Source organism: Carassius auratus, chromosome 9 (assembly GCF_003368295.1).
Source record: "Carassius auratus strain Wakin chromosome 9, ASM336829v1, whole genome shotgun sequence".
Taxonomy (NCBI): Eukaryota; Metazoa; Chordata; class Actinopteri; order Cypriniformes; family Cyprinidae; genus Carassius; species Carassius auratus.
Genome location: NC_039251.1, coordinates 30,785,975 through 30,916,289, shown reverse-complemented (window position 1 = coordinate 30,916,289; position 130,315 = coordinate 30,785,975). Strand labels below are relative to the sequence as shown.

Genomic DNA, 130,315 nt, shown 5'->3' with positions numbered 1-130,315 from the left:
TCAGGCCACTCTGTCGTAAGATGGTGTAGCACTGACCCCCTTGTGACTGCAGCTATTTTCGGCCTCTGCTTACTGTGAAACCAGCATGGAGTTCCTGTGCAAGCCTGTTCTCCGCAGGTTTCTCTCTGTCAGGGTGGATTTCCATTAAAAAGTGTAAAAATTTTAAAAACGCCCAAGTAGGGCCTCATCACAGCTGTGTGTAATGCACTGTCCAGAGGAGCCAATGATGTAAGTGAAAACAAAATCCCTAATAAAAAGTCATATTAACAGCTTGTACATTTCAAATATGTGAAGGCCTATAGTCTACATACTGTATGCCAACTTTCACACTCATTATTTAAAAAAATTCTTCGTAGTATTATGATGAAGGGTTATATAATGTCAAAAGTGTTATTTCCTGGCATTATCAGTCTGCTTGAAAGAGACTTCATGTGATGTTTTATATAAATTTTATGACAGCTAACCAGTTGCCAGGCACATTCTTTAAAGGCTCTTTGATGCTTCAGTTCTGTTCCTGTTATTTGAACTTTTTTTATTCATCTGCAGAAAATGATGTAATTTCAGCTGCATTATTTTTCCAGTTACTGGTACTTGATTCAAGGAAATCATTGAAGTTAAATCATTTGGAAATATATATATTTTTCTCATACATACACTATAACTTGCCCAGGATTGATGTATACAATAAAACAATTAAAGCCAGTTTTAAGCATAATGTGACTTTATTATGTTGGCTCGTATTTGAGTGTGTTATCATGCTACTGAGACACAAACTTTTTTAATAGTTTGAGTTCTGCAGTGATGACTTTTTTCAGTCCAACTATGTTTACCTCAGCAAAACCCAATAGGACTTTTTTCATTGACTTACGGATTATTTGAAAAAGTAAATAAAATCACCGGAAGTAAAAAAAAAAAGCTTAATGTAGACTATACATTAACTAAACTATGGCTGCATGACGACTTTTGCGCTGCACTCGAAAAGTTCCAGATGCATCCTCTTTCATTTTATTTTATGTTTGAGCCTATGCTCTTTGCAAATTAATTATGTTGTGGATCGTGTGTAAGCTAATTTTATTGTCGCACTTGAAAAGTTTCAGATTGATCCTCGTTTTTATTTATTTCATATATTTCGGAGCTTATTATCTTTAATGATGTGGATCGTTTGTAACTTCATTGCAATTTAATTCAATGTACTGTCGTTCTAATTTCCTTAACCGTTATGTTAAAGTGGTTCTCAACCTTTTTTTCCACTGGGCCGCAAGTATGGTCCAAGTGCAAGCGGATTGCACAGGTTCGAGAAGCAATGGGCTTCTTCACACATGTGCAATTGTGCTTTTGAAGCCTAATGACCATGCGCACCTGTCCGCGCGGTCATAAAAAAGGGATGTACGCGTTCGTCCCGTCAGAGCCTCCGCACACACTCTTCCATGACGATGATATTTCTTAAGTAAATGTTTAAATTAATGTAAAAATAATAATAATTGTAAAACTGAAAAAAATAAAATAATTGTGTTCAGCATGGTGGGCCGCATTTGAATTGGTGACGGGCCGCGGGTTGAGATGATGCTGCTGCTAGCTCCATGGTCATTTAATAGGCCTAGCATATTGTTTATTTTACGCGGCTGAAAATAACCGTGCTTTCTGTTACTTAGCCTGTGTCTGTCACTCGTCCTCTTAAAAGTGGAAGCTTGTGCGTAGCTTTGTTGCATCATACAGTATTGAAACTTTGTTGATGTTCTTTTATGGCGATAAAAGACAGCTTTGTTGCGTTTTTTTATTTTAAAGTGGGGATTGGGGGTGCGCCAACCCGATTGGGACATATAAGGGGGTGCGCAGGAAAAAAAGTTTGGGAATCGCTGCCCTACAGTTACCCATGTAAAACTTAGTTAAAGCTTAAAACAATAATCAGCAGCTATGCTAGTACCATATACCTAGCCCCCAATATTAAATCTGATACAATAACCAGCGGTTATGACCAGTACTATGACTAGCCCCCCATAGTTAATGCAACTGTGTACAACTTAACTGAAGTTAAGTGGTTAGTCAGAAATATAAAGCCTCACCTGATGTGCCCCATGCTCCATCTAACCTGAGATTTAGTATGCACTTAACCCTGGATACAGATTAGCAGAAACATACGCTTTCACATAATCTACTTAGGAAAATAATTTCAGAGTAAGAGAGAATAGAATCAAATGTAACAATTTATTAACAATCAGGTAAATATGAATTATGCCAATTACATAGCCAATTTTCAAGACATCAAATTCTCAAAAGCTCAACGCAATGCTCAACCAAAAGGCGGCTGCCTTTTGTCACCAGGGAGACAGAAGGTGGCCCAACAACCTGGCATGACTGCCAACCAGAGCTTTAGAGAGTGGAGGCCAAACTCTCAAATAAAATAGCAATTCAGACACTCAGTTTGGGAGCGGCATGTGGTGAGGAGAGCCCTGCTAACCTCAACCAACAAAGAGAGCAACCTAACAGGGAGGCAGAGAGAGGCCTAACAACCAAGAGGTGGCTGCTCAGTGTAGCTCCAGGGAGTGGAGGACCCAATAAGAATGGACCTTAGACGGGAGCCCAATCGGGAGCGGCATGCTAAAAGGTAATCCTCTAAGGTGAGGGGAGCACTGCTAGTCTTGACCATATAAGGGGAAACTCATCAGGGAGGCAGCAAGCACCCAAACTACCTGATGTCACTGCCACAATGCTCAACAAGTGAAGGTCTTAACCTTCACTTGTTGAGGAACAAAAAGCAACCTGGCATGACTGCCAACCAGAGCTTTAGAGAGTGGAGGCCAAACTCTCAAATAAAATAGGAATTCAGACACCCAGTTTGGGAGCGCCGTGCTCACAAGTGACCCTCTGTGGTGAGGGGAGCCCTGCTAACCTCAACCAACAAAGAGAGCAACCTAACAGGGAGGCAGAGAGAGGCCTAACAACCTGAGGTTGCTGCTCAGTGTAGCTCCAGGGAGTGGAGGACCCAATAAGAATAGACCTCAGACAGGAGCCCAGTCGTGAGCGGCATGCTCAAAGGTAATCCTCTAAGGTGAGGGGAGCACTGCTAGTCTTGACCATATAGGGGGAAACTCATCAGGGAGGCAGCAAGTGCCCAAACTACCTGATGTCACTGCCACAGCGCTCAACGAGTGAAGGGCTTAACCTTTAACAAGGAGAGAAGATCCCAGATCTACCAAAGCGAGCGGTCAATGATCCAGGGCCCAAGTTCCTCGCTCTCAAGAAAAGAGGAGGACTAAAATGATCTGCCCAGGAGCGGCAAGCTCATAAAAGACCCTCCCACAGTGAGGGGAGCACTGCCATGTGAAGCAAATTCCAAAAGGGATCAACAGTGTCCCACCATTTAGGCAACTGGCCAAGGAGGGGACAGGAATGGGGCTAACATCTCAGTTTGTTTACAAATGGTGTTCTCTGAAGCAGCACTCTCAGACCTCAGGCTGTGTACTCAAGACCACTCCACAGGGAGGCCATTGACTGGTTCGACCATAAGGGCAGTGTGATAGGAAGGACCAAGTGGGAGTGCAGTGTAATGATGCATCTGATAAGGACATGATAAAATCATCTGTCTAACAATGCAGACAGGTATCCAACATTATACAATTCCTTACATAAACAGCAGGAAATTACTGAAAGGAAACGATTTCCCTTCAGGTCCTTCAAATTCTGTCTATCAAACTGTGAATCGCAGGCAAAAGGCTAATAATTCTCAACAGAACCGCAATGCACAAAATGAATTCAGCTCCTGCGGGAGTCAAATAAACTTTGATCACGTGCTAGATTACCTCGGAATTCTGCTGCAAATGCATCACTGTTCACTTCATGCTTTTCTCTTACAAGAAATAAGCAATGAATGAAACAAGCACATTTAACTATCTCTCGAGAGCTGAACTTTACTCTTTACCACTCACAAAACACATGAGCCATGTGAGACTGCGGGTATCAGAGCAAAGCCTCTGGCGAGAGAACATGCACTCCCAGTCATCCTTAGCACTGCTAACATAAACAAACAGTCAGTGAAGACGAAGAAGAGGATGACATATTCTCCCGGCGCCCTTTTAAACTGTGGTCGCATTGGTATTGACTTCATACTATGTCTCTGGACAATGTTATTGTCATGTTTAGATGTATGCTTCAGACACCGATCACGCTGAATAGCGACCACTAGACGACACAGTTCGAAATTCCCTAAAAGGAGGGAACCCACTAAATCCGCGTTTCCACCGCTGGAACTTTACCCAGGAACTAGGGGCTTTGGGCTGGTACTTAGTTTGTTTCCATTGGAGGAATCAGGATCTAAATAAAGTTCTGGGTAAAAAAAAAGCCCCTCAGAAAGTCCCTGCTCTCAAGGTAGTACTTTTTCAAAGGTCTGGATCTTTCGGGGGTGGGGGCGGGTGCTAAACATGCTGATTTAAACCACCAATTTTTCGGATATTTCTAAAAATATTACTGTTATTGTGTTTTATTATTACTGTAAATTTAGTTTTAAATGTATTTCAGGTGAGAATGTAGTTGTATAAAACTCAAATCTGCAGTTTATTTATAAGACAGTGCCTATTTAAAAATGTTTTTTTTTTTTTTCTGATTTCGGAGATGATCAGCTCCACGTGATTAGTGGGAGCTCAGTGCTCATGTTTACTGACAAGCGCAGTCTCGACTTGACTAGCCCTTCTGACATTCTGATGTCTCTTTAGTGGTTAAACATAAAATGTAATTACTTTTGGTTAAATATGACAGGTAATCTTTGGTCTTTATTCAAATAATATATCAATATGTTCAAATAAAAATCATTTCACTGTAATGTAGGCTATAGCCTATAACATTATACATTTCCCTGAACTACATTTCTGCAGCTATTAATATGCTTTAAATGACAACGAAAGGAGGCAGTGGTGTTTGATATCATATTTCATCTTGTTGTAAATATACAGTGAAGAAAATTGTAGTAGCCAAGGCGAGCTGACTGATATTATTAAGTACGCACTTGTCTGAAGAATTACCAGACTTCCGTCGTCCCGTCCGCGGAGACTTGCAAAGTCTGAACTACTGAGTATGCAAGTCTGAAATCTGCGTACTTTGTATTGAGAAAAGACCTACATCACCAGACTATTTGCCTAATCTTCAACGTAATTTAGACCACAGTGGAAATGCAGAAAGCAACATGTCTGGGGGAAAAAAGTTCCTGGTACAATTGTTCCGGGTAATTTTGGTGGAAACGCGGCTTGAGTTTAGGACGATGGAACCAGAAGTAAATACGAACTCTTTTCTGGGTTTTGGCCTAAAAGGCATAATCCCTGTAACACTCTAGACAGTCATTTAAAAAGTAATTGTGATTGGGAATTTAGTTTGAGGATGAAAGATTTTGTAACAGATTTCGCAATGGGTTAAATTTTTTACATGATGTTGATCAACATAAAACTACTTGGTTTGAAAATAATTTTTGAGCAAGCAAAGCTTCATAAACCAACACTGTTAACAATAGACAATGAACTTTTTTGATTGGGTACACTCATAAGGTACAAGGTACTCATAATAGTTTTCTATAAAAAGTGTTTTAATTATATAAGGTAGAGGTCACCCCTCAATGTATTTCTCCCATAAACTGTGAAAAATAAAAGACGGATGACATGTCTCCGCTTCCTTCCACCATGGAAAAGTAAAGCCAAAACATCTCAGTATGGCCACTGTGAAAATCATCTTGCGAAAATGATGTCATTTGGAGCCAGAGTCTGCACAGTAGCAACCGTAAGGTGGAACCATATAAGTCCTGCCCAGATTCCTGCAGACCCAATTTCAAGCTCAAAATCAAGACCCCATTTTTGTAGCATCATACAGTATTGTTCAAAATAATAGCAGTACAATGTGACTAACCAGAATAATCAAGGTTTTTAGTATATTTTTTATTGCTACGTGGCAAACAAGTTACCAGTAGGTTCAGTAGATTGTCAGAAAACAAACAAGACCCAGCATTCATGATATGCACGCTCTTAAGGCTGTGCAATTGGGCAATTAGTTGAAAGGGGTGTGTTCAAAAAAATAGCAGTGTCTACCTTTGACTGTACAAACTCAAAACTATTTTGTACAAACATTTTTTTTTTCTGGGATTTAGCAATCCTGTGAATCACTAAACTAATATTTAGTTGTATGACCACAGTTTTTTAAAACTGCTTGACATCTGTGTGGCATGGAGTCAACCAACTTGTGGCACCTCTCAGCTGTTATTCCACTCCATGATTCTTTAACAACATTCCACAATTCATTCACATTTCTTGGTTTTGCTTCAGAAACAGCATTTTTGATATCACCCCACAAGTTCTCAATTGGATTAAGGTCTGGAGATTGGGCTGGCCACTCCATAACATTAATTTTGTTGGTTTGGAACCAAGACTTTGCCCGTTTACTAGTGTGTTTTGGGTCATTGTCTTGTTGAAACAACCATTTCAAGGGCATGTCCTCTTCAGCATAGGGCAACATGACCTCTTCAAGTATTTTAACATATGCAAACTGATCCATGATCCCTGGTATGCGATAAATAGGCCCAACACCATAGTAGGAGAAACATGCCCATATCATGATGCTTGCACCTCCATGCTTCACTGTCTTCACTGTGTACTGTGGCTTGAATTCAGAGTTTGGGGGTCGTCTCACAAACTGCCTGTGGCCCTTGGACCCAAAAAGAACAATTTTACTCTCATCAGTCCACAAAATGTTCCTCCATTTCTCTTTAGGCCAGTTGATGTGTTCTTTGGCAAATTGTAACCTCTTCTGCACATGCCTTTTTTTTAACAGAGGGACTTTGCGGGGGATTCTTGAAAATAGATTAGCTTCACACAGACGTCTTCTAACTGTCACAGTACTTACAGGTAACTCCAGACTGTCTTTGATCATCCTGGAGGTGATCATTGGCTGAGCCTTTGCCATTCTGGTTATTCTTCTATCCATTTTGATGGTTGTCTTCCGTTTTCTTCCACATCTCTCTGGTTTTGCTCTCCATTTTAAGGCATTGGAGATCATTTTAGCTGAACAGCCTATCATTTTTTGCACCTCTTTATAGAGGGTTTTCCCCTCTCTAATCAACTTTTTAATCAAAGTACGCTGTTCTTCTGAACAATGTCTTGAACGACCCATTTTCCTCAGCTTTCAAATGCATCTTCAACAAGTGTTGGCTTCATCCTTAAATAGGGGCCACCTGATTCACACCGGTTTCTTCACAAAATTGATGACCTCAGTGATTGAATGCCACACTGCTATTTTTTTGAACACACCCCTTTCAACTAATTCAACTAGTTGCCCAATTGCACAGCCTTAAGAGCGTGCATATCATGAATGCTGGGTCTCATTTGTTTTCTGAGAATCTACTGAACCTACTGGTAACTTGTTTGCCACGTAGCAATAAAAAAATATACGAAAAACCTTGATTATTCTGGTTAGTCACATTGTACTGCTATTATTTTGAACAATACTGTATAACTAAAGACTCTAAAATCAAACAAATTGAAGAACAAATTAAGCGTGACAAGAGCTAACTAAAATGATGGAAACCATCTTCGGGGGTAATTTATTTGAAGTGTTTTTTGTTCATTTAGTTTTGCTCCAATTCGTTTACATTTTGAGGGCGGGGTTTATAAGCTATCCATTTGATTCTTCCTTTAAAAATGGGCGCGGCCATTTTTTTTATTATATGGGTCTAGCTTCCGGTCTCATTTGCTCCCAGCTATTTTTAGCTGTACAAAACCACTCATTCATGATATTGCAAATTGGTCTGTTTTACCCTATTATTTTAATGTATTATCTTCATTTTGAAAACACTAATTGGTAATTGAAGAATAGTAATGCTGACACTAGCTAAAGAAATACTGAATGCATTTTTTAAGCTGTAAACCTTATTATCTGCATAACAACACCCATGAAACCACCCATAACATCCTAATAACTGGCTGGCAAACACTCAAATCCCTTTGGAAACTGCTTAGAAGCACAATAGCAGCCATCCAGAATAGTCTATATTATGCTTAGCAATAATCTGTCTCTCTGTTCAGTATTCACCAGATCCATATAACCATCAAACTTCAAAACTTTCAGGCAATGTTAATTTTATTGACACACTTCCTTTGCGAGTTTTTATTGTACACCTGTAAGGTTTAGCATGGCATGTTCCATCACAATGTGGAAGATGAGAGATAAGATGTGCCAAACAGACATGCATTTCTAGGTTTATTCGGTGGGACACTTTGCACAGATTGTTTGAATTTTAGCAAAGAAGTGATATAGATGTGATTGACATCTGGAGGAAAGATCTGTGGAGAACTAGAGTGGAGTGGGAACAGCTGTCTGCTTCTCTACCTGACTGTAATGTACTGTTATATACAGTAGTAAATAGCAGTAGAGTATATGGAGTGCAATGCTCTCAGCTGTAGACAAGCCTCATTAGCATCATGCAGGGAAGCTGCAATCTTCTCCAGTGAGAGCTTTAATAAAATCACCTTCACAATGATGATGGATGCCATATACCACCACCAACACAAATGTTTTCATTTGATTGTTTTAGAGCATGAAAATGATTTTCATAGCCAACGTAATGTCACAGGCCATCAAATTATATTCATACCGCTGCCGATGCGGTGAAATGCATGACATTTGGAGAGATGTAAATGACTGAAATGTTGAATTTCTAATCGTTATAAACAAAGCACATAAAGGCTGACACTAATTAGAGCTGTCGAGCAGCTTCATTAGCAGAAATCCACACATCTAATGTTGCCGTATTCCCCCTCCTACTAGGTTTATTTATAGAAGACGTCAATAAACCTCATTTACAAACCCAGCTTTGTCTCCCAGGCTCCCTTGGAGAGTCCCAGTGCTTCATTTGCTCAGGCTAAAAACATTTCCCTGCTAAATCGCTCATCTTAATGCAAAAATATGCAGCTCATTGGTGATGAGAACACGTTTCGTTTTTGTGAAACGAGGAAAACTCTTTCGAGAAAATGACAAGCTGTGCAGGCCATTTACTCTGTTTTGGGGCTCCTGCAATGCAGTGCAATATCTCTGTGCCTCAGGCTTGACCAATCAGAGTGAAGAGCTGTCTGTGTCACATCACCTGGTATTCATTAATACGAAGACAATAGACATGCTGATGGCACCCATAGGACAAATACGACATCTTCGTGTATTCAGCAGTGATGTGAGTAGCAGACAGATGGGAACAATACAACAAGCTCTGGCTAACGGTTTGGGGAGGGATCCAAAATAGGAGGGAAAACAAGCGTTCAATCTGAGTGTAAGCAGGCCACCGTGTGTTGGTGCTTCGCTGGTCATCCATCACATAAAGGATGCTCATCACAGTTCAGACATCATGGATGAGCAACAAAATGGCCCTGGAAGGAGAGTGGGAAAAATATGCATGCGCTTAATGTGGCTGCCTTGTGAAACCACAACTAGAGGGTCTCGTTCATTTTCATTAGCTGGCGGAGCAGTGAAAACAAAGCAGTTTGTCAGATAGGGAACTGTGGCTGTAATGTGTGCTGTTTGGCAGGCCTCATTTCATTGGCCAGCATTCCTGCAGTAGCACTATTTTTGCGCGTTGCCTCAGTCAATAAAAATAGCTTGGCCAGACAATAAATGTCTGTCCAGTGGAGCTGTCGACATCAACAACAATTCCTTTTATTATTTTTGTGCAAGCACAAAATATATAATCCCAGGAGAATGAGTTTTGTAAGCAATCCACTGGTCTTGCTTGACTATTCTGAATGTGAAAATGTTTACACATTCACTTTTGGGCTCTAATAAAGCCATCAGTGTTTGGTTATGTTTTGATGACTATAGAGACTGATAGTATTATCAAGTTCAGTGAAGATTATAATAAGGATTTATTTTCACACATTTCTTTAATTAGTTCAGTCTAAATTAGCCACTGTATGACCATAGTGACCACTGTAATTGTACTGGAATAAATGCATGTTTCTGAAATTGTCCAAAGTTATATTTTTAGAAGATGCATCTGTACTCAGATACATTCAAATAAATTAAATGTAATAAAACTAGGAATTTAAAAATTCACATATAAAAGCATTTTAATGTACTGTGTCCTGATACATAGACAGTTGAAGATAGACGAATAGATAATTAATGATTGGATTATAGATGGTAGATACTGTAGACTGATGAATGGATGGACAGACAGGCAAATGGATGGATGGATGGATGGATGGATGGATGAGATGGATGAGATGGACGTATGGATGGATGGACGGACGTATGGATGGAACATGTTTAGAGAGTTGGACAGACTGAGACAGGTGGAGAGGAAAATATAGACAGATGGGTAGATGGACAGATAAAGGATAAATGGCCGGACAGACAGATGAGTGGATCTTAGATAGATGGAAATAAAATGTACCTTCAGTATAAAATGGTGGACCAGTTATTGAAAACTAGGAGAGACTTAAGATCAATTCTTTACAGCTGGGCACCTTTGTTTTCTCATTCATTTCCAGACAGATGTGAAATAAAGGGAAATCACATGGACCGAGGGCTCTGCAGTGCAGTATTTTCTCCCTTCTCGAACAGTCGATACTATCAGTGACATACTGCTTGATAATAAGAGGTTTAGATTCAGAGGAGCAACTTTGAAAACCACTCGAGAGCTCAGCTGCGCCTACAGTAATTCATTTTCCAAGGAGATGTCAGTTTGATCTGATACAGGAAGTCTAAATATACTCCAGGAGGTATTACTCTCTTCTTGTTTATTTGCTGTCTGTATGGTTCCGATTTCACTTCCATCCACTTGGTGTGCACTTGGAAATAACTCTTCTGAATATCGAGCCGTCATCACAGAGAGTGGGATTAAAAGGCCTGCTTTTAGAAATTGAAAATTGACCTCTTTAACTCTGAGCGTATTACCATTTCATTACAGTTAATCTGTTTCATTCTCTATACTGAGAAAGTTTCAGGAATGCAAATGTTCTGCTCACTGAGCTCCTATTATTACGTTCAGAACAGCAATAGTAAGTCATGACTGGTTGAGGGCTTTTTTTAAATTATATTGCTACTTTTTTGACGTTGAACATTTTTAATTGCATTTTAAAAACACTGGTCAATTGATTTTCATAATCCATCTGACAACTGCTTTGTTTTTGCCAAAGCTTTTCTTTAACATTTTGTCAGTCATGCTAAAAATGCCATTGCAATGTTTACACATGGGTGCAGCCCAGAATTTCTGACAGAATATTAAGACATTTGGAGTATGACGGCTGCCAGCAAAGGCACACATTGGAGATTCTAGCTCTGGTAGAGGGGTTCCAGTTCTTTTTTATTTAATAAAGTCATAATTGATTTTTTTCACTCTTTAACATTGCATTTGCAGCAAAATGGGGCCTTTAAAAGTGCAGCTGCCCTATGAGTCTTAAAGGGAACCATGATCATTAATCCTTCCTGTAACACTCTCAAATAATGGCAGTGATGGTACAAGCAACAATGCAAATGGCTCAGGCGGTCTCAAATGCACTACTATGTTGCTAACAGCATCTCAGTGGCTGATGTAAATAGCAAATAGATCACATTAAACACACACAGAGCAGCATTCTCCTCCCCTCTCATTCATTATTAACAGCTTGTTATATTCTGGGTGATTAAGGAAGTTCTGCTCCACATTCAGTTGTTTATCCCAGACATGAATCAAAAAAACATGACAGAAACAACACTACGAGGCAGCTTTGACAGATCTAGAGACACAGACGGGAACGGGGTTGGGCAAAATCCAGAATTTACAAACTGGTTGCCTTTCAATTCACAAGGGTGAATTTGAATCAAATTGGGCACTCCCATAGGTTGTTGAACTGGAATGACATTTATGGAATTTTGGTAGTCCAAAACTACAACAAAATTCTTCCAAAACAACAACAAAATGTTTTGTTTTCAATTTCGCTATTAACACTTAAAAATAAAGGTTCTTTATTGGCATCTTTGTTCCAATAAAGAAGCTTTACCATCCCATTCCACAAAAGGTAATTTATGATGGAAAATGTTTTTTTTTAAGATATTTAAAATAAGTTCTTATAAGAATTGTTTACTGAAATGTTCTCTGGTCAACCCAAAACCTCCTTTTGGAACCTTTATTTTTAATATTGTAGTAAATTTAGCACCGACTAACTACATCCGATTTTGGATAAAAAGTTTTTAATTGATTTTTTTAAAAATCATAATTTATATAAGCAGAACTTTAACAACAGTGCATCAAGACACAAAGAGCATGTTACATAGTTACATACATCATCTACACAACAAGCAAGGCCTGAAACACAGCAAACTGTCCAAAGAGCTTCAGCTGTGCATCTGTTGTCTATCAGCTCCAGCACTTTGGCCTTGAATTAAATCATTTTTCAGAGCAGAAATCGTCTTCACACACAGTCTGGCTTTGATGGGCGCAGAGGGCCGCTATCACACATCTGTGTCCCATATTCAGTATTCCGTATTTTTAACCGAGAGGCGCGATATTCCTGGATATCTCCCAGCCTTCAGGGACGACGCCACTGACAGATAAGTTACGCAATCGGTACAGAAGTCTGGAAAGAGCTTTTCCAAGTAAATACATCAGATGTGGCGCCGCACGTAGAGTCTCACTTCCTCTGGAGAGCGGCAGCCATCGGATCTGAGGCGGTATGGGGTGTAGAGCCTGTTGTTTGTGTCTGTGAGGCTCTGGCTCTTGTCGCTGACTCTGGATCAGTCCTCCAGAGGTCCAGAAGCCTCAGTGTATGTGCATGGTGCTCTGCAAGTCACACCGTTTTAAGAGCCTCAAATCCGCAGAACTTCCAGCGTTTCTCCAGTGTCGCTCCAACGCCACTGAACTCCTGCTTGAACATGTTGGGCAACCGGACCATTAGTCTTTCAAGTTCACTGGCCGAGATCTGAAAAATGAGACATGAGCAAAGCAAAGCGTCACTTAGATTGTTAATGTTGCTCCATGATGAATATTTTGTGCATGAACAGAAACAAAATTGCCCATTGCGTCGTCGGTTAGAAATTTATTAAAGGCACTAATTTGTTTGTTAGTATGTTTGTCATTTTCTTCCGGCAAACAGTTGCTGTAGTATAAACAGAGTATATAAACATGTTTTTTTTTCAGTTTATAATTCTTCTTGTTTTCCCTACTATTAGTTGAAGATACAAGATAAACTTGTGGAATTTCTTGAAAATACATTTCAAGTTAGCTGATCTGATTGATTGAATGATTTTGTAATCAGAGGCAGCTGGTATTTATAATTTAGGGGGATGGACATTATTATTCTAGAGAAACTTCCATTAGGAAAAAAGTTGTACATGCCATGGAAGATAAGTCATCAATACTTTTGGTCTGTTTTTATAGGATTTTTCCTTTTCCTCAATTTTAAATGTGTTTATCTGCTAAGTATTTGAAAGATGGCAGATGCCGTTTGAACCCAAATGTAAAAATAAATAAAAACTACTGCTTTTTGTCTAGTAGCATATTTTAATAAATTAGTATATGCTACTAAATATACACTAGAATTATATACTAATTTCAAAAGATTTCTTGCAAAAAATATATATATATTTTCTTTTATTTTACCAACTCCATTGCACTCATGATGTCAAAATGAATTAAAATTTCATTTATTTTCTGATGCACAAGAACCAATGAGGTTTGTGCTAATGAGCTTTTGTTTACCATATGCAAAGTGCTGTATCCATGTGTTTATATGTAAATAAAAGCCTATGAATTCTGTTCATCGTATAAAGTCTCTTCACAAGACTCGGATTAAATTGCCCAATTTACATATATGGATTAGTTTTATGATGCCTCTATGATCTTTTTGGATCTTCAAAGGCTTGGTTTTAAATGACTTTCAATGTAGAGACAAATCTCTCAGGCTTAATGCACACATGTTATTTTGTCATTGAGGTTTAACCAAAGTCTTGTAATGTGGGTAAGCAAATGATGATAGAATGTTCATTTTTGGGTGAACTATCCACTGAATTAAAACAAATAATCACCTTTGTATCAAGTCTCTGGATGTAAGACCACAGATATTCAATGTTGGCTCCAAATGGGTGGACGTGGAGGAAGGTTGATATGATTCCTGTGTGGAGAGACAGACAGCAGAGCAGGCTTGTGAATGTACATATGTTGCAAGACAAGACGAGAGATGCAGTGGCAGAGTCATAAATATGCCGCCTGGAGCAGAAGCACCATCCCTCCCCCACTTAAGCTGATTACTTTAGAGAGGTCCTGCAAAGGTAAAGCACTGATGCAGAGGCACAGGATATAGTGCCTTGCCTGAGGGGCCCGAGCCAATATTTATTTCCTTGATTTATATGCCGTAACGCCACCAATTATCAAGGAACCTCATTCAATTCCCTCCGCAAGACCTAATTTCCAAGAGCCGCACTTGGGGAGGGAAGGGGAGTCTCGAGATGTCCGCTCTGATCTTAAAATTCAATGCAGAACAGCCGAGCCAACTCCATATGTCTGCGCCAGGCTTACCGAGAGAAACATATCTGTTTTGCATACCCGTACGAGAAATCTAACCAAACAAACTCATTTGAATGGCCTAACCGAGGGAGCTTATACAAAATGATGTTTGCACAGCAAGCTAATCCAATAACTGCATTAGACGTCCCTTTCAGAGCTAGAACGGGATCGCCTGGAGACTTAAACAATTTGTGTTCTTCAGTCCGTCCCTTCACTTTGTTCTGCTCGAATGAGTTTCGCTTTTCTGGCTGAGGGCCTTACTCCATCAGTGCAGTATATGTGTCCTCTTTGCGAGCAGCGGTGTTGTGCAGCCATTGGATAGAGCGAAGGATATGTGGTCTTCTCTGGGCCAATGATGCGCCTTGCAAAAAGAAGAACAGCTCCCCTGAGCTCCTCCTGAGGATCATCATCTAAAAACATGACAGAAAGGCCAAGGTGCTGGGAGCTGTCCTAGTCATTGTTATCACAGTGCTTCAAATACTGGCTGGACAGCACTGCGTTCAACTGCTTGGCTGCTCGTGCACCTGCTTGCTCCTGTGCTTTTAAGCTAGGACTCAATCCTCCAAGCCCATCTGGTATTCAAGCCCCTCGGCACATGGCTCAAGATGTTTTATAGATCAAAACGGCATGAAGCGGAGTTGGAATAATTACCGAGCAAGAGAGCCTCTTTCTCTGATCTCAAAGGACCCCAAATGACCGCGTCGTTATTCTTCTCTCGATGGTGGTAGAGTGCCGCAGTGCCATTGACTCCCTGTACACATGCATACAAAGGAAAAATACACATCAGGATGCAGAGGAACTTTCACAAAGCAGATAAGAGAGAGATGGGATCATGCAAACTGTTGAGTTGGTGGGGCATGCCTGCTAATCTTTACTGAGGATGCACCGCATTCTGCTGCGTTCAGAGAAATCTTTGCTTATTGACATTCAAGAGGCTCGTCTTCCAAGATGCTGCTCAAGATGCCAGACCATAAGTTACATAGAGGTTAAATCAAACATCCTTGCGCTGTGCATTTTTAGAAACCTTCAGCGAAAAAGAAAATCTAAATGGAGGCAGCAGTCCTCGTGTGTCTTTAGCCATATATTAAAAATTCAGTTACTCTTGAAAGAAAACTTTTGCAAAACTTTTACATCATGCCCTTTCAGAACGAAGGGACATATGCCCCCGCTGATTTTTGAGCTAAGTGGATTTTGAATGTGGTTTCCAAAAAAACGGAAAAAGCTTTTTTCCATACAGGTGGAATCAGTTAAAAATTTGACTAAATACATATTTTTTAGTCCTCTAAAATCACTCTAGGTAATCTGTCTCAAGTGAAGAATGTTTCTTTAAAGGACTAGAAAACAATCTCCTATTCGCTGTCAAATGCATAGAGATAAAGATGCTGTTTTCGCTTTATGTCTAGTGCTTATGTTTTAATTTTTTTTTCTGTAAGCTACAGAATATGTGGAGAACTAAATCAATGCAGGACTTACAGTACTTATAATATTCTAGAATAGCAATTTATAATCACAATTTATAAATATATAATTGGATGTAAAGAAACTGCAGTGAATATTATAGTCAAAGCTTAAGTCTGTTCAAGCATTAAAAATAAATGTTAATTGAAATAAAATAAAAATATATACAAAAACTTTTATTTTTGTTAGTTGTCCAGACAACAGTTCTTAAAAATAATAATAATAATAATATTTTTTTTTTTACTACAACTCCAAAATGAATGTGAAAATGGTACTGTAAATTTAAAAATAGAAACTGATTCAGAATATTAATAAAACTTAATACCTCAATGACACTAAAATAACACTGAAACTAAAATCTGTGTACATTACTGTCTGCCTCAGTAGATTGTACAGCACTTTAACATGAGGTCAGACAGTTATTAAAAAATGTGTTTATCATGTGCAAATCTTTTAAGTGTTTATAGTGTTATCAGTAGCAGAGAGTTTATTTATTTTATAGGTTTACAGATTTAAAAGAGAAATATTTAATGGAGTTAAATCAATGAAGTGAAATTAAATTACTGACTCTCTGCAGCACTCTTAAGTTTGGGAGTCTTTATTTTATGCAGAAAAAGCAGAGGGAGCCCATATTCTCACAGAGCATACAGATCAGTAGTCTAAAATTAACTTCTGCCAGAGAGCTCATGGTGTGAAGAGAAATGAAGAGATGATGCAATGTTAGCGGTTCACATGCCTCTTTTGATGTGTGCTGGTAGTGCAGACTTATCTCACTGGTGAATGTCAGTGACATGATGGACGCTGGGCGTTATGCAGAATCAGTCTGACTTACCTTTTCATGGCCTTCAGAGTTGTGGTTTGACAAGTCTACTGATTCCATGGCATTCAACAGCTGTCAAGAAAAAAAAACAGAAATACTCACTTCCAGACCCAATCGTATTTTGCAGTACAGCTGTGAAGGAGCTTCGCAGACAGTGTAACCTCTGGGAAACCTCGGTCTGGCCTTGAGTGGGCCAAGTTTACACTACATTTTTAATGGATGCTTGTGTGAAAAGGGTTAATGAAACACATTTGTGATTCCATACATTATGGCCAGGGTGTCTGTAGAAGGTCAAAGCAGTATGAAAAATTGAAGCACACCACATCTGGCTCTAAAAATACTGGTGCAAGTGGGTTTGTGTAGGAGCACAATACAGTATGGGCTCCACAGGACCTCCACGACTATTGATGTTCCTGTTATCTCAGTCAAATAACATTCATGCAAACCAACGTCTGCTGTTAGGAAATTGGGGTAAACAAGGCTGGTCATTATTTCCTGTGTCTGTACTGGCACAAATGATAAGGTGTCATGTTGTGCTGCTCTGCAACAGAGAGAACAGATCATCTGTCTTCAGTGACAACAACTCTATAGATCTTAATCAAGGCGGACACCACTTTGAATTTGACATGGATAAAGAAGCTGTAAGTGACAGACAGTCTATTCAATAGATACGAATGCGTTTTTTAAGGTCAAAGGTCACAACTTACTTTCACAACTTGTTTGTGGAAATTACTTTTCAGTTGCTTTCTTTCAAAAACGAATGAAGCGCCCACAGAGGCAGAATGTTAATGCACCCCTTTTGAAAAATTACTCTTTTGCATACTTCGTAAAAGAAGACTTATAATGGAAATAATATAGAAATGAAAAGTGTGAAATTAATGTAATGTTTTCTTATACTTAATTGCATGTTAATTGCAAATATATATATATATATATATATATATATATATATATATATATATATATATATATATATATATATATATATATATATATATGTATATATGTAAGTAGTAGTATAAATGTATAGTAAATTTGTAGATTCACACAACTTATCTCCTTTGGCTTTTGGTTGAATATGCTTGTGTGTCATCTTCGCTTGTTTCCGCGATGGTCATTGCCATGATTGTGCACATACTGTACATATGGGGCGGAGATATTAAAATAGGGGCATGGTCCTGTTGGGGAATGGGCCTTTGTTTTGGTGCTTTCAAATATTAACATCTACAGGCAAAATTTGATAAGTACACCTTTAAGTATACTTTAAAAAATTTCACATCAGTAAATGTCAAATTTATTTGAACATATCTGAATTTGTATTTATTTATTTTTTTTTACTTTTTTTATGAATTTTAAATCATTTAATTGTCTTTTGTTGTCAAAGTACACTTATTTAGATGTTTTTAACTAACATAATACAGCACATGATTATATTATTTTTGTTATACAATACTTTACTTATAGTTAATATATTTTAAACATACTAAATTGCAACTTCATTACACATATGTAATTATAAACATTTAAATAAATGACATGCAAGTTTCAATAGAAATAACATTAAAGCATGTTTTGGCTTAAATTCAATTGCACTTAAGTTCATTCTTTTAAAATATATTATTTCTGTAATAACTACTGTTTTAAAAAGCATGTGTATACTTCTTTTTCACAAGAGAACTGACTTTTGTGTCTGTTTGAATCCTTTTTGGAGGCCACTGTACATGTTTTCAGTACATATAGTCTCGTATATATTTTTTTCATATTTTGGGCGTATGTTACTGCGTATTGTCTAGTGTAGAAACGAACAACCTGGCTCTCCAGTGTAGCCTTGTTCCCCTTCTGCAGCCACAACAAAGCACATTCATCTTGAGACCAAAAACTGTCTTGGTCCTTTTGTGTGTGTTGCTGTTTATGTGCCTCTGTTTTCAGGTGTGTGTGTGTGTGTGTGTGCACCCTGTGCTCCTGCTGCCATGTTGAGTTGTGTTTCTCTCTGCATGCACAGGGGGAGTGAGGACAGTAAGTGACCCCGGGCTGCAGAGCTTCCCGCTGTCACACATGAGGAGGCAGACACTGCCAAAATGCAGCATATCTGAAGCGAACAGTGCTCTTAATGGCTTACATAAGGCTTTGTGTCCATCTACACAGTAACTCCCTACCAGTGCTGGGAAGTAACTAAAGGCTACTTTTTCCAGCGAGCAGAGACACAATTATGTATTGCATGTGAAGTTTTACAGTCGAGTGAACTGATCAAACAAGCGCGTCTGAAATGTTCACTACTTCTCTCAAATGAAGCATTGGGAAATCCGAACAAGTGAATTGATTCATTCTGATGGATAATGTAAAACAGTGGAGGCCAAACTTTTTACTACGAAAGACCAAAACAGAATCAAGAGCCGTGGGCCAAAAGTAAGTGTTGCGTTATATTATAGTTAAATGAATCACTTATAGTCTTTATATTTTGATGCAAAAAAGGGAAAAATATAGAGAAGGTTAAAACGTAATGATAAACTGAAATAAAGACATTCTTCAATGACATGTTTTTCACCCAATTTGCCCACTTTTGTGATATATAACAGACATGACAGTTTCATGTCTTCTTTTTTGTAGAGCTATACTAAATTTTATTATAATTCACTCTAAAAATGCTTTTCCTGCTGTTCATTTTAAACTGATACATATAAGATTAATTAGTCCCAGGGCCAACATTTAGTTAAAGTTTAGTTGGAAGAAGAAAAAAAAACTTCTAAGTCAATGCAGTTTGTTGGTAAAGCCCAGTTGTATTAGTTAGTTTGATAAGTTTTCATAACTCAAAAGACTGATGCCTACTGCTGCATACTTTTTTTTATGTTTTGCTGAAATATTTGTCTTTAGAGTGTATTTGTTACTATAATAAAAAAAGCTATAATTTTTAGTTAAATGCTGTTTTTTTATCACTACAATTTCTGATCAGTTATGTAAATCATAGGTTGTTTTTTCTTCTAATTTTATTGTAAAAAAATATAATAATAATAATAATAATAATAACAATAAACAATAAATTCTTGTTCCCCTAATTGGAATCCTCATTGCTTTTTACCATATAACTGCGCTGATTGCAAAATAATAGTCCTGCAAAATATTAAGCTTGTAGTTTATCTAAAAGGGTAAAATAGCAGCTTCAAAGTAGCTCTCCCAACACTGCTCCTCATAACCATTGTTTTTGCCCTCAAATAAAACTATAATGCATATGGAAATGCAGATTATTTGGCAATCTGGCCATGAAGTCTGTCCCACCTTTTCCCTGAGGCTGAGGACCTCTCCCTCTAGGTAGTGCTGCTCATCTCTGGCCTGCTCCAGCTCCAGCTCCTTCCCTTTCAGCTCTTCCTGGAGCCGAAGCAGTTGCTGTGGAGACAAACAGCATCGTGAGCAACAGAGAGCAGATGGCTGGAGCGATGAGCAGCGCGTGGGGCCGTGTGGTGCCCTCATAAACAAACACCACACAAACATCACTGCACTGCAAATGACAAAGATCACAAAGAGGAGGTGGGGTGAGTCAGACTCGTATGTCCGTTCAAAAGTTCATGTGGTTATAGCTTTTTATAGCATTTATTGAAATGAAAAGGATAAGAATGGAATTTTAAAAGTAAAGTTGTTACCCCTAAACCATGCTCACAGAAATCAATAACAACATCTATTCTTGCACTTTTCACGATTCAATCTTTTCCATATTCAGCAAATACAATCTTGTTCTCCATTTAGCTTGTTCGATGTTCTGCTTCACTTAAAAATACAGGTAACACTTCTATATAGGGACCATTTTTTATAGTTGCTTATTAGCATGAAGTTTATTAACATAGAAGCTGTTTATTAGTACGTATAAAGCACATATTCTGCATGACCATATTCTAGATCCCTAGTCCTAAACTTAGCAACTACCTTACTAAATATTATTAATAAGCATTAATAGCTTTATTAATAAGTATCAAATTAGGAGTTTATTGAGGCAGAAGTCATAGTTAAAGGTTTGTTAATAGTAAGGATCTTAAAATAAAGTGTGACTAAAATACTAAACTCTTCAAACATTCCAGGTTGATAAGATTATAAGTCAAAGTTAAAAAACTCTAATATTGTGAAATATAATTACAAATTTCAAGCACCGTAGTTTATTCCTGTGATGCAAAGCTGAAATTCTTGCATAATTTCTTCAGTTTTCAGTGTCAGGTGATCCTTTAGAAATCTCTCTAATATGCTGGTTTGGTTCTCAAGAAACATTTATTATTATTATTATCAATGTTGAAAATGTTACATTTTAAATAGTTTTTAAGTAATGACAGTCCACTGCACTCTATATAGACCTGAACATCATCTCTCTCTTTCCACAAAAAGGATGCTCATTTCTTACATTAGTATTGATCTTGTACATAAAAGCCTTCAAAGCAACTGTAGAAATGTAAAATGAAAGAGAGAGAGAGAGAGAGAGAGAGAGAGAGAGAGAGAGATCTCACCGGAGCCGGTGCTAATGGCTGCACTATGACAGTCTGCGTCATGAAGAATTAATGGAGAACATAATTAATGGAGGTGTGAGTGTTTGTGCTGCAGATGGAGCGCTGACGTGAGAGCATACTGAACACTTACACACTGATCTTTTCGTATGTTTAAATGTGTCAGGAGAAGACACTAGGAGGCTCTTTAATCTCAGCCATCCCTTAAATATGAATAATGCAATGGTGTGATTTTTCTCCAATGTCGACTGAGATTGAGTTAACTGTGTGCGATAAACAAGGGACAAACATGTCCCACAGCTTCACTTGGAATAAAAAATACAATTAAATAAAAAACAGTATGAAGGAAAGGTTTTGATCTAATTGGTCATTTGATTAGTCATGAGTCCGCCTCAAATACTGGACAATAATATCAAACATGCTTCATGTTGTAGTACAGACAGCTGTGTCAGCAGGAAGTTAACACCCACCTGCTGAGAGAGTGCATTACCATTCAAAGTCGTATTTATTTATTTTTTAAATAATTTAACACTTTTATTCAGCAAGTATTCATTGTTTTCAGCACTGATCTCTATAAATGTATCTTGAGCAGCAAGTCAACATATTAGAATGATTTCTGGAGTAATGATGCTGAAAATTCAGCTTTGCATTTTTGCATTGTGTTTTTTTACAATGTAATATTATTCCACAATACTAGAGCTTTTACTGTATTTTTGATCAAATAAATGAAGCCGTAGAAAGCGTAAATAGTTGAAAGGGTGAGTAAATGCTCAAATTAATTTAGTGTGTGTGTGCAAGATTAATGTTAAGTGGGAGATTTAGTAATGTTAAATGTTTTACCATGCTATTTAGAAAAAGTTTCTGCTTCTTAGCGGGTTACCATCATAGTTACAAGTGGAGCATGAGTTTAGTTTAAAAACAGTTGTTATATCCCATATTATCTTAATCATTCAGCATTTGCTATACTAGGCAATGCATCGTGTTACTACTTAGCAAGTTAGCATTTATTGAATTAGTTTACAATAACAAGAAGGTTCAAGATGAGATAACAAGATAATCTTATAGTAAAATTATAGCTGATAGCTTACTGTATTTAAAAATTATAAGCAATTCAAATTTTAAATACTAAAATATTTTTTTTCATTTTTGCCAACTTTTTCAGGTTTATGATGTACAGCAAATATAAGCAGCTTGTCTCTTAAATACAACTGTCTTATTGCTAAGCTCTTTTTAATTTTATGTTTTAAAGGGGCCATCTCAGATGCCTGTCTGTGTGACGAGACACAGACCAAAGCCTTTCCATGATTGTTGATTCACACTAGAGACATTTCATTAAGACCCTAAAAAATCATAGCCTGATGTCAGACTTCGTACTTCCGCTCAATTTCAGTTCACTTCTGTACTCCGTCTGAGACAGCAAACCATCTCCCAGATTTACAACTAGTTAATGCTGAATGGTGTTCCCTAATCTAAGGTGTTACTTCTGTTGCAAAACCAGCTTGAGGCTGAACACTCAGATGTGTGTATTACCTGCTGCATGTTCTGCATGGTCTGCTGCAGGAAGTGCAGCTGTTGTTCCTGCGTGTGATCCTCCTCGGTTCGGTACATCTTGCCCTGCTCCTTCTTCAGCAGCTCCACCTCGTTCCTGTAAGCATCCAGCTGCCAGCGCAGACTGTCGTTTTCCTCCCGCAGAGCACACGTCTGCGCAGACAGCACTGCTCTCAGACAAGAAGGAAGAGAAAGAGACAGGAAGTTAGCTTGGATGAAGGTCTTTATCTCATCTGTTGCATAGATAAGATGAATTCACACTTTTGTGCCTGAATGAGTTATAGTTAACTGTCCTAGCTTAAACTTGTTGACTAGTTCAACCACCTTAAGTAGTTCTCACTGACCTTTGTTTCTTCTAGTAGGGTGCAACATATGATCTATCGTGTGATCTAATATGCATCATATAAGACAAGTTCTCACATCAATCCGTCTGGTTGGATCAGCATATACGAGGAAGGCTTTAGAGCAATCATTATGATTGAGAGCCGAAATCGATGGTGAAGTTTGCATAACAACTTGGTCACTGTGCTGTGTCAACAGTTAGATATTCTCAACCATTAGATATTCCTACCTGCCACTGAAAATACTACTTTTATTGAGCCAGAGCTTGTGTGCTGTGACAGGTCATGAAATATCGCTGAGCTCAGAATCCCCTGACACTTCCTGCCGCTGTTCTCTGCTGAAGCAATATCATTCATAATCAGATTTGCTGTGGGATACATGCAGACGGGAGAGTGTAATCATTCACGTTGATATCTCAGCACAAATGCTGTTGTACTCAAGGTTATCTGAAGGATGTGATCGCTCTGTTTGAATAAAGCTAATAAAAAAAACAAGTGGTCACGGAGGAGCTGATTTGATTGCGACTAACAGAGGATTGTGTTTCACATTAAACCAAGTTGATTTATTTTGCATTAAATTAAGAATCGATTGGGAATTATTTTTAACAAGACACTAAACAGTCACTATCTGAAAATGAACATGACACTTTATGAAGATTCCATTCATTAGTTAATCCATTAAGTATTATGAACTGACGGTGAATGATTATTTATAGTGTTTATGAATATTTTATACAATATAATGTCCCTGTTATGTCCTGCAGGACCAGAGCTGTGCTCAGACTTCACTTACGTCTTACATCCACTGATCTTGTAAATGTGTTTCAATGCTTTGCAGATAAAAACTGCATTGGTTTGTGATGTTTAACTGGCAGAAACAGATGATGTATTATTGAAGTTATGTGAAATTGTGATACCGTAGCTTTGAAAGCATCAGGAAGAATGATGTAAAAATTATAAACAAGTCAGTTTTGCAGCATATGCCATGTTTTTCCAGCATTGTGTTTCTTTATGGCTGTAATTTTCCTGCTATTGTTGCAAATTAAATAAATAATATGGTAGAGGGCTGGTGGGAAAAACACTGATTTGTCTTTTTCACAAATTCTTATTTATTTATGAATTATTATTCATTTATACACTACTGTTCAAAAAAATTGTGATATCAGTAAGATTTTTTTTTTAATATATGATTATTTCTATTCAGAAAAGACACATTAAATTGATGAAATGATAGTATAGAAATGTATGGTGACTGATAAAATCAGCATGTTAGAGTGATTTCTGTAAAAAAGAAGTAAACAGATTTGCTTCAGGTGAATAAATTATAAAATAATATTGATGATATATTCAGTCAAAACATTTATTTTAAATTCACAATTTCACACTGTTACTGTATTTTACTGTACTGTTTAGATTAAATAAATGCAGCCTAGATAAGCACAATAGTTTTTTTTCAAAAACATTTTTAAAAAAAAAAATTCCTTAACCAAATATTTTCTATGCATGTATTTATTTATTTATTTATTTATTTTTTTTTATCTTTTTTTTTTGGTCAGTAGAAAGAAAAGAAATATTTATTGTTGAACCCTAAAATTAATCACAATTATATAGACATTGCAAAAAGGTTTGAACATTTCATGTTCCTCTTAATTAACAATGACTTTTACTGAAGAATGTTTGTTTTAAATGCACTGTACAGTCCTAACCGGTGTTTATGAACTAGATGTTAGGCCATCAAATCTAGGGCTGTTTTTAGCCACAGTCAGTCCCTGCCTCTGGTATCCCAATGAATCATGATAATGATAATCAGTGGCTGATCAGGCCTACCCGTGTCCTCCATTCTCATCTTTTTGCAGGGGTTTTCTTCCAGGTCTTCATCTGACATCTCCATTTCCTCTTCTCTTCGTATTCCCATGATCTCTTCACTGTGAGCATTTCTCAGCTCCTAATGGAGCACCACACAGAAATCAAACACACACACACACACACACACACACACACAAACACACGTCTCATTACTGGCTTCTGTCCGAGACCTTCAATGATTAAAGATTACATTTTGCACACATTAACATTCCCTCTGCTCTGAGTAGTTTTACAAGGACACACTTCTATACTTCCATTTGCTGTGTAAATGTGGCAGTAACATATACGACAATCACACATATCAATGAAATGTTTTCTTTCAGCAGGTCTACTTTAATAATAATCTAATTTAATGTGGAAACTTTTGACAGGATGAAAAACAGGCAATGATTTGGCAAGCACAGGCCCTGGTGATTGATTTCTTAACTTAAAAATACAACCCAGAGGCTCTGCCGTGCAATAGTGAAAGTTCATTTGTCTAGGTCTGAAAATGGAGCGTAACAATCACATTACACAAACTTCCAAGCCCACTGATCCTCTGATAGCCATTATAGGGATCAGCACAAAGGACGTTTAATGCCACCACTGTGAAATCTTGCAGATCTGACTCTATAAAGGGAGCGCATTTGAGCTTTGCTTTATCTGTGATTGAATACATTTAACTCTAGTACTGTGTTGCGTGATCTTTCATCTGTTTCTTGAAAGCTGTAGTATCAGAGGAATACAGGTTGAGTTCTGGGTTGTTTCTAATATTATATTTCTCTTTAATTCTCACAATTTTGTTTTACAGGGTTCCCGCACCTTCTGACCAACGAATATCCGTTACTTTTCCAGTGGTGTTTCCAAGCATTCTGGAAAAACCAGTAAGGTTTTTATAACACTTCTTATAAAGACTGCATTGACTTGGAGCCATTTCTAGCCAAAAGAATAAGGGATATTGAGACAAGTTGTCCATAATTATATTTTAAGTCAGAATTTGTAATTTTCCAAACTAAAATCCCAATATCATACTTTCTGAATGTTGAGTAAACAATTAAATATCTTTCTATGTTTTGTCACGTTACATATGTCATGGACTCATAATTGTTTTTCTGTTTAAATATGCTTTTAAATATTATTTAATGGTAATTTCCCACTGTGACAGCAGAAATTTCTTTAAGAAAAGTAAGAAATAACAACAATAAAATCAACTTTTCACAGGGGTGGCATCTTGACTGGCTTTCACTTCTCACAGCACCAGAGACTCTTCCACAATGCTGATGTCTTACCTCTTGGCGACTGTGAACTGAAATGGAATCCTTTCATAGACTTGACTTAAAGCAATTAATCAATACAGTCAGTGTATTTCTAAGACTAGGTTTTGGGCCTCACATCACTGCTCATGATATACAGTCGTGGAAAAAGTCAGATGGCTGGAGGAGAGACTGCAGCTGGAGTCTATCACCAGCGAGGGATTTTTATATTTCAGGTTCACTGAGTATTCTATTTGCGCTAACATCCGGTGACATTCCATATTATGAATATGGAAACTCCATATTCCAGAGAATTCAGGGATTTCTAATACAGGCACATTATGAGTTAACACGCACCTCACTTTTCCTTCCCCATAGAGACCTAATTCAAATTGGATGAGTTATTAACAATTAATTCAGGCTAATCACTGATGAGCATCATTATAATCCTGCCAGTATCTGTTGCCATGGCAGCAATGGAGGTTATTTCTAGGTGGCAATTTCAAAGAGAGCTCTGCCACACGAAAGAGCAGAGGCTAGAAAAACGGGATGCTTTTTGCTCTGTGAGGGGCCCACAAGTCTGTACAATGAAAAGCCACAAGATACACTGCCATATAAAGAGTTGCTGTGTCAGTGTACCATGTACAGCAGGGGTCTCAAACTACATTACCTGGGGGGCACTTGCAAGCTGGTGTTCTGCTTCAGAGAACCAACGTTTTTACATCCACAGATTTGAAATATGTATATTATATATAGTAAATTTCAATGCAATACTTTGTACTTTGCTGGTTAGGTATGTTTTGAAGCATGACAGCTGGTTTAAGCTGGTTATAAACTGGTTTAAGCTGGTCATGTGCTGGTTATGAGCTGGTCCTAAGGCGGTTCTAAGCAACTAACTCCTAATCAGGACCAGCTCATAACCAGCTTAAACCAGCTCATGACCAAGTAAGAACCAGCTTATAAATCTGCTCAACTTACTGCCATGCTTCAAAACATACCAAACCAGCATATACTGTTTATTAGTTCTTTTGTTTGTTTTCAACGGGGTATAATGAAAATTTGTTTGCAATGACAAAGCTTGGCCCATAGTTTGAGACCCCCTTATGTAGAGTCAGCATGACGAAAGGGGAGAAGAGATACCAACCTCGCACTGCTTTCGCCAAATGTCTATGTTCTTGCGCTGCGCTTTTGAGAAATGGTCCCATGCCTTTTGCCTGGTGGCAGCGGTGAACACAGCCGTAATCTGCTCAACTTTGGTGGATAAGGAAGTCAGACAAGACAAGCCATTTATGTAGAGCTCCGTATCTGCGCCAGCAGTCAGACGCATCAGGACCCTCGCAACACTTCTCTGAGAGGCCCCTGATTGTGTCTGTTGTACTTACATCTCATTAGCTGCTGTTTCAATTCCTTAGGACTGAGGAAGGCAACAGTCTACAATGATGGATTTGCTGGAGAAACACTAATAAAGTACTGAGTGTTTGATGTCAAACATTGATTGAGGTTTTAGCTCAAAATGGGTATGTGTGCAGTTTTTATTTTGGCATTAGATGTTGGATTTGCATTAGGATTGAGGTTTGGACCAATTGTAAACTGTTGCCTGCTATTTATTAATTTGACCAAGTCTACAGTTTAGTAAACAATTATGTGATCATCTTTTTTAGCCTATTACAACTCTTAAATACATTTTCTTTTCTTAGTTTTCATGCACAAATGGTGTCACAAAGTCTTTCTGTCAAGCTGCCATCACACATATTCATTCAAGCAAATTACATTTCTTTGTTTGAGCTGGGATATTGGCTTCTCACCTGTCCGGGCCACAAAAAAAGATGAGTGAATCTGGTGTTGGCCTACCTTTAAGTTAAGTTGAACATCTCCACATCTGCTATTTGGTCAGAGTGCTTCCACTGAGCTGAGACTGTACTTACCCAGTGCCCTTCTATGGGCTATGGCTAGAGTCAAACTGACATAGGCAGCTAGGTCTCAATGCAATCATATCTACTAGTGTGCTTTTTTGTACTGTATATATGCAGTGATGTCTTGTGAACTGTGTAGGAAACACTGTGGCTCTGTTCCATGACTAGTGAGCTGCCTTGCTTTCTAACAGCATCCAAACTGAAATAGAACCTAGTAAGTGAGGGACTATTAGTGCGACACATAATTGATTCTGCCGTTAGCATTTTCCTAAGCTAACAGCAAAATAAACACAAAATCAGAACTTGTTACACTATGTTCTAGAATATGTGATTAAATTAAATAAATTGTTGGGACAAAACATTCCTAAAATAATGTTGATGGAACATTCTTGTTAATATTTGATTAGTCTTGTGTAGTCAGACCTTCACACTGACGGCAGAAGGTCTGGGAACCTTGGCCGCTTTGAATAGCCATGCACCACCTACTACAGCCCATATGACTGACAGTTAAAGCACCCAATCACGTTTCGTTTTGTGCTGCGTAATGTTTAGGGGTTTTTTTCTTCACAAAAACAGAACGTTGTGTAAAACTCATGGACAAACTTTACATATTTTTAGCCTGCATTTAGTTGATCTTGATAAGCATCGGAAATAATGCATAATTTTGTGTTCAGTATGCATCAGACGTCCAGGCTGAGACTAATATTTGATATACATTTTCAAAATGTTGCGAGAAAGCGTTCTTAGAACAACATTCTGGTAATGTCATTATTATGTTATTATACGTTCTTAAAGGACATTCTCAATGTTCAGAGAAAACATTCTTAAAATGTCCTTACGTTATTTATACTTGATGGAAGTTCTTGATATGTTTTGTAACCTTTAATAATCTTATAATCACAACAAGATAGATAGATATTTTAATGTCCTAAAGTTACTAGACATTTGCTTTAGAAACATTTTAAAAAAAATTCCCACAATGTTTTCATACCATCTCATAATTAGTAATCTTACTGTATTGTGTATAATAATGGTGTGGTTATTTTTGGGCTTGAGTGGTACCATTTAGCCATTTGATTCACACAATGTCTGAACTGTTCGAACTCTTCTGAGTGCATTTCTCAGCAGCAGGCACGTGAGTCGTCTTCATCTTCTTTCTTGCTTTATGTTGGACTGCAGACCTAAACGTGCATTACCGCCACCTATCTCCTTTAAATGGACCAATGACACTCCTAAATTAGTTTGTAGATAGAGTGTCAATGGTCAATTTGAGAGATAGGTGGCAGTAATGCACTTATAAGTCTGTGATCCGCCGTAAAGCAATACGAAGAAGACGACGCCACACATGTCAGTTAGAGAACATGCACAGGAGGTAAGCACAGGAAAATTCTAACAGTTCGGACATTGCGTGAAAATCTTACTAAAAATCTTGGTTTGTGTTCTACTGAAGAAACAAAGTCACCTACATCTTAGATGCCCTGGGGGATAAACATATATATATATATATATATATATATATATATATATATATATATATATATATATATATATATATATATATATATATATATATATATATATATATATATATATATATATATTTTTTTTTTTTTTTTTAGGTGAACTATATCCCTTTAAGGCCCGTATGATGACATAGTTCTGTTCTCTGTGAATACAATCAGAGACAATGATAACGTTAGCTACATTAGCCATGCAGTTTCTATTTCTATGGAAATGACTGGGTTTCGAACATGAAATATCACAGAGCAAAGATAAATGTCATGCAGCTTAAGATGGATTTTGTCTCAATGTATCATGGCATTATCTCTTTCGTGAAGGACATTGGCTTTTACAATGCCTACCTTTTATAACCTCATCTATGATGCCTTATAATGCTGCCTATGTAGGCAGCTCTCTAGGTTTTGGAACAGAGCCCAGTTAAGAGCAATGTAACATATATGGTAGTTCTGGACATACAAATACACTCCTACTGGCAGTACAGTCATATCAAGATGAGCGAGAAAATTCCTACAATCAGATCAGAGACTGAGCCCACTTAAGGACAGCTATATCATCTTGCTCGGTACAAAGGATGAGCGGTTGTCATGGCAACACTAGATGAAAATCTCATAGTAGCCAGTTGGGATACAAACAGTGAAGGCAGGAGGTATCTTACATTGTGTGAGGATGGCAAGCAGGGAATTCTTGAAGTGTTCTTTGGCTAGCTCCATCTCCTCCTCGTGCTGAGCTTTCTCGTTCATTAGGCGCCGCACGTGGCTGTTCGCTGACTGGATCATGGAGTAGAAATGGTTCGCTGAGCGTCGGTTCACCTCGCCTCTGTCGATCCATGTGAACAGCACTGCCGATGCCTCACTGAATTTGTTGTCTTCTGGAGAAATGAAAAAGGAAAACTGTCATTTTTACTTCATCTACTTATGACAGTGAATTCTGTAACACTTACTTTGCAGGCTTGACAAAGCCAGTGCACAGTTCAAAATCCCTTACATTAGACACATTTTACTCTAATTTCCATCTAAAGCCTTGGTCTTTGGTTCCATTAAGAATCTTTTATATCTATGGAATCTTTCCATAGAACTCTTTACAGTAGAAAAAAAAAATTAGATTATTCAAATGTTCTTCATACTATGACAATAGGAAAATATATAATAGTAAAATAATATATTTCAGAAAGGTTGTTGAGGAACCTAAAAAAATTATTATATTGCATTGCTACGAAAACCCTATTTTGAAACTTTTTATTTTTTTAGTGTACTAAACTTGTTTCAGACCAAGACTCATATCAAATACGCTCTCAAAAAATAAAATATGGAACTATGGTGCAGGTTGGCTTTCAATGACTTTCAATAACAATAAAGCATGAAATGTAAACTCATCCTGTCTATTTTCTATTACATATTAAATGATTTTATTATAAACAACAGATCCATATGTTTAATCATTGATCTCTCTGATGATATAACTGGGCTGTTCCAATCATTTAGTCTGCTTAAACACAGTTCTTACAATCCAGCGATTTCAGATCTCCATCCTATCAACAGCTGAAGCATAGTTCAGTCCCCGTCCTACTTTTTGCCATTTTTGATAGTTTGTTTCACAATATGTCACAATACTGTATGTACAACTTTAAATGTCACTGCTTTATGTGTAAATGTTCTACATTTTTTCCCATAAAGTTATTAAATGTCTTTACACTATTTCCTTGTGTAATACTATAAAGCTGCTTTGACAAAATCTGCATTGTAAAAAGCGCTACAGTATATAAATAATGGTGCCTTGACTTGACTAGAAGACTGAAATGTATTGCCCAAGTTATATGTTCTACTGTTGCAGTGCTTCTATGGGTTTGGAACAATAAATAAATATATATTTGTAACCTTTCAGGCTGGTCTTTCTTAGTATTAATTTCCTCTAGTGAATGGTAAAAAAAAAAAAAAAAAAAAAAAAAAAAAATGATGTATTGATGGATTTTTGAAATAATGTTTAAAATCCAGCAGTTCAATAACCTTGATTTAAAGAGCCAGTAAGAGGAAAATTCTAAGCTTCCTATCACTGTTTATAAGTCCTGTACATTAGGTTTAAATCCATCCAAGGTTAAAAAACACTGTCATTTTGTCAAAATATCATTTTAAAATTACCTCAATTCTCAGAGATCCCCAAACGGTTCGCGCGAAGCTGTTCAAAAGATTCAGTTTCCTTAAACCCCACCTTTCGGTGGCATACTGTGTTCTGATTGGTCAACTAACATAGTCAGTTTTGATTGGTTGTTCCGCACACACCTCCACGGTAAACAATGCGTTAGCATCTGTTTGGGGTGAATAATGTCTTATTCCTCTCATTGCGAAGCAAACAGTAAAATAAAAAACTTGAACGGTCTCGCTGCTTTTTCTTCTGTGTCGACGTATTCAAGCTGCGCGCTTCAGTTTGAATCTGAATAGCGCGTTCAGCGCGGCGGCGTGGTCACATTAGATATAACGAAGGGAGACGTGAAAAACAGACATCACGTTCTTTTCATATGGATTACTTTATCACAGAATATCAGTTCGGCAGCACTTGTTTAGTTTTAAAGTAGACATGTCAAGCTTTCTATAGATATCTCTCTCATGTCTCTTCGTTGAGTATTCACGGAGTTACACTTCATTTTAATGACGTGTTTGTAAATGACGATCAGCGCAGACAGGCTGCAGACAGCACACATACTGATAAGACGCTCGGGAGAAAACAGACACATAACTTCATAATCCTACTTTGCGTTGTGATTCTGAGATGCTCGTTGGTCTAAATTAAGTTGGTAATGAACCCTCTTTTATGGCCAAACGCTTTGAAAATCCCGCTGTACTCACCGAGATTAGAAAAGCAGTCATCAGTGAAAAAGGGCTTTGTTGTACTGCTCTGGTATTGTGGTGAAAATGAATTTTAGCCATTGGTTCTTCTGATCTTCATTCTTTGGCAGTGAAAATAAAACAAACTTGCCTTTACAATTAAAAACACACTGTCTCCTCGACATGATGCTCTCACACCAACCAGAACGTCTGTGTGTGGGGGGGGGGGCAGGTCAGAGTTACGTTTCTCTCAAGACGGTAGGCGGAGATTATTATGCAAAGTGTTCCTAGTGACGTACATAGAGATGGGCAAAAGATTTGAAATCTATAACGACTCGTTTCAGCGATTCAGAGTTGACTCCTTACTTTAGAAGCCAATAACTTTATAAATCGTGTACTTTTTGGTTTAATTACTTTGCACATTGTTTACACTGATGGACAGCTACATCATACACTGTAATACAGGTCTTTTTTTATTTCCCATCTGTGTGGCTCTTTAAGTAGCTACACACTTGCCATCTATGCATATATCCAACCATTCATACTGTATATCCTGCCTAGTAACCACACCAGCAACTTTCTATAACACCACTAGAACACCCTAGCAACAAAGTTTTAAAATTCAAATCTCTCCTCGAACTACTTAAGGCCCAAATTCCCTTCGCACTTCAAAATCTCTCCTCCCAAGATTTCACATTATACAAAACTCAGCTTTCAAACTCGAATCTCTTTCCAAACTGCTCAAGCATTCAACACACAAGACATATAACCTTCACAAGTTAAGACTTTACTAAACTTTCAGACAAGACTTGCCTTGACAATCTTTCAGTTAAAGTATTAAATGTAATTTTAAGAAGTTTTACATGATTAGTTTTGCCCCCTCTATTGCAGAAAAGCAATGGGAGATCAGGATTGGACCTCACGTCCACATGCTACACTAAACGCTAAGCCACGTCTCTAACTTTAGGGCCTAATTTAAAGACTCTTTCCCTGAATTGTCTTTTGCTATTGGACAAGAACATCATCTCATCAGTGTGTTCAGTCACGGCTCGTGAATCAGTAACTAACCCTGCATTTTTCCTGTCTAAACATGAAGTGTAATTTTAGCCTGAGTAGCTAACACATAAGGCATTGAGTGTGGCCTCTCACAAGCTTCAGTAATCTGCTCCCCGTGGACCTGTGTGAAATACATTACTGAAATTGGAAGAATAATTGAATTTTGCCACAAAGTCAGTGCAGTAGGGCTGGCAGTGAATTCGATCCCTTCCTTAATGAGATCCTGTGCATGGAAACAACATTATTCCCTGCATCTGTGCACTTTTCACCAGACTTATTGCTTCGTCTCACCACATTCTAACCGATTTCAAACCAAGCAGGAGAATGACATCACGAGAGATGTATCAATTATACTGTACCTCCTTAAAATATGTGCTCAACTCATTAATTTGAATTTTAGATTTGATATCCATTTTAGTCCTTTTTCAATTAAATAGATGCTATTCCTATGTGCGTTGATAAGAGACCCAAGGGACTCTGAGCCTTCGAGATCAAGAGCAGGTATGTTATTAAGGTGGCACTCAAACTTCCCAGCTAATTAAAGGAAATTGAATTCTCCTGACCCTCGGGCAAAAATGCCATCTGACGAGAATAAAAATCATTTTCACAGTCAAATGAGCTTGCTCTTCCAATCTCACGTCTAATGAGGGGCTCCACAAGCAATGCAAATGCGAAATCTCCACAGTCTCCCTCAAAACTCCCAGAATTCAGTCATCTGACCTCTCCGTAACTCAGACGCTATGTAAGCCACCATGCTACTGCCAATTCAGTCAGCCTCAGTTATGGTCGGGAAATTAGCTTTGTTTTAGACATCGCTCATATTAATTTTTCCATGAAAGCGTAATGTGGCAATGAGCATTTACTTGCCAGAAAGCATTAACCAGGGGCTGTTTGAATGAATAGAATTAAAGTGTTTCCAAAGGCAAGAGACAGAAAGCAGCAATGGATAGAATTAAGAGTCAATAGTTTAAAAAGAGCTGAAGAACGGCCAGATTTAAGGATGAGGTGAAACGATGTATATATATTAAAAAGGGCTTTTTCTTTGAGTTAGTATAGGAATGAGTAAGTAAATTTTGCGCACAATTAAATAATCTTTTCTTGCATGTCATGAGCAAGGCTCCGTAGATATAAATTACATTTTAAAGATTTGTGAAGTAAAATGTGACTCTTGCTAAAGCTAATTTCATAACTAGCTACATTTTATGAATACTAACTACCAAAAATAAATTAATATTTTCATGCTTTTTACATTTAATTGAAATTGACAATAAACAATACAAATTTTCTGTTCACAACTGATTTTTACCTTTAATTTCCTTACTGTCACTTTATCTCCTTGATAAACAAGTACAGTTTATTGATGTTTTTTTATTTATTTATAATATTTTTTAATGTAAATGTAGAATTGTCACTTGTTGTGGAACGTTACAATTAAGGAACATTCGTTATTTAAGGTGAAACTTATATAAATACTTTTCACACAAATTATTTTTTATTTTACTATTTGATTTGATTATATATATATAGTTATATAGATATTTAATTAGATAATTATTTAGTTAAAAAATAATTAATTAAATAAAGAGGGTTTTTTTCGTAAAAGGTAATATGTAATTGCTTTTTTTATGATGCATTTTCATATTTGTATGTTTGAAAATTAGTGTCTGAGGTAAAACAATAAAATCGGGTAAATGGTAAATTAAAACAGGGTAAAACAATAAAATATGTGCATAAAAAGCCAAAGTAAATGATGGAAGTAGTGAAGTGTTTTAAAGGTTTTCAATGTAACTTTAATATAACAACTAAAATAAATCTCTAATATGTTCATCAATTTAATAATTGTATAATAATAATAATTGCACAAATGTGCCATAAAAACATCAACACATATCCCGATGTTCATTTGCATGCTGTTGATACTTAAACAGATACCACTAGCGGTAGTCAGTAAATATTTGCAGCATAATTGTTTGCGTTTAAACAAGGGATTCATTTGAGAGGCAACTGGATGTCAGGCATGAGCAGAACTGTGCCAGACACCAGAATATTGAAACCCCGTCTGAGATGTTTTGTCTGTTGCCTCCTGGGCTCAATAAACATAAGAACATACAGACAGAGCTGGGGATGCGCCATGCAGGGAGAATGGGAAGTGCTTGACATGGGAAGTGCTGTGATTGCTGATGAGGTGGAGGCTGCAGTCAAGTCCCCATCATTGAAACGAAAGCAGTCTCTCCAGAGAGACAAGAGCTCAGAGAGGCATGCAAACCACTGCAGCCAGCACAACTCAACCATCACTACCTTCCTGGAGCTGCTAGCTGTAATCAAATCACAGCATGGGAAAACAGCTGTCAGCCAGGAACCAGCTCTGAAATTAAAACATGAAAGGTGACGTTACAAATATGTGTGAATGTCAAATGGGTGTGATGGATTGGTGTAACTCTAAGGTGGAAACACAGCATGTGGCGCCTTGAAAATGTCTGTATAATGAAAATTTGACATCTTGCATGAGTGTTCAAACCTCTCCAGATTCAGAAATGAACATTGTGAAATACAGTATTTTAAACCTCACACAAACTATACTTGTCTGTGTGAAAACGGTAGGAGATCTGCAGAATGTGCAGAATGTGTCCATGTAAAGCCATAGATAAGAAAAAAAAGTATCACAAATTACTTAAAAACTTAATATAAGTGTCACGATCATTAGCTGGAGTGCCCATAAACTCCAATAGAGGGCACTCCACTCAGGACTGCAGCACACAGACACACCTGCAGCTAAAACACACACACACACACACACACATTTAAGCAGCACAATCATTCTCAGTCTTGGCCAAGTCTTGTTTAGCCCTGTCTAGCATTTCCGAGCATTTTTTCCTGTGTTTGTTCTTCCTGTGTCTGATTTTGGATTGTGTATACCGCCTTTGATACTCTGCCGCCTGCCCCGACCTCTGCTTGTGACTGTAATTGATTCTGGATAACCCTGACATACCTGACGTTGTTCCTGATTACTGCTTGTCCAACCATTCTTATAATAAAGTTCTGCATATTGATCCGAACGTCTCTGACTCCTCGTAACAGAAGACTTCACCTCTCAGGATCCAGCATCTTTTCGTATGGACACTGGCCAGGTATGGATATGGCAAGCCTATTATTAGCCCTCAAGCAGGGCACTGGATCACTCGAGAACTATGTACAAGAGTACTTAGACTCACTTATTTCTCACTTATTTTGTGCTGAATTTTTTTTTTTTTTTTTTTTTTTTTTTTTTTTTTTGATGACTAAATGAACTGATAATCACAATTAATCAGTGAGGGTCTCCGCTCATCTCTTGGTCAGTTTATGGACTATGCATAGCTGATTGTTGGCTCAGCATTCACTCAGGATTTCGCAGATGCACACGACCCCGGACTCACTCACAATATGGCTGCCACTCCAGAGCCACTGCAAAAGATTGCCATCAGCCCAGTGCCACTGCACAAGATGGCAGCTGCAGCTGATCTTCCAGGGTCAAGTCAGGTTCCTGTTGATCTTCCAAGGTCAAGTCAGGCCCCCGTTGACCTTTCAGAGTCAAGTCAGGTCCCCCAAGATCAGGTTCCCCTTTGATCTTCCAGGGTCAAGTCAGGCCCCCCTTGATCTTCCAGGGTCAAGTCAGGCCCCCGTTGACCTTTCAGAGTCAAGTCAGGTCCCCCAAGATCAGGTACCTGTTGATTTCCCAGAGTCTAGTCAAGTCACAGCTGACCGTCCAGAGTCAGGTCAAGTCACCATTAACACCCATGAGTCAAGTAAACCCACAGTTAAACTTCATGAGTCAAGTCAGGTCCCCGTAGATCAGGTCCCTGTTAATTTCCCAGAGTCTAGTCAAGTCACCATTGACCGTCCAGAGTCAGGTCAAGTCTAGATTGACCGTCCAGAGTCAGGTCAAGTCACCATTAACCATCCAGAGTCAGGTCAAGTCACCGCTGACCATCCAGAGTCAGGTCAAATCACCATTAACACCCATGAGTCAAGTAAAACCACAGTTAAACTTCATGAGTGAATTCATCGTTGATCTCAGTGAACAAGGTCAAGACACAGTAGATCTTTATGAGCCCAGTCACTACCATTCTTCCAGGACTTCATCAGTCTCAGTAGATCTTTCAGAGCTTCGTCATATCACAACAGATCATCCAGAGCCTTGTCACATCTCAGCTGAACTTCCAGAGCCTTGTCACATCCTGTCTGTTGCAACCAGCAATGTTCTTTCAGCCTGGTGTATAGCTGTCAAGGAGACTGTTGCTGTTGTGGAACCTCCAGAGGTGGCGGCAACTGCTGCAAAACCTTCGGATGCGTCAGTAGGATCCATCCACAACTTTCGTCGTGTCCTGTCATGGCTATGGAGGCTGCCTCCATCATGAACTCATTGCCTGTCCTGTTATGGCCGCGGAGGCCGTTTCAGGTAGGGTTGTGCAGATTGACAATAGTATTGTGATTCGACGATACAGATATCGACATAAGCAGATTTCTCTGTCGATAATCACGGTGATATTAGGCAAATTTTCCTATTAATGTATTAGATTATAATAATAATAGCTATTATTTATATTTTTATTAGGCTGCTTATTATAATTCAGCTATCAAACTGCCCAGCTATTTCACTTCAGCACCCCATTTCACATACACACACCGCACGCGCGAGCGGAGGAGGTTTAGAGCCTGTAGTCACTGAAGTTGTCCGCTTTGACTCGGATAACTTGTTAAATCTATAAAATGAAAGAGATAGAAAACGAGGAGTTGTGTGGCCCCACATATTTAATGGCTGGTACACGGCAACACGCTCTTCTCATTCATGAGAGATTAACTCTTTCTTGGCGTTAAAAATAAAGTAAAGACAAAATAATAACAAGGTGGCAGAGCGAACTTATCATCCATAGTGGTTCTCACCACTATGGATGATAAGTTCACTCTGCCGCTTTAATTTTTATTATTTTCATGCACTCTGCAATATAATGTGATGCATGCAAATAGTTTTGGCCGTTACAAAGTCTCCATCCTCAAGCAGACGTATATCGTCTGCAGATATAAGGTATTTAATTGCACTCTAACAAGTAATCTGAACGGCCTGTATATGTGCAATATTTTAAACGAGCCCTCACCAACTGAGTTTAATGCCACAGTTATGTTAGAATGCATCTCATTCTTGTTTCTGTTGCTGTTCTGTTCTGTTCATTGCATCGGTCTTGTCTTGGGGTGTGCGGACCGGAGCGCTGTATCATGGGGTTGTGTCATATATAATCACACACACAAACAAACGTAAAGAAGAATATAATTAATTTATCTGTACATAGTTTGTACATACATATTATGTACAGTAACAACAACCCATCACAACCCAAACCCATTTATGCACACCCGACCCAACCCAACCCAGTCCATTTAGTTAGGAATTTGCAGGCATATTTTTTTCTTTTTATTCGCCATGTCTCTTCTTTCTTCCTCTTCCCCTTCTTCTTCTTCTTTTTATGTTCTGAATTTGCCGCGCTTGACTTCCAGGTGTAACCTTTATTATTAGGGACTTTAAGCAACAGCTACGAATAGAACGGCTACAGCGACCGGAAGTTTGCTGTCACATCGCCGTAGCCAAGAACGTAAATATCACTAAGCAACAGTAAACAAGACAGCGCAACGTGGCATTAATTCACTTAAGCCCCTTTCACACTGCCATTCCGGCAAATACAGGGGTAAAGTGTTCCTGCAATTGTTCCCTGGTCGCTAGATTTGGCACTTTCACACTGCCAGTGATGACCCGGTATATGTGCGTGCTTTCACACACAACCCTTGAAGATCCCATAACGACACGTGACATCAGCGCGTGACGTGTAATGTACGAGTCGACAACGCTAGGCACGTTATACTTTCACTGAAGCAAGCAAACGATCTCGGCGTCAGCGCGGAAAGTGAGGAACTAACTGATCTCTGCTTCATTACAGTTTGCACATGTGTTTTCGTCGCGAACGATGATCTTCCTTCAAAACAGCCGGTAAAAGAGTCACCCAATAGCGTGCATCATCACTTCGATACGGAATTAGATCTGGCTTTTGTTCCCACAGCGCTTGGGAGATTTTCGAGATTTTCGGGAGGGGCTTTGAAATTCGGGAGTCTTCCGGAAAAATTGGGAGGGTTGGCATGTATGCTCCAAATATATGAACTTACCTGAATTTGAATACTTTATATTTAATGTGTTAGTTTATGCCCAATATTAGTGTTAAACTGCTGAACTTTAAATGAAAGCAACTATTGATTTTCACCGTTGACTGATTTTGCAGAACATTTGGACTGATAAATTCCATGCACAGATGCGCCAAATCTGTCACAGGATGCATGATATGACAGTTATGTCCGACTATATATGAACTAGCAGTTTTAAATATTTAATATAAGTTTATTAGTATGTTTTAAAGTGTATTTTTTTAGATTATTGGTGATTCCATAGGCTCTCTCTCGCACACCTGCGTGGTTTAAAACACCAAATACTTATGCTATGACAAGAACAAAGAGTCTCTCTCTTGCCCCATCCATGCATGATAATATCGTGTATCCTTGATCTCACGGGCTGACGATATGACGATTTGAAAAATGACCATATCACCCAACACTATGCTCAGGAACTCACTGCTTGTCCTGTCACGGCCATGGAGACCATCCATGAACTCACCACCTGCCCTGTCATGGCCACGATCTTCAGTTTTGTATACCTAATTTTTGTGTAAGTTATTTGTTATTTTATATTAGGCATATAACATGGTGTATTTTTTATTTGTTTTGTTAATAAACATTTTAGGTTCTATGTATTATTAATTGATGACGAATTCCTGCTTATTTGAAACAGTAGCGTAGCCAGAAAAGAGACTTTGGGTGTGCATATGAAAATCTGGGTGTGCCACATTCACACATTGCCAAAATTTCAGCTCAAACAACTTGTAAAAGTCCCGTCAGATGTCCCTTTTAAACTAAAGTGTAACCATAAAGTGTAACTATGTCCCTTTTGGTTCTTATAGACAATAATGACATTAAAAGAAGAGAAAATAGGATATTTAAGTCTTACACATCTCTGGTACAGATAAAATGATCTGAAAGATAAAATGATCTGAGCTGCTATTCACAGACAAAGATGAAGCTCAAATAAAACTCAATTTAAAGGGCACTACTATACTGTAGGTCTTCAATGCTATGACCAAGCAATTTACAAGCAAACTCTTGCACAATATCCGCTTTCTAGACTAGAATCAACCAAATCCCATTTTAAACACAATAAAAGCAAATGAAAACTATTTAGTCAACCTTGGAAACCCTTTGGCTTTCCAGAAGCCTGGTACTCAGTGTTCACTTGATTGGCAATCATTGGTCTCATTGAAGCTGATGAATGGAACTAGCTGATCATATAAACACACCAGTCTCAAAGAATAAACAACAGCTGGGGCTGTTCGGCTGGCAGCTGCAGACGGGTAAGAGGACTGAAGCGTAAGAGCCTCAAAACTATGTAGCCACTCATTAATGTCCGTCACATCTTCAGAGATCAGGACAGCTGCAAAACGTCTGAAGGAAGGCAGACCTAGAGGCGTAGGTCATTTTACCACACTCTGCCTTTATGAGAAGCATAAAAGTTCTGCCTTGAAGCTTTTCCTAAGAACCCAAATTTCTCTGGGCATTACATTAATGATGACAAATCTGTGCTTTAAAGACTGGATGAGATCATGGCACCACAGTCTGTGGGAAAGCTTACCTTTCAGTTTCTCAGCCAAAAGAGCTGCCTCGTGTTCAGAGTAGTGCATTATGGGAGGAGGTGATGGAGGTCTCAGACGGTCCTCCTGGATTTTCCGTCGGTGCCGCTCCTCTCGTGCCAGCAATCTTTGTTTGCACTCCCACTCATACAAGTCATCTCTCGCCTGAGCAAAATCTACATGTATTCGGCCTGAATCCTTTTTATCAGTGCTGGAGCCAATGCGCATCCGATAGCCTAGGACAACAAACATTATTCAGCAAACAGAGCTCTCATGCAGGCTTCTTTATTATATCAACTATCTGTTACCTAGAAATAAACTTATTGAATGCGAATTAGGATTTTCTTCATTCTAAGATGTTCCTTCCTGCAACATAAATAAAAGCCCCTGCTGAACAAAACAGTACAGCTGCTCATGCTATGATGCATGTATGTTGCAGCATATGCATCAGACGTTGCTTATGCACTTGTACCTAGCTGACTGGGAGCTGATTTAAGTGGACTTGTCAGCAAAAATAAATGCAAGATGTTGTATGTATGTTTTTTTTTTCCTACTATGTTATTTATTACTATAAAACATGAGAAATTTCATATATAAAAAAGAACAACAGAGAGGTAAAGAAACAAACAATGTGCGCAATAATGAAAAAATAAATATTTACATAAATATAAAAAACAATGACACACCAGAAATGTAGAAGAAAAAAAAAATCAGTTCCCTAACAAAGCAAAACAAAAATGTACTTGTATAAATAAAAACACATCAGAAAGGTAGAGAAACAATAAGTTCCCTAATGAAACAAAACAAAACAAAAACACAACGACACACCAAAGAGGTAGAAAACTTAACCAGTCCCCTAATGAAACAAAACAAAACAAACATTTACTAGTATAAATAAAAAATAGATTAGAAAGGTAGAGAATCTAAACAAACTGAATGAAACAAAATTAAACAAAACACAAAGAGGTAGAAAAAATTTATCAGTCAGTAACAAAACAAAACAGTCCCAAACAAAAGCTAAAGAAGTTAAACAAAACAGGTTTCCTAACGAAACAGAATGAAACAAAAAACAAAAAGAAATTAAACAAGACAAAAACCAAAGACACACCAGAGAGGTAGAGGGCCTTGTCCACCATGAACTCCTCACTAAAACGAATGTGGCAGAAGTTTTTCTTGCTCTTGCGGATGGCAACAATCTCTCCACACTGGTCAAACACTTCTTTGATGATCTCTTCTGTTGCATTCTCCGGAAGGCCACCAACAAACACTGTCTTGCACCCTGGAGGTCTCTCTCTCGTGGAGGGAGGAGGAAGATCTGCAGAATCCACACAGAGGTCTTACTGCACTCATACTGCATGACTAAACATGACAGATCAAATTAACTATTTTTCCCACATTAAATTGCTAATTGTGTATATTAAATTTCTGGAGAAAAAAAGATATTTGGAAAATTATTTGTACCTGATTCTCAAAATTTTGATAAAATAATCCATAGCTAGATCAATGTATATGTCACATTTTATTATTACATTTAGAAAATAAAGTAAAATACTGGTAAATAGAAAGAAACGATTACAAACAATATAAATATACAATATGACAATACCGGCGTGTAGGAACACATAAACTTGGGCTCAGGTATCTCTGTAATTCAGTGCAAATCTAAATGTGTGTGCTATTTGTGCATCTTCTGGATGCTTGCTTCTTTACTTCTTTATATAAGTCACTTTGGAATACAAGTTGCAGCAGATTTCAGATGATTAAAAAACAAGACTTTTTGGAATATTTTGGATAATATGGAAAAGTCTGAAGTCAGAAATCCAAGGCCAGACTGAAAATTGTATATATCACCTTATGTTGATATTAATTTTTTTTTTTTTTGAATAATCATTCATTTACTTCCATTAACAAGGATGATAATATGAATTGGAGTTATTAGATTTCTATGCAGTGTGCAGTCCATGTGGGTAAAATTAACATTTGCATTTATAGTATTTAGGACAATAGCTCTACAGATTTAATATTTTGTCTTTCACTGATTCTCCACATTGGAGCATTTAATAAACACTGTCCTGTGGTTGTTACGATTTCATTTTGGCAAAATGTTACAGTGGAACATTTTACCACACAGTTACAGTCATTCAAAATGGCACAGACTGTACTTCATATATTTACCATGACATCAGTAGAAGTAAATAAGGGTTGGCTACGTTCATCTGTGTGCCTGCTTTTATGATGAAAGCTGTAATAATTGTGCTGCGGTAGGTTGCTGTAAAATTCTTACTGGGATTCTGCGGGAAAAGTGTGCAGCTCTTGCAGTGGATGATTTCCTTAATAACAGGAAGTTCTGCTGCCACAGGATGGGGCGGGACCAGACTGATGCCAGCCATCATGGGATTGATTGGGGTGATGATGCCAAGGTTGGGGTCAAAACCCTGTATACAGATGGAGTCTGCAGAAGGAAATAGAAAGAGTCATTGATTTGGACCTCAGCACTGGAGCCATCTGAGCACAACCACAAAGAAGCCAAAGAAGTAAGAGCAAAGCTGGTGAAAGACCAGCGGAGATGAGAAGAGACCAGGTCACTGCTCTTACTGCAGACGACAAAACCCAGAAAATCTACTAAAGATTAGTTTCTTCTTCAATGAGCTTTCATCACACTAAGCCGCACAGGATCTGAGACCGGAACGCATTGGATTTGTGCAGTAAACCGTGTGTACTGTAAACCACGACAGAAGTCTTATACCTGCATGCACACTTTATACACAGACTTCAAAAAACACAAAAAACATGCAAAACAAATAAATCTCATCAGTTTCAGTTTCCCCCTGCAAAACACTCAATTATTATACTTATTTCTTAAAATTCATCTTTGATAATCATGTTTTTCATGTCTTAAAATAGCTTATAACACACTTAGCCTGATAACTTTATTAATATGTAGACTCTTAAATATGAGTCTGCTCTAAACACAACCATAAAAACAATCAGATTTTGTGAAGCAGCCTGTTTAATAAAAACTTTCTCAGTGTCCTGATCATATTGAAAGACAAATCAGAGGGTATCTGAAACCTCTTTTTAAAAATTGTTAGAGTAAAAATGTTCCAGTTACAATTAAAAAGTCAAAATGCATTCATATTAACACTCAAAAGTGAAGGTATTGAGAGCTTGCTTTTGCAACCCTGCATTAAAAATCTGAAGCCTATACTGTAAGCTGCATTTCACTCTATGCATCTAAAAGGTGTTTCCACTACTACATTGTGAAAGAATATATATATAATGTTCATTATAAAAATAAAAAAAGAAATGTTGACATATCTATGAAAATGAGAAAATGTGTTTTGTCTTACTAATAAGGCCTCTTAACTAATAAGGTCATGTTCAGTTCATTATAATTACTGTGCTGAACAACTTATAAACACTCAGTAATTTGTTCTCATTAAAACAGCTTGACATAAAGAAAAATGAATATTACTTGGTGTAAAATATGTTTAAAATCCTGTCTTAATACTTCTAAAAATAATCTAAAAATGTATTTATTTATCCTCAGATGCACACAACTCCAGTCCCTCAATTAAAGGGGACCTATTATGCAAAAATCACTTTTGTAAGTTGATTAAACAACAGTTGTGTGGCCTCTAATAGTACAAATCCACCCACTCATTTTTTTATAATCCCAATCTCTCCAAACGAACAGTTCCAGATTCTCCCTCTGTACATATCACTGAAGGGAAAAAGTCCCGCCCATTTGTGACACTCTCTGCCCTATTAGCATTGACAGGCCTAAGTGAGAAGCAGCAGTCCGCCATTACTGTTTTCTTGCTGTAGCTGCTGGACAATGTCAGCTCCAAAGCAGCATTACAAGTATTGTGTGTTGGGATGCACCAAAGAAAATAGGAGTCATATTTTGTTTTCCTCACTGCCTTTGCTAAAGCTACCATTATCTCTTCCTGTTTTCACTGCTGCCTTCCAGAATGATTGTTGATAGTAAGTAGGAATGTGGTAGTTAAAAATTGAATATGAAAGCAATGTTAAGTCAACCGCTTAAATTTTTCAAGCTTATAATAACAAATGGGACTTATAAAGTTTGTGATAGCGCACTAAGGCACAAGGAGACCAGCTGTTGCCATGCTCCTTGTCTGAGTAATTCATAAATGTGTATTTATTATGCACAGCACAATCAGATGACTGACTTTTAAATCGAGTACGTTTTCTGTAAAGATAACAGACTTGTACTACTATTTGTAAATGGGAGCCCTCTTCTGGAGCTCCACCCTCTTCTGTAAAGGGGACGGGAGCACCAACTCATTTGCATTTAAAGGGAGACAAACAAAAACAGTGCATTTTGACTCATAGCCTAAAAGTGGTAATTTTAACGAGCTATAAAAAAATTATCTGTAGGGTATTTTAAGCTAAATTTTAACATACACAGACTTATTTGACATATTGTTAAAATACATAGGTTATGTGAAGTGAGAAGCAGTAAGAAACAAATGCATCATTAAAGGGTTAGTTCACCCAAAAATCTAAATTATGTCATTAATAACTCACCCTCATGTCATTCAAAACCTGTAAGACCTCCTTTTATCTTCGGAACACAGTTTAAGATATTTTAGATTTAGTCCAAGAGCTCTTAGTCCCTCCATTGAAAATGTATGTACAGTATACAGTCAGTTAGATTTTTTTGAAGCATCGAAAATCCATTTTGGTCCAAAAATAACAAAAATGATGACTTTATTCAGCATTGTCTTCTCTTCCGGGTCTGTTGTGACCGCGACTGTTAATATTTGGGTGAACTAACCCTTTAAACAATTTTTACTTTAAACATTCGCTTTGGAAAAAAAAAAAAAAAAAGAAGCCATAGTTCCTAATAATACTTCCTCCATTGAAAATGTTGATCTCCTGTTGTCCTCTCACATTAAAATCCACAGACACAGTTTTTGCTTGTAAACAGTGCTTGATTTGTGCCGAGACAACTGTTTAGAAAGCAATAATGCAGTCTCATATTATAACTGGAAGCATTGGTTTGAAGTTAAAACATCTTAATGATGGATTTGATTCTTACAAACACAGCTTTATACTTCACAGGAGAGTAATTGATGAACTGAAATCATGTGGATTATTGTAATATTTTTTATCAGCTGTTTGGCCTCTTATTCTGACGGCACCCATTCACTGCAGAGCATCCACTGGTGAGTAAGTGACATAATGTGACATCTCTCTAAATCTGTTCTGATGAAAAAATCTCATCTACATATTAGATGGCCTGAGTGTGAGAATTATTTCAACAAATGTTAATTTTTGTGTAAACTATTCTTTTAATGATTGCTGAATGTGAAGAGAGCACTTATAAAATAGTATCAATAGGACTACTAACACTAAAACTAAACTAAAAGGCCTGAGCTTAACTTAACTTACTGTTATCAGTAGCGTGACAAAACAGTGTAGCCTTTTCCCTCTTAGGCAGACTTAATATGGTTTAATGTAGAAACTAAAACTCTTTGTTAGCAGCTTGTTTAAATTAACATTATGTCTAGATTGTAGCTTGGCAAACTACAGTTTCACCAACACCGCTCTCCCAAACATTATTCAATTACTGAGAGTTCAGTATTTTCACACTATTGTAATATTTCAACCTTAATCAGGACAATCCAGCTTACTTTGTCCTGTAGTGACATAATACAATGGAGAACACTAAATCTAACCCAAGAGATACTTGAACTGGAAGAAAATCTCGAATCCCTTGCTGGGGAAAGAAATGATGAAAATTATGATCCATAAATCTCCCAGCAGCTGCAGTCATGTGAAATGCATCAGGAGATCCATGCAAAACCCAAATCAAAATGTAAACAGGTAAATTACACACACGCCTTCACATTTATCGTTTCTTAATGTTGTTTTTCTTCAGTCAGAATGATTCAAGGACTACTCAATCCTTTGGCTCACAGCTCTTGTTTCTTTTCCAAAAACATGCTTCAGGTTTTATTTGTCATTATTATCTGCTTTCCATTAAAATTGGATTCACTACGAAGTCAGCAGCTTGCGAAACATTTAGTTCCTACAGGGCGCAGCCACTCATCATTTGAGAGGTGAGATTGCATTAATCAGAGCCCATCACAAACACCATTACTAAATGCAAAGCGCCAGGCCCAGCAGCCCCAGGCCCTGCAGTCCAAATATATAATCCACAAGGAAATTTGTCTCAGCTGTATTTTACAGTCTCGCTTTTTTTGGGGCTTGAAAGATTTCCAGTCATTGCTCACCACAGCTAATATGCATAATTATCCAAAGCACCCGAAATGACAGTGAATAATTCTAGCAGTACTGAGTCACACAACAAACCTACATTTAACACGTACTGCTTAAAACTGAAGCTATTTGGTGTGTACATTATTTTTCCATTAAAAATTGTGAAGTTTAATAATAAAAAAGCTTGGTTTAAAATGTACGGCTGCACAAATGGGCGATTATTATAACAACCATGATAATAGTAGTACTGTACATTTTTATTATTATTGTAATATTTCACTGTAAAATAAAAAATATTATTTAAGATTTATTATTATTATTATTATTATTATTATTATTATTTGTATTTATTTTTTTTATTCCCAAATTTGCTGTGCCTTAATTATAACAGTAACAACATAATAATAATAATGTAAAATTATTCTTCTTGTTATTGTTATCAGATTGCAATATACAACAGTAAAATAAAAAAAGATATATCATCATGAAAAATGTAAAAAATACAATACTCCTTTCATGATTTTTTTTATGTCTTCATTTTTAAATGTACACCACATGCAAAAGAACACTAAAAAAAACAGTGCATAGGTTATCAAAATAAAATTACAGCTTTTACAGTTTGATAATTGCCCTAAAGCATATTTTGAATTTGGGTTTATTTCAATTAATTGTGCAGCCCTAGTATGTGTTCAATGTAACCAATACATGTATAACAACTGGTTTCTTATAGTTAGTGATAAATATGCCCCCACTTTAATGTTTTCAGACACTTTTAAATGAATATTGATCATTATTAAAATACTGTAATATAACCATGAGATATTTAGAATATTATCATTACACATTAAAAAAAGATAAATTTTTTATTAGTACTTTTCCCCAAAAATAAATAATTAAATAAATATAATAAAAATGAAAGCTCTCGTTGGCTATATTCACATAAATTTTTCTAGGTCCTAGTGCTTCCATAAACAGCACTCAGGAAGATGTTTCTTTGTCATTACAGTGCCATAGTTAAATAGGTCATCGCGACGGCACGCAACTGTTTCTGGTGGAGCCTGATTCGGGTTTTATTCTCCCTTTCTTTCTCCTTCTTCTAAGCCACTTAAAGCAGCCTTGGTGAATCTTGTGTAAATCTGTGCATTCATACGTTCAGGGCTTACACCATTTCTGAACCTAAATCTCCCAGCATGCTCTGTGTAAAACTCTCACAATGGAGCCGCAACAAAAGCAACTCCTAACTGCAGGAAAATCATCTATATTTAGGGTACTATTCATTGTTGTGCTTCATCACTCCAGCGGGATAAAGCCATATGAAAAAAAAAAAAATGTTCTCGCAAAGCATGTCTTCTAATGAGCTGGTGCAAATAAACATTTATAATCAATAGAAAATGTGCCGAAATACTGAGAATGAAACTGCCTGCGAGGATAAATTGTGCAAGTGGGCATCTGCTCTGCGAGCAGCAAATTTATGAGCAGACACGGGACAAAATAGAAGCTGTGTGTGTGTGTCATAAGCAATATGTGTGATGTTGAAGTGTGCCTGGAAACATGCTGAGGGAAATTAAAACAAAGACTCAGAGGCTATTTCAGCATAATCTGTTCTATTTGACAGAAACCAGGCAAATCTTTTCCAATCATTCCGTTGAAGCTGGAATTTCTGTCAGCATCATTATAGTCTTTCTGGAGCCAGAGACGATCCAACCAGTTTGTTCTCAAAGGCTAGCAATTGTGCTCGTGTGACAAAATCCTCTTTCAGGTATCTAGAGGCATATTGCTGGAAGTCTGCGTGTAATACATGTGTGAAAGAAACACAGAATGAAAGAGGATACCGCATGTAAAATCCTCGTATGAATTGCTGGAAGTGTTTCTTTCAGCTTTGGCGTATTACCAGAGGCTTTAGCTCCGAAGCTGAGGATAATAGTTTTAATATTCATTCTTAGATGATTTCTGAAATCACCCAAGAACAAAAAAAGAAAACCTATATGCAAGTCAAATGACTTGTGCCTTCCCAAATTCTCATAAATAATCATGATCTGAAATATCGGCTCATGCATTTTAATCTGAGCATAATATGCCTCAATCCATGGCTTCCCTAGCGTGATAGTAATTATAATAGGATCCAAACCATGGAGGGACTTTATTTGTCTGAACAACTGACATGAGAGCCAGTTCTAGGGAATAGTTGGCAAAAAAGTAGCAATGCTACTAACTTTTTTAGTTTTGCAGGATTCAAAATAGGGCTGGGCAAAAAATCGAATGCGATTTTCATAGACATCTCATCAGTAAAGACGCTCCAAGTAATTAGAAGTATATCTCCAACACGTGCGTTCAGATCAGGGTTGCCAGGTTTTCACAACAAATCCTGCTCAGTTGCTTCTCAAAACTAGTCCAAAACTAGCCCAATCGTGCTTCCAGATGGTTCCCCGATAAAAAATTGCTTCCCGGGGTTAAAATATACATTTTTAGCTGGGTTGCCTTGGTAAAATTTGCATTTTAGGGGCTAAATATCACGTTATTTGTATTGGGGTCGCTTTGACCCACAGACATGAAAAACAACCACAGACTTGGCAACACTGGTTGGCATTTACTGCACCGAGCCGTAATTCACTGACAATCTACACAAAATCGATGTTAAAATCGCAGGTGATTTTTTTGTCGATTTTGAAAATGATTTTGTGTTAGTTGTTGGCAGACTACGGATCTATGTAGTAACTGCCGCTCCACCAGAACCAGTGTTGCCAAGTCTGCGGTTGTTTTTCATGTCCGCGGTTTGAAACAAATGCGATTTTTCCCAGGGCAACCCTTCCAAAAAATGTATATTTTAACCCCTGGAAGCAATTTTTATCGGGAACCTCCCGGAAACGCGCTTGGGCTAGTTTTGGACTAGTTTTAGACTAGTTTAAAAAGCAACTGGGCAGTATTTGTTGTCAAAACCTTGCAACCCTGATTTGAACGCACGTGCTGGGGATATACTTCTGATTACAGGAGCATTTTTACTGATGAGAGGCGCATGAAAATCGCATTCCATTTTTTTGCACAGCCCTAATTCAACATTTTTTTTTTTTTCTAGAAACAAGTTAATTTTATACTGTATATGCTACTCATATGTTTGAAAGAAATTAGTATTTTTATTTATTAGGGATGTGCTGAATTAAAGGGACAATAAGTAACTTTTTAGGTATTTTATTATCTAAAATCAATATTTTTATTCATAAATATGCCCTCAATGGTGTACTAATACCTATGCCAATGTTTAAACTAATCCTCGTAAATGAAGAATTTATTATCTTTATATACATGGGACGGGTAGGTTGACGGAGGCTTCCATGTAGTTCCGCCATCTTGCAAAACTATAATAGCAGAGAGGGACAAAAAGTACTAAGCCAACGCGTTTCCACAACGCGTTTTCGGTCAGAGCCAGAAACGCAGGTGCAGAGCAGTGAGAGGCGCTTGAAACTGCACCGGCAAGTTTAAAAGTCTGGATTGCATTCTTATTATGGACCATACATATGCCGCGCCACAGGAGAAGAAAACATCGTCGCCAAAACAGTCAAAAATAGAACGTAAAAGGAAACGTGAGCGTAGATTACAGAAAACAAGAGTTAATGTCGGGGAAGCTTTTTCTAGGTGGAAAGAGCTAATGCTGGATAAAGATTTCAAAAGAGACGCTGAAGTGGCCAGTTTTCTTCTCGACAGGTAAGTCAGTGTTACAATCTATATTATAATATTTTTTTATATCTAACAATGCATATAATTCAAAAAAAAAAAAAAATGAATAAATTAGACATAACTACTAATTACAATATTTCATGTTTTCCACAGTCAGTAATTCATACTGTAACATTCGTTTGTTAGTTGTCATGTTGCAGTTTGTTTGAAATAACACACCTGTTCACCTGAAGGAAAACTCGACGAAGTGCTATTAGAAGACATCCTGTCAAAGCTTTTTGGTACATATCGCCTACCGTAGATGCAACGCGCATTTGAAAAAGCGAGGCGCTGGCGAGCAAAATTAGTTTGAATGCAAAATACAATTTCACCACTAGATGGGAGTAATTCCTACTCAGTGTCCCTTTAATTAAAAAGTGGCATTTAGAATGTTACAAAAGTTTAATGTCTCAAATAAATTATTTTAAAAATGTTATATTTATTAAAGAATCCTTAAAATATAAAAAATATCCTTAATATACAAAAGGATTTCCACAAAAAAGAGCAGTAAAACATTTTTCTACATTTATATAAAAGAAAATATTTAATGAGCAGCAACTCATCATATTAGAATGACTTCTGAAGGATCATGTGACACTAAAGACTGGAGGAATGATTCTGAAAATTCAGCTTTGCATCACAGGAATCAATTACATTTTCCAAATATTAAAATAGAAAACAGTTATTTTAAATTGTAATAGTATTTCGCGATATTACTATTTTACTGTATTTTTTATCAAATAAAAATAGCCTTGGTGAGCATTAGAAACTTCTTTCAAAAACATTAAATCTCACCGAACCCTTATGAATGGTAGTGTACATTTAATAATTTTGCAGACTATATTACTTTAAAAAAAAAAGCTGGGCTGTTTATAGTCAAATTTTGTATTGCGAGCAAATGAGGATAGAAATATTGCACATTTGTATTGCGAACAAATGAAGATAGAAATATTGCACATTTGTATTGCGAGCAAGGAAGGAGTGAAATAACACATATTGAGTATTTACTGCTGTTCATTACTGTTTGTATATTTAGCATTATGTATTAGTACTGTGGTTTTAATTTAACTTGAGTATACACTGTCACCCTAGCTCAAATTATAAGTCATATCACTGGTTTATAACATATTTAGATACTGCTTTCTTTAATAGTTTCATTGTAGTTGACAGCTTACTTCTTCAGAAGAGTAGCTTGACTATAGTTGAACAACTTCCTCTCCCACTCATGAGTGCTGTCAAAGCTAGAGAGGTAAATTGCCAGCGTATGGAGAAAACAAACTGTCAAGCATCTGTAAGTCCACTCACTGCATCCACAGCTTGTTTGAGATAAAATCATGATTATAAGAGACAATTTCTGTGCAGCTAACATTTACAAAAGCAGCAGAGCTGTTATGATTGCAGATGGCCACTGATGACTGGCCAGTCAGAGACAGCAATGAAGAAAACAGTCCAGTTCTGGGACAAACATGTCAACAAAGCTTTAGTCAGATGGGAGGATTGAGACCAGTGCTCAGGGATCAAGGTAAGAAAGCAGTGGGTGCCACCATCCCGCCAGGACATGAGCTTTTCAGAGCTGTAGAAATCCAGTATCTCAGCCGAAGAATAAAGCTCAACAAACTATAACATGCTACAATGTAATATCCAATGTGTAGTGTTGCTTCTAAAGGTCACATATTTGGCTGGAGAGGCTGGTGCCTGTGCTGCTTGCCAGAGGGGGAAATATGGGAACCCCAGTTTAAAATCTGTTTTTTATTCCCCCTGCCGTGAAAGGGAAGAGCAGTGAAAGCTGTGGATGAAACAGCAGGATTAGCACACAGGAGGGAGGGCACAGGGCTTTACCTGAGACCAGCTGCTGCCCGGCTAAGCCCATCGGCACAATGCCCAGGTTGTTCATGGCAGTGGCCCAGGCGCCGGGATCGGCCACGGGAACAGTGATGTGGCTCTGTTCGGTTCCCAAACTGCCGATGCCGTCTGCTGCTGCAAAAGACAATACAGTCCATTAGGCCCTCATGCAAAATGAAAAGTACCTTTAAAACACACACTGGCTAAACAGCTGCACTGTCACTCAGCAAAATGTGTCTGCTATGCTTTGCATTAAAGGCTGGTTGCATCAGTTGTGCACAGATTTAGATTATACTCAGTGTGTTCAGTTAAAGCTTCAAGGGGTCTAAACATTACCTTTAGGTTCAGACACCTTGTTGAAAATCCTGCATGTGCTGGTTAGGTATGTTTTGAAGCATGGCAGCTAGTCCTGAGCTGGTTTAAGCTTGCCATGTGCTGGTCCTAAGCATCTAGCTCCTGCTTAGGACCAGCTCATAACCGGCTTATAACCAGTTGAATCTGCCATAACGAGGTATCTCATAAAACAGCATAATCATTCAGCCTACGCTTGGAATGGTATGCACATCATTAGTGAGTGCGTGACAGCTTAAAATGCTGCCAACGTAGGCAGTTGCTTTATTTTAGAAGCATGTGCAGTTTAAACTTTCTGCTAAACAGGACAAGTACTGGACATAATTTGAGTAGGTTAGTTACCGCTAGCCATGGCCCGTCGTCAGTGTTTGCTTCTCTTGGTGCCACTGCTGTCAACAGAGCCCTTGCTCTCTCAAGACACCCAGCCGGGGAGAACGAAGCTCTCAGGAACTCATCACAGCATTCAGAGAAACCTGCAGCACACACAAACGAGAGGCGAGACGGCGTTCAGAGCTCAGCCACACTTTTACTAGGACTATTTACTGCGGCTAAGGAAGGCCGCTCTTTTACCAGTGCTCCAGCTACAAATGCCTCCTCAGATAGAGCCAGGCTATAAATAGTAATGATAATCACTATAGGAGAAGTAGCACAGTAACTCTCATTATCGGTTCCTAATGTGGGAACTCTTACCGTCACACCGGGTCCAATAGTTTCTACAGCTGCGGTAACAAGACTCCAGGAAATGCTCCTTAAAGCTACTTTGAGACATTCTGTCAGTGCATCCACTCTAAATGACTTACAGCTGACCCATCAGTCTTCCATCAAATTGACACATGTCATCCGCTGATGGGTCACAGTGTGTGTGAGTCAGATCTGACCCCCTCCCGCCTGCGTTTCCCCCTGACAGATAACATCCCCTCCTCCTGCTCTCTCTATCCTCGCGCATTATATCATCCTGGAAATCAAAGTCTGGGAGATGGGGCTATTAAGCTGTTTAATACGGGTTGGGATAATGGATCCCATCCGCGTCGAGCGCACCGTGCTCCGTCCCCAGCGGGGCTGTGAGAGTGAAGTATCATCAGTATGCCAAACTCGTTCCTCTCTGCCACTCTAAACCGCAGCACATTATTCAAATCTGACACGCGGATATCAACTTAGGAGCGATGCAATTCCCTTTAATTGAGAAACAATCATATCACAACTTTGATTAGGCACAGTGTTAATGTGTATGCATTTTATTTGCAGGAATTGATATCTGGTGAAAAGGCAAGTTGATTTTAACTCTTTCAGAATAATGGCTGGCATCTCAAGTGGAAAAATGTGATGAATGGAAAACGTGGCAGGTGCTCCAATGAGGTGCAGTAGCACGAAGCACATTTAACCCTATAAAGCATACACATTAATTTCTAAGGCCTCTAAATAATCAAAACTTTGCCAAAAAGCATGTTGTACAAAATCTGTCATCTGATTGATAGTTTATAATTTTACAATAAAAATAAAGTATAACTGCAAACATGTTCCCCTTCAGGTTGTGGTTCACATGTCTTTGTGCTGTGAATTCTTTACTGATTTTTATAAAGTATCTTTTATATTTTTAGAAATATTTAAAGATGAACATTTACTGGACTAAAGAATCATGTTTAAAATTATGTGAATATCAAATGATGCATCAGGCTATCAATCATCATTGTACTGCACTGCATTATATGTTTTGCCTCCACAATAAAATGTAAATATCATCTTATTAAGACATTATTGGGAGAAATAAACAGGCATCTGATATTCATATGCATTTTGTATAAATTTAAAAATTGTGCCGACTTACATTACAAATTATCCAAATCATTTCATCTTCCTTTTCTCTCTCTCAGTGTTTTCACTATATCATGACTGATGTATTTCATATGTCAGGCTTTACAGGGTTAAAGTCTGCATGACATGAAATTTGACCTTATTTACTTTCTTAATGCATGTTTCTGGTCTCATTGTGCATGATTCATAAGTGCACGCTATTGTGCATGACATTGCATGAATGTCTTCTTAATATTCAATCAGATTTAAAAAAACGTGTTCTGTCTATGAAATGACTTTTCTTGTAACAGCAATTTACATGATCCAGTCCCAAGAAAACTGGATACAATCAGTTCCTGGTGCATAAAATCAAACCTGCCCTATATTTTGTCGTCAATATCCCGATTCACTCAAAAATATGTCACATTAGAATAAAACATACAGCTTTTACCTTAATGCATACATAAATACATAAGATGATATGAATATTGCTTGACGCGGACAGACTTGTGTATTGCTCAAAATCTCATATAGGACACAGAATGGATTTTTTATTGTTTTTATGTCTCATGTCTTTTGAATTCTATCATGCATGACACAGCTTTGTAAAAACTTGGTTGTCAAGGTAAAATAATGAAAAAAAAAAAGTTGTTTTCATTCTACAGACAAAAACTTGATCTTTGTGAATGTCCCCTAAGATTTACTGGAGTTCTCATGTAGGCCTTTTTCATTTAATCTTCGATCTGTCTTAGATATTTCTGCTAAATTTCATCAGGAGGAATAAACAGCATCTCAAATGAGCCAATTGTTGACATTCAGTGTCTGTGTAAATTTGGTGGTCAGTGTCTGTGTAAATTTATGTTTTTGACCAATGATCATATGATTCAGATATGCCTTGTCTTCATACCAACTTATACTGCCTGCAGAAGCAAAAAAAATTCAGTTTTCAAGTGCAGCCAAGATCCCATTTGTGATTTTTCAATTGTGTGGGTGAAAAATGCAAAGCATGCATGCTAAGTAAGAGTATAAGAGTGTATCGTCCTCCCTCATCTTGGTTTCACAGTGGGTAATGTGTCCTTAGTGTGAAAGCAATGTAGCATCACAAACACGACTCTACATAGTATCATCTCCTCCCTCATTAGGTCCAGAAGACAGCGTGGGGTAAAGCACGGCCAGCTGAAACACATCTTCCCATCTCTCCTCCTATGTCTGTGCTTCTCTCACACCGATCATTACAAACAATCACCATGGACTCACTTCCCAAACACATCAGACTCACTTTCACATACCATGAAATATCTACACCACAACCCTTGCTTTAATAATTCATAGATTCATAGACATTTCTGAATCATTTAGGTGGCATCCACTTCCAAACAAGTGTGCCTTTGCAAATTTGGAGTCCATTATGATCGGAATGTGAAAAAAACAAAAATGATAGGGACCTTCTGTGTTATTCATGTGCAAGAAGCTTGATAGTTTCCAAATGTTCCTTAGGAAGTAAAACTGATAAATCAATTTGATGTGAATTGATTTTTATCACTTTTAACTTCCAATTCCAGAAGATTGCAGTTCAAGATCCAAATAGTTGTTTTTCTCTCAGCAGTAAGTCAAGACTGAAGTGATTAGCTGGATCTGGTTTTGTGATGTGTTCTTTGGTAAATGAGAAGGTCAGGAAAATGTCAGGGCCAAATTATGGATAGGGCCAGTGGCCAGGACCTCTGACTGCTAGGGGCCTTGAGATGGGAAGACTCCTGAAACCCGGAATGTGTGTCAGCTAAGCACAATGTGTGTTTATTCTTGTAATTGCTACTTCATCTTTTCATGTTATTTGGACATTACTTCACACAGCTGTGTGCTGACACTAACTTCAAGACAAAAGTTGGCACGCTAAGACTGCAAATAATAATTTACTAAGACATTAATTCATTTAACAAGACATTGCCACAATTGTAAATTTTCAAGCCAGCCAGCTCTTCTTTATGCCAATTATGAATAAAAAAAATAGCACGCTAGCTCAAAACATTACCATTGTAAAAAAAAATAATAATAAATTAAAAAAAAACTTTGAATTTTGTAATGGAATATTGTTTGCAATCATGCAGGGTTTACACACACCATTTTCAACTTAAAACTGAAAAATTTGTATGCTATTTGGCCATTTATTTACATGATAACGACATTGTGGGTTCCCGGAAATGCAATTTTTGAAAACAGGTTTCAATGTGGCATTTTTGAAAACAATTATCTTATCATCTCCGGGTAAAATGGCAATTTGTGAAAACAGTGATGCCATGCACATGCAGTATCCATTCAATCTATAGAAATAATGACATCAAAAACACTGGCCTATATATATATATATATATATATATATATATATATATATATATATATATATATATATATATATATATATATATATATTCTTATTTTATTTTTTGGATGAATCAATCAATCAGTTTCATATTTTCTATTGTTAATTATTTAGTTATGCCATTTCTAATGCTTTTTGGAAATGTAGGTGATTCACTCATAATTAATGATCTTACATTCACAGTGTTAGGCCTATACCTTTTTTTTAATGGCTAATAAAGTAGGCCGATTCTGCTGAGCTAAAAGCATTTTTAAAAGTCTTGTTCCATTGTTCTTCTGTCTATATCCATCTGATGGATCCAAAATGCCAAACATTCCATCTCTGAGAACATCATGAGTATGTGCTTTCAGACATCCAGCATAAGGGTGATCTATTTATTCGCTTGAGGCCATGGAACAGATGATACACGTCCCACATGCTTCTCGTCGTAAGACCAAATGCATTCTATGCACATACCAGTTTAAAAAGCTCAGCACAGCATGGTGTACGTCAGCATACAGTCTCACCTACGCAGAACTTGCAAAAGATTGTAACTATATCAATGCTCCATCATAACCCACCCATGGTGTAGCTAATGTTTTGGTGCAAACACATCATATGCTCAAGCTGCAGTCTGCACACAACATCTGATTTATGGCAGAATCTAATGTGCATGCTAAATGACACTTGCACACTTTCCAGGCATAAATCCCAATGGAGGAGTTCACTAAGTAGCATTATATTATTATTCTCAGAACTGTGAGTTTATGTCAGTTCTGACTTTTTAAATGTACACAGTTCTGCCTCTTTTTTTTTCAATGCACACAATTCTGAATTCATATCTTATAATGCAACATTACAGTATATGTTTATTGTACATTACTTTTGTATTTATTTTTTGTACTTTGTATTTATAATCACCAGTGTTATATTTTCCATTGTTTTTATTAAATTGCATAATTTGAAATGCTTGTCACTCATTATTAAGTATGTTAAGTACTCAATGTTGTAGTTTTCTCATTTGTTGTTAATTACACACAGTTCTGACTCTACAGCTCAATACAAAACATTATTTTGCAATGCATATTTAATCTCACAATATGACTTTATATCTTAAAATTGTGAGAACTAAACCTAATTCTGAAAAAAGAAAGTCAGAATTGAAGCATAAACCTGAATTGTTTGATGTTAACTCAAAATTATGAGTAAACTTGGAATTTAATCAGAATTGTGAAACATAAGGTAACAATTTGCTTTTTTCTTTTATTTTTTTATTCCATGGCAGAAACAGTCTTCCATTGTGATGTCTTTTACATATTCAAAATGAATATCAGTTTACACATGGAGGTGCTAATTTACATTCTACATTAGTTTAATCTACATTAATTTAAAAGGGTATAATTGGAACAGAGTTTAAAAATAATGACTGTTTTCAAACAAGTCTCTCAAACTGTTTTCGACTGGTTATTCAGAACTGGTAGGCCCAACCCTATACTTACACCATTTGTTGAGCCAGTGCTAATTAGAAAGCACAGAAAGCAATCTAAGCAATGCTTTTATAGCAGCACATAGCCACAATGTTTATGCTTTTTGGATGAATCAACCTACAAAAATGGCTTTCTTACAGTTGTCACTGCATATTAAGCCCGGATAGGAGAGAAATATTAACATAAAAAAAATACACAAATCATCTGTAGGTTAAACCTCTGCTTGTCTTCTCTTGACTTCTCACAGTGTTCTGGTTTTCCTTCCTGTTTCGCTAATGCACTGAGATTAGCCGCATTTATCACAGCATTCTGAGAGCATAAGAGACCTATGAAAAAACTGGCACACTAACACAAAAAAGAGGGCACAATATCACTCATACTTAGTGCAATTTTTTCCTAATAATACCATTAAAAAAAGGTCTGATCATGGAGGAAAAAAAAACATTTGTTAGGGGAAAAATGCAGAATTAATTTAAGCCTGTCACTCTCAGCATCACACTGACTGGCTCAAAAAGCCCATTCCAGATGCAATTAGTCAAATCACACTCAAAAATGGTTTTATTTAAAAACCAAGGCTACTGCGTGCAAGCTTTTCCAGCTATTACACTACCACGAATTAACATCCATAACGCAACAGAGTTTGGCCTTAAGCCAAGCACAAGTAGCTCAGAATCAGCTCTTGTATCTGCTCCGGGTGAATATGGCTACTTAGCTTGAATGAAATGGTGAACACAACACTGCATCCGAACAAAAGGAGGCAGTTCTCCATCTGCTCGTCCTGAACAGTGTCAGAGGAGTGCAAATGGCTGTATAGAAGAGGACCTCTTAAGATCACTCGCCAACTGACTGAGGAGAATGCAAAGTGCTCGCGCTGGAGCAAAGACACCACATCCAAGAGGAAGCAAGTGTACTACAACTAAGCAACGACAGCAGCGTTTGACTAAAGAGACAGATGTTTACACTGGAGAGTGTTTCTTTTGATTGTGGTTTCTAAAGCCTCTCTCTCTCCCTCCCACACTGTTCCTCAGAAGCATGCACACCTTTGCATTATCCTAATCCCATTAGTGAGATGAAAATGCTGGAAAATCCCTCGGTATGTATTACAGAAATGTAATTCCGGCTGGAGCATTGGTTAAGATCCGTTGAAGCGCAGCTCTGATGGCTCTCTGTAATCTTTTTAGTGCTGTTGGGAATGAGTGGTCATTGAGATGGGAATAAAGGCCAGTGGGATGTTACCAGTCTATGTTACACTTATAGGATATATCAGATCGCTAATGACCAATAAATTACTTCCTGAAACATGTGATTAGTTGGAGCCACATTTTTGGCTTTGAGTATCAATTATTGATGACACAAGTGCATTACATCACTTGTGCTTACTTTAAGTGATGCTGCTACCAATACATTTATATTAATAAATGAAGTGTATTTATTTGCAAATTGCTTAACTTTCATTTATTATTTTCTGCACTGTGTAATTTTTGAGGATTTCAAGGCCAGCAAGTAAAACAGAAAATATCAGTTAATATAATGAGAAGCATCTGCATCTTTTTGTTTGTGTAGCCCTAGACTGTATTCTGACACCTACTGGCCTGGATGAATTAACTTTATAATTGAGCTATCTGCAGTGGTCTCATACACTTGACATGAGGGTCTATTTTGTTATAATGACCAGCAGAAAGTATATTTTATCTTGCATAAATATGGAGACAAAACAAGTGTAAATGAATAATAATGCAGCCACCAAAGTCAAAATATACATGAATCCTGCCAAAATCCACAGTAAAACTGAAGCTCAGACACAAGAGATGAAAAACAATTGTCTTGCAAGATGTTTCTCTCACTTTGTTCAGCACATTTGTAGCTAAACAGGCAAGAAAAATGAGCAGTTGTCACCAGTGAGGACAAATGGGGTTGTGCTGAAGTTCGCTGTAGAGATATCTTTGCTTTTATTTTTCTGTGTGTAAAAATGAAAAAACCTACCGTGACTGGCAGTTGATGCCAGAACAGAAGCCAAGAGCCATGTCTGATCCTCCCTGACTGGCCATTTCATCTCCCTACCCTACAACTTCCACCTAATTGGCATTCACTATGAAGCATATCCATGTCTTTCAGCTGCCCTCTATCCACTCTGTCGCACCAAGGTATGATCTGTAGCTGTGTGTCAAAGCAGAACAGACATTCATCTGTGGATTATTTCTCTCTGTTCTCTCTCCGGGCAGTGCCAGGCACGTCGCTGACAACTCTTGAGTTCAGTGTGGTACGACAAACAGAAAACAAGGCCTGTGCATTTCTGTCATAAGAGACCTATATGAGGACAAAGTCATTAGTCGGCCATTACACTGCAAAGCTAATTAGTGTGTCTGTAGGGCCTGTGGAAGCATCCGGGAGGATTGGGATCGCCTGTGGATAGCCAGCCTGTCACTGCCAGACCACAAGGCTTCTCAACTGTTAATGAAGACAAATGTGCGCAATTGTGTTTGCAGACATTCAACACAAAGGAGCCTGCAACGGAAGTCAACTTCTCATATCTGCTCGCTCCCTTCCTCCAGCCTTTCAGCCACGATCCCTCACTTCCTACAGCCATTCAGTCTGTCACACAATATTTATCTTTCTCTGACCACTCAATCTATGTCTTTTTCCATAAGCTAAGTAAACTATAATTATCCTGAATATGCAAATCAGCCCCCGCCTCCGCTTAATCACTCCAGCTTGGACTACCTGCTCCACTTTCACTCGGTTAACTGAAGTAGTGAACGCCACACAATGGCAAGTGCCAGTTTTGGATTAAATATTGAACCAGGATCTGATTGCGAAGAAGAGGAAGAACGCTTTTTACAGGGTTGTCTAAAAAAAAGTGATGTATCAGAATTGTAATACATTTTATATAACGCTCTCTACAAGGCAAGGCAAGTTTATTTATATAGCACATTTCATACACAATGGCAATTCAAAGTGCTTCACATAAAATAAAATCAAAAATATAATCACAACAATAAAACAAGGAATTTAAAACAAATTAATTACTTAAAAACTGATTTAAAAGGTTTAAAATGAATTTAAAACAGTTAAGAATAGAAAATGATTATACATAAAATCTAGTATCGTTTCGGACAATGCACAGTGCTCATTCAATAAATGCACAGCTAAACAGTGTTGAGTCTCCATTTAAATGTGACTAATGTTTTAGCACATCTGATCTCTTCTGGAAGCTGATTCCAACTGCGGGCGGCATAATAACTAAAAGCGGACTCCCCTTGTTTTGTGTGAACCCTTGGTATTTCTAACTGACTTGATCCTAGTGATCTGAGTGCTCGGTTTATATTCACTGAGCATATCTGCAATATATTTCAATCCTAGGCCATTGAGTGATTTATAAATGAGTAAAAGTACTTTAAAATCAATCCTAAATGTAACAGGAAGCCAGTGTATAAGGAACTCTACAACATCAGGCACATAACAGTAATTGATATTATTCACCTATCAAACAGCTAATAATGTGTTGCTAAAGTTACACAAATCATGTTCTGGTTCTCCAATTCAGACAATTTCCTTTTAAAAATAAAAAAGTAGAAATGCTCATCTAATGATATGGAAAGTCCCACCCTGCAGGGTTACACTGATGCTCTTCTGGTGTGCTTTGTTGTGAATCACACTGCAATGGTTCTATAATACATTTCGAACTTGTATAACATCTGGCTGACCGATCCTGAGTAATGAGACTATAGTAATGAGCAGTGGCCAATGAAACCCAGAGAAAGACTGCAAGAGGACAGAAAGGCAGTGGGAAGTGGGTGTAAAAATCATCACACTGCTGCCCACATCTCTCCAACTCTATGAACTATATTTTTCTCTCCTTTTCACATTCTGTGCAAAAAAACGAGTACAAGCCCTGTTGACATTGTGTCAAGAATGAGCTTGACACAATGAGTTTGTGTGAGAACGATTGGGACCAACTTTGCAATATGTGATAGGGAGTTGTGTAGAAATGTCACGGGCAGTCGACAGGAGCAGGGTCGCCAATCACTCTCACTTGAATTGAGGAGGTATTTTAAATTCCAGAGCAGCTCTTGAATCTGAATCGAGGCAGCAAACAGGATGCAGAAGTGTAATTTAAATGCAGAATTCATAAAAATACCATTTCAATATGGAATGCCAATGAACGTTATCATTAATTTATAGATATTTTTTTCACTAGATTTCTCTAATTTATCCAAAATTTTTATGTCTGTTATTTTTATAATGGTAATTGTTTTGAGAGTATTGATCTGATTTTTGGTAAATATGGCAAATTAAATAACATTAAAAGATGATTCTATATATGAAGAAATAAATAGGCATTACTGGTATTCAAATTAAATTAATTACTTTATTAAAATAATAAATAAATAAAATTTAATTTGCTAAAACTAAATTGATCTGTTGTCTGACTGCATTTCTTTAAACTGTAATTCCCTAAATTCCTCGTCCTGTCATTCCAATTAAATTTTCCTCTTGATTCAAACTCACACATTTTAAGAGAGACAATTCTTATATTTTGCCCAACCTATGAGAAAAAAGTACAAAAGGAAAAATAGATAATGTAACTATGATTTAAGCATTTATTCCCACAATTTATTAAAGGGTTAGTTCACCCGAAAATGAAGATTAGCCTGTATTTTACTCACCATCGAGGCATCCTATAGGTTTATATGACTTTCATCTTTCAGATGAATCCAATCAGAGTTTTAATAAAAATGGTCCTGGATATTCCACACTCTATCATTGCAGTGGGTGTCTGATTCTGTTCAACAGTCCACAAGACATCAAATAAAGTGCGTACATCCATAATAAAATTTGCCTCTCACAGCTCCGGGGGATGAATAAAGGTAGTGAATTTCTCCTGTAGTGAATCCATGCATTTTTGTAAGAATAATGTCCATATTTCAAACACTTTTCTCTCAAATCCTCAGACATTTTTCTTTACAAATCCTTGGTTTGTACTTCTAATTCATGACAGGCATTTTGTTTTGTTCTCTCAACACATTTGTCACTAATCACGCAACACCAACATCTTACGTCACCCGTGGCTTCCATGTATGACAGACAGATGAAGTGAGAGAAAAGTGTTTATTATGTTTGAAATATGGATATTTTTTACCTAGGATGCCTCGAGAGTTAGTAAAACACGTGCTAATTTTCATTTTTGGGTGAACCTACCCTTTAATTTATGGCCACATTGTATTAATTCCTTCCGGGGAAAAAATGAATAAATTGTCCAAATCTCCAAAATCCAATTTTTTCAATTTGCTACTGGAATGTTTCCTCAGTTTTTCGTCTGTATGCAAACTAATATGACACTAAAGTAAAGACCACTGCAGGTCACCAACTCTACAACTCCTCAAAATGATGACATGTCTTTTACTTTTCCCTTCCCCCATTCCTAGCTCTCCTCTCATCTGTCCATTTGCTCCATCTGTTGCCCCCGTCCGCTGACACTGACTGCCGAGGGTCAGCTCTTGGCTGAAGGTGGAGGAGACTATCACATGTCAGATCTTTGCAGGCCCAGCACCTGTGCACTCACACACTGGAGAGCAGAGCAAACCTTTGGGATTTGGCCTGACGTAGGCCAGCTTTAACACTCTGACAGCCTAAGAGCATGTTAATCCTATATGTGCACATCAATTTAATGCGTGATAAATCCATATTTATGGGTCAGCAGCCCCGGCATGCATTAACACACTGCAGATTACATGGTTTCTATTTTGAATGATATTTTAAAATATTATCCCCACTCTTTTTTGCCTTTCCCTTTTGAATATTATTTTCATTTTCCTTAATGAGATGCCACAATGCAATATGTTGTTTTGGGTGTAGCATCTGCCAAGAGAATAAATATGCATTTTTTATGCATATTGCCAACCTTTTCACCCCTTTTATTAATGGAGGCAGTATACAAAAACTAGATTTTTATATTTTCTGAGGAAAGCAGTGCTTGCATTACTCACAATGCTAGGGTGTTCTGAGTTGTTTTTAATGTGTTGATTTGTGATTGATGGCTCAATGGTCTGGTCACATATATAATAGATATTTTCACCCGATGGGTGATAAAATGAGCAAAATAACAGAAAAAAACAACAAACAAACAAGCAATCTAATTAAGTTTAAGGAAAATCTAATAATTTAACATTAAAAACATTTAAATTACATTGAAAAAAGCATTAAAACTCACTTAGCTTCACATCTGCCACATTTCGGCAAAAATTAGCGGACATGAAAGGTCAACAAACAACAGTAAATTTGATCATACGTTTACACTAAAGGAGGGACTCAAATCCTTTTTCACCCACACAAATGTTGATAGAGGATTTACCCACTAGCGTTTAATACTTAGTATAAGGTCTGAGTAATAGTGTTGGACAAATCTGACAAAGACTAGAATGAGTGTCATAAACATATACGAGTATGTGTACTCTAAAACATGGTATTAAAATTCACCTCTCTGTTTCTCATTAATATTCCTCTGTTTATTTATTTTTTAATTAAGCCAGATGGATGAAGACATCACATCTCCATCTAACTAATCTCCAAACAAACTAATCACCACCTCTCACCCTCTTCCTCCCTTAAGGCAGTCTGAGCACCAGTCACCAATTTTATCCACCGCTGGCCACACAAGCCATTTGTGGTGTTGTAATCACATCTCAGTGACTAGAAGCGTGAGTGAGTGTATTATATAAAGCGTAAAGAGGAAATTGAAGTTGGTATACGGTTGAAACAGTGCCTGTCTGGGCCTGTAGAGAGGGAATTAAACTCTTTTCCAAAAAGTTGTGAGCATCTACTTTTATGCTTTGAGCATCACATTGTTAGGTTAGCATCATGCTAAAGCCAAATTCTATTGAACTGAACTGTAAGACATGTCTTTTTGTGAGGAGCACTATTTGTGTAAAGCTTAAAGTTGCTGCCTATGAAGAACATTATAATGTTGCCTATGTAGGCAGGAAATAGCAAATACTGTATATGTGCATGCCTTTGGGAAAAATAAGTGTGCTTAACTGGATTTAACCCGCAGTTGAAATGGTAATTCTAAATCATTATTTTCGTAATAACCTTTTTGTTTTTCAGACTTATTACACTTGCTAAGTACAAGTAGTATTTTGATGTTTTGACTAACATATTCTAGCACATGTGAAGTGAAGTACTTGATTATCATTTTGACTTAATTTTGTCATTTTAAAATGACAACATCATTACAAATATATTTAAATACAAATACATTTCATACACATTTTTAATGCAAATGACAATATATTTAATTATATTGTGTATTCCGCAGTACACTTTAACAGTATTTCAGATAAAGTAATTGCATTCAGTAGGATATTATTTAATAAAATATAATATATTAAGTATTCACATTTTAGTTGACACTTAAGTAATAAGTAATAAATTAATAAGTATTCTTTCTATAAAGTATGCTGAAGTGTATGTCTTTATCACAAGGGCATGTGTGTGTGTGAGAGAGAGTGATGTGGCGGCTAGCAGCGTGTGTTGGGGTGATGCTTCTAAGTCACAGTGAAAGTGACCAGATGGCAAAAGCGAAATGAAGCATTCCTCTAGCCGCGACTGCTCTGCATTTTAAACAGCATGCCTCACCATGATTTCACATCACACACACACACACACACACACACACACACACACATACTCCCAAACACGCACACACATGCAGGCAGAGCCAATTAGCATCGTGCTGCATTTCACACATTGCCTGTAAACCTGAGCCATGAATATTTAGAGACAGTGGTCCACAGAGACAGGGTGAAATAGCACAGGATGTTATTACTGTCTGAAAAGAGCCGCCATGGCCATTGTGCTCATCTAACCACCTGCAAAGCGCAAGAGTATGTGCTCAGAACTAAAGTGTTGTTAAAGGTGAAGTGTGTCATTTTCTCCAATGTTTAAATACATTATCCTACCACAGTTTAATGTGCAGAGTCAACTACTGTATAATTAGGTAGACTGATTTCCCTGAAAAGTCTAAAACCGTGGTTCTATCATCATATTACAGACCAGCTGAACAAAGTAACCAATGGTGTGAGCTTTTTTCCCTGAGTAGAGAGAGATTGGAGGAAGACCCATTTAGGAGACCTGTTTGAGACTGTCCACTCATCTAATGAGCCTGCTTTCTTAATATATATATATATATATATATATATATATATATATATATATATATATATATATATATATATATATATATATAATATTTTAATATAAAGTTATTTAAATATATGTTATTTATTCATCAAATGCATGCTCTGATTACAAACAGCAATTTTCCTGAGAACGAAAATTGCAATTGCAAATTAAAGTGTAATAAAAAAAAATTGTATTGCTGGACAATTTGACCAAAAAGTGGATGATTAAATATTTATGTGACTATAATAATCGGACACCAATGTTGCATTGTTTTTTTTTTTTTTTTGATAGGTGAGTACTGTTGATTTTGCATTGTATATACAATACTTATCTGTGTTGGCTATGAATATGCTTGTGTGTCATCTTCGCTTGCAATCGTTGTTATGCTAGGGTTGCGTATGTAAATGTGGGTCAGCGATATAAAATTAGGGTGTGGTCCTGTTGGGGTATGGGTGTGTTTTTTTTTTTTTTTTTTTGGTGCTTCCAAATTTCAACGTCATTTGGCGAAAATCACTTAGTGCACCTTTAATCATGCAGCCTATTCTGACAGCATGCTAATTTTGCTGTAATTTCACCTTTAAGGCACAGTTGTCTATGATACATCACATAAACTGTTATGGCTTGCTGTGCTTTGTGTTATTACAGATTAAATGTCATCAATGGGCCAAACCATGAGAAAAAAATCCTAAAATTGCAATCTAATCCCATAATATACACAAGGGAGGTCAAAGACTCGCAAATGACCAGAATATAATCCCCATAAAGAGAAGGATTGAAAACTTGGATGCATATCATGTTTAAGTGGAATCTTCCCCAGACCCGCTAATGAATCTCACAGCTGTGCTGACTTAACACTCGCACCAGCCAACGTGATGATAAAGTGTGCCTCTCTGCACCACGCAGTTAGAGAATATATGCAGACGTCAGATGCAACACAAACCCCACTCTGGCCTGCATCCACACTGCTCAATCCCCGCCAGAGGCTGTTTGTTAAAAAGAGCTGAACCCAATTCCCGCAGGCATTGGGTACTGCAGGGGCCCCACTGTCCCATGCGCAGATGCTCCTCAGTGGGACATTCCTACACGCCAGAAAAATAGTACCCAAACACAGACACATATGCTTCGCTAGCATATTGCAAGTGTGTGGTCCTGTTGTAGGTACAGTATGTTGTTGTAGGTAGGACAGAAATATATGTTACATATGGTATAAAATCATCTTTCTCAGAGTAAAAGTACAATTAGTTTTGAATATTTTTTTTCTTCAGTTTTTCAGACTGATCTTCTTCATTTTATTTTTCCTTCTAAATCTAAAGCTTGTACACAAACAATATCAATAAGTGGTCGTTACATTTTTTTACCATGATAGGAAAATAACCATATGCACTTTTGAAACACTTTAACAATGCAACTGCAACAGTGTCAAAAATCATGTACTATTTTGGTAACACTTTATAATAACTGCATGCTATTAATCATTAGTTAAGCATTAGGAAACAGTTAATTCATCATTTATAAAGCATTAATAGACATTTATAAGCAGTTTATAAATACAGATATAAATGCTTTATACCTGATTTAAGAGCATATCTATAATGTATTTAATAATTGTTTTTTCATACTTTATTAATGAACAATTTATCATTTCTAAATTAAGTATAGCATTATTTACACACCAGTTATTAAGGAGTTGTCAGTGGTTCATAAGATCACTTAGAAATTGTAAGTAAATGATTAATAAACTATTTAAATGTGCATTCATACATCTTTTTATTCAGACATATAGTAATAGTTACTTATAGTGTTAATAAATGGTTTATTAACATGTATTTCTACTGTAATTCAGGGTTAATTCAGGTAGTTATAAAACATATGTAGTTGTTAGTTAACCCTCTCAAGGCAGGTGTTGCAGATTTGCAACAGTAAAGTAACTAAAAACCTTATTACTACAGATACATATTTTATGAATCTGGAGTACTAAAAACTTTACTATAGGTTACTAAATTTACTAAGTTACTAAAACTTAATTTGAGCCTGAGAGGGTTAACTATTTTTGTGAGCTCATCTAAAGTGAGGAGTATTTATGCCTTGTAAAGCTTTTACAAATGAGATTTAAAGGCTGTTAATATTTCTATGTTCTGTATCACTTTGTTGTGTTTGTTTCTGTTTTTTGTTTAGAAGATAACTGAGCCTTTAAATATCCTTAATAAATGCTTTACAAAGCATAACTAGTCCACACTTTAGATGAGCTCACATAAATAGTTAACTGACCTCTACTAAATGCTTTATAGCTACCTGAATTTACTACATTTCTTGTGATCTTATGAATCACTGGCAACTCCTAAATAACTGGTTTGTAAATAATGCTATACTTCATTGATAAATGATAAATTGATCATGAATAAAGTATGAAAATACAATTATTAAACACATTATAGATATGCTTTTAAATCAAGAATAAAGCATTTATATCTGTATTTATAAACTACTTATTACTGTCTATTAATGCTTTATAAATTATGAATTATCATTTTACTAATGCTTAATTAATGATTAATAGTGTGCAGTTATTATAAAGTGTTACCACTATTTTTTATGTATATTTTTTCTATTTTTCTATTATTTACTTTTATTTTACTTTTTAGGCTTTTTGCTTTTTATCAATTTAACAGTAAAATCTGTAAAAGAATAAATGATTAAATAACTGTAAATATCATTTAAGTTGAATTCCAGATGAAGGGGATATGTCAAAAAATTTGGGGTTGGTAAGAATAAGTAAAATTTTACATGTGATGCTATCTTTCTATGGTTCTGAGATGGAAAAAAAATAATGTTTTAACAGTGCGCTGAAAAAATCAAAAGACAGGTTAACATCAAAAATAACTCCACACTTTATTCTGAATTTCCAAAACAGAGCCATCAAAAGTCAAGGACAGAGAACCAGCTTTAGAAATTTGATGACAGGAACAAATGAGCATAACCTTGCTTTTACCACTCTTCAGACACAGAAAATAGTTACTCATCCAAGTTTTTATCTCAATAATACAATCAGAAACAAAAGAAGTGTCTGGGTGCTCATCAGGATTTGAATATAGCCTATATAAATCTGCATATAGCCTGCATACAAATGATAATGGAGGCCGTGGGATTTCAAGAGATGGCCAAGTTGTCAGAGATAGATATAAACAAGTAAAGGGCCCAAGACTGAGCCCTGAGGAACACCAGTGAAAATAGAGCTAATCTCTGACCTATGACCTCCCTTAGAAGTGAACTGGGAATGGTGGGTGAAATAGGATCAAACCCATTTTAAAACTGTACCAGACATACCAAACACTCTTTCAAGATGTGTGTGTATAGACTGTTATCAACTAGAATTATACTTTTTTATATAGAGTTTTATATAGAATTATTTAACTGTGAAAAATCTTATGCATGAACAAAAAGTCAACAGATACATTTGACAATATTTTGAGAATGATGCATATGCATGTTCATGCATTAGTGTGGCATTAACAAACCTCTGTACTCAAGAGAGCTATAGATTGACTTTCAAACGTCTGTGCCATTAAATTGTATGTGTTATTATTCAGACAGCTATCTATAAACATGGTTATGTAATCTACCTTGTTCAGCTACATTATTGGCTCACATACTTGCATAGAGTATCCGGTCTAAGATTGCTCTTCTCCATCCACACCCATCTCGTCTAAATCCACTCAGCCATCAGACTTTATTACAGGCCATTATGTTAGGATGTGAGGAAGACCAAGGCTGAGTGAAATTGATTCCCACTACTGTCAGTCAGTCAGTCCACCCCTAAACGTTGACGATGGATGATGATAAATGGATGATGAAGGTTCACTTTCATAAAGAAGTGGAACAGAGTGAGAACAAGCTTTTATTTCACTTTCAAATTCAAGACCTCGGCCAGAAACCCCTCTGTATTGGTGGAAGGACACTGAATCCTTGACCTTGGATCCATACGGCTGTTTACTGTTGATGGAGTGTGAAGCTCTCAACCCTAAAGAAGCAATGCTGTTCCTGGAACAGGGCCAATGGCTGTACACCCCGCAGAGAGGTGCCTCCGAAGCCCAACGACACACAAGGAGGGGGAGGAATCCAATAAGAGGCGTTGAGAAACACTGTCTGCTCCAAAAGTAAACATCTTTAAATAAATCTTCTCTGTAATGAATCTACTATTTCATTCATGGTATGTGACAAACCTGCCTGGATCTCTTCTCTGCCATTTGCATACATCAGTGCACTGCAGGCCTTACCCCTGTGATGGAAAATCTTCATGCCAAGTGTCACCAGGAGCAATGAAATATTACTGACGCATTTGTTGCTGTACATCAGGTCCTCTGCAAGGACATTATACCCAACACCATCAGAGAGATAAATTAGCTGACAAACATCCAGTAGAAATCATGGCTGCCACCACAAAGGACTCTAGGGCTGCATGTTACTGGAAAAAAACCTGACATGGCACTATTTAGTTTTTCTGTGATATATATACTATGATCTGAAAAAATGCATTGATTTTTACCAGGGGGACTTTAATAGTTATATTTGGAAAGAACTAGGATGTATGGGGTAATTTTGTAGCATTTGCATTTGCATAGTAAATATATTTTTAAATAAGATGTAAAATTACTTTTGTAATGTGATCCATCTTTTTAGGGCTGAATGATCTATAAAAACCTGAAAATTGTATGTGTTCACACTTACAGTAGTTTACCCCTCACAAGAACTAACTAACTAATTCACCATGAAGTGAGTTAAAAAAAAAATATTCCCACTGTTTAACCAATTAAATATGACAAAAAAATAATGCTTTGAGAAGCAGAAGCACTTTATCATAAACTGCACACATGTAAATGAACACAGCTCTGTGCTGGAAAACAGATGCACATAAATTTTTTCAGTTGGATCGTAAAGTGTATGATTTGTCAATCACCCTAAGCCATAATGCGATATCAGTTACATTAAAAAAAATTATGTATCCCCTATAACAGAACCACTGCTTTTGAAAAGAAAACCTGCCCTCTTGTGAAAAGAAAAACTGTATCAGTAAGCTAAAGTTTTTTTTTTTCCAAACAGGAAGTCAACCTGTTCTACACATTCATGTCTGGTTGTCACAGGCCTGCATATCTGCACTAAACAGCATGATTGACGGAGTCACTCAGCTATAGCAACACCGTATGTTCCCTTCTCTTCCAATTAATTTCAGACTTAAGCATTAATTGTTAAGCCTCAGAGGTGTGCACACTAGAGTATACGACACATGTTTACCATCAAATCTATGAATTATATCCCGATACGGACCCACCCTTGGCTAATGACTGGCGAGCTCAACTCCAAGGCGGACCTGATTTAGAAGCAGACGGGATCCTGTGCAATCCAGACTTGTCTCACTGCTGTCTGCAGGGTTTTAGTTTCACTGGGTTGATGAGAGACCCAGATGTTTTGGCTCTGACTTCAGGGCATCCCGGGCTGAGCTGCCTGCAGGTCTAGTTTCCTCAACAAATCAGAAGAATGAAAGCAGCAAATTAAACACAGGCTGTCCGTTATTATTCCCGGTGAAACTTAAGAGCTCTTGGCTATAGGGTGTGAGCAAAGCAGCTCAACATTTTCCACAGTCTGGTTACCACAAAGCAGCATCACCATTAAAAATGGGCACAGCCAATTCTTTATCTTTCAGTGAAGACACCACTTAACCTCAAAGAATTTCAGAGAAATCTCTAAATAACTTGTTTTTTTAATGTGTTTTCTGTTCAAATAGTTGGCAATATGGACCAAGGTCTAGTTCAGTTCATCATCAAAGAACACCATTGTCATTCTAAGTTAAATTTATTCAGTCTATTTCATTGTTCAGCAAACAATACAAAAACTATTTCATATTTTGAAAATATTATTACAGTTTAAAATGACTGTGTTTAATATGTAATTTATTCCTGTGATCAAAGCTGAATTTTAGCATCATTACTCGAGTACACCAAACCTATTTATACCTATTTAACATTTAGTCTATCTACTTTTGTGTCTGACATCTAGACAAACATCCAAAAGGAAATCTTAAGAAAATCCTGTGTAGTATGATGGATTTAGTGTCTTTCACACTTAGATCAGATATACAGTGTTAAAAAAATTTTGTAAAAAAAATATATATATATATTGGACAAAGTGAAAAAGAATTTTAAATGTTCTTAATAGCTGAAGAAGAAAAAAATGCACATGCAATGCTCATGGCATGAGACAATTAAAAAATAGCAAGACATGCAATGCAAGTGCCAAAAAAAAAGTGCACGTGCATAGGCCAACATTTCAAATACAATCTAACTTGCTATGCAGAATTACACAAAGCTATATAGTCCTCACAAAATAATTAAGACTGATTGATTATAGTGTATTACAATAATGGAAAGATTGCTCAAAGCAGGCGATTTATTGTTATTATATTCTATATTAGACATGCCCTCAAGTACTAAACATCACAGCATACCACCGAGTCTACTAACTTGTTTAAGAGATGATAGATTCGTATGGAAGAAACTAGGCTTGAACAGCTCTCTCTCTCTCTCAGATGATTTGAACTGAAAGTCTTCAGTGACTAAGGTTCATGTATGCTTTTGCATCTAATGAATACTATCAAATAAATCAACTCCCAGTCAAACGTGTCTACGTCTAGCTGAGAGGCAGGACTCCTTTTCATAAAAGCCGAGCACATTCAATAAACTGACATATTATGTAGCAATTCACAATGTTTACTCAATTCCAATGAATAAATGGTTGATAGACCATCAAGAAAACATACTTCTCAACAGCTGAAATACAGCAGCACTTATCTCCCTTTAGAGAGATTCATTCCGTGCAGACTTTAATAGAACTGCTGTTGCATGGAGATTATGCATAGAATCAGGAGAAAAACATCTGATATGCGACCAATTAAAAATAGAGGAAACCAGCAAAGGCAAGAAAATACTTCATTTTTTCGTCCCCAGAGATTCAGAAACTATAGTCTCAGTCTTATTCACCTCAGAATTGAAAACACAGATGCATGCTAGATCCTAACAGTTTAGGTGCTATTTTTTGTCAAGAATTCACTTGACATTATTTATCAGTAATCCTCCATAAAAACTTAAACAATATGTTCAGTTACGTAAGTGATAATTGCTTCAACGCATGCGACAAACTCTGATTTCACAACATAAACAGTTACACGCTACAAGGCTGATGATGGATCACCTTTTATTTTCTTCTCTGTTTACCTTTATTTGACCATGCAAACCCCTCTGAGACATGTTGTCGGGGATGAAACATATAAGCAAATTCTCAACAAAAAAAACAGCTAATTATAGCATGAGACAATGAATTTGTCAATTTGCTATTGTGCTCTCTCGCATGGAGTGCACTGGATCCTTCGGGCTGTTAACAAACAGGATCAAAATAGCAACATAAGCTCTGAGCCTTAGATATTTTAGCCCGTAATGTGATTTTTGAGCCTTGAGTTATGCTCTGCGGCTGCAGCTGTGAAGATAACAACATGCCATTTAAAATTCTCAAATTCCCAATTTTGAATATGGAAATCTTTGACTCTTTTCAAGCTGTAAAGATGGCTGATGAGAGAGACAAAGGCATGAAAAATAATAAAAGGAACAAATGCATATAGCTGAAGGGTACAGAATAATGTGCTGAATTTTAAAAAGCCTGTTTTCAGGGAGGGAAAATAGGACTTAAATGGAGGAGGCCCGGCACATTTAACACATTAAAAGAAGAAACACTTGAATATGACATGCCCTTCTCTACTTTGCTGCGGTTAGGAGATATTAGCTGTGCCCTGGCCACAAGATCTGACAGCGGTTCAAAATGTATGGTGCAAAAATTGAGCTTCAAAATGCCTCCTGCTCAAATCTCATTCGATTAAGTATGTAATACCACCAGAGGAAGGTCATGGGCAAACTTTGAGTATCTCCATAATCCACCTGCGCTGAACAACCAGTGATGCACATAGTGCTGTTTCTCTCCGGGGGTTGTCTTGTGCTTCTGGTTTACCCATCAAACCCTCAAAAGTCTGAACTCATGAGATAATCCTGCCCTGAACTGAATCTCTCTTCTGACTGACCTTTCTGACATGGTCTTTTAAATGTGTGGGAGAAAAAAAAATGTTTAACTCGAGCTTTGCAATACATTACCTTTCAACCCACATTGTTCCATCTGAACTTATATAGTGGCGATATTAAGAGAAAGAAAGCATTTAACTATGGATTATTCCTTTAATAATCTTTGATATTTTAGAGTGGATTTCAATGGAAACTGCATACTCTACTTACATCTTGCTTTAATTCCCAGGACAAAAACCGCAGAGGACCTTAGTGTCCTCTCTTGCCTTAGAGTCCAGGATAACCAACCATCACTTCATGAGGACCCTGACTACATATATAAACAGCATTTTGTTCTTGTGAATAATTTTGGTTTTGGAGAGCAAAAAATAATGGATGATGCTTTCAACAAAGAAACGACTGTGTTAAACAAAGTATCTAGGACAAAAAGCATATTTGTCAGTGGCCTGGGTGTACAGTTTGTGGTTTTTCTCCGTGTAACAAAGCCAAACCAGAATGATCTATATATCCACATCACAGAAGGTCATGTGAGGCCCCAAAGGAGCCTTTATGTTGCTTGCTTCCCATTAGTACTTTATCATTTGTCAAATAAGGAAAGAATAAGAGTGAAGAGGATGCTGTTGTTTTGTCCTTTGCAGGGATTTATATTGTTTTGCCTCATAAAGAAGGAAGGGAAACTGCAGGCTGCACTCCAGTGGAGTCTGTCAAAGTCATATATGTGACAATGTTCGTGAGATGGATGTTCTGTCATTTGAGCACAGAGAGTTTTAATTAAAAGGGAAAGATGATTCATTGCCACCACAAATCTTGTCTCATAGCTGAAGTTCAGCTTAGCCGTGTGCTTCAATTTAAGAGAAAAATAAAGTGTGTAATTTTTTCTGCACCAAACACAATCGCAACATATATATTTTTTCAATCAGCCTGAGTTGACTTAAAGTTTGCAGATATTTAAGAAACATGCTAAGTTAACATACTTGTTAATCTAAAAAATTCTACACTCAATTTTTCTCCTCTGAAAATGTGCGTTCAGGGTTCAATGCTGATCTTTGTTTTGGTTTTTTTTAACCCATCCACTGCTAGTTTACCCAATTGTATTTCTGTGTATAATATAGTCTGAGGAGGAGGGGCCGGGTGAAAAAACCCTCTCCAATATTTAGAATTTGGACTGTAATACCTAGTTTAACACTCGGTGCCAATCCTACATACAGCACCTTCAACCAGTAGCATGAGTTTGACTGAACCGAATATTGACAATGGGAAAGTGAAACTGTAATTCAGCTTCTATTGGTGCAGAAATGACTCACTTCACTATTAAAGAATGACAGTACAGGTCACAGAATTCTGGGATATATGCAATAGATTTCATGTACAGTCCTAGTGGTCCTTGTCATGGGTAATTAATTGTCAACATCACTGCAAAGGGAAGAAGAGTTCGATATTGCACACTCTCACAGTCTAATGACATCATGCGGGTCTCTAGAGTTCAGATATACACCAGTTTTTCCTGAAGTCAGGGATTTGACCCACTGAAGGCCTTAAAATGCGAAACTAATCAGAATGTGACTTGTAAGTGACTTCACCTTATATTTTTACAGGGAAAATCGTGGGCCTTACTGCATTGAGATTGGAATCAGACTGTGGATAATATTTTAGAAAATGTAAGGTAAACATACAATGTTTTATCATAAATCTCCCTCTTGTTGATTAAATTACTGACGAAAATGGCTTATGGCTAAAGGCTGTTTTGTTTCATTGTTGATGACAACAAATGAAAATATGAAACTGCAAAATTCAAGATAAAAAATAAATAAATAAATAAATATATATATATATATATATATATATATATATATATGAAACATGGCAATTTCTTTATAATTTTTTATAAATTTTGACAAGAAGTCTCTTATGCTCACCAAAGCTACATTTATTTGAACTAAAATAAAATAACATCAATAAAAATGCTAAATATTATGATTTTTTTTAACAACTACTTATTCAGGAAACATTTTAATAATGTACCACTGAAAGTCCATATAAATCACCTAATAATATTTGTGTCCCTCAGTGTCTATGGTGATTATAGCCCTGCGGATAAAAGAGAAAAAGCTGAAAATGTCTTGATCCTTGTCCACGGGCATATTCTAAAGACATCAGTCAACATGACCATAGGGTAAACAGCTTAAAATGAGCACCTTTTAAATGAAGACAGGAGTGTCATATTTTCCCTTGACTCAAAGTCGAGTTTGAAACCATTGAAGGGAGCTGAGTTGAGAAAGTACTGACAGCTGGACTAGATGTGAGATCATGATACACTCCAGTTCAACACAGAAAAACCAAAATAGTTCCCTGAGGGCCGAGAGTTTGACATCCTCCAGGACTCATCAGGAATGAACTCTGGAAATTACACCCACTTACTGAAATAAATGATTAGGATGGGAGTATCCAGACATACGGAACTCAAATAATATGCTGGTTCCATGGAACAGTGAAAGCTCATTTTTCGATGTAAAAATTCTTTCTTCTTTCCTTGCTTAATGCAACAACCATAATTATGGAAGCTTGCTTCTGGAGTGGAATAAAAACTATGGCAATAATGCAATTACATTTTTAATCTCACAATTTATATGTTTTTTGTTGCACTTCTGAATTTATTTTTTAAAATTCAGATTTTCTGAGAATATAAAGTCAGAATTGCAAGACGTAGACTTGGAATTTCTGCTCTTAACATGCAAAGATCGCCAGCGGCCATTGTGTTCATTTGTTCAACTGATATGACTATGATAGAGTGCGTGAACACAGTGCTCAAATGCTAACGGGAAATGGACATTTTTTTTATTTCAGTCGGTACGTTTGACAACATTATCTCATACCGCTGTGATATTTTGGGTATTGCGCATGACAGCCAGACAGTCATTTAGGTAAGAACAAAACTTTGTTGATTGTGTACTTCAACATTTTTATCACAGAAGTGTTCATGCACATCTCATCAGTAAAGACGCTCCTGTAATTAGAAGTATATCTCCAGCAATTGCGTTCAGATCAGGGTTGCCAGGTTTTCACAACAAATCCTGCCCAGTTGCTTCTTAAAACTAGTCCAAAACTAGCCCGATCGCGTTTTTTATTGGAGGTTCCCCAATAAATATTGCTTCCCGGGGTTAAAATATACATTTTTTGCCCTGGTAAAATTCGCATTTTAGGGGCTAAATATCATGTTATTGGTATTGGGATTGCTTCAAACCGTGGACATGAATAACAATCGCAGAGAGAGAGTAGAGGATTTATTGATTTATTTACTGTATATTGCTGCTTCCACACAGATCTAAAATAAACATGCAATTTATTTCCCAGCTGTTTACCTTCACAAGACATACCTGTCTGTTTTTGTAACTGTGTGTTTTTAATATAAACTTGTGTGTGAATAAGAACTTATTTTATTAATCACGTGCAGTGGAGCCGCTTTCTGAACGTATGCTTGGGATGTGTGCACTCAGAAAACTGTATATCAGAAGTTTAATCTATATGGTTTAAAACACATGATTTCAGCGTGATAAACTTGATAATCAGAACCAAAACGCATGTTTTACAGCAGGTCCAAGCTGTAATGGCTAAGCTCTATTCTGGAAAGGCGGGTGTGGAGCACCAGCTCATTTGCATTTAAACAGTGTGTTTCTGCTTCCACTCAAAATAGGCATTTTCAAAATGATATGTATGATGTATGAATTTCATGAACCTTTTGATTGGTTTTGTGGTCCTGGGTCACATTTCATTTCAAAATTGTGAGATAAAGTCACATTTACCTACATTATATAAACTTTGAATAATGACTTTATATCTCACAATTCTTCACATTTTCAATAAGCTTTTATACATGCGTGAGCTATTCGGTACGTAGATAACATTTCCCAGATGGCGCAAATTTGGTCTGAACTATCTCTTCTGACAGGGGAAACCAATTTAAAACAGTCATTTTTTTTTTCCTTTTGATGATGCAAGCTCAGAAATTACACACTGCTGCTTTAAGAAAGATAAAAAAGTTTCTGGTGGCTGTCTCGGAGAGAATGCAACTTCTTGAGTTCATGTGACAAACTGCGATCCACAACAAAAGCCTTCTCATTGTGTCACACATTTACACAAACACAGCAAGACAGGGAACAGAGCGTGCATCCAAACATCCTATCTCACTTACACAGACACACAGAACAGCCCTGGGCTTTGTCTTGTTATGTGAATTCCTCGCAAAACATCTCTCACTATTTTTTCCCAGTGCACCCACTCTCCCACTTTCTTATCCTGGTTTGGATGTGGTCACTGTTATGTGAGGTTTTTCAGAGCTTTATAGCGCTCTAAGGTTCCGTCGGGACGGTTGAATCATGGAAATCATATTCATGCCCAAGTCTTTATGCCAGCTGAATGAGATGCAGCATCCTGGCAAAGATGCATGAGCCACATCGCCCGTCGCTCCAGATTCTCTCCACGTCCTGTGAGATACGATCCAAACGCTGCACACCTCAACAACAGCAGCCCTTACCTCTGTGTTCGCAGTCCTTCCTCATTGTCTGCCGCCACATGCTTTCACTGGTCTGGGTTTTTCTACTTTTAGTGTCCCTATCTCTTGCTCTCCTCCTATATATCAACAAGATGAAGTGGCCTTATAGTGACCATCTCAGCCTTTAATAGCCTCTGTAAATCACCGCAGGTTTAGCGCAGCACAATAGCAGCAGTGACCCATTCATCACCTCCACACTACAAGAGTCCTCTGACATATCAAGATGTTAACTCCTACACCATTACTACACCATGTTAATTAAACATTTTCTTTTCCTCACTGAAACTGAACTTACAGAGCCTTAACATGAATTTAAAAAAAAATCTCAGCCTTGAGAGGTCAATCAGCTGTAAATATTATATGAGCGGCTTTACTTTAAATTCATGTTATATAAGCTATCATTATTTGTAGCTGTGTTGGAAAATTTTCTGTCAGAGTTTAAGACTTAGACAATATTTGCATCATTTTAAACTTTAAACATCAAAATAAACACCTTTTATTTTCAAATTGGCTTTTGTATCTTAATTAATTGACGTTAAGAAATGAGGAATAGCTCATTTATAGTTAAATTATAAAATGTTTCATAATTTAGTCTTAATAATCAGGAAAAATTTTGAAAATTTGATTTTGACCACTGTTGTTAAACCATTAAAACTATTAAAAATAGTCCTCTTTCAATAAAATAAAGCTAAAATAAAACAAAATAAAACCTAAATATTATATGAAGGACCTAAAAAAACATAAAAAAACAACAACACAAATAATAATAAATGCTAATACTGCTTCGGCATCTAAAAGAAATACAATAAGTTAAAGTATTAAAATTACTAAAACTGAAACTTTAATAAAAAAAATAAATAAAGCTAAATAAATTATTATGAAACCAAATACATAAAAATGACAAAAGCAATGGCAAATGGCAAAAAAATACATAGTCTAGGGGCTATTCAACTACCATTGTGATTTCCATAAAAAGTCGATGTCAGAACTACACAGTCCCCTCCTTCAGTCACCACCCCGAGCACCGCCCACCGTCCCACTCTCCTTCTGTCAAATCCCCAGACAACATCGTGTCCATGCCACTGCTGAGCATTGAGCAACAACTGCACTGAAAAATGTTGAAAAGGTTACCTTTAACCACAAAACCAGATCAACCAACCTGTAACGTTACAGTCTCACTCAAAGGATGGACGATCTGACAGGATTGTTACTACGAGGTGGATCACATCTAACATGTATAGTAAAGACAAACTTACCACGTCTATCTAGCACGTCATGTTGAAGATATATATATATATATATATATATATATATATATATATATATATATATATATATATATATATATATATATATATATATATATATACATTTCAATTTCAGCATGCAACTATATTATTGTTCCAGCCACAATAAATCAAAACAATGTATATACAATTACAAATGATTGTATATAAATTGTCAGTTTGATGTTTTACACACATGCACAGACATTTTTTCATACACAACATAGTAAGATGCATGAAACATATGGCAAGCAAAATCTGTAGACTCGTCCATAACAACTAAAGACAATACTTTATTGAATCTTTTCAATACGTGTGCGCTGCAAACACAAGCATTTTTGACAATCGTTTGTGTCCAATCCGCTTGTTTTATTGCGTTTAACCACAGCTGTCATCGGTTTGTTAGTCTGGCAGTGGCAGCAGATATGTGATCAACTTTCTTATTTGATGCTGTATACTGTTGATTCTGGCACCCAACATCACAACAAGACGATATTTTAAGCTCCTTACGTAGCCGAATCTGCGCTGGTTTGAGTGGGCCTCCAGTTTCCCGTCCAGCTAGTGCTGTGATGTTGGCTGACCCTAGTTACCTGTGGTTGGCCAGGACGTACGTCACTCAGAAAACAGCAGGCCAATCAGAAGAGAGACTCATGTATATTAATTAGACAGGCTAAAATCAACCTGTTCTTAGAAGACCTCCTGAGAATGGAGATGGTTTTTGGTAATTAGACCACAAATATATGTTCTTAAGGACAACAAAACCTAACATAAAACTCCAGAAAAGTGTACAATATGGGACTTTTAAATAGGAAAATCATGCTATAACAATTGCAAAATGTGGAACACGACTAAACATTATGTTTTGGGCTATTACATTTCTTTTATAAAATAATTTTGCTGATTCGATATCAACAGATTATATGAAAATGGATGAATGATCTTAAATTGTTGAATAAAGTCGAGAAGGTTTAGACCTCTGAGTTAACGCAGTTTGTTGATGTGTCAAGCTACTTTTAAACTTAATTCTGTGTTAGCTAATAATTTAATGCCATTAAACTGCAAAGTCTACTCTGTTCATGGGAAACTGCATGCTTGTGTGTTTTCCCTACAGGAATGTATTTAAGTGAGTGGAAGGGGTGAAAATACAGAGTTAAGTGTCAATCAGCTAATCCAGTGCTAATCCACTTTTATTGCTTCTCCTCTCCGCTGGCCATCAGAGCCTGAGGGTGTCACACACCTGATGCTCTCTCTCTCATAAATGCTTCATCAATATCTCAGTGATCAGCTGCCTCAGATAGACTTTCATATCAGCCTCAAGACAGCAGACTGCATATTGCATATTGCCAATAAAACTCGCAAACGCTTTCTGAGCTCTATTCTGCTCGGCTGGATTCTGTATTTAGGGTGCACTAGTCTTCCTAAAAGTGTTTTTATAAGAATAGATATTATACTGATGCTATAATGGTATTTTATACTGATGGATATAATGACAGCTCTTGAGGAATTCAATCAGAGGTGCGTTTCCTAAACTATGGTTCCAAGTACTGACATTACCAGCATAGTTCAATGATTAGATTACAAATACTCACAAATAGCAATGCAATGTTGTTGGAACTAGAGCTCTTGACCTACATGCAGTTTCTTGTTAGAAGAACATGGATTTAGATCATGTTCTCAGGCACAATAAGCCGTTGTGCTGCAGGGACAGGTGGCTGTAGTTTGGTCATGTCAGGCCTGTGTTCCCACAGATGTGGGCTGTTATCTGGGTCAACTGTAAGCAGTGCACACCCACAAACATCAGGCCTGCAAAGCCACAGAAGTTTTTGGGTGCAGTCAAGTAATCTAGCATTGCAGGGTGGGATCCAGACATCAGATTTACATCAGAAACTCTATGGAACGCAGAGTTTTCAGACTTATCATTTGAGACAGACCTGCACAAACTTAAGCAGTGTGCCAAACCTTCAAAAAGTGTTTCAGTGTTTAATTACATGACAATACAACAATAAATATGATTTATCATGAGTTGCAGAGCATACAATTCCTTTTTATGGCTGTTAATTATTGACAGATTTAAATTGTTATATGATTTACATTTCTTTGACTTGTATTGTTATTTGGTGTTTATGTGTAAAGACCACATTATAAGCAGAGTGTGTTCTATTTGAAGACAGTAAATTAGGAGGGGAGAGACATTGTCTGCTTTATTACTGGCAGGCATACTGAATGAAAAAGAGTCCAAATTAGAGGCTTAGAGTTTACCAACAATGAAAATATGAAATTAGAAGTTTATTTTGAATAAAAAAGCATTACAACTACTGGCTAAATGTGTTACAAAAAAACAATGGGGGAAAAAGCCTTTTCTATTTTGTGTGTAGTTAGTTTTCTGCCTGATTTGTCTTTGCACATTTTTCTGTGCATATGACCAGAAAGTAATCTGTTTTTTTAGTACTGTTGCTGTTATACAATATCTGAATATAGTCCTTTGTTTTGTACCATTTTCTAGTGGTGTGGGGGTCTGTGAACACTTTGGGGTTATGAAAGGGGGTTTTGGTGTCCTTATGCTGAAGATGTAATATAATGTATTGTAATGAGGATCTGGAGGTCAGATCTGTAGTTCATATGTCCCATGTGTCAAAACAATGTAAATGATTTAACATCAAGTTATGATTACTTCATTCTTGTTCCAGCCAGAATATCCCTTGTGGAAAGGACATACACTTCAGCTTTATACTTTTAAAAAGAGAAGCAAATATACTTTGAACAAAGTGAGAACGGAATGTAATGTTTCGCACTTAATTTAAAAGTAAAATGTCTTACTTTGAATTTATATTTAACTACATTAGCTGAACTATACAGTGCTTTTTAGACCTACTTAAGAAGTTTTTAATTACATCTTTATGGAAATTTGTAACTACACAATTAGGTTCTCCAAAAAGTATTTGAAATATGGTTAAAGTGTATGGCCAAATGTACTGACAAGCATTTATGGCAAACTAAAATATACATTAGTGTCATTTATAATGTTATATTTTTAAATATATTTGTAATTACAAATTTGTTATGATGCAGTTACAATTTAGTACATTTAAAATCTATTAACTTTACATGTAATATCAAATAACACACTACAGGTAAAATTGTGTTCAAGTGCTTTGCACGTGCTTTAGTATGTTAGCCAACACATCAAAATAAGTGAACTTCTGCAAAGCACAAAACATTGGCAAAAGATGAAAACAAAAAAGTAAAATGCAAAACTTGATATTATTATGAAGTGCACTTTTATACACATTTAAGTGTCATGAAAGTCTACTCTCTTTAAGTACCTTTATTTCATTAATATTACAGTATATTATTTGCATTTTTAAAAAGATTTACTATTGAGATTTGTAGTGTACAGATTCAGAACAATTAAGCATACTTATTTTTCACATGTAATGTTAACTCAAAAGTAGCATTTGCTTTAGTATAGTTTAGCGCAACATACAATATTTTCTGAATCTTAAATGTTAAAAGCGAATTATAGTAATGCATTTTAAACTCGAGATAACCTAAGCACTTATTTTAACATCAGCAGATTAAGTTCAGTTGATGCTTGCCAAAAGTACCCCACCTGCTTCCAGCACCCCTGCAAAGGAGTGGAAAGAAGCACGTCTTGGCTGACTTTAAATTGCAGCATTGGGAAGAACGAACGTGATGAGTGGCAAAATGCAGGACAGACGAGTTCTGCATGTCATGGAAAGAAAATCGGAAAATACTGCTGTTAAAGCAGAAACAAGTGTTGACTGAGTATGAGGATATGGTTGCCAAAAATGCACATATGGTAGAGCGGTCGTGGTCAGATAACCCATGGCTAGATGAGCGAAAACTGTGTAGCGTGGCTGTACATATGGTGGAGAGCAGTGGGTGCACTCTGACTCTGAAGGGAATGGCTCATTAGCTGGAGGACTTTTTGGGTGAGAGGTACATTCTTCAATCGTGACTGCATGGAAATTCATAAACACAAATGAATGAGAGTGAAAAGCATGGAAAAAACAATACTGAATAGCAAAAAAAATCACTCAAATTATGTTTTATGCATAAACCCAATAACATTCGGTTAGGCTTATGATTAAAACGAGAAGGGGAGAAACCATAATAGCCTACTCCCCTAAATAATATGGAAGTTCTAAGTGGACATGCATTATATTCGTTCTTGTTTTCTCGTGATCAGGACTTAAATTTCTCACAAACATGTCCGTCATCTAAATAAAAGTGAATCTACCCATACCTGTACATATATCTATGGCTGTACCTGCACGAATGGTCATGTGACATGCGTTTTCAGTTTTGTAGTGTGAAGGGAGATCATCAAAATACAACAAACAATAAATCTATACATGTTATGTTAATATGTGTTTATTTTTGTTGACAGTGTTTTAAGAGTAAGCTATTTAATCATTAGGAACAAAGCAATACAAAATAAATGAATAATATGCCATCAATGAAACCACAAAACTAATGCGGAGGTGTGTACAATTACAATATAAAGTTACTTCACGTTTTATTGCTGTTAATATTAAATTCTAAAATAAGGTGCATGTAATACAAAAGTACATATGATGAAGATGTTTCTCCCACGCAGTGTATACCTCATCATCTGAATCCATTCACTTCATTTTGTTCACTCCTTTCTGACATTGTCCACTCAACTGCCATAGTCTATAGAGGGATTAGTGAATGAGTGAATGAGTGAGTGATTTCAGACAGCTATTGTTAAAAGAACCACTTTTTTAATGTCAAAATCATGAGAAAATTAAGTTGTTTAAAAAAAAATAGTTTTGTTATGTCAGGAAAATTGAAGGGATACTTCACCCCAAAATGAACATTCTGTCATTTATCAATTACCCCCATGTCGTTCCAAACTCATAAAAGCTTTGTTAGTTTTCAGAACACAATTTAAGATATTTTGGATGAAAACCAGGAGGCTTGTGACTGTCCCATTGGCTGCCAAGTAAATTACACCACCAAGGTTCAGAAAAGTATTAAGACGTCATCAGAATACTCCATCTGCCATCAGTGTTTCAACCGTAATGTTATGAAAGAACGAGAATACTTCTTTTACGTGACGAAAACCTAAATAACGACTTTATTTAACAATTTGTCTCCTCTGTGTCTCTCTGCATCACTGTAGCAACATTTTGGAGAATATCTGCTGAACGGAAGCGGTGTACACACTTTTTTTGTCAACCGCGACACAAGGATACGTTTTCTGCGTGTAGTTACTCTTTGATTTGAAAGAAAACAGCTGCTTGCATTCAGCATATATTCTCCAAAATGTCACTACGGTGATGCAGAGAGACACAGAGGAGACGAATTGTTAAATAAAATAAAAAAAAATGTTTTTTTTTTTTCTCATACAAAAAGTATTCTCGTTCCTTCATAACATTAAAGTTGAACCACTGATGGCAGATGGAGTATTCTGACAATGTCGTTCATACTCTTCTGGACCTTGACAGTGTTATTTACTTGGCAGCCAATGGGACAGTCACAAGCCTTCAGGTTTCCATCCAAAATATCTTAAATTGTGTTCCAAAGATGAACAAAGCTTTTAAGGGTTTAGAACGACATGGGGTTAGTGATTAATGACAAAATTTTCATTTTAGGGTGAAGTAACCATTTAAGTCATGATCATGAGAAAACAAGAAAGAAAAAAATTATAATAATGCACATCTGCTTAGAACTTCAGTAAAATAATGCTGCTTAGTTATATAAAAAATATAAATATATTAAAGATGCAAAAGGAGATCTTGGAAAATGCTAACATTAACCTGATAGCACTGAAAGTGAATGTCCCACCCTCCCTGCAACCGCTGTCCAAAGCCACACCCCCTGAACGCATTTATGCTCACAGTCCAAAGTACCAGAGACAACATTACTACGATAGAATACATCAGCAATTCCCAATTCCAGTCCATGTTTCCGAAGTGAAGTAAACCCCTGCTCAGGGAGTAGGGAGCAATGAACACTGTGTAGGGATCATATTGATCGGAACACAGTTCATTCACATAGCTCACTTCTAACGAGTTGGTAATATGAAGCAGGTGTTTTAACTAAGCGAGACATGCAACATATGTGCACGAGCACTGGAATTGGGAACCGCTGGGCTACATCATGTGACATTCACCAGCGAGAAAACTTTACCACGAAGAAAGACCGAGTGGTGATGTTTGTCTGCCATTCTAGCTCTGTCTACACAGCGTGCGTGAACGTGCTGATGACGTATCCTGTCTGCAAGAAACGGTGCAGTGAGGTATGCAGATACATACGTGACAGGCAGGTAAAAAACTATTTAAAACACTCAGACTGTGCGTTTTGATTAGACTTACATTTCTTGGTCCTACACCTTCCAAAGAATATATAAATGCAGACACATACATTTAGACCACTTAACTTAATGATTGCTATAGGGATGTGAAGAGAATTTCAATTCAACCACCATAACATGTTTCTGAAGACAATCACCTATTTCACCTCTAAATATATTAGTTTTAAGGATGTATTTTTATTTACAAAAGTCTAGGTTATGAGATAATAAAATGCTTTTTGCAGTGTGATGATGAATGATCTGGACATTTTCAGTTCACCGAGTTCAGTATGTGAAGTGAATAGACTTGTGAAATAGCAGAAGAGCCTTTTGATGGCAGGCTCAGGGCAGAAGAAGCGTTCACAGATAAACAGCCATCAGCCTGAGGTGCTGTGTCCTCCATTCATCATGATGTCCATGAACAGAGACACCTTCTCTAATGAGCACCTCTTGTGGCAGGGCTGACTTCCTCTCGCAGGCTGCTGGATGGAGTGTATCTAAGAGATGTGATGTACAGTAGGGAAGAAGCTTTGTCATGATCAATCACCTTCAGCTAAAAGGAACACATGGTTCACTACCTTTATTCTGGTTAACAATGTTTGTCAACGAGGCTCTATCGGCACTACTGATCTTTCACCAAACACACAGATCAGTCACCCAGGTGAACTGTAATATGTTAAAATATTTGTCCTATCCTAGCTTAAAAAGCAGAAATTACTGTACGAACTTTGTAGGTTTATTCCCTTGAGTAGTGTGTGGTGTTATCAAAACATTGTACTAATTGTTAAAAAAGCTCTCAACCTGTGGTTAATAAAATAGTTTCTAGCTAGCGTGATGTATACTAAAATAGATTATACTCTGGAGAAAAATAAGCAAAATAACATGTAGTACAATCTAAACCCAGGTTTATTGGGAAAAAATGCCTCCACCTACATTTTTGCAAGACTCCAAAAATGTACCTTTAAATTCAATTCACTGCAGTTGAAATAAACACTAGAGGCAGTAACACAAATAACAGCCCTTTCACACAAATTATGATTACAAGGGGAGATTGTTGATAATATAGACTTAATTTTACACAGTTTCTTGCATATTATTATGTTATGACCTCAAAACACTTCTACTGTATAATTGTGCAATAAACTAATTATGTTTACATCACATAACCAGCTTCATATATGGCTTTTCTCATTTAAAAAACTTGCTTGGTAGCTCACCTGGTACAGCACTGCTCAAAGACATAGCAGTAACCTTTAAGTGCCACATATGTACAACAACCAACTTAATAAAAGTTGGGAGATTCATGTTAATATATTCCAAATAAATCTGAGCGTGCCACATTTTCCTCTTACTGTGTTGTGAAACATGTAAGAAGAGAATGAAAGCGCTGTTTTTGAAGAGTGTGCATGTGCGAATGTGCTGTAGTGCCTTGGGAAAACCAGTGATTGAATCAAATATCTGAAATTAAAGCAGCAAGAACAAAAGGAAACAAAAATATTAAGTTCTGAGAAACCAGGTTTGTTATTTACAGCAATAATTTGACATTCATTGTTTGGGAAACAGACCTTAGTCTGACAACTGCAACACTGGCTCAACCAATGGCGTGAGTTTGGGGCGGGGCTATATGTTTGGCTGTCCAATGGAAGATGGGAGAAATGTTTGGGAAACATGTTTGAAAACAGACATTATACAATTAACAGAAATTACTTTATGTTCAACATTTTGTCAGGACAATGCTATTGCTATCCAGCCTATACTGTAGGTAAGAAACTAAAGAAAGATGGACTATTTACGCTGCCAGCTGTTAAAGTCAGTCAGAATAACTTTAATTACATGGCTAACGCTTATTTCTCATACTTGCATTAGCTGATTTAAAAGCCTTTTTTATTGCTTTACCCACAACACATGTTTTACAAACACTGAAAAAAATAGCATTAGCCTGATCCGATTTAGAGAGGGAAAAAAATGCCAGATGGGCATGTTTTGATTCCAAGGCACAAAGCAAAATGTTGGCTTGAAAATTTGGTATCGTAGATCTCCTCACATATCGGCCAAATGGAAGGAACATCTGCCAAATGCAGATGAGATATTTAGCATGGAAATTGGCTGCTTACAATCTATAGCTAATCTATCTGTCTACCCCAACCAACCCACTATCTAGTTAACAAATGTGTACACAGAATATACATTTTCTGATTATGTTTACAGACATGTCGTCCTATAATCATTTCAGCTCATGCAATCATACTTGGATTCCTTTCAGAGAGATCGTAGTTAAGCTGTGTGATTGACCTCAGAGTGAATGCAACCCAGATTCAAACAGCTTCAGTTTCAGTGTTTCTTGATCAATAAACACAAGTCCTGGTCTGATCAATGAAGATGAACTCGAAACCCTCTCTCGCTTTGTCACAGTATGTTTAGAGTAAACTGCCAACACCTTCACCTGCCCCTGCTTGAGTGAGTTCAGAGATCTGGAAGTACAGCATTTGTTCCAGAGGTGTATAATCATCCAGAAGTAAGGTAAGCACAAAGACATTTATTGCATTATCCAGGTTTTCAATGCAACATTAACTTCAAAACAAAAACAGATGGAGTGGTTTTATGTGCTTGTCAAAGTCCATGCAGCATACCCTAAGAGAAAATACAAATTATGCATTGTATATTGTAAACATCAGATAGGTTGAAATGCAATTGCACGAGCCTGTTCTATATACTGCATGTCTCCAGTTCAGGAAATCTAGCCCAATTTCTTTCACAGGCTCTGGAGGTGCTATTGATTTTTGTATCTCCAGAGTCCAAAATCCAGTATAAGTAGAGCAGAATACATCAAAGCACATTTACATCTCACAAAGACAGCCTTGAAGATGCACTTGTTTGCTTCTTTGTTATCTCCTCATGCTTTAAAGTCCCTTTGTGAAGCACCACACTTATTTGTGCCTCGCAGATGGACCTTTTTACAGAATTCTGAAATATTTCTGATCTGCGTTTATCTGATTTATATATCAGATCACCACTGCATTTAAACATATTACTACAGAGGTCAATCCAGCCTGCTTTTCTAAGCAGAAATCCAGTTTTTGCAACTTCTGTTCAACACATTCTGCTAATGTGAAATCAAATACATCCATTCAAAGTGATTTCATGACTAATTCCCATATCATTATTTTGAATAACTCTTGAAATTGGTTGTAATGAACCTATTTTTATGATAGATGAGATAAAAACAGTATGGATATACCAAACAAAGAAATTCCTCAGACAACCCCCATTACCATCCCGAGCACACAGAAGCATTATGGAGGTGGACGTCCCATGGGAATATAATGAGACGCCATCCAATAAAGAGGATTATAGATTCTAGCCTGTGCACCCAAAGTGTTTCCAATGAAATAACCACCTCCTGCAAAAGTCATTAAAATTTAAACCATCCTTTGTTAGGGATATCGCCACACAGCATATATTACCCGCAGATTGAGTGGAAAACAATCTCTACATTGACGTTGTGCATTAGGCTCACACTGGAGTGAAAACTGTGCCTAACGCAGAGGGTTGTGTGTGCGGGTCAGTAGCGTGAGAGTGTGAATGTGTGTTTGCAGAGCAGAGAGAGAGAGAGAGAGAGAGATTTCTGGGTACACATTTCAAATGGTGACTTTAAGCTGCCGTGAGAGGGAGTGGGATAATGTTACACATATTTTGGTAGGCTCTATTTTTGGCTGATATTCAATGGTTGATGAAACATTCATGGGGAAACACCATTGGTGGATGAGAGAAAATCTTTATCTAAGCACTTTGAGTCTTTATAGCGTGTGATGCCAATTGTGCTTCACGCCAATAAATGGAAAAATGCAAGTTATTTTATTCACTATTTCTTAGGAAATGACAGTAGTTGGGAATCAAGTAGCAATTTTTTCTTTATTTTTTGTGGTACTTTTCACAATAAAATTATATTTTAGTCAAACAAATTGTTTCTCGCCATTTCTTTGTAATTAATTGTGACATTTGCTATCAATTTTTCAAGTGAAAATTGTTTCTGTGCCCCTTTTTATTTTCTTTTTTTTATATGTACTGCCATTTAAATGTGGGATCAGTAAGATTTTTTTTTTTTTAAGAAATTAATACATTGGTCCCACTTTATATTAGGTGAGCATTTGTACTTGCATCAAAAAATAAGTACATATAACTTAATATGTTCATGTTGTATTACATCACATTGATCAAAAATGACTGTAAAGACATTTATGTTCTTAAATATTCCATTTCAAATAAAAGCTGTTCTTTTGTACTTTCTATTCATCAAATAATCGTGACAAAAAGGAATCAGTGTATCAAGGTTTCCGCAAAAACATTCAACATAAAAACTCTTTTCAACATTAATAATAGTCAGAAATTTTTCTTGAGCTGGAAATCATTATATATGAATCATTTCTGGAAGATCATGTGACATCAAGACTGGAGTAATGGAGTAAATCACAGGAATAAATTATATTTAAAAATTAGTGCTGTCAAACTATTCATTGCGATTGATGTATAATTTTAGTTTTTGTTCACATAATATACTCTGTACTGTGTATATTTATTGTTTATATAATTACACACCCATTTAAAAAAACAAATACATGTATTAACATAATTATATATACAAATATTTAATATATAAACCTAACAATTTTTTATTAAATATATACATGCATGTGTGTGTATTTATATATACATAATAAATATGAAGAGTAAATTCACATATGTTATACGTAAACGAAAAACTATTATTCTGGATGCGATTAACCGCGATTAATCATTTGATAGCACTATTAAAAGTTATTTTAAATTGTAATAATATTTCACAATATTACTGTTTTTATTGTATTTTTGATCCCAAAAAAATGCAGCCTTGGAGATCATAAGAAACCTTTGAATGGTGGTTTAAATAGCACACCGTACAGCCGTGTTTGTCAGATTGTACAAGAACACTATACTTAACAAACACACTAAGCAAAAACAATGTGACTTTTTGGTAACATTAAGTCTTTGTGAGTCTGTCTGACCAATTTATTTAAAAAAAAATGTCTTACAAGAGCAATTTATTCACAAAACGGAGCACAATGGTCGCTCTCTGCATTTGTTGTTGTGTGCAGCCAGCAGGGACACTGCAATAGAAAGATGTGTTGTCTGTTTATTGTCTTTTATTATTTCAGTGCACCCATTCTTTCTCCCTCATCACATCCAATTCAGGCACAAGCTCACGACTGGGCTGACACAGTTTCTTCTGCTGTGCTGCTGTAGCTTCGGTAGACACTCTCAGAGAAATGTACTCGCAGAAACGAATGAAGATGTTCAAGAAGTGCTAATGAAACCAAATGTCATGGAAATCATTTGCATCCGGTATTTCTTTTATTCCCAATCTTAGAGCATCTGAATAAATCCTAGATATAGTTCCCATCTGGATCATCATAAAAACCGAGTGGCACTTCAACAATGACTTTTCATTCAGCGTGAGGCTTGATGCTTCAGGAGTGAAATTACAAAGGCAGTTAGGTCTGAACCTCGAGTTCACCCTCTGAACGCCTGAGATCTTCATTGCATTGGAAAACACACTCTGTAGTCCTCAGGTGCTGCTCTTTCATGCTTGAGGGAAAACTGAGCGAGTGTGTCCACATAAATAGTTTGAGGTAGATTGGACCGCGCGGGAGGTTTGCTCATGTTTCATTTATGAAGCTCCAACGTGTTTTTCTGTGTCTGTGTTCCTATCTGTGACCTTGTCATCAAAATAAGAAATGCACTGTAAATATATAAATAAATAAAAAAGGACTGACCAGTCGGACCAATTAAGATTCAAGCCTTCCAAGAAGGCTTGTGCTTGTTGCTTAGCAACCTGTTAAATTCCCAGTTGAGGAGGTGTCATATCCATGGCAGGTACATGTGTAGATCAGCATTTATGTGCTGATCTCTTCCTTTCACTGATGCTCGCCTCACACTGATCAGCCAAAATCAAAGACAATTCAATTCCCCATCATTATAATACAACACTCACCACTAATTAATTCACAGAAGCGAGAGGTGACAGTAAAGGCGAGGTGAATTGGTATTCTCAATCCATTTTACTGCAGTAATCTGACATCTTCATGTGAAATTGGATGGTGGAAAGTCCATTACAATTCAGAACTAAACAAGACCATATGTGAGTTCTGAACGACATATTATACACTATTCACTATGTAGTCAACTGTCTAATTTATACAATCATTTTGTTATCAAGTGTTGTTGTCTAAGGAAAGCTGAGACAGCTGAGGGTTTGAAGTGTTCGACTCACACTACTCTCACTGTTTATACTACAAAATGACTATATAGTTCTCAAGTATGCGAATTGGGACGCACCTAATGACTCCATTTGTATGTAATAAAAACTAAATGTGATCGCTTTTTTGACAATTATAAGTAACACGACAAAAGCTGTTTCAGGTAAAGTTTTCACATTTTGATTGAAGATTAATATGACAACATTTTTATTTTCCTGTGAAATAATGTGTAGTGACGAATCATCCACAATATGGCCTAGAATAAATCTTTAGGAAAGTAAATAAGGTCCATTTGAATTCCAGATGACTTTAATGTATCTTTAATTTCATTATCTGTCCGAACAGGAAGAACTGATTCATAATGGTTTATTTGCTTTAAAGAAACTTTCACATCTCACAGAGGTTGCTTTTACAAATAGCTTAACAGACATATTTATATTTGTGGCTTACTGATGATTTTGCTCAAACTATTGTCAGAAAGAGAATAAGTTCGTAAAATCAGATTAAAAGGCTCTAATTGTCAGTATGATCGTGCATTGTATATATTTTCTGTATATGTTTTAGTGCTGTCAAACAAATAATTTTTAATTTGCTAAATCATTTAAATAATCTATAAATAACTACGTCACAACCATATTACCTATATTTTAAACTAGTTTTTACTCAACACGTGTGCCAAACCCCGTGCCAGTCTCCGGTCTCTCTCTCGATGATAGAGAGAGAAACTGCAGCACTTCAATCTACACATGACTCACTTTGTTCTCTCTTTTAAGGTATTGGTCTGGCCCTTTCGGGTTAGATCTATCCCTGAAGCAATCTAGGTAAGAGAAATGGAACGGAGATGAGATTTCGGCTGTGAGGTGTACCCTGCTCCAACACTATCAGTGCTGACGTTGTTTCATTAGAGAGTTGAATGCAAAAGGCTGTCTGTGTTTACCGAGGCTATAGAGACTCTCCTCTGATCACTCAGCAGTTCAGCTGGAAGAGAAAGCACACAGCCTTTCTGCTTACTGGCCTTTAATGTCTAGAGAAATCCTATCAACTAACATGGGGCTCCGAGCTGTGGAGCTGTGGGCTATTCACAGACCTGTCTTCATCACCTCTCATCACCTGCAGCAGAGCAGAGGATGACGAGGAGCTAGGCAGGGGTTAAATAAATGGGATTTTGGAGGTGGAAGAGCACTAAAATCTAGTTATCTGGCTGAGATATGACATAACCAGCTGCCTTAGTGTTAGAGCACTGACTCAAACGAATATAATGCTTTTTATGATTAATTTGTTGTTGTTATTATAATGAAGTTTTTATTAAACATGTACAGAAGTCTCTTCTGCTCTCCAAGGCTGCATTTACTTGATTTAAAATACAGTAAAAACATATTAATTTCTGTGAAGGCAAAGCTGAAATATTTTATATAGAAATATTTTTATAACTGTCTTTTTGTCAATTCTGCATGCATCCATGCCGAATTAATGTATTTCCAAAAAATCTTGACCCAAATTTTGAACGATTAGTGCATGCATATATTTGAGGCCAGTAATGTGTATGTGTCAGTGGTCCAACTCTTCTTATATCTCCACTGTCTCCCCTCCCCCTCCTTTCAAAGCCATTGTCCTTGAAGAGGACAGAGACAGAGGAGATGAAAGTCATCTTTGAAAGGATGTTCGTATCTTAGCATATCAGTGCAATCTTGCAATATTTGTCCACTGATTCATTGTAAATGGTAAAAATCATTAGCCATCATTTGCACAGCGTTCTTCTGTTAAATCTGTTAAAATCTAGCCTTTTAAAGGTAAATAAAGAAGAAAAGCTAACCTTCTCTTACAGCTCATTCAAAGAGTAAAAAAAAAACAGTAAAATAATTTGGAGAGCAGTCGATGTAATTCCAAAGAGACACTTGGCTTTAGACAGAATGAGTCCAGGTGTGTTGGACTGAAACACTGTTCATGACGCAATCTAACATTTCAACTGTTCACATTTGGGTGTATCCTATAGTCACACCAAATGATATTGGCAGAGAAAGCACATTAAATTCATATTGCTTTATTTTTCATTGTTTTTGCCATCATCGCAAATATTTTGTGAGCATTGCTTATATCAAACGTGCTCTGTGCACTTAGTATGAACTCGCATTTTCACTTTGTTATATCTTCCAGATCAGCTCAAATCAGGTTATCTGAGTTGTGCTGCAAGCTCTAAAACCTGGAGTAAAACCAAGACCTAATGTAAAACAAGGCAATAGCACAATCTGATACTCTCCGCCTGGAGAGATACCATCTTATTCAATCTATGCATGTCCAGTGATGCAGTGCAGGGTCAGGACAGTGGCTGCCACAGCGAGGAGGACCTACTTTTGAAATGAAACTGGAAAAAAGAAACACATAAAAAACAGACTAAATACACATTACAAACAAAATAGCAGTCCATAATCCATATCAACTCTTCTTCCAGTGTTATCCTCTCTCATCAAACTCCACCGACATATTTGTTTACAACTGTTTTGGGCTGTGTTTGACTGGTAAACAGTGCTTAATCTGTGCATACTTCTCTCCTGATTCAGACAAGATGACTTTTTCACTGGAGAATTTAATATTATGTCTAGAGGACTCGTATTTTAGCTGGAAGCAATGATTTGAACTTTAAAACATGTTAATGATGGATTTGATTCTTACAAACATGCAGCTTTTTACTTCACAAGATATTAATTGATGGATTGGAGTGGTGTGGATTACTTGTGGATTATTGTGATGTTTTTAACAGCTGTTTGGACTTTCATTCTGATGGCACCCATTCACTGCAGAGCAAGTGATGTAAAGATAATTTTTCTCCAATTCTTTCCTGATTAAGGAAAATACAAATTTACATCTTCTATAAAAGTAACATTTTAGCAAATGCTAATATTTGGGTGATTTATTTCTTTAAGAGTCAAGTTTAGCTTATCCATATATTGTATAGAGTAACCAAATATGCTTCTATAATAGAAGATAATAAATATAATTCAAAAGTGCAAGATTGCAATCCAAAAAAAAAAAAACTTCAAACTGAACACAGTAATAAAATGTTTGAGCAATTTGAATTTGAATAAAACAGTTTGAGCAAAAATACAGTAAAAATACAGCATGCTCAATAATACAAATTTTTTACAGTGATAATAATAACTCTAAAAATAATTTTCCCAGCAGTGTAGAAGCAAACCCACACTGAGAGGGTTTTTTTCCCCTTTCACATCCCTCTTGCAGTAAAGCATGCAGAATGGAAGGATTGAATAACCAAATGAGAGAGACACACACAGCAAAGACCATTAACTCCCATTCCTGAAGGCTTCTGCATCACTGCCTGCTGCACTGTTTGCAGGCAGAGGTTTGTGTGTGCGAATTATAATCTGTCTCTGGCCACAGACTGGTAATGGGGAGACAGACGGTCTGTTTCTTTTCCATAGCACCCCTGTCAGTTAGAGACTAAGCAAATGCACCTCTACAGGCAAAGTAACATAGCTGAAGTCATGCAGCACTCTGTCCTGAAAACAAAACAAAAAATTCCAGTGCAGTCTCCAGAAAATCTTGACTTTTTAACTGACATGAAAACCCAAGAGAGATGAGGAAAGAATCGTCCATTTTAACAGCCAGACCCTGCCGTTCAGCAATCAACGAGAATAAAATAACACTGTAAAACCCACCCATGGACAATTAATTTTACCACTTACAATGTGTAATTACAACAAAAGCGTGTTGAATAGAAGGCAAATACAGTCATTCACAGTTAATTATTGTAAACAGCTCTCTTTAAAAAGAAAAGCATTTCCCTATTGCTGCTCACTGGAGTTTAATTAGTATAGCTGTCTATATACCTCGGTACTTTAATAGATTTAATTCAGAATCCAGATTTTACAAGGTGGCAAACTATCATTAAATTGTTTTATTGTGCAGGAGTAAACAAAAATCTGCCCTTTTTGGTTTCTTAATGTCTCTTCTAATTGTTTCATGATCCTTAGTCAATAATTGACTGCACATAATTGCAACAAGTTTCTACTTCAATTTTTTATTTTATTTTTTTTACTCTTAATTCAGTGTATTACTTGCGGTTTCTTTGTAATTAATTGTGAAATTTACTAGCAAATTCTGAGTGCAAATTGTTTCTACTCCCAACTGTGTTTGGAAGCAGCCACACAACAGATCTGCGAGCCACCAGTTTGGCTCTCGCTGAAGGGGCTCCTCGGGTCCTGTACTAACCCAGCAATGTTTATTCAGAGATCTGAGAGGCTGCAAATTGCATTTCCTGCTCGCTTTATTCCATGGATCTCCATATAAATTAAATTATAACTTGATTTGTTGCCAAGCCTTACTTCGGGGCTCACAGCCCCCTCCAATGGATAACGCTGCTTATTGTGGCAGAAAAGCCGTCCCAGAAAAACATCCTAACATCAAAGGAGGCTTTCATAACTGCTGCTTTGAGATGCAGTGAGATACAGTGGCTTCAGACCGCTCATTCGGACACGGCACATTGGGCCAATTACAGTCTCGTCAACAGCGGTCATGATCATGTGTTAAAGTACAGGGGGTCTAGATGAAATCATTCTAATAACAGCTAGTATTGCTAAACTGAGGAGGCAGCTTGTAAAGCGAGGAAAAGTGTGCCTTGCAGAATAGCATCAACGTCACAGTGTCCTAAATCTGTAAGGGAAAGTGTGACATGAAATATGAGAAGAGGAAAGATTAAGAATTTAGTCTTTAAACACACGATTAAAGGAATAGTTCAACCAAAAATGAAAATTTACTCACCTCAGGCCATTGTAGATGAGTTTGTTTCTTCATCAAAATAGATTTGGAGAAATTTAGCATTAAATCACCTGCGCACTGTTGGATCATCTGCAGTGAATGGGTGCCGTCAGAATGAGAGTCCAAACAGCTGATAAAAATATCACAGTAATCCACAAGTAATCCACAAAGAAAATAAAAGTTGATAAAAACTGATTCATCATTAAAATTGAGTTATATTCAAATTGTATGATTATATTCAAATTGTAAAATATGGTTCCTTCTATAATATTTAATCCTCCAGTGAAAAAGTTATCTTGTCTAAATCAGGAGAGAAATATGCACGGATCAAAACAATTTTAAACAAATACTGTATGTTGGTGGATTTTGATGTGATTGGAAAACGTGGAATACACTTTTTCACTGGAGGAAGCATAATTATGAATTATGGACACTATTTTTGGCCAGTTAAATTACACCTTAGTCATGAATTTGTTTATTATAAACATGCAGCTTTTCACCTCACAAGACATTAATTGATGTTCTGGGGTGTTGTGGATTATTGTGATGATCTTATCAGCTGTTTGGACTCCCATTCTGACGGCACCCATTCACTCCAGAACATCCATAGGTGAGCAAGTGATGGAATGCTAAATTTACCCAAATCTGTTCTGATGAAGAAAAAAACCTCATCTACATCTTGGATAGCCTGAGGTTGAGTAAAATTTCAGCAGATTTTCCATTTTAGGGTGAATATTTCTTTAAAGAGATTGTGTGTCTGCTTCCAGAGTGACTTTGAGTCAACAGCACACCTATTAAAAATATATCAGCACAGACACCTGGTGACTGCAATTTTCCTCAGACGATCTTTACAATTTATGTTTTATTTGGAAGTTCACGCAGTGCTACAAGTAACAGTTAATGAGAAAGCCGCCTGTAGAAGAAATACCTGCATTTGGGCCTAATTAGATACTCTTTTTTTTTTTTTTTTTGCAAATATACTGGCCAGCAATGGGACCTTTTACTCTCACGGATGATTCAAAGATGTAAAAAACAGACTCAGTGGAAAGTATTGAAACAAACTAAAATCCTAATCTAGTTACTGAGGATAATTTAATTTGAGAGGGAAAACATCATTATGGCATTCTTTTGTTATATGACTGCATTTGTAAACAATATGAGTGCGTGAGGGAATCTTTCCAGGACTTTCTTAGGCTTTGTTATAGCTTTCAAATCTTAACTGTAGTATTGGCATGATGCTATTAAAACAATCACAATGTGATGCAGTGTTTCATATTCATGAATCTGCCATGAAGTCAATACAGATGGGAATGCTTATTTCTAATGACCAGGAATGAAGTGCAGAAAAACATGTGCAAGCTTTTTCAAATAAAATTAAATAAATAAATAAATAAAAGTCGTATTTACATGATATTTCTATCAGAGACAAATTCCACAACCAGCGTATTCAATGCATCTCTTTCTATCTTTACAGCACCTTTTATAGGAAAGCAGCAGCAATAAAAATGCTGCGACTATTATCTGAGGTTTTCTTAAAACAGCCTGCATCTTCCTTACAGTACACCTGTTACATCTCCATCTCCCTCTAAAGATCCATCTGCGATGTATAAACAGTCAGTTTGTTTGCAACAATCTGACTGCATGTTTATACACCAGTTCATGCATATATGACTATATACCATTCATGAATATATATATATATATATATATATATATATATATATATATATATATATATATATATATATATACACTAAAAGAATATACAAAAAAAATACTTTCTGCACTTATAAACAAACAAAAAGATATTCCAGTCTCCTCTTTAATTTCACTGTGCTTCACAGAACCAGATGGGGTGCAGAGTGAAATCTCTTGTGCCGGTTGCACCCCTGTCTAGAAATATATTATTTATGTTTTATAATAAATAGCAAGCCCAGCATTCAACATTTATTTTGTCTTCACTGTAGGTCCTACTGCCAGCTCGGATTAAAGTGTGGATTTGGTTATTTTGCACTGATTTTGTTTGTCCATACATTAAGAACTCATCTGCTATCATTTCAGGAATAGTACTTGTTGACATACTTCACTGACTCAGAATGGAAAATAATGTCATATCAAATACATACTGTGTTCAGTGCGTCATAGCAATGACAGCCAGTGAAGATTTATAGACACTGTAACTAAAAGGTCAACAGAAATTTGCGTGTGCAAAACAAAAGGAATTTATTGTGTTCTTTTAGGAGCTTTTGGAACATACAATGAACAATATATTGTAATGATTCTATTCAGACTGTAATTGTTTTTATTCAGATTAAAAGTACATTTTGCAAGTACCTATGATACTGCTTTACACAACATTCAAACAAGCAAGTAATTAAGATCCAGTAATTACAGCTGTGACAGGAACTGACTAGTTGATTTGCTGCACTGTCAACAAAAATAGTTACAAATGAAGCAAACCAAGCGTCAAACCAAGCAAAGCCGGACTGTATCAATATTTGTGAGTGGAAACGGAGCGACATACTGTATGGTTGCCCTCCCCCGCTGAAAGCGTTCATAGCATAGGTATACTGCATAAGAACATAAAAAATTACACAACCTTCCATTCACACAAAAAAATAATAGCCATCACAATAGGAATCTATACGATGATGAAACTTTCCCTGATGGTGGCTGAGAAATTCCATTCCGCAAATTTGTGGCGTTCAATTTGGTGAACAAATTTGCCCCACTGACAAATGGAAATTGTACGATGTGGCAGTGACCTGTATTTCACAAATCCTAAACTCTCACAATGAACGAATAACAAAGTAATTAATGAGTGGTGTGTTCTCTGCCGCTTAAGGCACTCATTCAAAAATTAAAGTCTGACTTAAACGAGTCATCGGATGCAAAACTCACTTTTACATGTTGTTCGGACATGAATGTGTGTTAGTAATGTGTGTACACAACCACCCTATGATAAAAATCCACCCAGTGTTTACACCCCATGAAAGAGAGGGGCGTGGTCAGAAGAGCTCATTAGCATTTAAAGGGACATGCACCAAAACACCTCACTATAAACAGATTCAAAATCATATCAACTTGTGGAAAAGGGGCATCTGGATACCCCTTTAAAAATAGGCTTTTTGTAAAGTGTTTCACACCTCATATCTAGTCCTGCCTTTAATGAAAATGTCTCTATATGCGATGCAAACAAGCACTCAAGGCACATTTACTATGCAGTAAGCCAATCAAATTTGAGGACAAGAAAAACAGTCCTATAAAAGAAAACATTAGCTGCATATTTAGAATGTCACATGACTTTAAAAGTTTTTTCTTGTTTTGTTAGTGTCAAAGCAAACACAGCCTACCTATTAAAAAATATAAAATAAATAAAACGTGTCACAACAAACATAGCCTAACACAAAAGTTGATCATCAGCGAGCCTCTAAATGTAGCGGATGAGAGTAACTTGGGCTCCTCAGAACTCTCTCCATGGTGCTGAAGCGGTTGCCCAGGTGACATGACATCAAGGGCATCGGCGCTTCTACAGAGCAGCTGAAGCATCCGACGCTCACGAGACCACAGTGATTAATAAAACAAACCACAGAAATGAACCGACATTCAACACTTCACTTTTCAAAGCAGTTTCACCAACGTATGTTGTCTCCAGACAGTTTCTAAACATCATAAAGTATTATTTGTGACTGTGTTTCGTGTTATATGAACGAAATAACGTCCCTCGTGAAGTCGGTGTCGCTTTCTTTCCAGTGAACTGTGTATCCAAAACAAATTATCCGCGCGTTTAACTTTCAAAACTGATAAAATGTTCAACATTCAACAGTCTATGATAAACATCCTGTCTCAACAAGTATTCCAACAAGTATAATATGAATTCCGTCTCAAGAGAAACCACGCGATTTAAGAAAAAAAATAAATAAAATGAAATACAGGATGTAAATAAATTGTAAATAGACCGCTCTTAAATGTTGTTGATGCCTCGATAGGGGGAAACACTGTGATGGAGCTCAGCTCGGTGTGATGAAATGAGAAGAATGGGAACCAGCAGACGCTATCGCAGGAATACACAGAGAAACACAGACAACAGCAACGCTGAGGAATGAAGGAGGACTCTTACCGCTCTCGATCAAGCCTCGGTGCGATTCGGCGTAATAATCCTGCGAAAGAAACGTGAACCAAGCTGAATGGCGAAATGCTGCCCGTCGTCGCTCTTCAGTGCTGCTGCTGCTTCCACGCGCTGAGAGACTGAGCGCGCGACACGGATCAGCGTGCACGAGTCCACAGCGAGCTGCCTCCAGTGAGCGACCACAGTTCATGTGCAAAAGCGATGTGTGTTTTTATGTCTAAAAGCAGACAAATAACCTGAAGTGACGAGTCCGCTGTCTGGTGTGAAGTGTGAGTCAGACTAATATTGTTAACACAGTGCAGTGACAATATTTACTGAATGACTTATAGCCTACTCAAATAATTAACGCAACAATAAACCTAGACACATTATTTCATGTATTTAGCAGTTTGGTGCGTAATGCAAAACATATTACACTTTACATAAAAACGATTTCGATATAGGCTACTCATATAAAATTTTGTGTTGTGGCCTATTTGACCATTATTATTATTATTATCATTATTATTATTATTATTATTAGGCTATTATTATTATTATTATTACTTTTAAGAATTTTAATAAAGAAGACTCGAACCTAAAATACAGGATGTGAATCTCACGCAGAATGGAAGCTGTTGATGTGCTGTGATCTTTCATTTTTATTTATTTATTGATTTTGCATTAATCGTACATGTAATTCACAAGGTTCAAAATCAAAAGACCATATGCAACGTGAGTGAATTTTAATAGAGAGGTTATTGTATATATTTCAGATCAGAATCAGAGCGCCATTGCTGAAGATGGTAAAGGCAAAATAATCTGGTGATTGTACTCCCTCTGTTGGCTGCTGGACACACGTCGGTTTTTGCAAAGTGCTTCAGTTAGTTAACAGATAATCAACTCGTCACTATGACACGTCATACAATTACGAGGAAGTGACTGAGTGATGAACATGAGCTCAGCAACAGTGGGACGTCGGGTAAAGTGAGACAAGTAAGTTTCTTAACTGACTGGAATTTACATATTAGCTTTAAAAAAATTATAACGATCATAAATTGTCATTCTAAAATTATTGTCATTTGTCATTTTGTCAAGCATTCAGAAAACAGATAAATATTTTATTTGTTTACCTGAAAGGCATATGACCATTAACCAAGATTACATGTAAATAAGAAATAATGTGAATTTCTGCATTTGAATGTGTTTGAAAGACAAAAGCCTTTTAAAGACAAAATACATGGTTAACCTACTGAGTGATCATTTCAATAAAAATTAGGCTAATGTGTTCCTGAGAAGTTGATGCAGTTTTGAAATGTTAAGACTAAAAACTGAGTGGCCTAAATAGTGACTGTTTTTTGTGCTAATGTCCACAAAACTGGAAGATTTGTGCCTTTTCCAAATACCCACACCAAAAGTACAGTTCCCTTAATGCACACTAAATCCACACTCAAAAAAAGCTCCGGAGCGGTATTTAATGCCTAGTGTATCTTATCATGCATCATGTTGTGGAAATAAATTGTGAGACTTTTTGCCAAGATCGCGAGAGTTCACAAAACTCTTAGCAATATATAAGTTAAATAAGTTATTACATATGCAGTACTTTGGTAGTAAAACAAAGTGCTACATGTTTTGTTAGAGCAAAGGTGAGTAGCCTATATTTATTTTGTACATAAATTGCAACTGCTTTTTATCACTTAATTAGAAGCACCAGAAATTAAAATGTGTCCTATATGAGATAATGAAAGTTGTACACACACTTGTGTTCTTCGTCCTCAGTTGAACACTTTGGCCAAATACAGAAAATATGTCATATAAGTAGTCAAGTGATCAAGGGTAAAGACTGTAAGTGTGGTTTATTGGACAAGGCATTTCTGAATGTATATGTGCAGTTGGCCAGGGATCTTCAATCCTGTTCCTGGATATCTACCTACCTGCAAAGTTCAGCTCCAACCCTGATCGAACACAACTGAACCAACTAACTGAGTGATCTGAAGGAGCACTTGATAATTACAGACAGGTGGAACTGAACTCTGCAGGAAGGTAGATCTCCAGGAATGGCACCTCTGTTTTAGAAAGGAAAAGTTAAAAGATGGAAAAGAAGAATTAGGGATTCTGTGAATATTGTGTAATCAATACAAAAAATAACTGTAGTCTGATTAAAAGTATTTTAAAATGTAATTTATTCTAAGTTCAAGTAGTCTCCTTAATTTTTGTAATCTGATTACATAATCCAGATTTAATACTCAGCACTGATGAGGACATGAAAATATAAAGCATAGCAGGAATTCTCCCTCATAACAACAAAGCAAGGTTCATTGACCGTGTCAGTCTCAGAACAAGACTCTTCAATGGGATGTTCATAAACAGCTAGCGGCCTAGATGAAATATCAGCAAACTGTAGCAACCCACTGGAAATTCTGTGTCAGAGTAATGTCACATGCACATTGACTACTTGTGTTGCACTTCTGCACCTGAAGTAGTACACCGCACGTGCGAGCTCGTCCGGAGAGGAGTTTCCACTGAGGGCGGAGCTACGCGCTTTTCAGGAAGTGCTGGGCAGGAAATTTTGTTCTCGAGGTTAATAATAATAAATAGAAAAAAAAGTTCCTCGTTTCTGACATTCATAACCAGGTGTGTTATGTTTGCACGTTCACATTACCTCTATCCCATCAAAACAAACGCGTGTGCGCCGCGCGTGATGATCAGAGATGGCTGCAGTAACTCTCGTGGATCTCACACACGTCCGCTCTTCACGACACGACATTTGTGTGAAAGAGCGCATCAGCCAGTTCTGTGCATTGACCCGGAATTGCTCACGAGAGCCGGTCTTCTTCATCGCGGATCCAGAGAGCTCCGTGGGGACGGGCAGATTTCCTAGAAGCTCACTTCAGGAGATGTTTATCGGTTTCAGCAATTCCCCACAGGTCCTGTGCAAGAGCTCGCTCTCAGCCGCCTTATACTCATTCAAACAGACAAAGAGGACATCAGTAAGGTGAAGATTGTGACTTCGAGCCGCGGGAGAGGGTTGTTTCAGGTCTACCAGGAGCTCCTCTTCACCTCTGCTTATGAGTTCGAGGACAGTGTGATGTTTGACAGTCTGTCCTGTGAGTGTGAGTGCTGTCCCTCGGGTCAGAGCACAGCCGACGCTGCACGAGAGCTCAGCACGTCTCTACAGCACCGACCAGCGCTCAGAGGAGACGTCACGGTTCTCAGATCTCAGAACTAGTGATACATGAATCCTGAACCTGAGTACTGGCAGAATTTCATTTGGAATAATAAATATACCTATAATACATTTAAACCTGGGAAATAATAAGTATTGAATTAAACATTTAGAAAAACTGAGAGAATATGGAACAATACAGAGCTTACTTTCAATGCGGAAAAACACATTCATTTTAATCAGTGGCCCAAACTGAACAAAAATGTGCAATTTGGTGCAAATGTTGTTATTTAAATAACAACAAGTTAATTCTGAATACTTATGATTTTAATCACAGTATTATAGACAACTTAATAAAATGCACATTTATATCAGTTGTCCCTTCCTAAAATGGTATTTAGATGCTTAATTAAATGGTTTTATGATCAAAGAAAGCTGTGTAGGTTTTTTTTTTTTTTTAGATCAAAGCATATAATTCAATGCAAGCAATACAATGATGATTAACAGATGAACAAATTTTCCTCAAAAAACCTGATGCATCACATTTGATACTCACATTTTAACATGATTATTTATTTAAAATGATGTTTGGATAATCAAGTAAACCTGAGTTGATTCATTCTGTATATATGTATATATGTTCAACTTGCAATATTTATAACAATAGAAATGTTATTCTTACTTTTACTAAAATCATTAAAGTTTTCACAGGAAAAAGACACTGTACCACAAACCGAAATATTTAGAAATATACTAAAAGGCCTTTTACAGATGTGGCCATTAAGCATGCACATTTTTGTACTTCCTACAAAGTATGACCTATCAATCAGGTGACAACAGGCACACAGAAGACTGAACAACAGGTTTTTCAGCGAAGTTTTGATCATTTAGATTCTTGTTATGCCTTAGAAATTCAAGTATCAAATATGATCCAAATGGATAATTTGGAACAGATGGTACAGGACATACAGAAAGTGAGTATGTTACATAGATGGGAACTCCTTCAATTCTGTTTAAAGGGACTCAGGAGGCACCTGATGTAGACAGTGTGAATGTCAAGAGTGAGCTGAGTTGGAGTCTAGACAAAGAAGAAGCTCAAATATATTAATACAATGTTATTTCATCATTTTAATGCCTTCCAGACTGTCAGTCTATGTCTCTTTCTTTCTCATTAAAAGACTGCTTGGGTCATGGCTTCTCCACTCGTACCGGAGGTATATCCTACATCAGTACTCACTCAACATGAGCTCACTCAACCTCTTCTGTAACCCGCGGCGTAAAGACCCCAGAGCCGTGGTGTCTGAGAACCTCCAGAGGCTCGGCCTGCACGCGGGATTTCACCCAAAACAGTTCAACCTCATAAAGGTAGACAATCTATAAGAAAGCAACTCTATATACATGCCTATACATTTTCTGCATTATTTTGAATACTGCCTCACTGACTGATCTTTAACATTAATCATTTTTTACAAGTTTTTTTTTTTTATAAAGTTATGATCTTATAAAACATTTGTTTTAAATTCTCATGCATGCATTCTTGAAATTAGTTTAGTGCACAATTATAAATAGTGTACATATGAGTTTATTTGAATTTAAATATTATTATTAACCCTGTAAAGTCTGCCATAATAAATAATAGTATGAAAAATCTTATATATATATATATATATATATATATATATATATATATATATATATATATATATATATATATATATATAATATACATATTATAGCAGTTTATTAAATATATAAAAATTGTTTTTGTATGTTTTTAATGTTTTGTATCATTTTTGATACATCAGGCATTGACTGATATTTCTACATATTGATTGCATGTGTCTTTGTCGCTGACGTCAGTGTAATCATGCCAGTGATGTGTGGGTGACGCAATGGTGACCAATCAGGTGGGGGTTGCCATAACAGCACCAGGAGCCGATTGCATCCCGCTGCTCTTCACTGACCCTGTAGCAAAGGTGATTGGAGTGGCACATGCAGGTGAGTCACATCACAATGCCATAAATCGTAATGCTACTACAAATAGACTATTTGCTTTTAACACAATTTGACAGGTTTAAACATTTAATGGACAAGTTTCGTTCACCCAAATAACTATGTAATTGCTAGATTAGGTTTAGATCTGCAACTATGTACTGATTCACTTAAAGCTTCAAGTTAGATACATGGGAAGAATGTATTCATATAACCTGAAACAGGAAAGGGAAATCAAAAGGTGCATTCCATTTGACCATGAATTCTCAGTGAAGTGGACTTAGATGAGATTTCAGTCTGAAGGGAGCTGACTTGTTCAGTTTGAAGAGCACTGCGAATGGCATTGGGGAAAAGGAAACTTCAATACATCACTTCAAAGGAAGTGGAGAAGGAAATTAACCTGCAAGTCATTTCGCATCACTCCAGTACTAGAGGAGTAAACTAAACACAGTGATAAGATCAGTTGAGCCGTGAGAGGGGTTTATTAAGCTTAATTAGTCCTAGGTGTATTCAGTATTCAGCCGTTCACGAATATAAAGTGTGAGAGATGCAACAAATATCATAGCCAAATAAACTAAAATGTATTACAGTTTATTAATAATAAAAGTTATTATTAATTTAATTAATATACATTGTATACCACATATTATATAATGGCATGTTTTTGCCTGTGTGATGATGTTTTAGAGTGTTCTAAATATTTTAAACCCTTTCATTAGCATTTATTTTATTACATGGTTTAGTGCTTTCAAATATGACAGTTTATATTTAATAAATTAATAATAACTTAATATTTATATAATGATACATTAATATTTAATATATACTGTAGGCAGAGCTGGGTAATAACTGATTACATGTAGTAAAATTAAAATTAGGTGCTTGTAATTAGATTAAATTACATTATAAAATACTCATAATCAGGCTACAGTTACTTTGTTATTGATTACTTGTTTACACATATTCACACAATAGCAACAGATTATTCATAATTTATTGATTCTCCCTATTTATTTATTTTTTATTTATAAAAGGCCTACATTAGATGAAGGTAAACTAAATATTTCATTTTTTATCAAGTGTTTTTATTTTGATTGATGTAATTTTTAAATGATTTTTTTTAGTTTGACATTTGTATGACTTAATTATTAGATTACCATTAAACTCACCCAGTTTGGGAAAACTTGACACAATGCAATGCTTAATTCACTTTATGTTGTTCATAACAACGAATGGAATATATTTTCTTGGTATTTTAATATCAATATGGAACCATATTATCCTGTTTAAATCAGTGTCCCTTAAAGTAATCTAAAAGTAGTCTGACAATGTTACCTAAAATGTATAATTGAAATGTAACAATTTGTAAGTAATGTACCCAGCTCTGATAGCCCCCATTGATGGATCATACACAGACATAACTTAAGATAATATCTAAATATTTTATACTTTATTATAGTTATTCTCAGTGGTGCTGTCATTGTTATGCTGTGCTTACATAATCGTTTATATATAATATCATCTTATAAAGATATTACATAAATTATCTTCCAGGTATCACATCAATGTAATAGCTGTGTTTGGCAGCAGGCCTGCAGACATTATGTGTGTGATCGGTCCTTCTGTTGGGCCGTGCTGCTTTACTCTGGAGCAAGACTCGGCCCGAGAGTGTCACGCCATACACCCAAGACTGTGTTAGACATATGGACTCATCTAGACCTTATGTCGACATCAGACTCGCAACCAGGTAAACATCAGAGGTCACCCAGCGGAGGCCTGGTCCTCTTCAATTGTACACCGGAGAGCTGTTTCATTGATCCCTCTGTCACTCACAGAGGTCACGTCACTCCCTGAAGTGACTCTCAGTAATGAATACCACTCAAATTAAGGCGATTGATTTGAAGCGTAATATATTTCTGTTAGAATATAGCAGAAACAAATACTAATTGTTGCCCACTGGGAAATGGATGCACATGTACTGTATGCAGACCAATTCTAATTCTTCGCTTGATATTTTTAAATCTTACCTAAAAACATATTTTGTCAGTTGTGTTTTTGTCGTGTTGAATAGGTCATGTATATTTTTATGTATTTGTATTGCTAAGGTTTTTACCATGTAAAGCGCTTTTGAGGATTGTTTTTTTAAATGTACTTTGAAATGTTTTTTTTATATATATATAATTTTTTTTTTTTTTTTTTTTTTTTTTGATTGAACAAGCAGTGGAGAATTGTCATTTAGAGTCCTGCTGGAGAGAGGTTGAGTTAAACCCAAACACATGGAGGACATCAGGATCCCACAGCAATCAGAGTCTACTCTCTGCACCTCCTGCCGTCCTGAACTATTCTTCTCTCATGTGAGAGATGGACTCAACTTTGGGACACAAATTGGCTTTGTGTGGATCAAATAATCCTGCATTCACTTATGGAGAAGAATCTAAATGGCAGTAGCTACATAAATATATTAATATAATAAATAAATTAGTATGGAATGATCTCACATTGGACACATACTGAAATACACATTTTCAGCTGGTTAGTTCATAAATCTGACTCCACAGGATGGAAGAATTATACATACATACAAAAAAATACACTTGTAATTAATAGTAGGAGGTGGAAATTCCTTATTTTGACTTTAAAATTGACCTGAAAGCTTACTGCTGGCCGGTGTCAGCGTTTTCAAGATTTTGAGGTGAATGAATTTTGACAGTTTAATCTACATTAATATTTAAATAGTATTTCCAAATTGTTCAGTTTGAAAAAAAAATGATAGTCCTACATCCCAGGAAGATTTCCACATTACATTTTGAATTGCTAAATGTGAATTGTTAAAACTGAATTATAATAATGTTTTGAAAACCTTTTTCAAAGATGTCAACACACTATTGGAAGAAATAAAGAAACCTTGCTAAAATACATAATTCAGGAACTGTCTACGTCGTGATTTGTGTGCTTGTTTGTTTTTTAATTAGATGTTTTTAATTACACGATCTTTTTTAACTCTGTTTGAGGGGTTAAAATACAGTCGACAATGAATGTACACAAGGGGGAGCTAATGCTAATCTTGTTAGCGTGACCGTTCACATTATAATCACGAACTATTCATGTTTGCTATAACTGCACTAACAGAGTCATAAATCATATCACAAAGAAAACGGCTGCTTATTTTGTCATGTCAAGCCGAAGATATCAAGCTTTTTAGTGGGATCATCATATTTTTGTATTGTAGCCTAATACATTTAATAAAACCAGCCTATGTGTAAAACGCGTACATTTGCTTGTTTAACGTTATGCAATATGAGTAAACGTGTTTAATATCTCTAAATTCTTCACCTCTGTCTCCGTCTGTTTAAAGAGGGCACTAGAGGGCGAGCTTGTTTGTTTCGTGAGAGACGCTGATTGTTGGCTGCTGTTCAAGCGCCCTTCAGCAGCATCACAAGGCAAGCTTTTGTCTTCAACAGCACTTTTGCAATGTCACAAAAACATCTCGGCATTTCCTTATTACGTGCTTTTGAAATTAACACAACATTTGCCTATCATTAAAGGAAGGCACTAGATGTCCCAGAGTGACGTGATGTTTTGAAGAAAGACGCTTAATTATTAGCATTATACTGTCTACTCAAACAGCAGCGTTTTTCTTTCAAGTCAAGTGAGTGTTTTCACTAGTGACAGAATGACGGGTAAACCATACCACAGTCAATACCTCAATCTGCTGACCTACTAAAGCAGCACACATAGTCCTCCTCTGCTAGCATACTATATTATACTATAGGCAGTGTTGGGAAGGTTACTCTGGACATGTAATAGATTACCCTATCTAAAATGTAATATAGTTTAACTATTTTAATTAGGGCCTTATTACCTACATTTGATTATTTGTTATAACTTTTCTAAATCTCTAATGTTGTAATCACATCCAAACATTTAAAGCCTGCGGGGTTAACACGTTAGGGTAGCAATGAACACGAATTACTGTCACTTTCGAAATCCTTCATCACCTGAATTGAGATTATAATAATTACATTTTAAAGCACTGCCACCACAAAATCAGACGTACTTTGAGATCATTCCGAGGTTAAATACAGATTTAAAACCATAACAAGAAATAGTTTAGCTATGATACTGTTTAAAAAAAAAAAAATCTTTATAGTTATAACAGGAATCTAATCAGAATTAGTTAATCCTAAAATATAAAGCATATACATAAACCCAAATAGGAAATAAATATAATCATGTGTCCTATTAAGGGTCTTAAACTCCTGAAACTCGATTGCACCCCCTTTGTAATCATTAAAATTTTAATCCGTCTGAAGTTTACTTCTTCAATCAGCATTTTTCTCAGGCTCCTATGTTTATGTTCAGTTATTTCACTGTGATGGCAATGAAAATAATGTATTTATTGCTATTGAAGTGAAATAACTGAACCTACACATAGGCGCCTGATAAAAAATGATAATTTTTGAAGAAAGTTGCAAATGGCACTTAAGTACTTTTGCATCTGAACTCTTCATTTTTTCTCAGTAACTGAAACTGATCACAATTACATTTATTTTGTAATTAAATTATGTAATTTAGTTACACGTAACTAGTTACTTCCCAAAACTTCCTATATGCCATTAGTTCTCCCAGTTTTATTGTAGTATTCTTAGTTTAAATTGCTTTTAATGTGAAAATCGTAAAGTAAACATGAACTGCATAGGTCCACCAATATGGAAGATTGTTATAAGAAGGGCTGAATAGGGAAATTTACAAGATGCAACTTTTTTTCTGCAAAAAATCCATCTTCTAACCCATGAACTTACCCCAAATACACTTTAATAAGGTTTTCACGGGAAATTAATTACCATTCGCCCGTGCATTTGATCATAGCCTATCTGTACACAGAGAAAGTAGCTGCAGCTGTGGGTAGCATGAAGCTGAATGTTTGTTGTCACAACTAATGAGAAAAAATAACCAGATCATTCAAAACAGCGAGCCTCCATGAATCACTGGTGTTAAAAACAAAGAAACCTGTATTTATTGGTCCATCCCTGCTGATACGATGTCCTCTCCATGTGTACACAGAACCACATTTATTAGTGCAAAGCAGCAGAGCTGAAGCACAACCAAAACAATGTATTTCCGCAATTTTATTTTTAACCGCTACAGGTCCACAAGTGACATAAGTGTCATTTTAAGTTCGTAAAGGATGATTTCTCAGCCAAGAAACAAACACGGGGCAAAAAAAGTTGTATAAATGTTAGCCGTTTTATTCAGTGACAGGTGAATTTATGTCAATATTGTATAGTCTGATTGTGTGCATGCACATCACCTGGCATCAATAATAATGGATATGGTTTTAGTTTCTCCTTTTAAAGGTTGATAACTCTATTATTGATGTTACTTCAGCTATGCAAATTACGGTTACTATTTGCATTTGTCCTTATTAGTCCCTGCTGTTCATGAACATATTAAAACATTTTTGGGTTGCAACACACCAGTTAGAGCACACTTCATAATGTGTTTAGAACAGGTCAAGTATTTATGTGAAGTATGAATTTGCAGCATCTACTGATAACTGTGTCTCATATTTAAATATAGATTTAAATACCTTACATAGCTTTTATTGTGTGGTCAAACCTCAGATTAATAAACTGCTGTTATGTGGGCCATGCAAAAAAAAATCTATAGATAAATAACAATAATAATAAAGGATGTTCCTTTCTTACAACAGATGAGGGATATCTAGATGTGGCTGTGATGTCCTGAAAATGACTTCATGATTGCAGAAATATATTGTCTACAGTGTGTTTAAGCCAGCGCCATGTTATTATTTACACATGCATACCTAGGAACACTTCTGGCACTGATATAGTGTTTATTGCACTTTAGACCATGATAATTCTGGATCCACCATTCACGTTTCTGTGTAACAGCACACTTATCCTGATTAATGACTTCCGATCATGCCTCAGTTTTCCTGTAACTTACTGACGTAATCGTCACAACTATCCTTTGTGCTCAAGAAAACACTTCCAAAGAAACTGCGTGTGCAGACTTGTTAACAAATAAGTGGAAGTTAAATTGCATTAGGGATATAGACACGTGGTTGATGGTATTAAAGAACACATCTGGGAACCAGGTGCACAAGTCTTGGCCTGGGCTTTGAATGCATTAACTCCTGCGCCACAGTTCGTTTTTATTAACTTACATTTACACTGAGCCAACACACCACACAATCAGTCTTACTGGAAATCACATGATCTGACCGTAAAGGTGTAGATGTACGGAGGCGTTTGAGCAGGTAATGGGTGTGCTAACAGTGTGCTCAGATAACTATAACTATATGAGAATAGGGAAGTCCACACCATGTTTAAAGAAAGCAACAGTTAGGTTCTTGAAGTAAAAAATCCCATTACTTTTCTTATAAACTTCTAAGACAGACATATTGTCAGCTATGAGGTTATTGATTGACAGCATATGCTTTCGTCTGTATTATTTATACTTATTATAAAATGTTTAGTTTTGTGGTTTTATACATAAATTTTTGTTTGGTCCAAATAAAATAATGTTGAAATTGCTTGAAGGATATTTTTTTTTCTTGCTGATGATTGCTAAAAACATTTGACAGCCAATCAGAATCCACCTTTAGAGCTTTCGCATATAAAGCTTTAAGACAACAGAATTGCAGCATGCTTTTATAATAAACAAAATATTTATTAAAAGTGTCATTTAATGTGAATGCTACTATAAATAGCATTATAGTTCTCTTGTTTTTTGGTGTAAATGGGCCTTAGGTCACTATATTACATCGGCAGTTAAATCAAGCAGAAATATAATAGACAAGCGATTAATAACTTTGTAGAATAATTCAAAAGCATTAAATGTGAAGATTTCTGCAGATTCAGCAAGAGTCAGCAGCATCTTGAACTACTGATGGCACTGTGTACGTGACCTGTTTGGGTTGCCTCGATGAGGGAACAAGGCTTAAAGAGCTTCCAAAATACAGATATGCTAACCTTTTGTTATGGAAAAAAAAGTCCTCAGGAACCAGCATCTGTGTCTGCACGTACCCCTGTCATGCAGCAGTTATTTCCAATGTCATTTACTGGAAACAAGCTTCCTGGCCTTAACAAGTACTTTACTGCAGGATGCATACAAGACATCAGACATTCACTATCATCCCTTCCGTATCTATATCAGTCATGTTATTATGTGTTTATTATTACAAAAAGAAAAGAAAAATACAATACTGTCTTCTTTAAATTAATGAATTAGTCTTAGGTACAGCAGAGATCGAAAGATTTGAGACCACTATTGAAAATGCTTTTCACGTAATACAAACTTCTAAAAACCTTTTTAAAACTTTTTAAACTTATCATAATTATATATCTGCGTATGTAACTGTGCCGCTGACCCTTTCCACCCCCATCATCCACTTCTTTACATTCCTTATATAAACATTAGTGTTTAAATCAGCTCTCTGCTGAAACAGGATCCACTACATAAATACATATCCTGTCTGTGTACACAGATAAGATAAAAAAAACATGTTTAGCTTTAAAAGAACCATAAACAGTACAGACGCCTACAGTGTCCACTGTCTCTTAATCCACAAAGATGCGAAGCTACTAAAATATTGTGTTATTAAAGAAATGCTAAAATCGAAATATTATCTGGTGCTTGAGGCGTAAGATCTTTCATGCATCATGAGGCATGCACCCCCACCCTCTCCACCCGCTCTGTCTCATCTTTGATGTGGGCGGCTTGGTTTGCTTTGTCACGATTACTTTGTGGATGTGAAAACAACGGCTTGCTTTAAATATGTGTAGTTTTGGGCGTGGATGTTCTGTGACTGTCCTTTTCTGAATTATTTTTTCTTGCTGAATCATGTCTGCAAACATTATATTGGGAAACATGTAAAAACCTACACAGCAAAAAAAAAAAAAAAAAAAAATCCAGTTCCATCCAGTACAGTTCAGACGGCCCTTCCGTTGTGTTTTGTGTGGTTTAGTGTCTCCTCCTACATCCTAGGGCATGATAACACATTTTACTGATGCCACCTGTAATGTTTTTACTCTATATGACTCAGACACAAGTCAGACAGCTAAAAAAGGAACTTCCTCAACATTGAATTCTGAAGAAAATTGTACTTTCTCATGCAAACTTTATTTTGAGTGGTTGCCTGGGTGTTAGTGTTCAGCTGCTATGATGTTCTGAGTGTTAGATAGCACATTAATATGCAGTCATTAGGGGCTTCTGGGTGGTTGCTCTGGTGTTTGTTAAGATGTTTACACATTATTTAAGGTGTCTCCTTTCCCAAAAACGTTCACCATTGGCTGTGGCCTAAGCCTTTTGTTACTGACTTACATTACAAAATAAAACTTTCGAAATTAAACATTGTTTCTAGTTCATCTAAAATAAAATATGCGATATAAATAAATGTTCTCCATGAGAGCAGAGCCCAAATCTTGTGGCCAGTGGTGTTTGGACCCGAGTCTGAACCTCTGCTTCATGACGTAAACTGGAATCACTCAGGAGCCGTCCCAGCGGAGGGGAAAGGTTTTACTCTGTCGCTTTATTCCAAGCAACGGGGTCGTCCTGGGGCACGAAATTTGCAGGCTAGGAGGGGGTTAGTGATGCTGGGTGTAACTAAAAAGGTGTCATTGTCCGTTGAGTCTCATATCGCATAATCTTATTAACTGTTTATCTCCTGAACTACAACTTTCTTTATCAGGCTATTCAGCACCAATCCTGCCATTCAGTCAATTTCAGTGGTTAAGGTAAGGTGTGGGGTAGGTTTAGGGGTCAGCATTTTTTAGGAAATAGTTGCATAGTTTAGGAAACTTTCACAGACACAACCAAGAAAAACTTCAGAAGAGTTTGCACTGAAGTGGATTAGGGGAAACATTTTGCATGCATGTCATGCACCTATCTGTCAATGAGATATATAATATATATAATCACATAAAACAGTTGACATGTCACCTTGCTAATGTAAATAAAATCTTGCAAAGCTCGCCCCACCACTTTGTCTTCTGATTGGTCCACTGGTTTGGAGACTCTCATTGATGAGTGGTGCTGCCTGTAGAAGTTGAATAATCTTTTAACTTGACATGACGCTGATGTGCAAGATGCTACAAAAGAGACGTGAGCACATAAATGCACACCTAAAGTGTGCTTGCGTAGAAAAAACATGGAAAAGGAGAATTCAGAAAGGAAAAACTTGTTCTGTGTGAACAAATCCCTTAACAGTTTTAAAAGCATACATGAGACCTTTATAGCACTGCAGATGCCACGTATTGTATCCTGTGGCAACATTTTCCTCACTCTTCCTCTGTCTGGTCTGAGCCAGAGGAGGATCCTGGAGCAGGTCAGCAGTGCAGAGCAGTGTTGGCTGAAGTACAGTATGGATGGCACACGTTAACGCTGACGCTGCAGCTTTCTGTCACCTGCAGATGAAGGCCTGCTGATGGAAGAGTTTACAGAGAGACAGACACATTCCTGGCAGCATACTGTACACCACTGCTGTCAGCACAGAGCCATCACACCCGGCTTCAATGCCACCGCCTCTATCGCCCAGAATATACTCCACCAACATACTGTACACTACTGTTCAGATGTTTGGGGTCAGAAATCAGTCAAAGAAATCAATACCTTTATTCCACAAGGACACACTGACTCGATCAAAAGTAACAGTAATAACATTTATAACATTGCAAATGTTGTTTTCATTTTTGATAATGATAATAAATAATAAATGTGATAATTGATAATAGATGTTTCTTGAGAAAAAAAATCATCATTTTAGAATGATTTGTGAAAGACACTGGAGTAATGATGTTGAAAATTCAGCTTAGCATCAGCCAAATAAATGACATAAAAAAATAAATAAAAATAACAATTCAAATATGAAAAAGTTATTTAAAATTGTAGTAATATTTCACAAAAATATCACTTTTTTTTTTTTTTTTTTTTTTGGTATTTGTGTATTCTTGATCAAATAAATGCAGCCTTGGTAAAAACCTTATACAACCCACACTAATAAATGATCCTGTTCCCAGGTTAACTTCCATACATTACATTGTCACATCCAGGATTGTGTTCACTGCAAAAAAATTTTTAAGTATTTTTGTATTGCTTTCCAGTAATATGAACAAGGTGCATTTACTTTTTAAAAATTGCATGAGATATTAAGGTATTTTTCTTACTTCACTGGCAAATATTAACATAACATAATTTACAGAGATTTATGCTTTAAACAAGCTATTTAGGGGTTAAGAAATCAAGATTTTATATCACATGTCGTTTTGATGTTGTGGTTTGAAGTATGTTTCTGGCCTAAAGCAGCTCATCTACATCTCTGTACAGCACTGAGAAGCACGGTTGCTTTCATCATGTTAAGAGGGATTACTGACCCTCCTTTGACCTTCACCCTCTCTCTGTTTTGAAACATCTCTTCTCCAATCTCTCCCGATTACCAACAGGCTCTGGACAGTTTAAAGCATCTCGTCTCTGTTATCATGCTACAATTAAAACTAGCACTGCCCTTTGATCTTTGGATTTAAACAGCCCTGTGTCTTCTTGCTACAGTTTCCTCCTGTGGCTGCTTAACTTCATCTTAAATCTTAAATAAAAGCTTCCTCCGACTCTTTTCTCTTTCTGGCCGTGATCCCGGAGTAACGCTGAGTGTCCCCTCGTCTTGGGCGGCAGAAACAGCTCAGAGGGTTTCATCTGGCCACCCTCAAACACATGGGAGGTAGAGACAATTAATAAGAGCCTCCCATTTCTGTTTCTCAGTGCCAGGAGATCACCCGCAGTGCCCTGCTGCCAGCCGACCCACTGTCCCACATCCTTCAGGGTTTGTTAGTCAACTCGAGTGACGAATATTTCCTAAAGCCTTAATGTGATTGAGTTCCTCTTCCAGTCCTTCAGTGTCTGTGAGACACCTTTATTGAGCCCCAATCATTTGAATGGCACCGCTAATGCAGGCTTTTATAAATTCAGCCAGTGTCATAATACACAATGATATCCAGTGCAATAAGAGCACATTTCTAAAGTGTCTCTCAAGATACGAGAAAGTGTGGGAAACCTTTGTTATATTGAATAGAGTTCGCATCAATGGCCTGTTACCTTTGTTGGTGTGTTCAAGTGTAATCAGGTTGATCCAGTCATGCAATGTAATATTGTGACTGGTTAAATCAAGATGGTAGATGTTTGCGCATGAAGTACATTTGAGGTTATTTATACCTCAGATGTACTTCATGTGTACAGCAGCTCTATTTAAATCTGTGGTGTGGCAGTAATGACTGTGAGAAACTTCCTTTCTCTCTTTGGCTTGGTTATTTTGGACGTCTCGATCTTTCTGCCTGCCTGTGTATAATTATCAGCTGCTTTAGAAAATAGCTGTTCAATGCTTTCATTTCTACAACTCAGTCCAAAAATACAGCACTGAGAAATCATTTGTAAATGTATTCAATTCTGATCGTTTTGATAGTGATAGTGTGATATTTATAATATTTATGGCATAATAATATAATAATAATAATAAATGCATTTTTAGTTTTATTTATTTATAATAATTATTGCACAATAATAATAATAATAATAATAATATATACACACATACATATATATATATATATATATATATATATATATATATATATATAATTTAAACATGTAAAAATAATACAAAGATTATGCAAAATTATTTTATACAAATAATTTATTTTAAAGAATTCAGCCCACTATTAATATGTAATTATATTATTGCTCTTCAAAACAGTAATTACATATTGGATTTCTAAAGATTTTTATCAACCAATAAACAGAAACAATACTATAATATAATATGTCATTGAAAACAATCTGAAGTGAAAAATCAGTTCTGGTGAACAGCCTCTCCCGATAAGGTAAATAAATCAGAAACGGTTTGTTTGCAGACTTTCTAATCTCTAGTGAAAACATCCTTGAAAGACTTCTTTGGAATCTGTCGGAGAAACCGGTCTGATCCAGTTTCTGCGTCTTGACAGGAAGTGAGCGGGGCCGAGCCAGCCAGCTGTTCTGGAGGCAGTATGTTTCTGTTGTTGTTGTTTTTCCTGGCGAGGTTGAAGGAAGTGTCAGTTGTACTCAGGTGATCTCAGCAGCTGGGTTGAATAGGCCGTCTGTTACCCATGTGCGCTGGCTCTGAATCTATGATGAGTGCAAACAAGCCAGGGGATGTTTTTATTCCCGCACACTCAGCAGATCCGCTCGCCCCGGGAAAGACTAGAGAGGATCTCTCAAACTGGCACAGCTGACCCATATACCTGCAACGGCTCCCTCCAGACCGTCTGAGCCCTGTGTTCCTCAACACACCCTCCTCACAGGGCCTCACTTTACAGCTAACAACCATCCAGACAAATATTTCCTCACATGTGGAGTGTATGCGTGTGCACATATGGACTGTGGGAAAAAAGCATGGCCCGCAGAGGGAAAGAGAGAGGTGTGTTTGAGAGAAGAGACGGGGTGTTGTGTTGTCTGCTGTTTGAACAGGTCTGTATGGTTTGGCTGCGCTGGATTGAGTCTCCTCGGATCTGCTGAGGATGAACCGCTCGGTGCCTGAGCATCTTCGTTTCATTTCCTCTCCTCAGGGATACGCTTGCACAATTGATTCTTTTCAAGAAGTATTTGTGGCTTAGATCTTTAATAGTCTCTGAAAATGCTTTCGGCACTAGAGAGTCTAAGACAGCAGGCTCTAATGCATTTAAAAAGCATTATGTCTTTCATTTCAATGACAAAGATAAAAAGAGATCAGTATTCTAGGGCGAGTGTATCATGCAATGTCACCTCACAGGAAGTGGGCAGGGAAATGGATTTACCCATCAGTCATTGTGGCCCACCTGACATTATAAAGAGAGAAAAAGAGTATTTCAACACTGAAAAATTATGCACATCGCAAAATAAATAAGTAATTCAGTTCATTTCAGTTTAATAAAATGAACTTTAATTCAGTTCAGAAATCGTTACTAGACTGTTCAAAGTGCACCAAACGTATCGCTGTTACAAATTAACCACAACACCTTCTATTAAACCTTTATTATAACCTTATTTTCTTATTAAAAAATCATTTATTAACTAAATTTAGGGCATATTTTGCATTTTATATTCATTTTAAATACATATCATACATGTATACAACCATACATGACTTGACTAAATTTGTTCTAAAGCTCAAAAAGTGAAATCCATTTTTAGTGAAATAATAATCTACTTATGAATAAAACTAAAATACTTTTTTATCTTTAATTATTATTATTAGTAGTAGTAGAAGTAGTAGTATTAACCATAAATAATACCATTATTATTATTTTTTTAACAATTACTTAGAATATTTTACTACGTTCACTTATTTGTTTGTTTGTTTTTTTTATTAGTTTTGTTTTTGTTAAATGGAAAAAAAGATTAATAATAATAATAAAAATAAAGTATTAACAATTATCATTATTTTTGCCACATTTATTTTAGACAAATATAAATATATGCGAATGTATACATTTCTTTACAAAAAAAATGACTTTTTATATTATTATTATTATTATTATTATTTAAATTCTATTCATCATTATTTTAATAATTAATCAAATTATCATTTTACTACACTTATTTATTATTTATGTATTGTTAAATGGATGAGTTGGTCTAAACACTAAAGTTAAAAAGTAAAAAGCCATCAAAAAGTGTCACACATGTAAACACCTTCCTCACAGTTTAAATCCCATGATGCACCTCATGAAGCTAATCTAGACGAACAAGTTCAAACAGCGATATTTTCATTTTATTATTATTATTATTATTATTATTATACTTGCATTAGATGCATGCAACTATTTGCTATTTTGCTTTTGGTGTATCCATGCATTCTCCAAACAGACTCAGATAGTCCTGAGCTTGTGAGCATCTGAAAGGCTCTTGGAAATGATTTACACAGAACACAGAGTAATCCCCCCACTACTGTGAGCAATTACCACGGACACCTTGAAACCTGTTGAGTGTGTAACCCACAGTACCAGGAAGATTCACTCTATCTGCACTCATTAACAGCCGGCCACATGATATAACTTACGTCACGGTCTCTCAGGGACACTGCCTGCATGTGGCACGCTCTCAGACTGGAGTTCAGCTACTCTGCAAAACAAACGGATCATTGTTTAACAGGAATGTGGCCCAGAAGATGAAATTGTGCGGATTGAAGCATCATGACTTCCTCTCAGATCGGCGACAGCGTCATGTGACACATCACAGGCCGAGGCTAAACAAACACAATCCCACAAAGACCTCAGTCTGCGTGTGTGCTCTGAGCTGTGGCCGTGTCAGCCGTACGACTGAATAACTCTGGCCTGACAAAACACGGCCTCATCACTGCTTGCGTGACAAGCGTTACTTCATTGTGTGTCATACTGAAACTATCAGGTTTAGCAGAGGAACTCGGGCGAGAGCTGAGTGAACATAGAACGGCCTTCATTCTGTAAACATGCTATTGGATATTAACAGAGCTACAGAAGTTATTAAAATTATATGACTGAGCGTGTAATGAAAATATTTTCATTTACTGGTCAAATTTGAGATTTTGCCTCCATAATAAGTCTGCTTTCAGATTAGTGGAAAGAAAACATCCCAAATAGACATTTAAGTGTTTGGGACACTTTATATATTTGCATCTGTAGATTTCATATCTCTTAATTATACCAGGTTCTTAAAAAAGTGCACTTCCATAATGTACTCAAAGTACTTTATTTTCGTGCACTAATTTTGCATATAATATAAAAAGGGTTCCTGTGGAGGCCTACTTCTTAAAATAAAATTAAGATCAACTAAGTGTACTCGGGACACCATGAACATGAATTAAAATGTGCTTTTAACACACTAGCTCTGTATTTATGTAATTAGTTACCACTTGTATTATTGTTTATACACTACAAGTGGTGACTAAATACATTTTTTTAAATACAGAGATAGTATGTTAAAAGCATATATTAGTTCATATTCATGGGGTCCCAAAATAGCACAGTTGAGTATACTTAAGCAGTGCTAATTTATAATATTAAGTAGAAAATTAGTGCACGAAAACAGAGCACTTTGAGTACATTATGGACAAGTACTTTTTTTTACCTGGAATATTTTGGGTCTTAAACTTTTGAGCCACACTGTATATTGTTGCATAAAAAGGGCAAAGGTCAAGGCTGCTGCTTCCCAATTCAACAACTTCAACAACTGTAGTATGTGTGCTTTTTGTCTAGACATATTTCTAGTTTGTAGCAGAATATAGGCAGCCTTTGGGACATAATATCTTGTCGTAAGTGTGTCTTTAACGGACCGCTCTTTTGGTTAGTTGCATGCGTCCTGTCATCATCTTGTCAGAGTTAACATCCTCCACATTTAACTTCATTTAATAAGAGGCACAGCCGCGTGTCTTTCATGACAAGACCTCTACTCGTGTGTTTGCATGATGCATTTAGAAGTTAATGACCAAAAGTATCTTTATAAAAGTTCAAACAATAAAAAAAAAATAATAAAAATGTAAAGTGACAAAACATTATGTCGTATCATTATATAAATGACTAAAACTAAACCTGAAATAAAAATTAGTTTACAAAAATATATATTTAAAAAAAGATAAAAGCATAAATTAATAAAAATGAAACTAAAATAAAAAGATTAAAATAAAAGCTAATTTAATATTAATAAGTACATTTATCTCATGTGTGGTCTGTTTTGGTTTTGATTTCTCTCCTAGTTCCTAGTTTGTTTCCGTAGTTTCGGATTACGCCTCGTTGTTCTGAATAGTTCCTCATTAGTTCTTCATTAGTTCCTAGTTTTATTAATTATCTCAGCTTGTACGTTTAGCCCTGAGTTCTGTCTATTCGCTTGTCTGGTATTGTTTGTGTTAAAGTGAGTGACTGCCATTTCTGTCTCCTTGTTCTCCCTCATGTTTAGTAAATAAGTAGTTTTTAGATAATCTTGTGTTGTCACCCAAATCACACTGATCAGAATTGATAAAAACACCCAAATCTGGATATTCTGATCACTTCTTTGCAATGATGTGACGCTCTTCTACTTTCTTTTTGTTAAACCGAACACAAAACATCTCTACTAGCTGACATATATCACTATAATAGGAGTCCTGAGCAAGCACACCTGCAGCTCTAGAGTCTGTAAACAGCAGAAAACAGCCCAAGAACTGGCCAATGAGAAACGCCTGTCCGTCAGCTCATCGGGCAAGAATGGAAACTGCTGTTGACTTTCACCTGCATTCCTGCTCTGACTCTGTCACACACGTGAGGAGCGCTTCACTAGCACTTCCATGAGGAATCCTGTCTCAAACATTACATCATTACTGACAGCACGGCTCAGGTATGCACGGAGGAGGTTCAGCTGTGTGTGTTCAGGATTTGGCACGAGGGGACAAAATGTTAAGCTCCCGCACAGACACACACACTGAAATCAGTCAAGTACACTCAAACTGTACCTTACTGCTTCTTCACTTAAGTTAGGTACACGGTTGTCACATTACTGTTTTTTTTTTTTTTTTGGTAGTGAGAACAATTATGTGTGTCTTTTCAAAAATATATTTAGTTTTTTTTTTTTTTTTTTGGTAGTGAGAACAATTATGTGTGTCTTTTCAAAAATATATTTAGTTTTTTTTTGGTAGTGAGAACTATTATGTGTGTCTTTTTAAAAATATATTTAGTTTTTTTTTTTTTTTGGTAGTGAGAACTATTATGTGTCTCTTTTTTAAAATATATTTAGTTTTTATTTTATTTTTTTATTTATTTTTTTTGGTAGTGAGAACTATTATGTGTCTCTTTTTTAAAATATATTTAGTTTTTATTTTATTTTTTTTTATTTATTTTTTTTTGGTAGTGAGAACTATTATGTGTCTCTTTTTTAAAATATATTTAGTTTTTATTTTATATTTTTTTATTAATTTTTTTTGGTAGTGAGAACTATTATGTGTCTCTTTTTTAAAATATATTATTTACTCAACTTGAAAACTAGCTACTTTAGCTACAGGTGATTTTTGGCCTGGCCCACCTCAGATATATATATATATATACTGTCTAGAAATAAAACAATCCAAATAATAACGTTTATTGTTCAGTTCTGCATGTTAAGCACTATCCTTCCATTGACCACTGGCAAAAAAAAAAAAACAAAAAAAAAACTTTATAGTTTCAAACTCTGTTTTGCACCCTATTGATGTAAAGTGTCTTATCTTGTATTGAAGTGTTTTGAAAGTGCAGGCAGCCCCAAACAGAGCGTGTTTTTAGCACTCCACCTCTCTATTCTTCTCCAGACTGCTGTTTACTTTAAGCTCACTGTTCAGTCAGGGAACTCCAGCACCACACCCACAAATCCAAATAAAGTCTGAAAGCAGACAGCGAGCGGCTTCACCTGGCCACGATGACATCACGAGGCTGACGTGTCTTCCTAGGAAGATAAGGTCACCATGACACATGTTTTCAAAACAGCACGGGTGGAGTTTCTGATGAAACCGCGGCGCACTGGGAGCAGCCAGGCATGGAGACTGTTTGTTTTCATAGTCAGAGCTGCAGAGAAACTCAGAGTCACAGAACTCATTGCAGTCCTGCCTCGAGCCTCAAAAAGCATCGCTGAGCTTTCGCTGCTCTCTCATTCAGAAAGATGTTCTGAAGTGACACACTTTCCGCTTCTGCGAGCGGTGGGCCGGTGGCAAAGGTTGGCATAGACGCCTTATTCACAGGCTGGCATTCCAGCGCACACTTCTCAACTCTGGTGTGGCTGGGTTTGGTTTGCAAAGACCCGGCAGAGCCAGTGGAAGGAAAGCTGAGTGACTTGCTGATTGTTGTTGACTTTGGCGAGTCGAGACCAGCTGGGCTCCAGTGGAGCGGCTGAAAGGCGGCAGTTTTGACCTGAAAACTGTCCTTCGATTGTGGTGAGGGTGTGAGGGGAAACCAAGTGTGTAAATATTAGTATCCACGCACTGGAATATGTTATCTGAGTTAGTTATATTCTAAGCTGTCTTGGTGAGAGTCTGTTTCCCCGTCTGTCATGGTGTGTGTGTGTGTGCTTGTGTTACAGGCATGTGAGGATCCTTGAGTAGAACAAACACATGCACACACTCATACAGTCAGAACAACTCCGTCGTGACTGCGTGCCAGTGAGAAGCAGCGCTGAGAGGACTATCTATCTATTAATACTATTAGTATATTACTATTACTGATCTATTTATCATCTACTAAATTGTGTGGCATCAGAGCAAATTATAATTTGTGCAGAAGCATGTGGAGGTCAAATGGCGCTCACATCCACCCTGCACAACAAGATGTTTGTATTTATTTCCATGTACCACATCCACAATCCACATCCTCCATCTTTCTGAATTCATATCCCTCAAGTATGATCTGATCTCTGCCGCTGGGCCGCCCTCTGAGGTTTTCCGGGTTCAGGCCAGCTCGCTTTGTGTCCCTTTTGTCGCGGAGTGCTTTGTCCCCCAAAGGGTTGATGGCTTTAAACGGTGCGGGTGTGCTCAAAGAGTTTTGTGTGGGCAGCAGCATAAACAATATGGCCAGTTGCAAGCTTACAGAAGCACTAGAAGTGTTTGACAAAGAAGAAAATGGCAGCGGTAATCGCACGCAGGGCTGAAACAATGCAGGCTGAGTAACACAGCTGCTTCATATTCCCAAACACAGACCTCCTCCTGCTCATCACACACACCTCCATTCAAAGTAACTACAGCCGTTTGCTCACCGGGCTTGTGTGTACCATAAAAACTCAGTAATCCAAAGATTTGTTAACAATTATTGAATCTACATGACACTCCCTCAATTATATTATACTTAGAAACTTTCAATGTCTTTGTCTTTTTTCTGACTTTTCAGCAAAGATACCTTGATTTATGTTTATTAAAACTTATGTTTATGCAAAATGTAAAAAAAAAAAAAAAAATAAATAAATAAATTTCTTGCTGTGAGCATAAAATACAATTGATAAATTGATAAAATTGATTGGTAACATTTTATTGCATGTATAAATTATAAAAAATAAACTTTTTAAAAATGCAGTTCATACATACAGGTGGTAGGTAGATTCTCTCTGGGGTTCAGGTCTGGTGAGTTTGCTGGCCAGTCATGCACACCAACACCATGGACATTTAACCATCTTTTGATGCTTTTGGCAATGTGGGCAGGTGCCAAATCCTGCTGGAAAATGAAATCAGCATCTTCAAAAAGCTGGTCAGCAGAAGGTAGAATTAAGTGCTCCAAGATTTTTTGGTAAACGTGTGCAGTGTCTTTGGTTTTCAAAAAACACAATGGGCCAATACCAGCAGATGACTTTGTACCCCAAATCATCACAGTCTGTGGAAACTTAACTCTGGACTTCAAGCATCTTGGGCTATAAGCTCCTCCACCCTTTTTCCAGACTCTAAGTCCTTGGTTTGCAAATCAAATACAAAACCTGCTCTCATCTGAAAAAAGGACTTTGGACCACTGGACAACAGTCCAGTTCTTCTTCTCTTCAGCCCAGGTAAGATGCCTCTGATGTTGTCTGTGGTTCAGGAGTGGCTTAACAAGAGGAATATGACAACTGTAGCCAAATTCCTGGACACTTCTGTGTGTGGGGGCTCTTGATGTCCTAATGACCCCAGCCTCAGTGCATTCCTTGTGAAGTTCACTCAAATTCTTGAATCCATTTCGCTTGACAATCCTCATCTTTTTCTTTCACACTTTTTCCTTCAACTCAACTTTCTGTTAACATGCTTGGATACAGCACTGTGTGAACAGCCAGCTTCTTTGGCAATGAATGTTTGTGTCAATGATTGTCTTCTGAACAACTGTCAGATCAGCAGTCTTCCCCATGATTGTGTAGCCCAGTGAACCAAACTGAGATTCCATTTTGAAGGCTCAGGAAACCCTTGCAGGTGTTTTGAGTTGATTAGCTGATTAGCATTTCATCATATTTTATTTTGTTGAGATTGTGAATGGGTGGGTTTCTGTTAAATGTGAGCCAAAATCATCACAATGAAAAAAAACAAAAACAAACTACTTCAGTCTGTGTGAACTGAATTTATTTAATACATGAGTTTCACAATCTGAGTTGAATTACTGAAATAACTGAACTTTTCCACAACATTAAAATTTAATGAGATGCACCTGTATTATTGTTTCTTATTATTTATTATCATGTTATGAAACCAACATGACGCAGAAAAAAAGGAGTAAAAAAGGAAATTATTACCCATTATAAATTAATAATTATTTAAATATTTAAATACAACAATATCATATCTTTATTATATATATATATATATATATATATATATATATATATATATATATATATATATATATATATATATATGAAAGAAATATTTAAAAAATACAAAATATAAAGATCATTAGCATTAAAATGAAAAACAGCAACATTTTCTTTTAAAACAATATTTTTTATTTTTTTATATTTCTTACTACAAGTCTTCGTAGTTCTTAACATCTATAATTTTAATATTTATACACAATGGAATATTTTTTGTATCTTAAAAATATTTAAAATATATAAATAGATTAAGATTAAAATTTAATATTTCTTCTCATACCTGAAGATATTTTACCTAAAAACACCAATTAAATACCTTGTAAGATCATGATTTTGCAGAGTCAATGACGTTGGCTTATACCTGATCATTATCTAACACAATGACCGCATGCTTTGCCTCACTACAACATTAAATATTAATCCATGCATTTTACGTTGTCCCGTAATATGGACATTAGGATTTGACTGAACACCTTCTCTGACTGGATCTGCTTTGTGCTGACTCTTATAATACGAAACACACTCGTGATAAGAAGGACTCCTTTCATCAGATGCTATGTGAAGGGCATCTTTAATGTTTTGGTCGGAGACGTGTTGTATTGTGTTCCCTGTAAAGGTAACCCGTCAGGTTTCTGAAAGGGTGTGACTGTGAGTGTTAGCGTGAGAGCTCAGCTGCATGTGTTTCTCCAGATTCAGTTCAGTCAATCAATTATGAATGACCTTTGTGCCGAGTGTGGCCCTGATGCTCGCTCTCAAACAGCCCGACCCACACAACAGCCTGTCTGTCTGTCTGTGTGTGTGTGTGTGTGTGTGTGTGCAGCTCAACAAACTTCCTGTCAAACACACAGAGAGTTTATTAACAGTAATAAATCTCTATGAGACCAGTGTGTGACCCACTTCTATGTGTTGCTGTATTGACGCTGTTTATTCACTATAGCAAACAGCAGACAGTCTGAGTGTGCTGCTTTACCTCCGAACTTGCGGCAGAGAACGCAAGCACACTATTAATATACTAGTCTCTCATATTTAGCATGGAGATGGTCAAAATAAAATAATTAGACTCTTTGAAGAGAGTAATAAACATAACTTTATATTCTTGTAGGTTTACTTCGGCCTTGTTTGTTTCCTGCAGCGAGACTCCCAGACTAAACATCTGGAGCATTCACTTGTCAAGCACAGATAAATTCCCCTGGTCTGTGACAGCTGCAAAACAAATGCATTAAGGACAAATGAAGGCAAGGCTTGAGGAAACCGGAACAAAGTGTAACATGCACTCACGCACACGCATGTGTTTCTGTTTTTCTGGGAAAGAGATGAAATACGGAGTATTTCCAGAACACATTTGACACAGGATACATACAGTATTTTACCGTTAAAAAGATTTTGTAATTAGGAATTTCGAATTATTTCACTCAGACCTTTGGAGTATTAACTTAAAGCATTCTAAAGCTCTATTTGATACACGTTTTTTAATGGCGCTAAATTATCAACATGATCAAAACCTGCTGAAAAACAAGTTTTCACTCTCTGCTACATACAGACATAATACTGACATGTATATTACTAGTCATATTTTAAGATAACCATTTACTGGACTAAAGTAAGGTTTCCTTGATTTTCCATTTAATACATTTTTAAAAATCATGTTAAAATGTGAACATCAAGAATGATACAACAGACTTTGGAGGATCATTTATCACTGTATTGCTATTTCTATGCATTTTATGCAAGTAGTTTGTTAAAGATCTCACTGATTTACATTGCAAGCTTTCAGAATTGCAACTTACATCCTTTTTGTAATATTTTTGTCTAAAGGTTCAATAAACTGTTCCATTTTAAGTAATAATAAATCAATCCTGACTGCTATTTCATATGTCAGGATTCACGGGGTTAAGGGAGCCGAAATGAGGACATTACTCGTCGTTCTTTAACCTGGCCAAACAGGTCACCTGTAATGTGACTGTCCCAGAGAGGAACCAAAGGCTCCAAACCCTCGAGACAGCTTTCCGTAAAAAGCCATACAGAGAGGTAAAGGGTCTCTTATATGCCCCTCTTGTTCAGTCTGCTCCTGAGGGATGCATCTACAGTGTCA

At 36.7% G+C, this 130,315-nt stretch overlaps 2 protein-coding genes across 4 annotated transcripts; one reads left to right on the top strand and one right to left on the bottom strand.

The window, feature by feature from the left end:
- Positions 1-11,038: 11,038 nt before the first annotated feature.
- enox1 (ecto-NOX disulfide-thiol exchanger 1) lies at positions 11,039-105,513 on the bottom strand. Of its 3 annotated transcripts, none has more exons than XM_026272496.1 (15): positions 105,412-105,513; positions 53,808-53,938; positions 53,112-53,249; positions 43,597-43,764; positions 42,421-42,627; positions 41,315-41,548; positions 30,336-30,548; positions 27,391-27,497; positions 24,976-25,093; positions 22,790-22,974; positions 20,052-20,159; positions 16,791-16,850; positions 15,152-15,251; positions 14,023-14,108; positions 11,039-12,917 (listed from the first exon to the last, which is right to left on the bottom strand). In XM_026272496.1, exons 2-15 carry the CDS (start codon positions 53,815-53,817, stop codon positions 12,786-12,788), a joined length of 1,866 nt encoding a protein of 621 aa, XP_026128281.1. In that variant the 5' UTR covers positions 53,818-53,938; positions 105,412-105,513; the 3' UTR covers positions 11,039-12,785. The 3 variants fall into 3 exon arrangements, with proteins under 3 accessions (XP_026128281.1, XP_026128280.1, XP_026128282.1); XM_026272495.1 differs by lacking the exon at positions 105,412-105,513 and adding an exon at positions 102,762-102,982; XM_026272497.1 differs by lacking the exon at positions 105,412-105,513 and adding an exon at positions 54,156-54,175.
- Positions 105,514-105,991: 478 nt separating this feature from the next.
- Positions 105,992-109,981, top strand: LOC113109023 (laccase domain-containing protein 1). Its single transcript, XM_074559929.1, is given in 5 exon segments — positions 105,992-107,155; positions 107,158-107,280; positions 107,776-107,797; positions 107,800-107,913; positions 109,462-109,981. Coding segments are annotated over 5 exon segments (363 nt in total). The 5' UTR covers positions 105,992-107,068; the 3' UTR covers positions 109,479-109,981.
- The last annotated feature ends 20,334 nt before the right edge of the window (positions 109,982-130,315 follow it).

Excerpts from the sequence above, each read along its gene's own strand:
- enox1 (XM_026272496.1), bottom strand. Across the intron at positions 41,549-42,420 it reads CAAGGCCCTCTACCTCTCTG|GCTATCGGATGCGCATTGGC; the intron begins GTGTGTCTTTGG and ends TTGTTGTCCTAG. Across the intron at positions 12,918-14,022 it reads TCCAGAGACTTGATACAAAG|ATCTCGGCCAGTGAACTTGA; the intron begins GTGATTATTTGT and ends CTCATTTTTCAG.